The sequence below is a fragment of the Eumetopias jubatus genome, unplaced genomic scaffold (assembly GCF_037043125.1).
Source record: "Eumetopias jubatus isolate StellerSeaLion01/CBP00866 unplaced genomic scaffold, mEumJub1_p1.0 scaffold_96, whole genome shotgun sequence".
NCBI lineage: Eukaryota > Metazoa > Chordata > Mammalia > Carnivora > Otariidae > Eumetopias > Eumetopias jubatus.
The window spans coordinates 292694-436872 of record NW_028274902.1 but is presented as its reverse complement, the minus strand read 5'-3'; the positions used below and the strand labels follow the sequence as shown (position 1 = coordinate 436872).

The 144179-nt window shown below is 47.7% G+C and overlaps 1 pseudogene; it reads left to right on the top strand.

Annotated features, from left to right (window-relative positions):
- Nucleotides 1-8350: 8350 nt before the first annotated feature.
- On the top strand, nucleotides 8351-9980 carry LOC148161667 (heat shock transcription factor, Y-linked-like; annotated as a pseudogene).
- Nucleotides 9981-144179: the final 134199 nt, after the last annotated feature.

Genomic DNA, 144179 nt, shown 5'->3' with positions numbered 1-144179 from the left:
TGTGGAGGCATCAGGAGGGTGCCATACCCGTCCCTCGTGAAAACACCCTGTCTAGAATAATGTTCCAGGAACATCTTGCTTACAGAAGGTACAAGCTTTCTCCAGTGCGCTGTGTCTTCCTGAGGAGTCTGCCCCAATGGGATCTCTGAGAAACAAGACTGTGGAGAATGGAAACTTTCCCTACTACCTGGATGTCAGAAAATGGAAACCATTTCACGTCTATGTGTGGAATTTCAAGCAAGGGACCTTGACCTGATGCCCAGAATCGCATCTGTGCGGAATAGAACATGGAGTGAAAAACCAAATTCTTCCCGCGTGAAGCCCTGTAGCATGGACGTGTACAAGCATCCCGAGAGGGCCCTCTCCTTCCCTCAGGGAAGCAAGACTGTGGAGAATGCCAGGTTGAGTTAACATCTTTTCTCAAGAGTTCTCTGGCATTTCCAGTATCGGTCTTGAAGGATAGGCAAAGGGCAAAGTCCCCGTATCGGAGTCACCAGGATGTGGAGAAGCAGCAGCCAGGAAACACAAGTTCCCTCCAACCAGAAGCTTCCTAACACACAGGTTTGGAAGCATTCTGATGTGTGATATATTTCCTTCTGAGAAATCAAATGTCACAGAAGGCGACTTTCCACCAACATCTCGTTTCCAGGAGAGAAAGCCAATTTCCAGGGTCTGTGTGGAAGGCCTGGGAAAGGACAAGGTCCTTAGGCTAGAAAAGAGTCTGTGGAGCAGGCACCTTTTGGAGGACCTCAAGTTTCACAAGCGAGAAGCATTCTGGCTTGAAGGTGTCGAAACATGCGAAACATGCCCTATCCCTCTGTCTGTTAAGAAGTCTCTAAGGAATGCAACTTTCCCCTCAGAGGAAGTTGGTTACCGTGAGAAGCATTCTAGCATCTTTTACTAGAGGCAAGCGGAATGTGCCTTAGACGCCTCGGAGAACAAGCCTGTGACTCTGGCAATATTTAGCGTAGAACACGACACCTCGTACGAGAACCTTCTAACAGATCTCTGTGTTCTTACCCTAGGATAATACCATGCCCTGCGCTTGGAGAAAGACTTCTGTGGACAATGCAGTTCCAATGACACTGTGGGGTTGCAACGAGAAGCTTCTTAGCCCATATGTTTGGAGGAATCCCGAGAGTGCTCCAGGCTACTCTTTGAGGAAAAAGAGGGTGAAGAAAACCACTGCCCGCTAACATCTTGATTCCAGAAGAGAAAAGTGATTTCTCTGATAGGTTTAGAAGTTGAAGGCAGGGGTTTATCCTTAGGCATAGTATCCAGATTGTGGAGACTGCACTTTTCAGAGCTGCACGAGTGTCTCCAACGTGATGCCATCCAGCACGTATGTGTGGCAGCATGAGGAAGGCGCCCTCTAATTCCGCTGGTGGAAATGGTGTGTTTAGAATAGGATGTTCAAGGAAACTCTTGCTTTCCAAAGATACAAGCCTTTTCCAATATCCCTGTGTATTCAGGAGGAAACTGCTGTAAAACAAACTCTGAAACACGAGACAATGGACCATGGTACTCTTAACTGCCACCTCGACATCTGACGGTAGAAACACTTTCATATCTATGTGTGGAAGGGCAGGCAAGTGGCCAGAATTCGGATGCTAGAAACAAGTCCATGGAGAATGGAACTTAGAGCGAACTACAAATGTCTTCCTGTGAGAAGCCTGCTGGCCGGTATGTGTTGAAGCGTCTGGAAGCAGCCACATCCTTCCTGCAGTGGAAGAAGTCTGTGCCTCAGGCACATCTCCGCGACACAGAGGATTCTTCAATTCTATACCCTGCTACACTCTGTGTGTTGAAGTCTCAGGAAAGTGCAGGATTGGTCGCTTGGGGAAATAATTCTATGGAGATCGCAGATCAGCAAAACGTTGTTCTTCAAGGGTGTAGCCTTCTAGCTTGTATGAATCTGCAATGTCATGAGATTGCCATCTCCTTTCTTCGTAGAAACAAGACTGTGGAGATTTCCATGTTCCAGGAATCTCTGGATTCCAGAAGAGAAAGCCATTTCCAGTCTAGGTATGGAAAACAAAGGCAAGATGCCCAGTCCCTGTCTGGGAGGTCCAGGTCCGTGGAGAGTACAACATTCAAGTCACAACAAGTTTCTTCCAAAAGGAAGCTTGCTAGCACAGGGGTGGGCAAGCTTCGGCAGGTTCCATATCCTTGCATCTGAGAAACAAGACTGTGGATAACGCCTCTTCCCAGTAACATCTAGTTTCTGGATATCAAACAATTTGCGCAGGAAGTGAATGGCGAGACTAAGGGGCATGTCCCTGTCAGGGAGAAAACAGTCCGTGGAGCCGGCCACTTTCTTGAACGACAGGTCACCTCAAGCGAGAAGCTTCCTAGCCTATATTGGATAGAAGTACCAGGATAATGCCATAACATCCTCTCTGAGAAACAAGACTGTGGGGAATGCCACTTTCCGCTTACGTCTTATCTCCTGAAGAGAAATGAGATTTCCATTCCAAGCGTGGAGTTCTAAGATAGGGGCCATGGCCTTATGCTTAGAAACGAGGCTAGGGACATGCACCATTCAGAGAACCACAAGTCTCTCCAATGAGAAGCATTCTAGCACGTATTTGTTTAAGTCTCCGAAACATGTCCCATCCTTCCCTCTGTGAATCGAGTCTCTGCGCAATGCAACTTTCCCCTAAGAGGAAGTTCGCTCCAGTGAGAAACTTTGGAGCACCTTTGTCTAGAAGCATGGACAAAATGCCATGCCCTTTGCTCAGAGAAAGAGGGCTGCAAATAAGGCAAGTTTCAGTGAAGAACTTCCAAAGAAATCCTTTCAAACAGATCATGTGTTTTAACATGAGGAATGCCGTATTCTTCGCTTAGACGAAGAATGCTGTGGAGGAGGCCATTTCAGCAACATCGTAGTTTTTCAAGCCAGAAACATCCAAGTCTCTGCGTGTGGAAAGATCATGGTAGGGCCATATACTTTCTTCAGGGGTACCAGACGATGGAGGTTCCCGGTGTCCACTCACATCTTGTTTTCCAAAGAGAAAAGCCTTTACTCCTAGTTGTATGGAAGTATATGTATGGGGGGTTGTCCTTACAATGAGAAACAATACTATGGAGAGTGCAAACCTCAGAGCACCACAAGTGTCTGTAGTGAGAAGCCTTGTTGCACCTATGCCTTGTAGCATCTGAAAGGTGCCTACAATTTCCTCAGTGAAAACAGTCTCTTTTGAATACAACGTTGAAGTAAACTGTTGCTTCCTGAAGATACAGGGCTTTTCCAAGCCTGGTGTGGGATCATGAGGAAACAGCCATACCCAAAACTCTAAAAAATAAGACGTGAGAAATGGAAATATTCACGGCCATCTGGATGTTGGAAGGTAGAACCATATCCAAATCTGTGGAAGCCTAGGCAAAGGGCTAGGGCCCTATACTTAGAAACAAGTCTGTGCAGAAGAGAACCTTCAGTACACCACAAGTGTCTTCCCAGAGAGGTCTTCTAGCATGGATGTGTTCAAACATCAGGAGAGTTCCATCTCCTCCCTCTGAGAAACAAGCTGTGGAGAATGCCACTTAGCAATAACATTTTTTGCAGGGTTCCAAGTGATTTCCAGGATATGTGTGTTAGGACAGGCAAGTTGCAATATCCCCCAGTGTTGTAACAATTCGGTGGACCACGCAAGCTCCAGGAAACACAAGTTCCTTCAAGCGAGACTCTTTCTAATATATATGTGTAGAAGCCTCAGTATGTAGCCTATACTTCCTTGTGGGAGACAAGGTTGGGAGGAATGTGACTTCCACTAACATCGTGTTTCCAAAGAAAAAATTGAATAATTCCAATATATGAGTGGGAGCCCATTGTATAGGGCCGATGTCCTGAGCTTTTGAGAGAAGTCTGTGGAAATACACTGTTGAGGGAGCCACAAGTTTCTCAAGCGAAAAGCATTCTAGCATGTATGTGCTGAAGCTTCTGAAACATGTCCTCTCCCTCCCTCTGTGATTTCAGTCCCTGGGGAATGTAAATTTCATCTCATAGAAGGCTTGGTAGAGCAAGAATCTTTCTGGCATATATATGTAGGGGTATGGGGATGTTTGATAACATTAGGAAAGTCCTGGCTGCATCGCTTGGAGAAACAATTCTGTGAAGAATTCAAATTCAGCCCCAATGTGCATTTCCAAGCAAGAAGCTTCCTAGCTTAAATATGTGGAAGCATCACCATAATGCCACATTCTTCCCTCTGAGTACCAAGTCGGTAGAGGATGCCACTTCCCACGAACATCTTCTTTCCAGATGGGAAAAGCGATCTCTAACAGATGTGTTGAAGTACAGGTATGGCGGTTTGTTCTGGTTCTTAGAAACAAGTCTGTTGTGATTTTCCCTTTCAGAGTACCACGAGTGTCTCTAGCGAGATACTTCTATTTTTTTATTTATTTATTCATGAGAGACAGAGAGAGAAAGAGGCAGAGGGAGATGCAGGCTCCCAAGGAGCAGGGAGCCTGATGCGGGACTCGATCCCAGGACCCTGGGATTATGATCTGAGCCGAAGGCAGACGCTTAGCCATCTGAGCCACCCAAACGCCCATCTAACGAGATTCTTCTAGCATGTATGTGTGGCGGCATCAGCATAGTGCCGTATCCATCCTTCAGTGAAAACACTCAGTTTAGATCAACATTCCAGGAAAGTCTTGCTTATAGAACTTACTGTTTTTTCCAGTGTGGTGTGTCTTCCTGAGGATCCTGGGTGACGGGAATTCTGATAAACAAGACTACAAATGGAAACCTTCCCTGCCACCTGGATATCAGAAGACGGAACCAATTTCACATCTATGTGAGCAAGTAGAGGCAAGGTGCCTTGATCTGATGCTCATAAATGCGTCTGTGCAGAATACAACTTGGAGCAAACAACCAATTTCTTCCCGTGAGAAGCCCTGTAACATGTATGTGTTCAAGCATCAGGAGAGGACCTTCTCCTTCCCTCGGAGAAACATGCCTGTGGAGAATGCCACATCAATTTAACATCTTTTCTCAAAAGTTCTCAGCCATTTCCAGTATAGGTCTAGAAGGAGATGAAAAGGGCAAAATCCTGATATTGGAGTCACAAGGATGTGGAGGAAGCAGCTGCGAGGAAGCACAAGTTGCCTCCAACAAGATGCTTTCTAACATACAGCTTAGGAAGCATCCGGATGTGCGATGTATTTCCTTCCGAGAAATCAGATATCACAGAAGGCGATTCTCCACGAACATCGTGTTTCCAGGCAGAAAGCCAATTTCCAGTATCTGTGTGGAAGTCTAGGGAAGGGGCTAGGTACTCAGGCTTAGAAAAGAGTCTTTGGAGAAGACACCTTTCAGAGAACCTCAATATCTCGAGCGAGAACATTGTAGCTTCAATGTACAAAGCATGTGAAACATGCCCTATCCCTCTCTCTGTGAAGAAGTCCCTGGGGAATGCAAATTTCCCCTCAGAGTAAGTTGGTTCCCGTGAAAAGCATTTTAGCATCTTTGACCAGAGGCCGGGGAACATGCCTTAGACTTCGTGGAGAGGAAGAAGTCTGTGAATAAAGGAAATTTCAGCGTGAAACACGACACTTCATAACAAGCCCCTTGTAACAGACGTATGTGTTCTATCATTAGGATAGTGCTGTGTACTTTGCTTGCAGAAAGACTTCTGTGGATAATGCAGTTAGAGTGACACTGCGCATGTTCAAACGAGAAGCCTGTGAGCCTACATGTGTGGAGGCATCCCGAGACTGCCCCAGGCTTCCCTCTGTGGAAAAAGCATGTGAAGAAGGCCACTGCCCTCTAACATCTTGATTCCAGAAGAGAAAAGTGATGTCTCCTATATGTGTGGAAGTATAGGGAAGGTGGTTTTTCCTTAGGGAGAGAATCCAAATTGTGGAGAATGCACCTTTCAGAACTGCACAAGTGTCTCTAGCGTGAAGCCTTCTAGCACGAATGTGTGGCAGCATTAGCTGAAAAAGAGCTGTTGGAGCTGCTCCTCTTTTGCTGTCCTATAATTGTGGAGCATGTTCAAAGGATCCGGGAATTTATTTTCAACCTGAAATCTCTTAGGACTCCTACTGAAATGAAGGGCTCTACTCACCTACACCTACCTTGAATATGACTGTGCCTTTCTCCTATTTCATTTTGCAAACTTAACCTACTCTCATCTGCCTGTTCCCTTTTATGTAGCCTCCATGTTCAATATAACACATACTGGAGGATTATAATTAAAAACAAAACCTGCATCCAGTCTATAAAACCTCTTCACAAAGACAGAAGAGAAAGAATACAGTTTTGTTTAGAGTAAGCTCTAACCAGAGGGAATGTAAGGTGCATCACATCCTAACTGATAAAAAGATCACAACGATAGAAAGCTTATTCTCCTATTTAGCTAAGAAGATACAACCTATACTATTCATGTTTTCCAGATAAAATAGCTGATTTCTTTTATCTTTAAGGAGGTAAAGTTTAAAATTTAGAGTCTGATGACATTTGAATTAGGCCATCTTTCCCTAAAATCGCCAAACTCTTCTTTCTCCCTTCTTGATGGTACTTTTCTACATTTAATGTGATTTCTGCTTCCTGTTCCTCCCATTAATTCGCTGTTTTCTCTACATAGACACCCCTTTGTTTGTAGCCATAGATAATCACTAGGCCCCCCCAAAAAAATTGCTTATGGAAAATTAAGGAAATGCCATAGAATATAAATACATATTTTTACAATTTTGCAAAAAAATGTTTGAATGAAATAATGGTCGAAATTCATGACCCTGCATCTGGAGGGAGTGTCTTTTTTTTAAGATTTATTTTATTTTTTTATATATTTGAGAGTGTTTGCACAAGTGGTAGAGAGGGGAAGGGGGAGGGACAGGATCTTAAGCAGATTCACACAGCTGTGTTTGGAGCCTGACTTGGGACTTGACTTCATGATCCTGAGATCATGACCTGAGCTAAAACGAAGGTTTGGATGCTTAACCAACAAAGCCACCCTGGAGGGAGTATAATTTGATCTTAATGAAATATTTACTGATATGAAAATATTTATTATTTACTATTGATACATAAATTTCTGGGTTTAAAACGCATATTAAAAAAAGATATCCTCCTAACGTTGGTATCTCTTTCTGAGGCATGATACAATATGGCAAATATAAAAAATAATTCGTTTCTTCTAAACATATTGAAAAGACAAAGTAGTCACAATATTATACCATGAATCTACAGAAATTCATACTTCAGGTGGAGTATGCTTATTGCTAGACAGAAAAGGGACTTTTCACTCAAAATTAAGATTGCCTTACAAATGTACATTCTGCTTTTTTGGGCACAATGTTTACCGCACATACTTTATTTGTATAACTACTTTGGCTGTTGCAATAAAAGCAATTTTCCCAAGAGACACATAGAAATAAATTTTATTTATAACAATGTCAAGTTATTTTCCATCTCCAAATTTTTATGATCTCATTCATGGTAGATCTCTTGACATCTCTTAAAATCTTCTACTTCCTAATTATCTAAAATGCATTTACAGACATACCAAACAAAATCATATTTATTCCACTAATATGACTATGAAATGTATTTGATACAATTTAACAGAATACTTACAAAACAGAAACAGATAAGTTAACCTTATATTCAGAAAACTAATTACATTTTATTTTAGTCTGTAATAACTACAGATTCAGGGTACTGTTAAAAAATTGAGGCAAAATACACATTATGTAAAAATAATGATATAAAAATATAAAATTCAAGGGAAATTGTATCTTTGTAATGTCATACCATATTACCTAATTCTTAAGTATTTTCAATATCATAAGACAAAATCCTTTAAATAGAATTTTCTGTTCCCCTCTGACCTGTCCAAGGACAATGACTAACTTGTGGTCTCAATGATTGGCTTTATATATAGGTTACAAAGATTTAATTTCCAAGTCGTCAGGGATTTTTAAAATTTATGTTTTACTCATTTTTTTGCAGTTTTCATTTACCAGGTTTTATGTTATTGGCACCAACCTAATAATAGTGTGTTTAGAAGAAGGAAATGATTTTATATAAGTGGCTAAATATAATTACGTATTTTCTTTAAAAAAATTGTAAAAGGGAGATTTTGTACATCATATTTTTTTTTGGTTGCTGTCTACATAACGTTTATTTTAAGTACTTTATTTTAACTGAAATAATTTCAAAAGTAAACACTCGGGCTTTAATTGCTAGGAAACAGGTATCTTGTGATGTCACAACTACTCAGGTGGTGGACTATTTGGATGGTCTGGATAGTTTATCTGCATAGGCCAGCCACAGCGGCATTTGAAGATGCAATGTTCAAAACCATGCAGATCAGAAACATAGCTGAAAGAAAACGTAGTTGAGATGGCACATGTTTCTTCAGAAATTGAAGATGATACTCCTAAAGATGGATCGACTGGTTCCACAGGCTCCATTAGCGCTCATTTGTGTGAGCACACAGTCACTGGAGATGTGGACCTGAGGTCTGTGATTAAATAAAATGCTTTTCAGGCCTTGTCAGGAGGATCCTTGATAAAAACACCACGTTACACATTCTGTGTCTCTGAACCAGATGAGGATAATGTTTTTCTTTCTCTGACCTTTCCCAGGAAATTTGGAAAATAGTTGAAAGTGATTAACTCAAGTCAATTCGATGAGAAGGGAACTTCTATACTGATTGATGAGGAACTCTTCAAGAAAGAAATTGTGGAGAGAAAGTTTCCTTTCAGAATATTAGAAACTGGAAGTATGAAGAGTTTAGTTCACCAGCTTAATCTTTATTGATTTAGTGAAATGCCACAGAGTTTTCAAAGATCTGCTTCTCTGGCTGACTTTCTAGCATAGGAAAAGAAGTTTCTGTTTTAAGCAAAGTATTCTAAAATGTTATGACTTATATACGGAATATATAAGATTTTACCTTGTATAGAAGTAAATATGTTCCTATGTATAGGGTAAAGTTAGATTTTAAATTTCAAATATTTTCCAAAAATTGATGCCAGCTTAGGCATGAAACATTCAGGGTTATAAGATATTTTAGTAGTATCTTTGACCCTTAACAATGAACTTCAATTTACATAAGATCCTGAAGCCCCTTAAAGTGCTATTCGATGTTATTTTTAAATATGTAACACATTTTCATGAACCATAATTAAACATTTGTTTGAGTAAGTAAATTCTTAAAAATACTAACATACTAAATATATTATTTGATGACTTTGTGTGATGAAACTAAAGTCATATTTTACAGGTTATCTTCTCTTATATCTTAGTTGGAACTATCACTTAGTAAATTTCTCCTTTGGTTTCAGTTACAGTACTATCATAATCCATATTTTAAAGGAGGCTGCCCCCACCTTTTAGTAAGAATGAACAGAAGAGTTGGGATTAAAATTCTTCTACAGTTTCATTAGTTCAAGGTTTCAATAAGAAACCCTGCAGAGCAGTTGATAATGTGGATAGTCCTAATTCTGGGGTTGTTGCTGATACTTGTGGAGAAAGGGTATGTTCAAACTCCACCAATGTAAATGTGCCTCTAATAAGGAAGCCTTCTCCCAGCCAGAGAATTACTACTACAATGGCCCCTATGAGAAGTGATTTTTCTCCTGCATCAGCAATGTCAGTTAGACCATCGAAACAAATCGGAGTGGAGCAACATGCCTTTTTAAACCAGTTGACCACTTTTCACTGCACTCGCAAGCAGCTGCACTCAAGCAAATGGCCACATTGTGAACTTTGTTACAACTAAAACTTCTCAATCTCAGTACTGTATCATATCTCCCTTATAGAGCACTTATTTAGGAATGATGGTGGAGCCTTCCACTTTTCCAACTAGATATGCGGATTTGTCAGCCAGTGATGCTCGGTTTTCTACCCTGCAACCAGCGGGCAACCCTTGGTTCACACTGCCAATGACAGGTGATCTTCTGCTGCCTCACTTTCAAGGTCAACTCATCAACCATCTCCATCGTATGCACAACATCCGAATTACAACTGATCTGTCAAAGGACTGTCATTATGCAAGAAAACAAAGGTTATCTTTTGTTGGCAATTGAATACATATTGGCAATTCTCTTACTGGAAAAATAAAATTACATGTTAATCTTTATATTTTCATTATGTTTATTTTTTGAAATAGTTCAGTGTAAAAATCTTGATTTTATTTATTGTATTTTTTTGTCATTTGGCAAGAACTCTTGACATACATCCTAAATAAATTATATGTATTTAAAAAAGAATGGGAGCAAAGGAAAAGAAGCATTTGGAGTCACGCAGTTTCTGAAATAGTCCAGGATGCATAAAATGAGGGCATTAATTACAATAATGTGGAAGGGGCCACCCAGGTGGTTCAGTTGTTAAAAGTCTGCTTTCAGGTCAGGTAATGATCCCAGGGTCCTGGTATAGAGCGTTGTGTCTACTGCAGACTTGTGTCCAGAAGCACATTCCCTCTCCCTTTGCCCCTCCCACTCTTGTGTGTGCTCTGCAATAAATAAATTCTGAAAAAAATTGATGTGGAAGAGATATATGTCAATGAATTCTAGAAAATACAAATACATAGCATTCACTTAATATTTTCTCAATTACATTATATTCTCACTGTTATTTAGAAGAGTCCTTGGATTTTAGTTGGCAAAGGTTGTCTTCATTAAAAAGTACATTCATACTGGAATGTAAAACACTCTCACCAGTTCAGCAACCATTATGTCGTCACATGCTGCAGTCATGAACTTCATGTCTGAATGTTGTGTAATTTTACAGGTGGTATTATCAAAGGCCTGTTTTGCCCTAGTGACCTCAAAACATTCCCTGTGTAGCTTCAATTCCTCCCCTCATTAGCCCAAGGTTGACATTTTTTAATGGATACATTTATGTTGCCTTCCGATTCTATCCACAGCCTATTTCAGGCTTAATTCCTTATGTTGTTTTTGATGCCTTTTAAATTCTGAGCCTTGAAAGTCAGCATAGTTAACAAGTCTTTAAAGACAACTGTTTACCTGAGCAGGTTCATAAGTTTCTATTCCAGTATCCGTTTTGAGTTACATTCAAACTCTTTTTAGCCATGCCAATTCCCATCATACATTTCTTAGGTGGAATCCCTTTACTTTGTCTTTGACATCAGCACAGTTTGAGCACAGTTACTGTCAAATATATTTTTAAACGTATATATTGAATGAACGATAATTAAACATTGGTTTAAGCCAATCAAAATCTGCTTTTTGTGACTGAACTTTCCATGTCTTTTGTAATTATCATAATTGGTCTTTATCTTCACTTGAAATTTTCTTTTAAGTGTATCTCACAGTTATGTACACTACAGATAATGAGTTAGACTTAAGGAAACTAGCATCACTAGTTATCACTGCATGCACTAATTTTTAGTTCCCAGTTTTTTGGCCATTATGCAAACTTGGATATTCTGGTTAACCACTATAAACGCTTTTTTCCGTTGTCTTATTGAAATATAGGATTATTTCTCTTCCTGTCCCAATATATTCTCCATCTTCTGTTTGACAAGTCATTCTCTGAGAGAATTTGCTACATACTTTCTAGCTCTGTGTCTACAGCAGTATCCCAACTAGTGGGCAGTGCAATGACAAAATTAATTCCCTTGGCCTCTGAAATAGCTGGAATTGGGATGAAATACAGACCTGAACAATGCATTCTACTGCATCAAGACATATTTTCAAACTGTGTCTACACAGGAAAAGTTTGCAAACATTACTCTGTATAAGGAATCCCGATTTCCTCCTGGAGTTTCATGATAATACCATGGTCATCTATGCCCATATGCCTTTAATCACCCTTATTTAGTACTCAGATGTGAAATTATAGAGAATAGAGTTAAACAACATGGCTAAATATTACACATAAATGTTTCTCTTTTTTTTGGTCAATATTTCTTTTTTAATTTTATTATGTTATGTTAGTCACCATAAACTACATCACTAGTTTTGACGTGGTGATTCATGATCAATATTTTTCATATAACTCCCAGTGCACCATGCAGTATGTGCCCTCCTTAATCCCCGACAGAGGGCTAACCAATCCCCCTCTCCTCTAAAACTCTGATTGTTTCTCAAAGTCCATAGTCTCTCATGGTTCTTCTCTCCCTCTGATCCCTCCCCCCACCGCTTCATTTTTCCCTTCCTTCTCCTAATGTATATGGCCTTTCTTTTCACTATATCTGTGTCTTTGGGGTAAATACCCAGGAGTGCAATTCCTGGGTCATAGGGTAGCTCTATTTTTAACTTTTTGAGGAACTTCCACAGTTTTCCAAAGTTGCTGTACCAACTTGCATTCCCACCAAAAGTGTAAGAGGGTCCCCCTTTCTCCACAACCTCTCCAACATTTGTTGTTTCTTTCCCTGTACATTTTTGCCATTCAAACTGGTGTAAGTTGGTATCTCGTTGTGGTTTTTATTTGAATTTCCCTCGTGGTTAATGATGTTGAATATTTTTGCATGTGTCTGTTAGCCATTTGTATGTCTTGTTCAGAGAAGTGTATTTTCATATTTCTGGCCACTTTTTGACTTGATTATTTGTTTTATGGGTGTTGAATTTGAGAAGTTCTTTATAGATCTTGGATATCAGCCCTTTACCTGGAGTATCTTTTGCAAATATATTTCCCTTTCTGTGGGTTGACTCTTTGTTTTGTTGACTGTTTCCTTTGCTGTGCCAAAGGTTTTTACCTTGATGCAGTCCCAAAAGTTCATTTTTGGTTTTGTATTACTAGCTTTTGTAGATGTATCTTGAAAGAAGTTGCTGAGGGTGATGTCAAAGTGGTTATTGCCTATGGTCTCCTCTAGTGGTACTTTCTTCGTCTAAGATGCTAATGTTTGTTTCATTCCCCACATTAGGGAAGTTGTCAGCTACAATTTGCTCAAATACATCTTCTAGTCCTCTCTCTCATTCCACTCCTTCTGGGATTCCAATTACTGTGACATTTAAAATGCTTCACGGTGTCACATATTACTCTGATTATATTTTCATGGATTCTGAGTTGTTTTTCCCTGGCCTCCTCTTTTCCCATTTTATCTATTATATCGTCTTCCAGGTTGCTTATTCATTCTTCTGCCTCATTTACCATAGCTGTTAGATTATCTAGATTGTATTAGATCTCATTTTTAAGTTCTGCCAATTCAGTTTTCATTTTTGCCCTTAGAGACAGTATGTTGCCACTGATTGATTTCTCCATTCTAGCCATTGTCTTCACAATTGCTACCCTGAAGTCCATCTCCAATATCTTGGTTTTATCTGCATCCATTTGTAAATCTGCACCATAAATCATAATCTCTGAGTCTTTTCTATATGTGTGGTTCCTCCTTCTAGTTATTCTGTTGATGGATATTTGAGGGAAAGTAAAGATTCCAAACTATTGAACAGAACCCAAGCAGATGCACCAGTTTTCTTGAGACGTTAGGGTTGCTGGCCTCTTGATTTCCCAGCCTGTCTTCCGGGGAAGGAGTCTGCCACACTGTTACTCAGGCAAACCTGTTCTGGCAGAGTTGCCCTGCCCCACCATGGCGGGGGATGGGTTCAGCGGGAATCAGTTTTGGGGGCTTTTGTCCTCAGGTGGTTTTCCCTGGAGGATTTCCGAGTCTCATCCTCAAGTCAGAGCAGAAGACACCCTTTCCAACCCTCTTCCTCAGGCAGAAAGCCCGTAGTTTGTTCTTCAGTGAGGTCTCCAGGCGACACTATCTCCATTTCTGTCCGCGCTGCTATAAACTGCAGGGTCCTGAATTGTGCGCCCCTCTGTAGCGCCCCCAGTCCTGCCTCCAGGTCAGTGCATGTCTCTGCCCTTTGTGCTTCTAAAACTGCCAGCCGCTCCCAGTTCCCACGCGAGATCATGCTGCTCAGGGTTTCCACCCGGGGGCTGCCCTAAAGTCCTTTCGCCGCCGCAACTGTTCTGTGAGTCTCTGCCCTGTCCCCAGCACATGAGGCTTCTGCTCACCGGCGGTGTAGGATCCCCACGGCCAGACACCTTCCCACTGCCACTTATCCTCCAATATCTGCCTGCGGAATCAGGGCTCCCCGCTTAGAACCTCAAAACCTACGGACTGTGATATTCTGTTCGTAGAGATCCAGACCTTCTTACATCTCAGGCTGGTTTAGTGGGTGCTCAGAGTCATCTGGTAGATATCCAGGTAATTCTGGGGACCAGTTGAAATAGGGGCTCTGACACCTCCAACATCTTTGCTCTCCTATCACGTGCTGAATCTTGACCTCAACTCAGGTCTTCAGGGTCTTGAGTTCAAGCCCTAGAGTGAATCTCTTATAGAAAGCATAAAGTTGGATGATTGTTTTTCCATTTATACACGTAGGGTCTTTTACTTAAATACTCTAATTCATGTAGTTTTATTTTATTTCATATATTCATTTTTTTCGGTTTTAATGTTCTTTTTATTAACTCAAACCAAAGCACCAGCCAGAGTGACTCCATAGAGTCACACACATTAATTATTATACTAATTTCATCCTTTGAAGAAATCTATCCTCAGGGTCTATTCCAGAGTCCTCTAACTTACTACAGTCTTTAATCGCCACTCTCTGGACTTGTTATAGAACTATGATCTTGAGGTCTATTTCATTACCTTGGGGATTGCTTTTGACTCTGACTTCACTTGTGTTTCCCAGTCCCTGATTTGGTGTCTTCCTCCTTCCTTCTCCAAAACTGACTTGTGTTGTTGACCATCCTTCAGTAGCTTCCCAGAAAAGGGTGCAGGAGTGGTAATTTTTTCGAAAATTTGAATGAACTTACCTTTGTTCTGTTGATGATTTGGCTGGTTATAGAATTCTAAAGTGAAATTTCTTAATGATGTGGCTTTGGAGAGATTTTTTTTCACCTGTAGTTGAGATATTTCTTGGAAACTATCAATCTAAAAACTTACATTCTGGGACATTAAATATATATATATATATAGAGAGAGAGAGAGAGAGAGAGAGAGATGATTTCCTTCTCTTTATTTTCTCTGTTTTTTTCTGGAGTTTTTGGCATTATGTTGAAATTTCTGGATTGGTACTCTAACTCTCTAATCTCCTTTCTCTCTGGTTTTTTGCTTTATCTCCTGGGAGTTTTTCTTAATTTAGTCTTCCAACTTTTCTGTCTACTTTTTCTTCTTTTAACCATGCTTTTAATTTCCAAAAGCTATTTTTATTTTTTGAATGATTCGTATATACAACAAATTCTTTATCCATTTATCTGTTGATGGACACTTCGGTTGTTTCAACATCTTGGCTATTGTAAATAAATGACACTGCTGTGAATATGGGATGCAGTTATCTCTTTGACATAGGGTTTTAGGTTCCTTTGGATATATTCATAGAAGTGGAATTGCTGGATCATATGGTATGTCTATTTTTATATTTTTGAGGAACCTCTACATTTTTTTTCCATAGTAGCTGCCTCAATTTACATTCCCACCAACATTCCAAAAAGTTCCATTTTCTAACATTCTATGCAGCACATGTGTCTAGTTTTTTTGATGATGGCCATCTTAGTAGATATGAGGTGAAATCTCATTCTGGTTTGAATGACATTTCCCTTATCATTAGTGATGTTGAGCACATTTTCATGTACCTTTGGTAATCTGTATGTCTTCTTTTTTCTTTAAATTGTTTTATTGTTATGTTAATCGCCATACATTACATCATTAGTTTTTGATGTAGTGTTCCATGATACATTGTTTGTGCATAACACCCTGTGCTCTACGCAGAACATGCTCTCTTTAATATCCATCCATCACCAGGCTAACCTATCCCCCAACCCCCCTCCCCTCCAGAACCCCCAGTTTGTTTTTCAGAGTCCATCCTCTCTCATGGTTCGTCTCCCCGTCCGATTTATCCCCTTCATTCTTCCCCTCCTGCTATCTTCCTCTTATTATTATTTTTTCTTAAAATATATTGCATTATTTGTTTCAGAGGTACAAATCGGTGATATATCAGTTTTGGACAATTAAGAGCGCTCACCATAGCACATACCCTCCCCAATGTCTATCACCCAGCCGCCCCTTCCCTCCCAACCCCCAACACTCCAGCAACCCACATTTTATTTCATGAGATCAGGAATTCCTCATATTAGGGGTGCCTGGGTGGCTCAGTCACTAAGCGTCTGCCTTCAGCTCAGGTCATGATCCCAGGGTCCAGGGATCGAGCCCTGCATCGGGCTCCCTGCTCCGCGGGAGGCCTGCTTCTCCTTCTCCCACTCCCCCTGTTTTGGTTCCCTCTCTCACTGTGTCTCTCTGTCAAATAAATAAATAAAATCTTAAAAAATTTTTAAAAAGAATTCCTCATAACAGTGTGGTCATATGATACATGTCTTACTCTGATTGACTTATTTCACTCAGCATAACACCCTACAGTTCCATCCATGTCGTTGCAAATGTCAGGATCTCATTCTTTTTGATGGCTGCATAATATTACATCGTGTATATATACCTCTTCTTCTTTATCCATTCATCTGTCGTTTGACATCTTGGCTCTTTCCACAGTTTGGCTATTGTGGACATTGCTGCTATAAACATTGGACTGCACATACCCCTTCGGGTCCCTACATTTGTATCTTTGTGGTAAATACCCAGTAGTGCAATTGCTGGATCATATGGTAGGCCTATTTTCAACAATTTGAGGAACCTCCATACTGTTTCCCAGAGTGGTTACACCAGCTTGCATTCCCACCAAAACTGTAGGAGAGTTGGCTTTTCTCCCCATCCCCGCCAAAATCTGTCATTTCCTGACTTGTTAATTTTAGCCATTCTGACTGGTGTGAGGTGGTATCTCATTCAGGCTTTGATTTGGATTTCCCTGATGCGGAACGATGTTGAGCTCTTTTTCATGTCTGTTTGCCATTTGGACGTCTTCTTTGGAAAAATGTCTGTTCATGTCTTCTGCCCATTTCTTGATTGGATTATTTGTTCTTTGGGTGTTGAGTTTGATATGTTCTTTATAGATGTTGGATAAAAGCCCTTTATCTGATATGTCATTTGCAAATATTTTCTCCCATTCTGTCAGCTTTTTTTGGTTTTGTGGACTGTTTCTTTTGCTGAGCAAAAGATTTTTAACTTGATAAGTTCCCAATAGTTCATTTTTGACCCTGCCTTGGCGATGTTTCTAGGAAGAAGTTGCTGGGGCTGAGGTCGAAGAGGTTGCTGCCTGTGTAATCCTTTAGGATTTTCATGGACTCCTGTCTCAAATTTTGGTCTTTCAGCCATTCGGAGCTTATTTTTGTGTGTGGTATAAGGAAATGGTCCAGTTTCATTTTTCTGCATGTGGCTGTCCAAATTTTCAAACACCATTTGTTGAAGAGAATGTCTTGTTTCCATTGGACATTCTTCCATGCTTTGTCAAAGATGGGTTGACCATAGAGTTGAGGGTCCATTTCTGGGCTCTCTATTCTGTTGCATTGATCTATGTGCTGTTTTTTGCCAGTACCATATTGTGTTGATCATGACAGCTCTGTAATATACCTGGAAGTCCGGAGTTCTGATGCTGCCAGCTTTGCTTCTCTTTTACAATATTCCTCTGGCTATTCGGGGTCTTTTCTGGTTCCATAGAAATTTTAGGATTATTTGTTCCATTTCTTTGAAAAAAGTGGATTGTATTTTGATGTGCATTACATTTAATGTGTAGATTGCTCTAGGTAGTATTGGCATCTTCACAATGTTTGTTCGTCCAATTCATGAGCATGGAATTTTTTTCCATTTCTTTGTGTCTTCCTCAATTACTTTCATGAGTGTTTTATAGTTTGCTGAGTACAGATCCTTTGCCTCTTTGGTGAGATGTATTCCTATGTATCTTCTGGGTTTGTGTGCAGGTGTAAATGGGATCGACTCCTTCATTTCTCTCTCTACTGTCTTTTTGTTTGTGTATAGGAATGCCACTGATTTCTGTGCATTGATTTTATGTCCTGCCACATTCCTGAATTCTTGTATGAGTTCTAGCAGTTTTGGGGTGGAGTCTTTGGGTTTTCCACATAAATTATCATATCGTCTGCAAAGAGTTTGAGTTTGACTTCCTCTATGCCGATTTGGATGTCTTTGATTTCTTTTTGTTTTTTTGATTGCTGTGGCTGGAAATTCTAATCTTATGTTGAACAGCAGTGCTGATCGTGGAACTCCCTGCCGTGTTCCTGACCTTAGGGGGAAAGCTCTTAATTTCTCCCCATTGAGAATGATTTTCGCTGTAACTTTTTCATAGATGGCTTTTATGATATTGAGGTATGTACCCTCTATCCCTATACTCTGAAGAGTTTTGATCAAGAAAGGATGCTGTACTTGCTCAAATGCTTTTTCTGCATCTATTGATAGGATATATGATTCTTGTTCTCTCTTTTGTTACTGTATTGTATCACGTTGATTGATTCGCGCATGTTGAACCAATCTTGCAGCCCAGGGATTAATCCCACTTGGTCGTGGTGAATAATCCTTTTAATGTACAGTTCGATCCTATTGGCTAGTATTTTGGTAAGAATTTTTGGATCCATGTTATTCAAGGATATTGGTCTGTAATTCTTTTTGATGAGATTTCTGTCTGATTTGGGGATCAAGGTAATGGTGGCCTCATAAAATGAGTCTGGAAGTTTTCCTTCCAGTTCTATTTTTTGGAACAATTTCTGGATAATAGGTTTTATCTCTTCTTTAAATGTAGGTAGAATTCCCCCTGGGAAACCATCTGGCCATGGGCTTTTGTTTGTTGGGATATTTTTGATGACTGCTTCAATTTCCTTAGTGGTTATAGGTCTTTTCAGGTTTTCTATTTCTTCCTGTTTCAATTTCAGTCCTTGATATATCTGTAGGACTGCATCCATGTCTTCCAGGTTATCAAATTCGCTGGCATTGATTTGCTCATAATATGTTCTTATAATTGTGTGGATTTCTTTGGTGTTGGTTGTGATCTCTCCTCTTTTATTCATGATTTTGTCCTTTGGGCCATTTCTCTTTTCTTTTTGATAGGTCTGGCCAGGGGTTTATCAATCTTGTTAATTCTTTCAAAGTACCAGCTCCTAGTTTCTTTGATCTGTTCTACTGTTCTTTAGGTTTCTATTTCATTGATTTCTGCTCTGATCTTTATTATTTCTCTTCTCCTGCTGGGTTTAGGCTTTATTCGCTGTTTTTTTCTCTAGCTCCTTTAGGTGTAGGGATAGGTTATGTACTTGAGACCTTTCTTGTTTCTTGAGAAAGGCTTGCATTGCTATATACTTTCCCCTAGGACTGCCTTTGCTGCATTCCAAAGATTTTGAAGAGTTGTGTTTTCATTTTCATTTGTTCCCATGTATTTTTTTAATTCTTCTTTAATTTCCTGTTTGACCCATTCATTATTCAGTAGGATGCTCTTTAGCCTCCATGTTTTTGAGTTCTTTCCGACTTTAATATTGTGATTGAGTTCTAGTTTCAAGCATTGTGGTCTGAAAACATGCATGGAATAATAGGAAAGTTTTGGTACTCGTTGAGACCTGATTTGTGACCTAGGATGTGATCTCCTCCGGAGAATGTTCCATGGGCACTAGAGAAGAATGTATATTCCATTGCTTTAGGATGGAATGTTCTGAATATGTCTGTGAAGTCCATTTGGTCCAGTGTGTCATTTAAAGTCTTTATTTCCTTGTTGATATTTTGCTTGGATGAGCTGCGCATTTCAGTCAGGGAGGTGTTAATATCCCTCACTAGTATTGTATTGTTGTCAATGTGTTTCTTTGCTTTTGTTATTACTTGCCTTATTGATTTGGATGCTCCCCTGTTAGGGGAATAGATATTTACAATTTTCAGATCTTCTTGTTTGATAGACCGTTTAATTAGGATATAGTGTCCTTCTTCTTCTCTTTGGTTTAAAATCTGATTTGTCTGATATAAGGATTGCCACCCCAGCTTCATGGCCATCTAGATTTCAGAAGATAGAAGCATATTCAAATCTGTGTTTGGAAGCATAGGCCAGGGGCTAGGAAACTATGCTTAGAAACAAGTCTGTGGAGAATAGAACACAAAGGGCACCAAAACTGTCTTTCCAAAGAGGTCTTCTAGCATGGATGTGTGCAAGCATCAGGATAGTTCCATCTCCTTCCTCTGAGAAACAAGTCTGAGGAGAATACCACATAGAGAGAACATCTTGTTTCCAAGTTTCCATGCGATTGGCAGGATATGTGCGGAATGACAGACAAGGTGAAATGTCCCCCATTGTTGTAGTAAAAATTCTGTGGGCCACACAAACTTCAGAAACACAAGTTACTTCAAACAAGAAGCTTTCTAAAATATATGTCTAAAAGCCTCTGTACATATCATATATTTCCTTCTTGGAGACAAGATTGGGCGGTGTGTGCCTTCCCCTAACATTGTGTTTCCAGAAGACAAAATCGAATTCCAATATGCGTGGAAGCCTAGTGTATGTAGGGACGATATCCTGAAACTTCGAGAGAATTGTGTGGAACATGCATCGTTGAGAGAACAACAAGTTTCTCAAACGAGAAACATTCTAGCAAGTCTGGGGTAAAGCGATGTCAATATACCCTACCTTACATCTGTGAATACAGTCTCTGGGGAAAGCAACTTTGCCCTCAGAGGAAGATAGTGTTGGTAAAAACTCTAGTTTTTTGGTCTGGAGGCAAGCGTAAAGTGCCACATATCCTTCGATCAAAAAAAGTCTGTGAAGAAAGTCAGCTTCAGCGATGGACATGACATTTCACACCAAATCACTTCCAAAATTATATGTGTTGTAGCATTAGGAAAGTGCCGTATCCTTGCCTTGGAGAAAGAATTCCGCTGAGAGTACAATTTATTGCTACATCGTGGGTTTTCAAAGGAGAACCTTCTACCCTATAGGCGGGGAAGCATCACGACACAGCAATAGTCTTCCCTTGAGAAACAAGCCGTTGCAAATGCCACTTCCAACGCAAGTCTCTTTTATAGGTTAGGAAGGCGATTACCATATCTGTGTGGAATTCTCAGGAGTAGGCAATATCCTTACACTTCGAGACAAGTCTTTGAAACATGCACTGTTCAGAGAACCACCAGTTTCTCAAGCGAGAAGCATACGACGCTTCAAAAACATGGCCTCTCCTTCCCTCTGTGAATACAGTCTCTGTGGAATACAACTTTCCCCTCAGAAGAAGCTTGTTACAGCAAGAAGCTTTCTGACATGTTTGTCTAGAGGTACGGGGATGTGTTGTAGCATTAGGAAGGTGCCGTGTCCAAGGTCTGGAGAAATAATTCTGTGAAGAATTTAACTTCAGCCTCAATGTGCTTTTCTAAGCAACAACCTTCCTAGCCTAAATGTGTGGAAGCTTCAATGTAATGCCTCATCCTTCCCTCTGAGAAACAAGACGGTGGAGAAGGCCACTTTCCTCGAACATCTTGTTTCCAAAAGGGAAAACAACTTCTAACAGATGTGTCACATACAGAGATGGCGGGTTGTCCTGGCACTTAGAAACAAGTCTGTGGATATTTCCCCTTTCAGAGTACCACCAGTGTCTAAAACGAGAAGCCTTCTAGCACGTATGTGTGGAGACACCAGGAGAATTCATATCCATCATGCAGTGAAAACACTCCGTTTAGAACAACTTTCCAGGAAGTTCTTAGTTACAGAAGATACAACTTTTTTCCAGGGCGGTGTGAAATTTGAGGAGACTGGCTGACAGGAACTCTGAGAAAAAGACTGTAGAAAACGGAAACCTTCCCTGCCACCTTGATATCAGAAGATGAAACCAAATTCACATCTATGTGTGGAAGTAGAAGCAAGGGGCCTTGACTGATGCTTAGAAACATGTCTGTGCAGAATACAACTTGGAGCAAAAAACCAATTTCTTCCCGTGTGAAGCCCTGCTCGGCAAGGAACAGTTTCCCCCAGGAAATAAGCGTGTGGAGGCCACTGAGAGATAACATCATTTCTGAAGAGTTCTCAGTCATTTCCAGTATCGGTCTAGAATGAGAGGCAAAGGGTTAAGTCCCTGTATTGGAGTCACAAGGATGTGGAGAGAGCAGTTGCCAAGAAACACAAGTTCCCTCCAATGAGACGCTTTCTATCACATAGGTATGGAAGGGTCAGGATGTGTGATATATTCCCTTCTGAGAAATCTGATGTCACAGAAGGTGAAAGTCAAAGGACATCTTGTTCCTAGGAGAGAAAGCCAATTTCCAGCTTCTGTGTGGAAGTCTAGGGAAGGGGCAAGGTCTTTAGGCTTAGAAAAGGGTCTGTGGAGCAGGCACCTTTCAGAGAACCCAAAGTTTCTCAAGCGAGAAGCATTCTAGCTTGTATGTTTCGAAGCATGTGAAACATGCCCTACCCTTCTGTCTGTGAAGAAGTCTCCTGGGAATGCAAATTTCCCCTCAGAGGAAATTTGTTCCCATGAGATGCATTCCAGCATCTTTGCCTAGAGGGAAGCGGAAAGTGCCTTAGACCTCGTGGAAAGGAAGAAGTCTGTGAACAAAGCAAGGTTCAGCGTATAAAATGGCACTTATAAACAAACTATTTCTAACAGATGTATGTGTTCTAGCATTAGGATAGTGCTGTGTCCTTTGCTTGGAGAAAGACTTCTGTGGAGAATGCAGTTCCAGCGACCCTGTGGGGGTTCAAACGAGAAGCTTGTGAGCCTATATGTGTGGAGGCATCCCGAGAGTGCCCCAGTCTTCCCTTTGAGGAAAAAGACTGTGAAGAAAACGACTGCCATCTAATATCTTGATTCCAGAAGAGAAAAGCGATGTCTCCTATAGGTGTGGAAGTATACGGAAGATGATTTGTCCTTAGGCATAGAATCCAGATTGTGGAGACTGCACCTTGCAGAGCTACACAAGTGTCTCTATCGAGAAGCCTTCTAGGAGCTATGTGTGACAGCATCAGGAAGGTGCCCTCTAGTTCCGCTGAATGACTAGTATGCCTTAATAAGGAGGCACAGCTTGTTGGACTGGATTTTAAAACATTCTAAGTGTTCCCTGAAAGAAATACACATTAAATAAGAAAAGAAAGGGGCCACCTGGGTGGCTGAGTGGGTTCAGCGTCTGCTTCCTCTCAGGTCATTATCTCGGGGTCCTGGGATCGAACCCGGCATCGGGCTCCCTGCTCGGGGAGGAACCTGCTTCTCCCTCTGTCTCTGTCTTCCCCACCATGTGCTCTTTCTCTCTCAAATAAATGAATGAAAACCTTAAAAAATACAAAATAAGTAAGAAAAATATAATAAGTAAAGATGAATTAATAAAACACAGGTAAAGGGATGGGAAAAGTCATAAAGTACTAGTCATAAAAGAGCTCGCTGGTCATATTAATATCAAAGTAGATTTCAGAGCAAAAATGGGATAACATAGATCACTTCCTAATGATAAGTGAATCACTTATATTCCAAAGAAAGTTCTGAAATCAGACTTTAGAGGTTAGAAATGCAGCTAAAACCAGTGGATGAATTCTGAGGAGAAATTTAGTAATTGTGAGTGACCTATTGAAGTGGTCAGATAAATATACCCAAATAGGCGGAGCAAATGGCAGAAGAGTAGGAGACCTGGATTTTGTTTGGTCTTGGGAATTCAGCTGAATAAGGATCAAACCATTCTGAACCCCTATGAACTTAACAGGAGTTCGAAGATAAGAATAGCAACAACACTCTGAACAGAAAAGCGACCACTTTCTGGAAGGTATGACGTGCAGAGAAGTGAATCCGAGGCGATATTCCAGAGGATAGATGGCAGAGGAGGGGGCCTCAGTCGGACGCTTCTGGCAAGTGATAGTGCTGCGGAGCACAAAATCGGAACTTTTAGAAGTCGGCTCCACTGAGGGACATCGCTCCAGTGGCTAATCTGGTAGTGGAACCCTCTCAGGACCGTCGAGGTCACAGAAAGCCCAGGGATGCCTAGTGCAGCAGAGCTCCTGGTCATCAGAAGGGGGAAGCCTGCTGCAGAGACAGAGCCAAAGCGTGGGCTCTCAGCTCGGGTATGCCATAAACTGTGATCGGTGACAGTCGGGCCACTGCTCCTCCAGCAAAGACCCAACAAGCGGCAGATCCAGGGAGATTTCCCTTCCTCCCCCAGGAGGAAAGCACAGGAGCATACCTCATAAGTCTGCTGGGTTTGGAGATACCACACGGGGTTGGGTGCAGAGATAGAAATGCTAGTTAATGGGCCAGGTGAGCATGGAGTGATGCCTGAAATCGGGAAGATGGGAGAGACTGACTACTTTTCTCTGGGGGTGAAATGAGAACCGGAGCCCCAAATTCTCGGCTCCTCCTGGGCGGATATTGGGAGGCTGCCATTGTCACTCTTGTCCTCCAAATCTGTGACGAAAGCTTGCAGGAAATGGAAGCTCCTGAGAGCAAACCCGAGCAGATGGATTAGCCCGGCCCACCAACAGTGGGGCAATTCCACCTCTGACAACAACATTTGGGAACCATGACAACAGGTTCGTCCCCAGAAGATCAGCGGGAACAGTCAGCCAAGACCAAGTTTACTGATCAATGGGACCATGAGAAGTCCAGGGCTAGGGGAATACTGCACATAAAATTCATCGCTTTTTTTTTTACCATGATTCATTTTTCTTTCAAAGTTAATTTTTTATCTGTCTTTTTTTTTTGAATTGTTCTTCTCCCTTTTTCAACGAACATCTTATCAATACATTTTTAAAAAAATGTTTTATTTTTCATTTTTAGATTCATATTCTATCCCTTCAGAGTAGTTGCCCTAATTTTTGGCATATCTTATATATAAGTTGTTCTCTCTTTAAAATTTTGAGATACAGTCTCTTCTAACATATCAAAATATACCCTGAGTCTTTAGTGTATTGCTTTGTTCTAGCCTCCTGCCTGATCACATTCGCTCCACTTTTTTTTTCTTTTTTTCATTTTTTAAACCTCTTGTTTCTTTTTCAAACACCTTCTAATCAATTCCTTTTCTTAAATTTTTATAATATTCATCTTTACAGTCATATTCCATACCTTCATCATATCAACACCTATTTTGTGCATATTTAAGTCTTTCTTTCTTTAAAATTTTAGGAGGCACTTTCTTCTAACAGACCAAAATACACCCAAAATCTAGTGTGTGGCCCTGATATATGCACCAGTCTGTTCATATTCTGTTTTCTTTATTTTGATCTGTTTTTGTTTGTTTTCATATTTTTTCTTTTTTTTTCTCTTTCTTTTTTCATTCTTTCCGTTTCATTCCCCTGTTTTCAGGGCTTTTCTGATTTGTTTAGAGTATATTGGCTGGGGACGTTGTTAACCTGTTAGCATTTTGTTCTCTCATTCATCTATTCTCCTCTGGACAAAATGACAAGATGAAAAAAACCATCTCAACAAAAAGAACAAGAGGTAGTACCGTCTGCCAGGGACCTACTCAATATGGACATTAGTACGATGTCGAACCTAGAGTTCAGAATCATGATTTTAAAGGTACTAGCTGGGCTTGCAAAAAGATTGGAAGTTATTAGATAAAAGCGTTCTGGAGAAATAAAATAACTAAAATCTAACCAAGTTGAAATCAAAAGGCTATTAATGTGTTGCAAACAAGAAAGGGGGCAATAACTGCTAGGATAAATGAGGCAGAAAGGAGAATCAGCCATATAGAAGACTAAATGATGGAAAATAAAGAAGCTGAGAAAACGAGATAAACAACTACAGGATCACGAGGGCAGAATTTGAGAGCAAAGTGATATGATAAGATGAAACAACATTAGTATACCTGGAATCCCAGAAGAAGAAGAAAGAGAGAGAGGGGCAGAAGGTATATGGGAGCAAATAATAACAGAGAACTTCCCTAATTAGGGGATGGAAACAGTCATCAACCCAGGAGGCACAGAGAACCCCTCTCAAAATCAATAAAATTAGGGCAACACCCCGACATCTAATAGTAAAACTTACGAGTCTCAGAGACAAAGAGACAATCTTGAAAGCAGCTCGGGAGAAGAGATATGTCACCTATAATGATAGAAACATTAGATTGGCAACAGACTTATCCACAGAGACCTAGCAGGCCAGAAAGGACTGGCATGATATCCTCAGAGCACTAAAGGAGAAAAATATGCAGCCAAGAATACCATATCCAGCTAGGCTGTCATTGAAAAGAGGAGGAGAGATAAAAAGCTTCCAGGACAAACAAAAAATAAAGGAATTTACAAACATGAAACCAGCCCTACAAGAAATATTGGAAGGGGTTCTCTAAGCAAAGGGCGAGCCTAAAAGCAGCATAGACCAGAAAGGAACACAGACGGTATACAGCAACTGCCACCTCAAAGACAAAACAATGGCACTAAATTTATATCTTTCAATAGTTACCCTGAATGTAAATGGGCTAAATGCCCCAATCAAAAGACACAGGCTATCAGATTGGATTAAAAAACAAGACCCATTAATATGCTGTCTACAAGAGACTCATTTGACACCCAAAGAAACCCCACATTGAAAGTGAGGGGGTGGAAAAAATGTACCATGCTAATGGACACCAAAAGAAAGCTGGGGTGGCAAGACTTATATCAGACAAATTAGATCTTAAACCAAAGACTGTAATAAGAGATTAGGAAGGACACTATATCCTACTTACAGGGTCTATCAAACAAGAAGATCTAACAATTGTAAATATGTATGCCCCTAACATAAGAGCAGTAAATTATATAAGGCATTTAATAACAAAAGCAAAGAAACACATTGACAACAATACAATACTAATGGGGGATATTAACACCCCCCTGACTGAAATGGACAGATCATCTAACCAAAAGATCAACAAGGTAATAAAGACTTTAAATGACACACTGGAACAAATAGACTTCACAGACATATTCAGAATATTCAACCCCAAAGTAACGGAATACACATTCTTCTCCAGTGCCCATGAAAGATTCTCCAGAAGAGATCACATTCTAGGTCACAAATCAGGTCTCAATTGGTACCAAAAGACTGCGGTTATTCCCTGCGTATTGTTGGACCACAATGCTTTGAAAGTAGAAATCAATCACAAGAGTAAAGTCAGAAAGAACTCAAATACATGGAGGCTAAAGTGCATCATATTAAAGAATGAATGGGTCAACCAGGAAATTAAAGAAGAATTAAAAAAATCATGGGAACAAATGAAAATGAAAACACAACTGTGCAAAATTTTTGGGATACAGCAATGGCAGTCTTAATAGGAAATTATATAGCATTACAAAACTTTCTCAAGAAACAAAAAAAGTCTCAAATACACAACCTAACCCTACATCTAAAGGAGCTAAAAAAAAAAAAGAAAACAACAAATAAAGTCTAAACCCAGCAAGAAAAGAGAAATAATGAAGATCAGAGCAGAAATCAATAAAATAGAAACAAAAAAAAAAAAAACCATTAAAACACATCAACGAAACTAGGAGCTGGTCCTTGGAAAGAATTGACAAGACTGATGAACCCCTGGCCAGACTCATCCAACAGAAAAGAGAAATGATGCAAAGCAAAAATATCGTGAATGAAAAAGGAGAGATGGCAAAAAACACCAACAAAATACGAACAATTATAAGAACATGTTATAAGCAATTCTATGCCAGCAAATTAGATAACCTGATAGAAATGGATGCATTCCTAGAGATATATCAACTACCAAAATTGAACCAGGAAGAAATCGAAACCCTGAACATACCTATAACAATTAGGAAATTGAAGCAGTCCTCAAAAATCTCCCCCCCCCCAAAAATAAATAAATAAACTCAGGGCCAGATGGATTCCCAGGGGATTTCTACCAAACATTTAAAGAATTAATACTTATTCTCCTGAAATTGTTCCAAAAAATAGAAATGGAAGAAAAACCTCCAAACTCACTTTATGAGGCCACCATTACCTTGACCCCAAACCAGACAAAGACCCCATCAAAAAGGAGAATTACAGACCAATATCCCTGATGAACATGGATGCAAAAATTCTCACCAATATACTAGCCAATAGGATCCAACAGTACATTAAAAGAATTATTCACTACGACCAAGTGGGATTAATCCCCGGGCTGCAAGGTTGGTTCAACATTCGCAAATCAATCAACGTGATACAATACAGTAACAACAACAACAACAAAAGAACAAGAATCATTCGTTCCTCTCAATAGATACAGAAAAATCATTTGACAAAGTACAGCATCGTTTCCTGATCAAAACCCTTCAGAGTTAGGGATAGAGGGTACATACCTCCATAACCTAAAAGCCATCTATGAAAAACCTACAGCGAATATCATTCTCAATGGGGAAAACTGAGAGCTTTCCCACTAAGGTCAGCAACATGACAGGGATGTCCACTCCACCACTGCTATTCAACATAGTATTAGAAGACTTAGCCACAGCAATCAGACAACAAAAAGAAATCAAAGGCATCCAAATCGGCAAAGCGGAAGTCAAACTCTCTCTCTCTTTGCAGATGATATGATTCTTTATGTGAAAAACCCAAAAGACTCCACCCAAATCTCTAGAACTCATACAGGAATTCCGTAAAGTGGCAGAATATAAAATCAATGCACAGAAATCAGTGGCAATCCTATATACCAACAACAAGACAGAAGAGAGTGAAATTTAGGAGTTGATCCAACTTACAATTGCACACAAAAGCATAAGATAAGTAGGAATAAATCTAACCAAAGAGGCAAAGGAGCTGTCCTCAGAAAATTATAAAATACTCATGAAAAAATTGAGGAAGACACAAAGAAATGCAAAAACTTCAAATGCTCATGGAGTGGAAGAAGAAGCATTGTGATGATGTCAATGCTACCTAGAGCATCTACACATTCAATGCAATCCCCATCAAAATACCATCCACTTTTTAAAAAGAAATGGAAAAAAATCCTAAAATATGTAAGGAACAAGAAGAGACCCCGAATAGCCAGAGGAATGTTGAAAAAGAAAATCAAAGCTGGCCGTATCACAATTCCGGACTTCCAGCACTATTACAAAGTTGTCATCATCAAGACAGTATGGTGCTGGCAAAAAACAAACAAACAAACAAACAAACAAACAGCAACAACAACAAAAACAGACACATCGATCAATGGAACAGAATATGGAGCCCAGAAATGGACCCTCAACTCTATGATCAACTAATCTTTGACAAAGCAGTAAAGAATGTCCAATGGAAAAAAGACAGTCTCTTCAACACATGGTGTTGGGAACATTGGACAGCCACATGCAGAAGAATGAAACTGGACCATTTCCTTACCCCCCACACAAAAATAGACTCCAAATGGTTGAAAGACCTAAACGTGAGACAGGAGTACATCAAAATCCTAAAGGAGAACACAGTCAGCAACCTCTTCTACCTCAGCCACAGCAACTTCTTCCTAGATACATCACCAAAAGCAAGGGAAGCAAGGGCAAAAATGAACTATTGGGATCTCATCAAGATAAAAAGCTTTTGCAGAGCAAAAGAAATAGTCCACAAAACCAAAAGACAGCCGAGAGTTTGGGAGAAAATATTTTCAAATGACATATCAGATAAGGGGCTAGTATGCAAATTCTATAAATAACTTCTCAAGCTGAACACCCAAAGAACAAATAATCTAATCAAGAAATGGGCAGAAGACATGAACAGACATTTGTCCAAACAAGACATCTAAATGGCCAACAGACACATGAAAAAGTGCTTGGCATCAGGGGAATCCAAATAAAAACTTCAATGAGATACCACCTCACACCAGTCAGAATGGCTAAAATTAGCAAGTCAGGGAACGACAGATATTGGCAGGGATGAGGAGAAAGGGGAACACTCGTACACTGTTGGTAGGAATGCAAGCTGGGTGCAACCAATCTGGAAAACAGTATGGAGGTTCCTCAAAAAATGATGATAGAGCTATCATACGATCCAGTAATTGCACTACTGGGTATTTACAACAAAAATACAAATGTACAGATCCGAAGGAGTATGTGCACCCCAATATTTATAGCAGCAATATCCACAATAGCCAAACTGTGGAAAGAGCCAAGATTCCCATTGATAGATGAATAGATAAAGAAGAAGTGGTATGTAAACCGAATGGAATATTATGCAGCCATCAAAACGAATGAGATCTTGCCATTTGCAACGATGTGGATGGAACTGGAGGGTGTTATGCTGAGTGAAATAAGTCAATCAGAGAAAGACATGTATCATAGGACCTCACTGATATGCGGAATTCTTAATCTCAGGAAACAAACTGAGGGTTGCTGGAGTGGTGTTAGGTCAAGGGATGGGGTGGCTGGGTGACAGACATTGGGGAGGGTATGTGCTATGGTGAGTGCTGTGAATTGTGCAAGACTGTTGAATCACAGATCCGTACCTCTGAAACAAATAATGTAATATATGTTAAAAAAAAAAAGAAGAAGATAGCAGAAGGGGAAGAATAAAAGGGGGTAAAACGGAGGGGAAAACGAACCATGAGAGACGATGTACTCTGACAAAAAACTGAGGGTTCTAGAGGGGAGGGAGTTGGCGCGATCAGTTTGCCTCGTGATGGGTATTAAAGAGGGCACGTTCTGCGAAGAGCACAGGGTGTTAGGCACAAAGAATAAATTATGGAACACTCCATCAAAAACAAGTGATGTAATATATGGTGATTAACATAAAAATAAAAAAATAACGAAAAAAAAAGAAGACATACAGATGACCAAGAGATACATGAAAAGGTGCTCAACATCACCAATGATAAGGGAAATGTCATCAAAACCAGAATGAGATATCACCTCATATCTACTAAGATGGCCTTCATCAAAAAAAAAAAAAGACCTAAGTCCTGAAGAAAATGTGTAGAAAATGGAACCCTTTGGAATGTTGGAGGGAATGTAAATTGGTGCAGCTTCTATGAAAAGCAATATAAAGGTTCCTCAAAAATATAATTAGAGGGGGCGGAGCAAGATGGCAAGGAGGAGTAGGAGACCTAGATTTCGTCTGGTCTCAGGAATTCAGCTGAATAGGGATCAAACCATTCTGAACACCTACGAAATCAACAGGAGATCGAAGAGGAGAGTAGCAACAACTCTCTGAACAGAGAAGCGACGACTTACTGGAAGGTAGGATGTGCGGAGAAGTGAATCCGAGGCGATATTTGGGAGGATAGACGGCGTGAAAGGGGCCTCCGCCGGCTGCTTCTGGCAAGTGATAGAGCCGCGGAGCACAAAATTGGAACCGTTAGAAGTCGGCTCCGCCGAGGGACGTCGCTCCAGTGGCTAAGCGGGGGGTGGAACCCTCGCGGGACAGTGTGGTCTCAGGACCCTTGGGGTCACAGAAAGACCGGGGGTGCCTGAGTGTGCCAGAGCTCCCTGGTATCGGAGCGGGGAAGCCGGCTGCAGAGACGGAGCTGAGGCGCGGGCTCTCAGCTTGGGGTTGCCATAAACTGTGATCTGCGGCCCAGTCGGGCCACTGCTTCTCCAGCAGGGACCCAACAGGCGGCAGACCCGGGGAGACTCCCCTTCTTCCCCTGGGAGGAGCGGCGCGGGAACGCACTGCAGGGATCTGCTGGGTTTGGAGACTCCACACGGGGTCGGGTGCCAGAGATAGCAATGCTCGGTCAGAGGCCGGGTGAGAGCAGAGAGCAGCCGGAGACCGGGGACAAGGGAGTGACTGCCTTTCTCTGTGGGCGCACTGAGGAGCGGGGCCCCGAGTTCTCAGCTCCTCCGGGTGGAGATTGGGAGGCCACCATTTTTGCCCTGGTCCTCCAAGGCTGTACAGAGAGCTTGCAGGGAACAAAACTCCTGAGATCAAACCCGAGCAGCTTGCCAGACCGACAAGGGCGGGGCAATTCAGCCTCCGGCAAAGACATTTGGAAACCACAACAACAGGGGCCTCCCCCAGAAGATCAGTACGAACAGCCAGCAAGCCAAGACCAAGTTTACTGACCAAAGAGAACGGGAGAACTCCAGCGCAAGGGGAATACTGCACATAGAATTCATGGCTTTTTTTTTTACCATGATTCATTAGTTCATCAAATTAATTTTTGTTAACTGTTTTTTTTTTAATTTTTCTTTTTCCCTTTTTCAACCAACAACTTATCAATCCCTTTAAAAAAAACATTATTTATTTTTCATATTTAGAGTCATATTTTATCCCTTCATAGTAGTTACCCTTATTTTTGGCATATATATATAAGTTGTTCTCTCTTTAAAATTTTGAGATACAGGTTCTTCTAACAGATCAAAATATACCCTAAATCACTAGTGTATGGCTCTGTTCTAGTCTCCTGCCTGATCACATTCTCTCCCTTTTTTCTTTTTTTTTCTTAAATCTTCTTCTTTCTTTTTTCAAACAACTTCTTATCTTATCAAGTCCTTTTATACAATCTTTTATAATTTTCATCTTTACAGTCATTTTCTATCCTTTCATTGTATCAAACCTTATTTTGTACATATATGTCTTTCTTCCTTTAAAATTTTAGGAGGCACTTTTTTCTAACAGACCAAAATACGCCCAAAATCTAGTGTGTGGCACTGATCTATGCACTGGCCTGATCATATTTGATCATATTCTGCTTTTTTTGTATTGTTCTGTTTTTGTTTTTATCTTTTTCTTCTCTTTCTTTTTTCTTTCTTTCCCTTTCTTTTCCCCTGGTTTCAGGGCTTTTCTGATGTGTATACAGTATATTTGATGGGGACGTTGTAAACCTCTTAGCATTTTGTTCTCTCATTCATCTATTGTCCTCTGGACAAAATGACAAGACGAAAAAGATCACCTCAGCAAAAAGAACAAGAGGTAGTACCATCAGGCAGGGACCTACACAATATGGACATTAGTACAATGCTGGATCTAGATTTCAGAATCATGACATTAAAGATACTAGCTGGGCTTGAAAAAAGCGTGGAAGTTATTATAGAAACGCTTTCTGGAGAAATAAAAGAACTAAAATCTAACCAAGTCGAAATCAAAAAGGCTATTGATGAGGTGAAATCAAAAATGGGGGCACTAACTGCTAGGATAAATGAGGCAGAAGAGAGAATCACCGATACAGAAGACCAAATGATGGAAAATAAAGAAGCTGAGAAAAAGAGAGAGAAACAACTACAGGATCACGAGGGCAGAATTCGAGAGATAAGTGATACGATAAGACGAAACAACATTAGAATAATTGGGATCCCAGAAGAAGAAGAAAGAGAGAGAGGGCCAGAAGGTATATTGGAGCAAATAATAGCAGAGAACTTCCCTAATGTGAGGAAGGAAACAGGCATCAAAATCCAGGAGGCACAGAGAACCCCTCTCAAAATCAATAAAAATAGGTCAACACCCTGACATCTAATAGTAAAACTTACGAGTCTCAGAGACAAAGAGAAAATCCTGAAAGCAGCTCGGGAGAAGAGATATGTAACCTACAATGATAGAAATATTAGATTGGCAACAGACCATTCCACAGAGACCTAGCAGGCCAGAAAGGACTGGCAAGATATCTTCAGAGCACTAAACGAGAAAAATATACAGCCAAGAATACTATATCCAGCTAGGCTGTCATTGAAAATAGAAGGAGAGGTAAAAAGCTTCCAGAACAAACAAAAACTAAAGGAATTTGCAAACACGAAACCAGCCCTCCAAGAAATATTGAAAGGGGTCCTCTAAGCAAAGAGAGAGCCTAAAAGAGGCAAAGATCAGAAAGGAACACAGACAACATACAGTAACAGTCACCTTACAGGCAATACAATGGCACTAAATTCATAACTTTCAATAGTACCCTGAATGTAAATGGGCTAAATGTCCCAATCAAAAGACACAGGCTATCAGATTGGATTAAAAAACAAGACCCATCAATATGCTGTCTGCAAGAGACTCATTTTAGACCCAAAGACACCCCCAGATTGAAATTGAGGGCGTGGAAAATCATTTACCATGCTAATGGACACCAAAAGAAAGCTGGGGTTGCAATCCGTATACCAGACAAACTAGATTTTAAAACAAAGACTGTAATAAGAGATGAGGAAGGACACTATATCCTACTTAAAGGGTCTATCCAACAAGAAGATCTAACAATTGTAAATAACTATGCCCCGAACATGGGAGCAGCCAATTATATAAGGCAATTAATAATAAAAGCAAAGAAACACATTGACAACAATACAATAATAGTGGGGTACTTTAACACCCCCCTGACTGAAATGGACAGATCATCTAAGCAAAAGATCAACAAGGAAATAAAGACTTTAAATGACACACTGGACCAAATGGACTTCACAGATATATTCAGAACATTCCATCCCAAAGCAACGGAATACACATTCTTCTCTAGTGCCCATGGAACATTCTCCAGAATGGATCACATCCTAGGTCACAAATCAGGTCTCAACCGATACCAAAAGATTGGGATCATTCCCTGCATATTTTCAGACTACAATGCTTTGAAACTAGAACTCAATCACAAGAGGAAAATCGGAAAGAACTCAAATACGTGGAGGCATCCTACTAAAGAATGAATGGGTCAACCAGGAAATTAAAGAAGAATTAAAAAAATTCATGGAAACCAATGAAAATGAAAACACAACTGTCCAAAATCTTTGGGATACAGCAAAGGCAGTCATGAGAGGAAAGTATATAGCAATAAAAGCCTTTCTCAAGAAACAAGAAAGGTCTCAAATACATAACCTAACCCTACACCTAAAGGAGCTGGAGACAGAACAGCAAATAAAGCCTAAAACCAGCAGGAGAATAGATATAATAAAGATCAGAGCAGATATCAATGAAATAGAAACCAAAAGAACAGTAGAACAGATCAACGAACCTAGGAGCGGGTTCTTTGAAAGAATTAACAAGATTGATGAACCCCTGGCGAGACTTATCCAAAAGAAAATAGAAATGACCCAAATCAACAAAATCATGAATGAAAGAGGAGAGATCACAACCAACACCAAAGAAATACAAACAATTATAAGAACATATTATGAGCAACTCTTTGCCAGCAAATTAGATAACCTGGAAGAAATGGGTGCATTCCTAGAGATATATAAACTACCAAAATTGACCCAGGAAGAAATAGAAAACTGGAACAGACCTAAACCACTAAGTAAATTGAAGCAGTCATCAAAAATCTCCCAACAAACAAAAGCCCATGGTCAGATGGCTTCTCAGGGGAATTCCATCAGACATTTCAAGAAGAATTAATACCTATTCTCCTGAAACTGTTCCAAAAAATAGAAATGGAAGGGAAACTTCCAAAAACATTTTATGAGGCCACCATTAACTTGATCCCAAAACCAGAAAAAGACCCCATCCAAAAGGAGAATTACAGACCAAAATCCTTCATGAACATGGATGCAAAAATTCTCACCAAAATACTACCCAATAGGATCCAACAGTACATTAAAATATTATTCACCAGGACCAAGTGGGATTTATCCCTGGGCTGCAAGGTTGGTTCAACATCCGTAAATCAATCAACGTGATACAATACATTAAGAAAAGAAAGAACAAGAATCATATGATCCTCTCAATAGATGCAGAAAAAGCATTTGACAAAGTACAGCATCCTTTCTTGATCAAAACTCTTCAGAGTATAGGGATAGAGGGTACATACCTCAATATCATAAAAGCCATCTATGAAAAACCTACAGCGAATATCATTCTCAATGGGGAAAAGCTGAGAGCTTTTCCCCTAAGGTCAGGAACGCGGCAGGGATGACCACTATCACCACCACTTTTCAACATAGTATTAGAAGTCCTAGGCACAGCAATCAGAAAACAAAATGAAATCAAAGGCATCCAAACCGGCAAAGAGGAAGTCAAACTCTCACTCTTTGCAGATGATATGATACTGTATGTGGAAAACCCAAAAGACTCCACCCCAAAACTGCTAGAACTCATACAGGAATTCAGGCAGTAGCAGGCTATAAAATCAATGCACAGAAATCAGTGGCATTTCTATTCACCAACAACAAGACAGAAGAGAGACAAATCAAGGAGTCGATCCCATTTACAATTGCACCCAAAACCATAAGATAACTAGGAATAAATTTACCAAAGAGACAAAGGATCTGTACTCAGAAAACTATAAAATACTTATGAAAGAAATTGAAGAAGACACAAAGAAATGGAAAAATGTTCCATGCTCATGGATTGGAAGAACAAAAATTGTGAAGATGCCAATGATACCTAGAGCAAGCTACAAATTCAGTGCAATCCCCATCAAAATACTATTCACTTTTTCTAAAGAAACACAACAAATAAACTTAATATTTGTATGGAAGGGACCCCAAATAGCCAGACGAATATTGAAAAAGAAAAGCAAAGCTGGCGGCATCACAATTCCAGACTTCCAGCTATATTACAAAGCTGTCATCCTCAAGACAGTATGGTACTCCCACAAAAACAGACACATAGATCAATGGAAGAGAATAGAGAGCCCAGAAATGGACCCTCAACTCTATGGTCAACTCATCTTTGACAAAGCTGGAAAGAATGTCCAATGGAATAAAGACAGTCTCTTCAACAAATGGTATTGGGAAAATTGGACAGCCACATGCAGAAGAATGAAACTGGACCATTTCTTTACAGCACACACAAAAATAGACTCCAAATGGTTGAAAGACCTAAACGTGAGACAGGAGTCCATCAAAATCCCAAAGGAGATCACAGGCAGCAAACTCTTCGACCTCAGCCACAGCAAATTCTTCCTTGATACATCGCCAAAGGCAAGGGAGGCAAGGGCAAAGTGAACTATTGGAATTTCATCAAGATAAAAAGCTTTTGCACAGCAAAAGAAACAGTCCACAAAACCAAAAGACAACTGACAGAATGGGAGAAAATATTTGCAAATGACATATCAGATAAAAGGCTAGTATGCAAAATCTATAAAGCACTTATCAAACTCAACAACCAAAGAACAAATAATCCAATCAAGAAATGGGCAGAAGACATGAACAGACATTTTTCCAAAGAAGACATCCAAATGGCCAACAGACACATGAAAAAGTGCTCAACATCGCTCGGCATCAAGGAAATCCAAATCAAAACCTCAATGAGATACCACTTCACACCAGTCAGAATTGCTAAAATTAAGAAGTTAGGAAACGACAGATGTTGGCGGGGATGTCGATAAAGGTTAACCCTCCTACACTGTTGGTAGGAATGCAAACTGGTGCAATCCCTCTCGAAAACAGTATGGAGGTTCCTCAAACAGTTGAAATTAGAGCTACCATATGATTCAGCAATTGCACTACTGGGTATTTACAACAAAGATACAAATGTAGGGATCCGAAGGGGTACGTGCACCCCAATGTTTATAGCAGCAATATCCACAATAGCCATACTGTGGAAAGAGCCAAGATGTCTATCAACAGATGAATGGATCAAGAAGATGGGGTATATATATATACAATGGAATATTATGCAGCCATAAAAGAATGAGATCTTGCCATTTGCAACAATATGGATGGAACTGGAGGGTGTTATGCTGAGTGAAATAAGTCAATCAGAGAAAGACATGTATCATATGACCTCACTGATATGAGGAATTCTTAATCTCAGGAAATAAACTGAGTGTTGCTGGATTGGTGGGGGGTGGGAGGAATGGGGTGGCTTGGTGATAGACATTGGGGAGGGTATGTGCTATGTTGAGCGCTGTGAATTGTGCAAGACTGTTGAATCACAGATCTGTACTTCTGAAACAAATAATGCAACATACGTTAAGAAAAAAATAAAAAGAAGAAGATAGCAGGGGGGAAGAATGAAGGGGAGTAAGTCGGAAGGGGAGACGAACCCTGAGAGACGATAGACTCTGAAAAACAAACTAAGGGTTCTAGAGGGGAGGAAGGTGGGGGGATGGGTTTGTCTGGTGATGGGTATTAAAGAGGTCACATTCTGTGTGGAGCACTGGGCGTTATGCACAAACAAGGAATCATGGAACACTACATCAAAAACTAATGATGTAATGTATGGTGATTAACATAATAAAAAAATGAAAAAAATTTTAAAAAGACTAATGTAAGTTAGAGGTCTCTGGATTAGATCCTGAAGAGAAATTTCTTCAAAAGATGAAATCAATATGATAATTAATGTGTGTGAGTATATGGAGAGAAGATATACACTCTCCAGCTGGTGCTTGGATTTGAGTTAATAAAAAGAACATTAAAAACTAAAAACATATAAATAAATAAAATAGAACAAATAAAATAAAATAAATATACATGAGTTAGGGTGTTTAAATAAAAGACGCTGTTTGTAATAATGGAATAACCATCATCCAACTTTGTGCTTTCTATAAGAGATTGACTCTAGGGCTTGAACTCAGGACCCCGAGATCAAGACCTGAGTAGAGATTAAGTGTCAGTGCTTGATAGGAGAGGAAAGATGGGGGAGGTGTAGGGGACCCTATTTCAACTGGTCCCCAGAATTTAGCTGGATATGTACCAGACCACTCTGTGCACCCCACTAAGCAAGCCTGACATGTAAGAATATCTGATCTCTATGAACAGGATATCGCAGGGGATTGGTTTTGAGGTACTAAGAGGGGAGCCCTGATTCGGCGGGCAGATACAGAAAATAAATGGCAGCTGGAAGGTGCCTGCCATGGGGAACCACACCACCAGTGATCGACAGCCTCATGCGCTGAGGACAAGGGAGAGACTCACAGACCAGTAGGGGCGGGGAAAGGAGTTTGGGGCAGCCCCCGGGGGGAAACCCAGAGCGGCGGGGTTGGGTGTGGGAACTGGGAGTAGCTGGCTGTTTTAGAAGCACAAAGGGCAGAGACATGCTATGACCTGTAGGCCTTGCAGTGGGCTGCACAACCCCCAGGCACCTGGGGGTGCTGCAGAAGGGTGCGCAACCCAGGTCGTTGCAGTTTATAGCAGCATGGACAGAAAGAGAAATGGTGTGGCCTAGAGAGCTCACTGAAGAACAGACTCCGGTCTCTCTGCCCTGAGGCAGAGGGTTGGAAAAGGTCTCTTCTGCTCTGACTTGCAGAAGAGAGAGGGAAAGCCTTCAGGGAAAGCAGGCAGAGAACAAACCCCCCAAAACTGATTCCCGCTGAGCCCATCCCCCACCACAGGGGGGCAGGGCAACTCTGCCAAACAGTGTTGCCTGAGTAACAATGTGGCAGGCTCCTCCCCCGGAAGACAGGCTGGGAAAACAAGAGACCAGCAACCCTAAGGTCACAAGAAAACAGGTGCATCTTGCTTGGTGTTTGGTCAATAGTTTGGACCATTTACTTTCCCTCAAACCTCCGTCAACAGAATAACTAGGAGGAGGAAACCCTCAAATAGAAAAGACTCAGAGATTACATAACATAAACAAATATTTTATTAATGTAAAACCTGGTAAATGAGAACTGCAGAAAAATGAGTAAAACGAAAGATTTAAAAAGCCCTGACGACTTGGAACTTAAATGTGTGTAACCTGTATATAAAGAAAGTCATTGAGACAAGTTACTGGTTGCCCAGGGCCAGGTCAGAGGGAAACGGAAAATTCTGTTTAAAGGAATTTTTCTTAAGATGTTGAAAATATTTAAGAATTAGGTAATATGATAAAACATTACAAAGATACAATTGCCCTTGAATTTTATATTTTAATATGTTTATTTTTACATTAAAGACTATAGTAAGTTAGAGGTCTCTGGAGTAGACCCTCAGGAGAGATTTCTTCAACAGATGAAATTAATATAATAATTAATGTGTGTGCCTATATGGAGAAAAGTTACACACTCTCCGGCTGGTTCTTGGGTTTGAGTTAATAAAAAGAACGTTTAAAACTAAAAACAAATAAAATAAAATAAATGTACATGAAATAGACCATTTAAGTAAAAGACAATATTTGCAATAATGGAAAAACCATCATCCAACTTTATTCTTTCTTTTTTTTTTAATTTTTTATTGTTATGTTAATCACCATATATTACACCATTAGTTTTTGGTGCAGTGTTCCAGGATTCATTGTTTGTTCATAACACCCAGTGCTCCATGCAGAACGTGCCCTCCTCAATACCCATCATCAGGCTAACCCATCCCCCTTCCCCCCTCCCCTCTAGAACCCTCAGTTTGTTTTTCAGAGTCCATCATCTCTCATGGTTCGTCTCCCCCTCTGACATACTCCCCTTTTCTTCCTCTCCTGTTATCTTCTTCTTTTTCTTTTTTCTTAAAATATGTTGCGTTATTTGTTACAGAAGTACAGATCTGTGATTCAACAGTCTTGCACAATTCACAGCGCTCACCGTAGCACATACCCTCCCCAATGTCTATCACCCGGCCACCCCATCCCTCCCACCCCCAACCACTCCAGTAACACTCAGTTTGTTCCTGAGATTAAGAATTCCTCATATCAGTGAGGTCATGTGATACATGTCTTTCTCTGATTGACTTATTTCACTCAGCATAACACCCTCCAGTTCCATCCACGTCGTTGCAAATGGCAAGATCTCATTCCTTTTGATGGCTGCATAATATTCCATTGTGTATATATGCCACTTCTTCTTTATCCATTCATCTGTCGATGGGCATCTTGGCTCTTTCCACCGTTTGGCTATGGTGGACATTGCTGCTATAAACATTGGGGTACACGTACCCCTTCGGGTCCCTACATTTGTATCTTTGTGGTAAATATCCAGTAGTGCAATTGCTGGATTGAACGGTAGCTCTAATTTCAACTGTTTGAGGAACCTCCATACTGTTTTCCAGAGTGGTTGCACCAGCTTGCATTCCCACCAACAGTGTAGGAGGGTTCCCCTTTCTCCACATCCCCGCCAACATCTGTCGTTTCCTGACTTGTTAATTTTAGCCATTCTGACGGATGTGAGGTGGTATCTCCTTGAGGTTTTGATTTGGATTTCCCTGATGCCGAGCGATGTTGAGCACTTTTTCATGTGCCTGTTGGCCATTTGGATGTCTTCTTTGGAGAAATGTCTGTTCATGTCTTCTGCCCATTTCTTGATTGGATTATTTGTTCTTTGGGGGTTGAGTTTGATAAGTTCTTTATAGATTTTGGATACTAGCCCTTTATCTGATATGTCATTTGCAAATATTTTCTCCCATTCTGTCGGTTGTCTTTTGGTTTTGTGGACTGTTTCTTTTGCTGTGCAAAAGCTTTTTATCTTGATGAAATCCCAATAGTTCATTTTTGCCCTGGCTTCCCGTGCCTTTGGCGATGTTTCTAGGAAGAAGTTGCTGCGGCTAAGGTCGAAAAGATTGCTGCCTGTGTTCTCCTTTAGGATTTTGATGGACTCCTGTCTCACGTTTAGGTCTTTCAACCATTTGGAGTCTATTTTTGTGTGTGGTGTAAGGAAATGGTCCAGTTTCATTCTTCTGCATGTGGCTGTCCAATTTTCCCAACACCATTTGTTGAAGAGACTGTCTTTTTTCGATTGGACATTCTTTCCTGCTTTGTCAAAGATAAGTTGACCATAGAGTTGAGGGTCCATTTCTGGGCTCTCGATTCTGTTCCATTGATCTATGTGTCTGTTTTTGTGCCAGTACCATACTGTCTTGATGATGACAGCTTTGTAATAGAGCTGGGAGTCCGGAATTGTGATGCCGCCAGCTTTGCTTTTCTTTTTCGGTATTCCTCTGGCTATTCTGGGTCTCTTCTGGTTCCATACAAATTTTAGGATTATTTGTTCCATTTCTTTGAAAAAAGTGTATGGCATTTTGATGGGGATTGCATTGAACGTGTAGATTGCTCTAGGTAGCATTGACATCTTCATAATGTTGATTCTCCCAATCCATGAGCATGGAACGTTTTTCCATTTCTTTGTGTCTTCTTCAATTTCTTTCATGAATATTTTATAGTTTTCTGAGTACAGATCCTTTGCCTCTTTGGTTAGATTTATTCCTAGGGATCTTATGGTTTTGGGTGCAATTGTAAATGGGATAGACTCCTTGATTTGTCTCTCTTCTGTCTTGTTGTTGGTGTATAGGAATGCCACTGATTTCTGTGCATTGATTTTATATCCTGCTACTTTACTGAATTCCTGTATGAGTTCTAGCAGTTTTGGGGTGGAGTCTTTTGGGTTTTCCACATACAGTACCATATCATCTGCAAAGAGTGAGAGTTTGACTTCCTCTTTGCCAATTTGGATGCCTTTGATTTCTTTTTGTTGTCTGATTGCTGTGGCAAGGACTTCTAATAGTATGTTGAATAGCAGTGGTGAGAGTGGACATCCCTGCCGAGTTCCTGACCTTAGGGGAAAAGCTCTCAGCCTTTCCCCATTGAGAATGATATTCGCTGTAGGTTTTTCATAGATGGCTTTTATGATATTGAGGTATGTACCCTCTATCCCTATACTCTGAAGAGTTTTGATCAAGAAAGGATGTTGTACTTTGTCAAATGCTTTTTCTGCATCTATTGAGAGGATCATATGATTCTTGCTCTTTCTTTTGTTAATGTATTGTATCACGTTGATTGATTTGCGGATGTTGAACCAACCTTGCAGCCCAGGGATAAATCCCACTTGGTCCTGGAGAATAATATTTTAATGTACTGTTGGATCCTATTGGGTGGTATTTTGGTGAGAATTTTTGCATCCATGTTCATCAAGGATATTGGTCTGTAATTCTCTTTTTTGATGGGGTCTTTGTCTTGTTTTGGGATCAAGGTAATGCTGGCCTCATAAAATGAGTTTGGAAGTTTCCCTTCCATTTCTATTTTTTGGAACAGTTTCAGGAGAATAGGTATTAATTCTTCTTGAAATGTCTGATAGAATTCCCCTGGGAAGCCATCTGGCCCTGGGCTTTTGTTTCTTGGGAGATTTTTGATGACTGTTTCAATTTCCTTAGTGGTCATCGGTCTGTTCAGGTTTTCTATTTCTTCCTGGTTCAGTTTTGGTAGTTGATACATCTCTAGGAATGCACCCATTTCTTTCAGGTTATCTAATTTGCTGGCATAGAGTTGCTCATAACATGTTCTTATAATTGTTTGTATTTCTTTGGTGTTGGTTGTGATCTCTCCTCTTTCATTCATGATTTTGTTGATTTAGGTCATTTCTCTTTTCTTTTTGATCAGTCTGGCCAGGGGTTTATCAATCTTGTTAATTCTTTCAAAGAACCAGCTCCTAGGTTCGTTGATCTGTTCTACTGTTCTTTTGGCTTCTAGTTCATTGATTTCTGCTCTGATCTTTATAATTTCTCTTCTCCTGCTGGGTTTAGGCTTTATTTGCTGTTCTTTCTCCAGCTCCTTTAGGTGTAGGGTTAGGTTGTGTATTTGAGACCTTTCTTGTTTCTTGAGAAAGGCTTGTATTGTTATATACTTTCCTCTCAGGACTGCCTTTGCTGTATCCCAAAGATTTTGAACAGTTGTGTTTTCATTTTCATTGGTTTCCATGAATTTTTTTAATTCTTCTTTAATTTCCTCGTTGACCCATTCATTCTTTAGTAGGATGCTCTTTAGCCTCCACGTATTTGAGTTCTTTCCGACTTTCCTCTTGTGGTTGAGTTCTAGTTTCAAAGCATTGTGGTCTGAAAATATGCAGGGAATGATCCCAAACTTTTGGTACCAATTGAGACCTGATTTGTGACCTAGGATATGATCCATTCTGGAGAATGTTCCATGGGCACTAGAGAAGAATGTGTATTCCGTTGTTCTGGGATGGAATGTTCTGAATATGTCTGTGAAGTCCATTTGGTCGTGTCATTAAAAGTCTTTATTTCCTTGTTGATCTTTTGCTTAGATGATCTGTCCATTTCAGTCAGGGGGGTGTTAAAGTCCCCCACTATTATTGTATTGTTATCAATGTGTTTCTTTGCTTTTGTTATTAATTGCCTTATATAATTGGCTGCTCCCATGTTCGGGGCATAGTTATTTACAATTGTTAGATCTTCTTGTTGGATAGACCATTTAAGTAGGATATAGTGTCCTTCCTCATCTCTTATTACAGTCTTTGTTTTAAAATCTAGTTTGTCTGATATAAGGATTGCCACCCCAGCTTTCTTTTGGTGTCCATTAGCATGGTAAATGGTTTTCCACCCCTCACTTTCAATCTGGGGGTGTCTTTGGGTCTAAAATGAGTCTCTTGCAGACAGCATATTGATGGGTCTTGTTTTTTAATCCAATCTGATAGCCTGTGTCTTTTGATTGGGGCATTTAGTCAATTTATATTCAGGGTAACTATTGAAAGGTATGAATTTAGTGCCATTGTATTACCTGTAAGGTGACTGTTAACTGTCTGTTGTCTGTGTTCGTTTCTGCTCTTTGCTGCTTTTAGGTTCTCTCTTTGCTTAGAGGACCCCTCTCAATATTTCTTGGAGGGCTGGTTTCGTGTTTGCAAATTCCTTTAGTTTTTGTTTGTTCTGGAAGCTTTTTATCTCTCCTTCTATTTTCAATGATAGCCTAGCTGGATATAGTATTCTTGGCTGCATATTTTTCTCGTTTAGTGCTCTGAAGATATCTTGCCAGTCCTTTCTGGCCTGCCAGGTCTCTGTGGATAGGTCTGTTGCCAATCTAATGTTTCTACCATTGTAGGTTACATATGTCTTCTCCCGAACTGCTTTCAGGATTTTCTCTTTGTCCCTGAGACTCGTAAGTTTTACTATTAGATGTCGGGGTGTTGACCTATTATTATTGATTTTGAGAGGGGTTCTCTGTGCCTCCTGGATTTTAATGCCTGTTTCCTTCCTCACATTAGGGAAGTTCTCTGCTATAATTTGCTCCAATATACCTTTTGCCCCCCCGCCTCTCTCTTCCTCTTCTGGGATCCCAATTATTCTAATGTTGTTTCGTCTTACCGTATCACTTATCTCTCGAATTCTGCCCTCGTGATCCTGTAGTTGTTTCTCTCTCTTTTTCTCAGCCTCTTTATTTTCCATCATTTGGTCTTCTGTATCGGTGATTCTCTCTTCTGCCTCATTTATCCTAGCAGTTAGTGCCCCCATTTTTGATTTCACCTCATCAATAGCCTTTTTGATTTCGATTTGGTTAGATTTTAGTTCTTTTATTTCTCCAGAAAGGGTTTCTCTAATAACTTCCACGCTTTTTTCAAGCCCAGCTAGTATCTTTAATGTCATGATTCTGAACTCTAGGTCCGACATCGTACTAATGTCCGTATTGACTCGGTCCCTGGCTGATGGTACTAAATCTTGTTCTTTTTGCTGAGGTGATTTCTTTCGTCTTGTCATTTTGTCCAGAGGAGAATGGATGAATGAGAGAACAAAATGCTAAGAGGTTTACAATGTCCCCAGCAAATATACTGTATACAAATCAGAAAAGACCTGAAACCAGGGGAAAAGAAAGGGAAAGAAAGAAAAAAGAAAGAGAAAAAGAAAAAAAAAGAAAAACAAAAACAAAAGAATACAAAAAAGGCAGAATATGATCAAATATGATCAGGCCAGTGCATAGATCAGTGCCACACACTAGATTTTGGGCGTATTTTGGTCTGTTAGAAAAAAGTGCCTCCTAAAATTTTAAAGGAAGAAAGACATATATGTACAAAATAAGGGTTGATACAATGAAGAGATGGAAGATGATTGTAAAGATGAAAATTATAAAAGATTTTATAAAAGGACTTGGTAAGATAAGAAGTTGTTTGAAAAAAGAAAGAAGATTTAAGAAAAAAAAACGAAAAAGGGAGAGAATGTGATCAGGCAGGAGACTAGAACAAAGCCATACACTAGGGATTTAGGGTATATTTTGATCTGTTAGAAGAAACTGTACGTCAAAATTTTAAAGAGAGAACAACTTATATATATATGCCAAAAATAAGGGTAACTACTATGAAGGGATAAAGTATGACTCTAAAAATGAAAAATAAAAAAATGTTTTTTTTTAAAAAAAGGGATTTATAAGATGTTGGTTGAAAAAGAGAAAAATAAAAATAAAAAAAACAGTCAACAAAAATTAACTCTGATGAAATAATGAATCATGGTAAAAAAAAAAAAAAAGCCATGAATCTATGTGCAGTATTCCCCTAGCGCTGGAGTTCTCCTATTCTCCTTGATCGTTCAACTTGGTCTTGGCTTGCTGGCTGTTTGTGCTGATCTTCTGGGGGAGGGGCCTGTTGCTGTGGTTTCCAAATGTCTTTGCCGGAGGCAGAATTGCCCCGCCCTTGTCGATCCGGGCTAAGGAAGCTGCTCCGGTTTGCTCTCAGGAGCTTTTGTTCCCTGCAAGCTCTCGGTACAGCTTTGGAGGACCAGGGCAGAAATGGTGGCCTCCCAATCTCCACTCGGAGGAGCTGAGAACTCGGGGCCCCGCTCCTCAGTGTGCCCCCAGAGAGAAGCAGTCAATTCCGTGTCCCCGGTCTCCGTCCGCACTCCGTGCTCACCCGGCCTGTGATTGAGCGTTGCTATCTCTGGCACCCGACCCCGCGCGGAGTCTCCAAACCCAGCAGATCCCTGCAGTGCGTTCCCGCACCGCTCCTCCCCGGGAAGGAAGGGGAGTCTCCCCGGATCTGCTGCTTGTTGGGTCCCTGCTGGGGGAGCCGTGACCCGACTGGGCCCCAGATCACAGTTTATGGCAACCCCGAGCTGAGAGCCCACGACTCTGCTCCGTCTCTGCAGCTGGCTTCCCTGTTCTGATACCTGGGAGCTCTGGCGCACTCAGGCACCCCCGGTCTCTCTGTGACCCCAAGGGTCCTGAGACCACACTGTCCCGGGAGGATTCCACCCCCGCTTAGCCACTGCAGCAACGTCCCTCCGCCGAGCCAACTTCTAAAAGGTCCGATTTTGTGCTCCGCGGCTCTATCACTTGCCAGAAGCGGCTGGCGGAGGCCCCTCCCCCGCCGTCTATCCTCCCGAATATCGCCTCGGATTCACTTCTCCGCACACCCTACCTTCCAGTAAGTGGTCGCTTCTCTGTTCAGAGAGTTGTTGCTACTCTCCTATTTGATCTCCTGTTGAGTTCGTAGGTGTTCAGAATGGTTTGATCCCTATTCAGCTGAATTCCTGAGACCAGACGAAATCTAGGTCTCCTACTCCTCCGCCATCTTGCTCTGTCCCCCCAACTTTATTCTTTCTATAAGAGATTCACTCTAGGGCTTGAACTTTGGACCCTGAGATCAACACCTGAGTTGAGATCAAGAGTCACCACTTGATAGGAGAGGAAAGATGGCAGAGGAGTTGGGGACCCTATTTCACCCAATACCCAGAATTAATCGGGATAACGACCAGACCACTCTGAGCATCCAGGAAACCAAAGCCAGAGATATAAGAAGATGTAGGTCTCTATGAAAAGAATATCACAGGCCATTGGTTTTGAGGTACTAATCAGGGAGCCCTGATTCTGTGAGTCGATATCAGAGGATAAATGGCACCGGGAATGTGCCTGGCCGTGGGGATCCTACAGCGCTGGTTAGCAAAAGCCTCACACACTGGGGACAGGGTACAGACTCACAGACCAGTAGCGGCTGGGAAAGGACTTTAGGGCAGCCCCCAGGTGGAAACCCAGAGCGGTGGGGTCTCACGTGGGAACTGGGAGCAGCTGGCGATTTTAGAAGCACAAAGGGCAGAGTCATATTCCGACATGGAGGCAGGACTGGGGGCGCTGCAAAGGGGCGCACAACACAGGACGCTGCAGTTTATAGCAGCACGGACAGAAATGGAGACGGTGGGACATGGAGAGTTCACTGAAAGAGAGTAGCACTCTGTCCTGAGGCACAGGGTTGGAAATGGTCTCTCTTGCACTCTCTCTGCCCTGAGGCACAGGGTTGGAAATGGTCTCTCTTGCACTCACTTGGGGAAGAGACACAGAAAGCCACCAGGGAAAGATGCCAGAAAACAAAAGCCCCCAAAACTGTTTCTTGCTGAGCCCATCTCCCACCACAGGGGGGCAGGGCAACTCTGCCCAAACAGGGTTTCCTGAGTAACAGTGTGACAGCCCCGCCCCCAGAAGACAGGCTGGGAAAACAAGAGAGCAGCAACCCTAAGTTCCCAACAAAACAGGTGCATCTTGCTTGGTGTCTGTTCAATAGTTTGGACTCTTTACTTTCCCTCAAACATCCATCTCCAGAATAACAAGGAGGAGTTTCCCCTAATATAGAAAAGACTCAGAGATTATTACTTATGGTGCAGATTTACAAATGGATGCAGATATAACCAAGATTTCGGAGATGGAATTCAGGGTAGCAATTGTGAAGACAACGGCTAGAATGGAGAAATCAATTAATGGCAACATAGAGTCTCTAAGGGCAGAAATGAAAACTGAATGGGCAGAACTTAAAAATACTATCAATGAGATCTAATCCAATCTAGATAATCTAACAGTTAGGGTAAGTGAGGCAGAAGAACCAATAAGCAACCTGGAAGACAATACAATAGATAAAAAAGGGAAAAGAGGAGGCCAGGGACAAAAAAACTCAGAATCCATGAAAATAGAACCAGAGAAATAAGTGACACTATGAAGCGTTCCAATGTCAGAATAATTGGAATCCTAGAAGGAGTGGAGAGAGAGAGAGAACAAAATTATTTCTGAGCAAATTGTAGCTGAGAACTTCCCTAATCTGGGGAATGAAAGAAACATTCACATCGTAGAGGCAGAGAGGCCCTGTAGAGGAGAGTATAGGCGATAACCTCTTTGACATCCCCACAGCAACTTCTATCAAGATACATTTCCAAACGTTAGTGAAACAAAAGCAAAAAAGTACTTTTGGGAATGCATCAAGAAAAAAAGCTTCTGGCACAGTAAAGGAAACAGTCAACAAAACAAAGAGGCAACCAACAGAATGGGAGAAGATATTTGCAAAAGAAACTCCTGTTAAAGGGCTGGTATCCAAGATCTATAAAGAACTTCTCAAACTCAACATCCTAAAAACAAATAATCAAGTCAAAGAGTGGCCAGAAGATATGAAAAGACACTTCTCTGAAGAAGACAAACAAATGGCTAACAGACACATGAAAAATCTACATCATCATTAGCCATCAGGGAAATTCAAGTCAAAACCACATTGAGATACCACCTTACATCAGTTAGAATGGCAAAAATGGACAGGGAAAGAAACAAGAAATGTTGGAGAGGTTGTGGAGAAAGGGGAAAACTTTACCCTATTGGTGGGAATGCAAGTTGGTGCAACCACTCTGGAAAACAGTATAGATGTTTCTCAAAAAGGTGAAAATAGAGATGCCCTATGACCCAGCAATTTCACTCCCGTGTATTTACCCCAAGAAACAGACGTAGTGAAAAGAAGGGCCATATGCATTAGGAGAAGGAAGGGAAAAATTAAGCGGGAGACAATCAGAGGGAGAGATGAACCATGAGAGACTATGGACTCTGAGAAACCAACTGGGTTTTAGAGAGGAGGGGGGATTGGTTAGGCCAGTGGTGGGAATTAAGGAGGGCACAAACTGCATGGTGCACTGGGTGTTATATGAAAACAATGGATCATGAATCACCACATCAAAACTAGTGATGTAGTGTATGGTGACTAACATACCATAATAAAATTTAGAAAGAAATATTGACCAAAAAAAAGAAACATTATGTATAATATTTAACCATGTTGTTAAAATATATCCTCTATAATTACACATCTGAGAACTAAATAATGGTGATTAAAGGCATATGTGCATAGATGACCGTGGTGTTCTCATGAAACTCCAGGAGGAATTCAGGATTCCTTATACAGAGTAATGATTGCAAACTTTTCCTGTGTAGACCCAATTTGAAAATATGTGTTGATGCAGTAGGATGACAAGAATGGATTGTTCAGGTCTGTATTTCATCCCAATTCCAGCTATCTCTGAGGCCAAGGGAATGAATTTTGTCATTGTAATGCATACTAGTTGGGCTATGCCGTAGACACAGAGCTAGTAATTATGTAGCAAATTCTCTCAAGGAATGACTTGTCTAAGCAGAAGATGGAGAAGATATTCTGACAGGCAGAGAAATAATCCTATATTTCGATGAGACAGAATGGAAAAAGCCTTTATAGTGACATTAACTAGAATATCCAAGTTTGCATAATGGCCAAAAAACTGGAAACTAAAAATTAGTGCATAGAGTGATAACTAGTGATGCTAGTTTCTTTAAGTCAAACTCATTATCTATAGTGTACATAACTGTGAGGAACTCCTGAAAGAAAATTTTTTTGGGATAGGTAGAAGCAGCTGAAAAAGAGCTGTTGGATCTGCTCCTTATTTGCTGTCCTATACTTTTGGAGCATGTTTAAAGCATAAGGGATTTTATATTCAACCTGTAATCTCTTAGGACTCCTAATGAAATGAAGGGCTTTACTCACGTACACCTACCTTGAACATGATCGTTCCTCTATCCTATTTCATTTTGCAAACTTAATCTTCTCTCATCTGCCTGTTCTTTTCATGTAGCCTCCATGTTCAATATAACACAGACTGGAGGAAGATAATTAAAAACAGAATCTGCATCCATTCTATAAAACCTCTTCACAAAGACAGAAGAGAAAGAACACAGTTTTGTTATAGGGTAAGCACTAACCAGAGAGAATGGAAGGTGCATCACATCCTAAGTGATAAAAAAGATCGCAAAGACAGAAATCTTATTCTTCTATATAGCTAAGAAGATACAACCTATTCTATTCATGTTTTCCCAATAAAATAGGTCATTTATTTTTATGGAGGTAAGGTTTAAAATTTAGAGACAGATGCCATTTGAATTAGGCCATCTTTTCCTAAAATCCCCAAAATCTCCTGTTCCCTACTTGATGAAACTTTTCTATATTTAATATGATTTCTGCTTTCTGTTCCTCCCATTATCTCTCTCTTTTCTCTACATATACACACCATTGTTTGTAGCCATAGATAATCACTAGGCCCCCAAAAACCTGCATGTGGAAAATTAAGGAAATGCCCTAGAATATAAATAAACATCTTTACAATTTTGCAACAAAAAATGGTTGAATGAAATAATTGTCAAAATTCATGAACCTGCATCTGGAGGGATTGTCTTCTTTTTAAGATTAATTTTATTTATTTATTTAATTATTTGAGAGAGAGTTTGCACAAGTGGTGGAGCGGGGAAGGCGGGTAGGGACAGGATCTGAAGCAGACTCACAGCTGTGTGTGGAGCCTGACTTGAGACTTGATATCATGATCCTGACATCATGTCCTGAGCTAAAACCGAGAGCTAGATGTTTAACCAACAAAGCCACCCTGGAGGGAGTATATTTTTATCTTCATGAAATATTTACTGATGTGAAAATATTTATTACTTACAATTAATACATACAATTCTGGGTTTGAAAAGTATATTAAACTAAGACAGCCTCCTAATATTGGTATCTCTTTCTGAGGCATGATAAAATATGGCAATTGTAAAAATAATTCATTTCTTCTACACATATTGAAAAAGCAAAGCAGTCACAATATTGTACCATGATTCTACAGCAATTCTTACTGTAGGTGGACTATGGTTATTGCTAGACTGAAAAGGAACTCTTCACTCAAAATTAAGATTGCCTTACAAATGTACATTCTGTTTGTTGGGCACAAAGATTTCCCCACATAATCTTTCTGTATAAGTACGTTGGCTGTTTCAATAAAAGCAATTTTGCCAAGAGACACATAGAAATAGATTTTATTTATAACACTGCCAAGTTATATTTTATCTCCTACTCTTTAGGATCTCATTCATGGTAGACATTTTGACATCTCTTAAAATATTTACTTCCTGACTATCTAACATGTATTTACAGACATACGAGACAAAATCTTATTTATTCCACTAATATGACTATGAAAAGTATTTGATAATATTTAACACAGAATACTTAAAGAAAAGAAACAGATAAGTTAAATTAATATTGAGAAACCTAATTATGTTTTATTTTAGTAAGTAATGACAAAAGATTCAGGCTACTGTAAAAAATTACCTAATTCTTAAATATTTTCAACATCTTAAGAAAAAATACTTTAAATGGAACTTTCTGTTCCCCTCTGACCTGGCCCAGGGCAACCACTAACTTGTGGTCTCCATGACCTTCTTTATATACATGTTACACAGATTTAAGTTCCAAATCATCAGGGCACTTTAAAACTTTTGTTTTACTCAATTTTTTGCAGTTTTCATTTACCAGGCTTTATGTTATTGGAACCAACCTAGTAAGAGTGTTTTTAGAACCAATCTAGTAAGAGTAAGGAAATGTTTTATATCAGGCGCGGAATATAATTACGTATTTATTTCTTTAAAAAAATGTAAGAAGGAGATTTTGTACATCCTATTTTTTTAGTCCTGTCTACATAAATTTTATTTTAAGTACTTTATTTAAACCGAATGCATTTCAAAAGTAAACACTAGGGCTTTAATAGTTAGGAAACAGGGATCTTGTGATGTCACTACTCAGGGGGTGGAGCATTGTGATGGTCTGGATAGTTTATCTGCATAGCCCAGCCAAAGCAGCATTTGAAGCTGCAGTGTTCAAAACCATGCAGATGAGAAACGTAGCTGAAGGAAAACTTATTTGAGATGGCACATATTTCTTCAGAAATTCAAGATGATTCTCCTAAAGATGGAGCGACTGGTTCTGCAGCCTCCATTAGCGCTCCTTTGTGTGATCACACATTCACTGGAGATGTGGACCTGAGGTCTATGATTGAAGAAAATGCTTTGCAGGGCTTCTCAGGAGGATCCTTGATAAAAAGACCACGTTACACATTCTGTGTCTCTGAACCAGAGGAAGATAATGACTTTCTTCTTCTGACCTTTCCCAAGAACCTTTGGAAAATAGATGAAAGAGATCAATTCAAGTCAATTCGGTGGGATGAGAAGGGAACTTCTATAGTGATTCATGAGGAACTCTTCAAGAAAGAAGATTTGGAGAGAAAGTTTCCTTTCAGAATATTAGAGACTGGAAGTATGAAGAGTTTAGTTTGCCAGCTTAATCTTTATGGATTTAAAAAAATGCAACAGAGTTTTCAAAGATCTTCTCTGGCTGACTTTCTAGCAAAGGAAAAAGAAGTTTCTGTTTTAAGCAAGGTATTCAAAAATGTCATTCCTTATATACAGAATATATAAGATTTTACCTTGTATAGCAGTAAACATGTTCCTATGTATAGGCTAAAGGCAGATTTTTTAATTTTATTTTTTAAAGGTTTTATTTATTTATTCATGAGAGAGAGAGAGAGAGGCAGAGGGAGAAGCAGGCTCCCAAGGAGCAGGGAGCCCGATGTGGGACTCGATCCCAGGACTCTGGGATCATGACCTGAGCTGAAGGCAGACGCTGAGCCACCCAGGTGCCCAGATTTTTAAATTTTAAATATTTTTCAAAAATTGAGGCCAGCGCAGGCATGAAACATCAGGGTTATAAGAAATTTTGGTAATATCTTTGACCCTTACCAATGAAATTCAATTTAAATAAGGTTCTGAAGCCCCTTAAAGTGCTATTCACTGTTACTTGTAAATATAGAATACATATTCATGAACACTATTTAAACGTTTGTTTCCAGTAAGTAAATTCTTAAAAATACGAACATACTAAATATACAATTTGATGACTTTGTATGATGAAACAAAAGTCAGATTTTATAGGTTTTTTTAAATGTTTTATTTATTCATGAGAGTCAGAGAGAGAGAGAGAGGCAGAGGGAGAAGCAGGCTCCCCACCTAGCAGGGAGCCCGATGCGGGACTCGATCCCAGGACCCTGGGATCATGACCTGAGCTGAAGGCAGACGCTTAACCATCTGAGCCACCCAGGCGCCTCAGATGTTATAAGTTATCTCCTCTTATATCATAGTTGGAAAAGTCACTTAGTAATTTTCTCCTTTGGTTTCAGTTACAGGAATATCATAATCCATATTTTAATGGAGGCTGCCCCCAACTTTTAGTAAGAATGAAAAGAAGAGTCGGGATTAAAAATTCTTCTAGAATGTTTCTCGCTTCAGAAACTTGGGGTTCTCCCAAATGTGCCTGCTTCCCATACTCTTTTCTAAGCCTAAGGACCTTGTCCCTTCCCTAGACTTCCACACCGATACTGGAAATCAGTGTTCTCTCCTGGAAACAAGATGATCATGGAGTGTCGCCTTCTGTGACATCTGATTTCTCAGAAGGAAATATATCGCACCTCAGGACGCTTCCGTACCTGTGTGTTAGAAAGCGTCTCGTTGGAGGGGAATTTTGTTTCCTGGCAGCTGATTTCTCCACATCTTGGTGACTCCAAGACAGGGACTTTGCCCTTTGTCTATCCTTCTAGCCCGGTACTGGAAATGGCTGAGAACTCTTGAGAAAAGATGTTAACTCGACGTGGCATTCTCCACAGGTTTGTTTCTCCAAGGGAAGGAGAGGGCCCTCTCTTGATGCTTGACCATATACATGCTACAGGGCTTCACACGGGAAGAAATTGGTTCTTCGCTCCAAGTTGTATTCTGCACAGACACGGTTATGGGCATCATCAAGGTCCCTTGCTTCTACTTCCTTCCACATAGATGTGAAATTCATTCCATCTTCTGATATCGAGGAGGCAGAGAAGGTTTTCATTGTCCGCAGGCTTGTTTCTCAGAGGTCCAATCTGGGCAGATTCCCCAGGATGGCACATTGCACTGGAAAAAGCTTGTACATTCTATTCTGTAAGCAAGAGGTTCCTGGAACGTTGTTCTAAACAGACTGTTTTCACTGAGGGATGGATACAGCACCCTCCTGATGCTTCCACACATTCATTGTAGAAGGCTTCTCGCTAGAGACACTGGTGGTACTCTGAAAGGGGCATTCTCCACAAACTTGTCCTAAGTGCCAGGATAACCCGCCATCTGTGTACTTCAACACATTTGTTAAAGATCAAATTCCCTTCTGGAACAAAATGTTCATTGAATGTAGTGTTATAGTGATGCTCCTACACATTGAGACTAGAAAGCTTCTTGTTGGCAAAGGAACATTGGGGCTGACATCGCATTCTTCACAGAATTTTTTTCTCCAATCCAAGGACACGACACCTACCTAATGCTACCACACATCCTCGGATGTCTAGAAAAACATGCCACAAAGATTCTCGCTGTGACAAGTTTCCTCTGATGGCAACTTTGCATTCCTCAGAGACTCTATTCACATGCGGAAGGAGAGGCCATGTTTCCGAAGCTTCAGCACATACATGCTAGGATGCTTCTTGCTTGAGAAACTGGTGATTCTCTGAATGGTGCATGCTTCACAGACTTGTCTCGAAGTGTAGGGACACTGCCCACTCCCCCTCCTATAGGGTAGGAAGCAGCTCCTTTGAAAACCCACGACGTGGCGGCAAAGGCACTCTCAACAGAATTCTTTCTCCAAGGCAAGGATACAGCACTTTTCTGATGCTACAACACAAATATTATTTGGAAGGAATTTTTTGTCGTGTGTCATGTCCTGCAGTGAAGCTTGCTTTCTTCACACATTATTTTTCATGAGAGAGGGATTAGTGGCACTTTCCCCTTGTCTCCACACAAAAATCCTAGCGAGTGTTTCACCAGGACAAACTTCCTTGGAGGGGAATGTTGCATTCCCCAGAGACAGTATACACAGAGGGAAGGGTCGGGTATGTGCCAATAGGTTCAGCAAAGACATGCCAGAATGCTTTCTCTCTTCAGAAGATTTTGCTTCTCTCAATGTTGCATGTTCCACACACTTGTCTCAAAGCTTCAGGACATGGCCCATATGTACAATAGGCTTCCACACATATATTGGAAATAGATTTTCTATTCAGGAAACTCGATGCTAGTGGAAGCCGCATGCTGCCCAATCTTGTCTCCCACAAGGAACTACGCCATGTACTGAGGCTTCTAGACGTATATATCAGTAAGCTTCTCGTTTGAAGGAACTTACGTTTCCTGGAGTTTGCGTGGTCCACAGAATTGTTACTACAACCTTGGGGGATATTGCACCTTCCCTGTCCTTCTGCACATATCCTCGAAAACCCTCTGAACCCTGGAAACAAATGTTATCTCTAAGTCGCATTCTCCACAGGCTTTTTTCTCAGAGGGAAGGAGGTGGAGCTATCTTGATGCTTGCACACATCCCTGCTAGAAGACCTCTCTGGGGAGATACTTTTGGTGCCCTGAACATTTTCTCCCTCACAGACTTGTTTCTAACCATAGGGTCCTAGCCCCTTGCCTATGCTTCCACACAAAAATTTGAATATGTTCTATCACCTGACATCTAGATGGCCGTGACGATTTCCATTCCCCATGTCTGTTTTTCAGAGTTTCGGGTACGGATGTTTCCTCATGATCCCACAAGTGCAAGGAAAAAGCTTGTATGTTCAGGAACCAAGTGGTTATGTGAATGTTGTATTCAATACAGACTGTTTTCACTGTGGGAACGGTAGGCACCTTTTGGATGCTCTAAGGTCTACGTGCCACAAGGCATCTCAATAGAGAGGCTTGTGATTCTCTGTAAGTTGCACTCTCCACGGTCTGGTTTCTCATCATAAGGACAGCACCCCTTCCATATACTTCCACACAAATATGAGAAATGGCTTTTCTCTGGTGGAAACAAGATGTGAGTGGACAGTGGGTTCCTCCATCGTCTGGTCTCTTGGAGGAAAGGATACGGCCCTATCGTGATCTTTCCACACAGAGAGTCTTGGAAGTTTCTGGTTTGAAAACCTAAAATGTTGCTGGATTGGCCTTCTCCACAGCATTTTTTATCCAAGGGAAGGATACGGCATTTCCTCATGTTACCACACGTGGATCTGTTTGAAGGGTTTCTCAGGAAGTGTCATGGTCTTCACTGAAACATGCTTGATTCGCAGGCTTGTTTCTCTGAGTGAAGGGCATGGCACTTTGCCCATGCCTCTAAATGAAAGTGCTCCACCGATTCTTGCTGGAGTGAACTTCCTCTTAGGGGAAATTTGCATTGCCCAGGGACTCAATTACCAGAGGGAAGAATAAGCATGTTTCAGAGGCTTCAACACACACGTGCTAGAATGCTTCTCGCTGGAGAGCCTGTGGTTCTCTGAATGGTGCATGTCCCCATCCTCGTTTCTAAGCATAAGGACATAGCCCCTCCCCTAGATTTCCACGTGTGGATTGGAAATCGCTTTCCTCTTCAGGAGACGAGGTATGTAAGCGGAAAGTGGCATTCCCCCCGGCCTTTTTTCTCAGAGAGGAGGTTAGGGCATTATCCTTGTACTTCTCACCAATATAGCCTAGGAAGCTTCTCGCTTGAGGAAACGAGTTGTTCACGAAAGTGGCCGTCTCCACGGACTAGTTTCTCCCTGACAGGGATATGCCACTTAGTCTCTCCTTCCACTTCCATGCCCAAATTGTTTGATCTCCAGAAACAAGATGTTACTGGTGAGTGGCATTCTCCACAGTCTTGTTTCTCAGAGGCAAGGATATGGAACCCTGCTGAATCTTGCCCACCCCTGTGCTAGAAAGCTTCCCCTGGAAGAAACATTTTGTGGGCCAAAAGTTGTACTCTCCATGGCCCTGGTTCTCCCAGACAGGGACTGGGCACCTTGCCTTGGTTTCCATACCTAGACTGGAAGTCGATTTCTCTTCTGGAATCCAGATATTCCTGGAATGTGGCATCCTCCACAGTCTTGTCTCGACTGTGGAAGGAGATACCATTCTCCTGAGCATGCAACACAGACAATCTAGAAGGCTACACCCTTGGAGAACCACATTGTTTGCTGAAAGTTGCTATCTCCATAGCATACTTTCTCTGAGTGACAGATACTGCACTTTCCCGGGACTTCGACCCATAGAGCTTAGGGTATAGGCTTGATGAATCCTGGGTTTCACTGAGATGTGCTTTGAGGCACAGACTTCTTTCACTACGGGAATGATATGGCACGTTCCTGACACTTCATCAGGTCCCTGCCAGAAGGCTTCTCACAGGAAGCCGTTGGTTGTTCGCTCTAAGTCACATTCTCCACGGACTTCTTTCTGACATCAGAAACCTGGCCACTTGCCTACCCTTCCACACATCGATTTGAAAGTGTTTCTACCGTCAGGCATGCAGTTCAGAGATCCATCTCCATGGTCTCGTTTTTCAGAGTTGTTTTACGGCAATTTCCTCCTGACTACACACAGACATTGGAAAAGGCTTCTATTTTCGGAAAGCAAGAGTTTCCTTGAACGTCCCTTTCTGAACAGACTGTTTCCAACAGCGGAACTAGAGGGCACCTTCCTGACTCTGCCACAATTACATGCTGGAAGGCTTCACACTAGAAACACTTGTGTAGCTCTGAAAGGTGCAGTCTCCACCATCTGGATTCTATGCCTCAGGACAAACCACCTGCTGTATACTTCCACACCTATAGGAGACTTCGCTTCTCTCTTCAGGAATCAAGATGTTAGTGGGCAGTGATATCCTTCACAGTCTTTTTCCTCCAAGGGAAGACTGGGGCACTCTCGGGATACCTCCACACCTATAGGCTCGCAAGCTTCTTGTTTGAACACCCACAGTGTCGCTGGAACTGCATTCTCCACATAAATCTGTCTCCAAGGGAAGGACAGGGCATTGTCATAGTGTTAGAACACATCGAGCTGTTAGAAATTTTTCTTTTGAATTGTCGTGTCCTACGCTGGATCTTGCTTTGTTCACTCACTTGTTCTCTCCAAAGTCTAAGGCACTGTTCACTTGCCTCTAGGCAAAGATGCTAGAATGCTTCTCATGGGACAAAATTTCTGTGAGGGGAAAGTTGCATTCCCCAGAGACTTCTTCACAGGCAGAAGGATAGGGAATGTTTCCTGTGCTTTGACACATTCAAGCTAGAATGTTTCTCACTTCAGAAACGTGGGGCTCTCCCAAAGGTGCCTGCTCCACAGACACTTTTCTATGCCTAAGGATCTTGCCCCTTCCCTAGACTTCCACATAGATCCTGGAAATCAGCGTTCCCTCCTGGAAACAAGATGTTCTTGGAGTGTTGCCTTCTGTGACGACTGATTTCTCAGAAGGAAATATATCACACCTCAGGTTGCCTCTGTACCTGTGTGTTAGAAAGGGTCTCGTTGGAAGGAACTTGTTTTTCCTGGCAACTGCTTTCTCCACATCCTGAGGAATCCAAGACGGGGACTTTGCCTTTTGCTATACATCTAGACCAATACTGGAAATGGCTGAAAACTCTTGAGAAAAGATGTTAACTCGATGTGGCATTCTCCACAGGCTTGTTTCTCTGAGGGAAGGAGAGGGCCCTCTCTTGATGCTTGACCGCATGCATGCTACAGGGCTATACACGGGAAGAAATTGGTCCTTCGCTACAAGTTGTATTCTGCACAGACGCATTCCTGGGCATCATCAGGTCAAGGCCTCTGGCTTCTACTACCTTCCACACATAGATGTGAAATTCGTTCCATCTTCTGATATCCAGGGGGCAGGGAATGTTTCCATTGTCTGCAGGCTTGTTTCTCAGAAATGGCATCTGGGCAGACTCCCCAGAATGACACACTGCATTGGAAAAAGCTTGTACATTCTGTAAGCAAGAGGTTACTGGCACGTTGTACTAAACAGAGTGTTTTCACTGAGGGATGGATTCGGCACCCTCTTGATTCTTCCACACAAACATTGTAGTAGGCTTCTCGCTAGAGACACTGGTGATATTCTGAAAGGGTCATTCTCCACAAACTTGTTTCTAAGTGCCAGGATAACCCGCCATCTCTGTACTTCAACACATTTGTTAGAGATAAGATTTCACTTCTGGAAACGAAATGTTCGTGGAAAGTAGCGTTATAGTGATGCTTCCACACATTTAAGCTAGGAAGCTTCTTGCTGGCAAAAGAATATTGGGGCTGAAGTCACATTCTTCACAGAATTGTTTTGCCAAGCCAAGGACACAACACCTACCTAATGCTACCACACATCCCTGGATGTCTAGAAAAACATGCCACAAACTTCTCGCTGTGACAAGTTTCCTCTTTTTTCCAGATACTGGAAATTGGCGTTCTCTCCTGGAAACAAGATGTTCATGGAGTGCAGCCTTTTGTGATGTCTGATTTCTCAGAAGGAAATATATCGCACCTCAGGACGCTTCTGTACCTATGTGTTAGAAAGCATCTTGTTGGAGGGAACCCAGCTTGGCACCTTTTCTAGTGTCATCGGCCTGACCACCGGTCCATAGTGGGAGAGGGCTTTGATTTCCTGGGAAAGAGCTACTCCCAGACGCATCTGCATTTTCCATTCAGAATCCTTTTTGTTCCAGAGGCCGTGTGGCCCAGGCTTCACAGAAAAAGCACCTGAAAACAACGTCAGAGAGGAGGATGGAGAGGAGAGCATGAGGAAAGGACAGGCAGACCAGTGGACAGAGCATTCTTCATCGCTTTCTCCTGACCAGGAGAGGACATGGACTTGGACCTAGTGTAGCCGCACATTTCCCTGAAAGGCAGATGGCTTTGGGACCTCAGTCTCTGGAATTGCACTATGAATGCTCCAAGGCCTGGGCTGACCACTTCCACGCACACTGGACCAGGCTTCCCGGTGGTGCAGAGTGTCCTGAATCTTATGGGACTCTACTGGGGAAGGGTGAGTGACAGCTTCGCCCTGAGGATCCCCAGGATCCCTAGCCCCTGTTTCCCTAAGACCCTAATTTTGGGTCTGCCAGGATGCAGAGAATCAGAGGGGAGGGGCAGGTTTAGATGGTTGCTAAGTGCAAAGGTCAGGCCACCCTCCCGTGTGTTGTCCGTCCCATGATGACTCTGGGGCTGATATCCCTTAGCCTTCTGTGCATAGGTTCATGGAAAGACCTGGAGCATACAGAGTTCCTGTCACAAGCCGCACCTGGTAGGTGGTGAGGTGAGACCCTGGGGTGTCCTCCCCCAGGTGTGCGTCTGCTTGCCTGAGATGCCTGGGCCTAGGTATGCAGGCAAAGGACTGAATCCGCTGCCAGCAGAACGGGGAGATGTGAGAGTTTGCCCCACGAAGCTCTTCTCCATCCCCAGCTAAAGTGGCTGACCAGACAGCAGCCCTGAACCTGACAGGGCGATACTAACGTTTCTGCCCCCCACCCCACCCCACCCCATGAGGCTCCCCACTCCACAACTTCCAGAATTTGCGGCGGCCCTTTCCTGGAGGAGGGTTTGGCAGTCAAACTGCAAGGAGCTTCTTGTCCCTTTCAGTAGGCAGGACGGATCGCCTGTCTGGCGTCAGGTTGTAGAATTGTTGATCTGTGGGTCCTAGACTTTCCCCTTCAAGGGTGGGTGGAGGAACCTGAGGCTCTAGGAGGGAAGGCGTGGTCACTCACCATGCAGGGATATCAGTCTTCTCAGCCTCCTTTTTTAAGGATTTTTTATTGATTTATTTGAGAGAGAGAGTGAGAGATAGAGAGCATGAGAGCCAAGTGCATCAGAGGGAGAAGCAGACGCCCCACTGAGCAGGGCACTTGACGTGGGTCTCGATCCAGGACTCCAGGTACATGACCCAAGCTGAAGGCAGCTGCTTAACCAACTGAGCAACCCAGGTGCCCTTCTTTTCAGCTTCTTGGTCTGTAAATGCCAGGCTACCTGCCTGCTGGCCCCTGGCTCGGCTTGTGCGGCTCAGATGAAAGTGTGACTTCATAATCCGCAGCGAGAGTGGGACAGCTACCAGTTCGAACAGGGGTCCTAGAGGTCCTAGGGTGGGCCATTTCGGGGCACCACAGGGTAGTCCTCTACACTTGTGCCATTTGGTAGGGAGTTGCGGAAGATGTAAAGCTCGGGGGAAGATGTGGGTACAGGGTCCCCCACCTCATAGCATCTCCCGCCAGCACTCGAGTAACGGCGTGATATTTAGGCCTGACCCAGAGAGAAGGTTGAGGCGGGGGTTAGGGGGGATGCTTTGGGAGATCAGGGAGCCCCGAAGTCAGGAGTCAATTGGACGCTGAGGACGTCAGGGCCAGGGTTTCCAACAGGAAAGCAGGGTGCCGGGACAGCTCAGACAAACCGCGCTAGCATCCCGTTTGAACGCTGGGACAAAACCACGATAACATCCTGTCTAGCAGCCTCTGCAGGGGTGACCTTTGCAGCACAACTTGAAACAAAGCCACTAACCATGAAACATTGGTCACTCTCACAACCTGAGGCACTTAGTCTCCAGGTGTCAGCCCACAAGACCCATCAGCACGGGTGACGGGGGCATGATCCAAGCCCTGACTGGCCCCAACTTGGCAGGGAATCTATAGGGGGTCCAAATTCAAGGTCCTGGAAAGAGCTCAAAAGAACCGCCATGTCTGAATGGGAACAAGGTAGCCCACTTGGCGAGCTTTGTCCTGTGGCTCAAAAAAATTTGCCCTGCTGCCCAGCGCTTATCATCTTGTCTACCTCTTCCTTCCTCAAAGCGGCCCGGCCAAGAACCTGGGCACTAAGGGAAGAAAATTCCTATAACCCAGAGTGCTTTACTGCATCTACATTGAATGCACCTTCTTAGGGGCTTTGCCCACTCACACTGGCAGGAACACCTTAGCCTGGCTGGACCTGGGTCTGCCGATAAGAGGGACATGGTTGGCGAAGGGCGCCAGGGGCGTGCTCCCGGCTGTCTGTCATGATTCCACGGAACGGCACCCTCCACCTTCCAAGATACAGCTCTGTGCATGCTCAGCCGAGGAATACACACGGATGCCTACTTGAACGCATTTGTCTTTGGGGCCCCATTGGCAACGCAGAGTACTTCCATACGCAAAACCTGCTCTTGTGTTTGTTATGGTGTATTTTAGGGGGATGCCTTATTTCAGGTTAGCAGGTTGACTTAGCCAACTCATGGACGCACTTCCTTTCAGCCGGCCGGACCCTCCTTAGCATAGAGAAATGGCTGCCAACTCCATCCCACGCCCACTCCCCGCCCCCGACCCACGGGCTCATCCTCCCACTCCTGCACCTTATGTCTGGTGAAAATTTCCTGGGTCATTGGTGCCGAAAATCGCCTGCACATTACAGAAATTTTTTCTCTGAACATATCAATCATATCACACACTGCCTTCTGGCCTCCATGAATCTGAAGGGGAGGCTGGCTCTTCCTCTCCCTGTGGATCCCCAGTGTGTGGTGGGTTAGTCCCACCTCTGTAGGCTGCCGAGAGATGTGTCTTTGCCTCGCTGGCCAGTGACCTGGGCGTCTCTTCGGAGTGTGTCTTCTGCTAGGGACGCAATGGGCTCCTTGGATGTGCAGAGTCAGCGTTGTCGGGCAACTTGCAAAGCCCTGGGAGAGAGAGGGTGCCATCCTGGTGGTGGAGCTGGTCCTAGTGGTGGGGGACCTAAGGTTGGTGCAGAAACATGCCGTGTTGGAGGGGGAGGACGGAGACAACGAGGAGGCCACGGAGGACCTGGAGGAGGTAGACGAGGCTAGGGAGGTTGAGGAGTCAGAGGAGCAGGGAGAGGGGGATGGTGAGGAAGAGGAGGGTGAGGAGGAGGAGGTTGACAAGGCTGTGGAGGAAGCAGGTGAGGAGGCTTTAGAGGCTAAGCAGGGGCAGGGCGAGGAGGAGGAGGATGTGGAGAGGGAGGAGGAGGGGGAGGCTGAGGATGCTGAGAAGGAGGAGGCTGAGGAGGTTGAGCAGGAGCCAAGGGAGGAAGAGAAGACTGAGGAAGAGGAGGTGGAGGGGCCTGAAGAGGCTGAGGAAGAGGAGGGGGAGGAACAGGCTTAGGAGCAGGCAGTTTCTGAACAGACTGAGTTGGGGGAGGTTGAGGAGGAGGGTGTTGGAGAGGAAGTGGCTGAGGAAGAGGAGCCTGAGGAGGGAGAGGAGGCTGAAGAGGCTGAGGAGAAGGCTGAGCACGAGGACCAGAGGGAGGAGGGCCAAAGGAGGAAGAGGGGCTCAGGAGCTGCAGGAGAAGCGGAAAGGGGAAGAACAGCCAGAGGGGCGGTGGGGTCCGATCCCGTCCTCGCTCGAGGCTCTAGAGGCCCTGCAGTCAGAGCTGGAGCGCGTGAAGAAACAAGCCAGCAGGTCCTACTCTGGGCTCAGGCTCAGGTGTTGTTGGAGGCGGCAGCGTCCCCTGGAACACTGAAGCACTCTTATGCGGTGCATCCCTGGCTTCTGGGCCAAGGCTGTATCATTGACGCTGTCATGGAGGAACCCCGATGTGGCCGGGCTAAAGCAAGAGGAACCGAAGGGAGGGGGCCGATGAGCATCAAAATACATCAGTTGGTGAACCCCCCAACCCGCAGACACACCCCCAGCCTCGCCGGCGTGTGGTGGCCACACTCATGCCCTGGTGATCCCAATAGCCTCGACATCCTCGTTCTGGGTGGGAGTGGGGCCTGGGGGCCTCAGGGTGCCCTTGATGTGGCACGAGACACTGGAAGTCCAGTGGGAGGGTAGGAGCAGCGTTCCAGCTCAGAATTAGGAATTAGGAGCCGTGGCAGGGCGTCTTCTCACAAAATGGCTCCAGGCAAATCGCGGGTTCCCCTCGGCGTAACAGGGTGGGCGAACGGGTGTGAGTGCCCACCTGGTCAGCCTGAGGCAGGAATGTGTGCTTGTCCGGAGATGAGCTGGTTGTGTCTGGTTGTCAGCACAGGATTATGGCCTGCGGAGGGGGGTGTGGGGCGGGAGCAGTTTCTCTGAGAATGCATCACTTCCTGTGTGAGTGTCGAGATCTGCAGGATCCCGTGCGGGGGCCCAGTGAGCGGGTCTTGACGCAGCCCTTGTGGGGGCGTGCGATCGGGAAAGCAGAGGCGAGGCGGTGCCCGGCTGCCGTCCAGACCTGCTCTGTTGTTGTAGCTCTATCATCTCAAGCCCTCAGAGGGTCATTGACTTACAGCAGTTTGTGAACCACCCCCCGATGTCAGCCGTGATCAGGAAGCAAGATGAAGGCCACCTTGGCTACATGACGGATTTGAAGGTGTGGCCTGGCAGACTGAGGCCAGGGTGGGGGACGGGAGAGGGAAGCATGCCGGAGGGATCCAGCCCCGAAGACAGGACGGGGAGGTTCTGCTGGACAGAGATTTCACCCCTGTCTCCCCTACTCTGCCACCCGGCAGGTGGAGGAACTCAGGTTTCCCCGTGATAGCCGCAAGATCCTGCTCTTCTTTCGCCAGAACCCCTACTTCTAGAATGAAGTCGTTGTGAAGAAGTATGTCCTCAGCGCTGCTGGTAAGAGGCTCCCGCCTGAGTGGGCGGCAGCAGGTGCAAGTCGGAGGGTCGAACCCAAAACTTTACCTGGCGCCGTATCCCATTCTCATCTTCCAGCAGGGTATGGATCAGCCCATTCCACTCCCATCCAGTGGCACCAGAATTATGAACGGGAGGCCTACAGTCTCAGGCACCACAACACCAGTCTTAACTCCTTCAACTGGTTCTCTGACCATAGCTTTGCCGGGTCTAGCACCATAGCTGAGGTGGGGCCCGGTGATAAACAGCGGGAAGGACCCCGTGGGTTCCCCGTCTACTTAGGATGGGCCTCTGTGTCCTGCCCCATTTCCCCTGCCAGATCATCATGGACGAACTGTGGCCCAACCCCTTGCAGGAAAATGTGAGGAAGAAGGCCTCAGGAGAGGGAACCGAGAGGATGACTGGTGAGGGGCCCTGGGTGTGGGTGCTGAAATGTGCACCGTGGGGCTCCGTGGAACCTCGGCTCCACCAATGGAGACACTGAGGCTCCAAGGAATTCTCCGATGCCAGGACCCTGGGTCAAAACGGCATCACTATGAGACAGGGAGCTTGGACAAGTGCAGTGCCAAAGGGCTTCTGCATGGGGGTTTGAGACAGGCGGGGCCCAGCAGCATCCATGAGCAAATCTGGGAAGGCAAAGCCAGCTCGCAGCTGCACTTGTGGGAATTGTCAATCAGGGCCATGAGCCCCACCCTCAGGTCTCCTAGCACCGCCTTAAACTTGGGGCAGTGAAGCTGCCTCCCGCCACCCTTGGCACAGTCGTCTGCGTATGCTGGCGCAAAGGCACACCCCGCCATCCCGTCACCCTTCTGTGTTGGTCTGGAGACCACAGTCGACCCCTTGATTTCTACAGGCAGCTCCTTTCCCGTTGCCCCCATCCACGCTGCGAACACTGGCCAGCATGCACAGATTATTTGAATACATGGGTGGAGGATTGGTAAGGCGATCACAGTGAGCAGCGACGAGTGGCATGGGAGAGTGACCGCCGTTCCCGGGGAAGGCCTTCAAACCCTGAAGCAACCCTACCTATGGCCCAGAGGGTACACAGGGGTCTCCTACTGTGTGCGTGTGTGCATGTGTGTCTGTCTGCATGTTGTGTGCCTGTCCCACCCAGGGAGCGTCATGCATTTGAGATGAAAATGAGGGAGCATTACATTGGCCGAAGCCAGTCCAAAAGCTTCAGGTGGACCCGAGTGGTTGGGTGGATCCTCTGCGTGGGAGTAACCAAAGGCTGATGCCGGGCGAAACAGAGGGCAGATTGAGGCCCCAGGTGACCTGGAAAAATATTAAAAGTTTGAAAAACAAGGTCAAGTGTCCTTGTGTGAGTGTGTGTGTGTGTGTGTGTGTGTGTGCATGCGGGCGCTTGGTTGCGCACTCGTGGCAGGGGGTCGGGGAAGTGCCTGAGCACATCGGCCTCGTGTGGGTGTTTGACTTCTCTGCCTGCGCATCGCCAGCCCATGGAATGGCTTGGCCTGTATGCTTGCCCAGAGGGCTCAGTCACACATGCTCGGGGATTGAATCCCCGGGGTCAGAGTTCCTTCCCCTTGGGGTGCGGGGGCGCAGGGTAAGGAGAGGAAATGAGACCAAGGCCAGCAACCTGGGGCTCATCTCTTCCCTGGAGAAATGAGGAAGTTCAAGGAAAGGGAGCGACGAGCAAGGGCCGAACATGTCCAGGACGCAGGTTCGCTGCATGGTGATGAGAGTCGTCCAGGGATGCTCCCTGGTGGGTGTCCTCCGACACATCCAATGCACATGCCACGAGGGAGTTTGGGGGAGAACCCAAGGTACGTTACTCAGTTGAACCCAGCGCTGGTGCACTTCATGGGCCTAGGAATGGTGCACAGGCTCTTGCTGTCATGGTTGGACTCTCAGGACCAGCCACGATGATAGGGAATGTGGGTCAGACCATAAGGAGGGTCGTTGGGAGAGGCGACTGAGGGAGGTGATGGAGGGAGGGCAGAAAGATGACACTCATTCATGCACAGGCGCCAGGCGAGACTCTAATTTGTGGGCAAGACTGACAGACGCACACACACACACATACACACACACACAGTCTCAGAAGCATACTCAGGTGCAAATCACTCACCTCCCCACACTCATTCAGGCACTCCCACACACTGAAACACACACACACTCTCAGTCACCCCCACATACACACTCCTTCACTCAGAACCCCTAACATACGCACACTCGCTCCCTCACTCAGACACACACTCATTTACCCACCCACCCACAGGCTCTTTCACTCACATGTTCTTACACTAACACACTGTTGAACCCATGCTCCCCCAGAATCCCTAGCCTCTTGTTTTCCTAGGGCCCTAGTTTGGGGTCTGCCAGAATGTAGATAGTCAGAGCAGTGGGGCAGGGGTAGCACGGTTGCTAAGTTCAAGGGCCGTGCCACCCACCCATGTGCTGCCTGTCTCATGATGACTCTGGGGCTGATAACCCTTAGCCTTCTGTGCGTAGGTCCACGGAAAGACCTGGAGCATACTGATCAACTGTCGTGAGCCGCACCTGGGAGGCGGTGAGGTGAGCCCCTTGGGTACTCCTCCCCCGAGCGGGTGTCCGCTTGCCTGAGACACCGCTGCCTTGAGACGCTCGCAGAGGACCGTGTCTGCAGGCAGCAGAGTGGGGAGATATGAGCGTTTGCCCCACGAGGCTCTTCTCCATCCCCAGCTAAATTGGCTCCATGGGCACCAGCCCTGAGGATGAGGGGGCAATACTAACCTTCCTGCCCCGCACCACGCCCCAGCCATTGAGGCTCCCTGCTCCACAACTTTGGGAAGTGCAGCGGCACTTTCCCGGTGGAGGGTTTGACAGTGAAACTGCAAGGATGCTTCTTGTCCCTTACGGTATGAAGGACTGATCTCCTGTCTGGCATCAGGTTGTGGAATTGATGATCTGTAGGACCTAGCGTTGCCCTTCCAGGGCGGGTGGAGGCCTCTGAAGTTCTAGGAGGGAAGGCTTGGGTCTTTCGGGCTGTGGGGAGATCGGGCTTATCAGCCTCTTTTCTTTTTAGGATTTTATTGATTTATTTAAGAGAGAGAATTAGAGATAGAAGGTAGGAGAGCGAAGAGGGTCACAGGGCGAAGCAGACCCCCGCTGAGCAGGGAGCCCAACCTCCAGCATGATGACCCGAGCCAAAGGCAGCTGCTTAACCAACTGAGCCACCCAGGCGCCCTTCTTTTCAGCTTCTTGGTCTTTAAATGCCGGGGTACCCACCTGCTGGACCCTGGTTCTGCTTGTGCGGTTCAGATGAACGTGTGACTTCATAATCCGCAGCGGGAGCGGGACAGCTCCCATGTTGGCACATAGTCTGAAGGGGTCCTAGGCTGGGCCATTTCGGGGCACCGCAGGGTATTCCTCTATGTTTGTTACTTTTGGTAGGGTGATGCCGAGGATGTAAAACATGGGGGAAGAGGTGGGCACAGGGTCCCCCACCTCTTAGCAAACCTCGCCTTCGCTCGGGCAATGGCGTGACTTGAGGTCTGGCCCGGAGAAATGGGTGAGGTGGGGCGGTCAAAAGCTTTGGGAGATCAGGGAGCCCCGGATGTTGGGAGTCAATTGGATGCTGAGGGCGTCAGGTCCAGCGTCCCCAATGGGAAAGCAGGGAGCCAGACAGCTCAGACAAAACCACGCTACCGTCCTGTTTGACCGCTCAGAGAAGACGATAGCATCCAGTCTAACAGCCTCTGCAGGGGTCAGTGTTGCAGCATGACCTGAAATAAAGGAACTAACCATGAAACATTGGTCGCTGTCACAAGCTCAGGCACTTGGTCTCCAGATGTCAGCCCACAAGACCCATCAACATGGGAGAAGGGCGGCGTGATCCAAGCTGTGACTGGCCACACCTTGGCAGCGAATCCACAAGGGGCCCACTCTCAAGGTTCTGGAAAGAGCTCAAAAGAACACCCAAGTCTGAATGCGAACCCGGCAGCCCTCTTGGGGAGTTTTGTACTCTGGCTCAATAAACTTTGCCCTGCTGCCCAGCACACTTCTTCTGGTCTACCCCTTCCTTCCTCGACGCGGCGCAGCCAAGAACCCGGGCACTAAGGGAACAAAACTCCTATAACCCAGAGTGTTTTACTGCATCTACGTTCAACGCACCTTCTTTGGGGCTCTCCCCACTCACAGTTGCAGTGAACACCTTAGCCTGGGAGGCCCCATGTCAGCTGATAACAGGGACAAGGTTGGCGCAAGGCGCGAGGGGCCTGCTCAAGGCTGTCTGTCATGACTCCATGGAACGGCACCCTGCAGCCTCCAAAATATAGCTCTGTGCCTGCTCAGCCAAGGAATGCAAAGGGATGCCTGGTTGGATGCATTTGTCTCTGGGGCCCATTAGGCAATGCAGAGTACTTCCATATGCAAATCCTGCTCTGGTGATTGTTATGCATGTACTTTAGGGGGATGCCTTATTTCAGGCTAGCACCTTGACTTAAGGGACTCACGTACCTGCTTCCTCTTGGCCCACTGGGCTCTCTTTAGCATAGAGGCCCGCCTCTCACCACCGTTGCACCCCATCCCTCACGACCCATGGGCTCATCCTCCCATTCCTACTCCTTATGTCTGGCAAACATTTTCTGGGTCATTGGTGCCGAACATTGCCTGCACTTTACAGGAGTTTTTCTCTGAACCGGTCGAACGTATCACGCAGTGACTTCTGGACTCCATGCATTCAAAGGGGAAGCAGGCTCTTCCTCTCCCTGAGGATCCCGGTGTGTGGTGGGTCACTCCCACCTCTGTAGGCTGCCGAGAGATGCATCTTTGCCTCGCTGGCCCAGTGGCCTGGGCAACTCTTTGGAGCGTACCTTCTGTTAGGAGTACATTGGGCTCCTTGGATGTGCAGAGTCAGGTTTCTCAGGCAACTTTCAAAGCCCTGTCATGTTAGGTCTTCGTGCACTTGCTGCATGACTAACTCCCTCCCGCCTCTCTCTGGCATTCCAGATTCGTGCATGTCGGTGGTGGGTATGAGAGTTTCCCGCAGACCTCTTTGGAGCCCTTCACTTCATTTCTTTGTGGCTTTGCCTCTCCATCTCACCCCGTGTGACGTCGTCCGATCTTTCTGCAGGGCCACGGGTGCGTTCAGATCTCCTCTTGATGTCCAGGAGGGAATGTTTTCTTTCAGGCTGTGGACTTTGCAATGTAGAGAATTCAGCCTGCCTCCCTGCCTCCGCCCCTCCTCGCTCCCACCTCTCTCCCTCCCCCTACCTCCCTGTACCCATGACTTCCTCCTCCTCTGCCCTCTTCTCTCCCTCGCACCACCTCCTCTCCCTCCCTGTTCCTCTCCCTCTGATCACCCTCTCTCTTCCTCTCCTTCTCCGTACCGCTCCTGCTCTTCCCCCTCTCCCTGTCGAACACCCCTACCCCGGTCTTCTCTATCTCCAAGGATGTGCTCTTTTTGGTGCACTATTTCTTCAGGACCCTCCTTTAGCGCCCTGGGCAAGTATACAAGACGTAATTCAGTTTGGACTGTAGCAGTAAACCCACAGTCTGTGCTGTGTCAGGGTCAGTTCCAAAAAATTGTGCTTCTCCCCCAACCCCAGACGCCTGGGCGTTGTTATCCCTGCAAGGTCACTGGGTGCATTGATGAGTAGAGTTTGAAACGGTGACGCGCTACCACCCAGAACCCTGCACTTCACCCCAAGGGGGTGCCAACTGCCTCCTTCTGGTCAAATCCCACCCCCCGCCACGGGCGCCTGACCCATTCCTCTTAGATACGTGAGGCCCTCCCACGATGCAACACCAATGACTTCGGGCTTGCCGTCACCCACTGGGCCTTCCTGGCACTTCAGGTGGCATGATTCGTATATATTTTGGTATGCCTCCCTGCAGGGGACCGGTATGAAGTGTGGGATTGTCGAGAAGGGCCTCGTGAGTACCGGAGAAGGGGCAGGGTGTGCCGCCAGTGCTCACTTTGCCATCCCCTTCCTGACTGGCACTCCACTCAGGGACAGAAAGACCAAGGATGAACTTGCAGCAGAGCTGGGGCAGCCAAGACAGCCTCAGCTCCTCAGGAAGGCAGATTAAAGCAGGCTCCGTGCAGCATTATACTGGAGCTCAGACATCCCTGGCAGTTATGGTGAGGCGGGAAGGAAGACATAGGGAAAGGGAGCGTGGATCAGGTAAGGAGGGAGAAACAAAAGATGAAGGGCCAGGCAGAGGAAAGTGCAGTGGGAGCGAATCCTACCAGTGGGTTTGAAGAAACAACACACCCAGAGGTACTCTTCAGGCTAGCTACCCGGCCCATTAGTGTGCCAAACATTCCAAATCCTGGACTTGACAGGGGCTGTGCCAGTGGTTGAGTGAGCACGGGCGTCCCTCAGACCTTAGCTCCTTGCTCCTGCCAGGCCAATTATCTGTGTGCGGTTCCTCTCTTTTTAGGAGAGGCGGTTCTTTGGGGCGGGGAGGACCCTGCATCCAGATCCTTCTGGGCCGCCTGCAGACTCCCTCCCGCACCGGGCGGCTAAAGTGTTGGAAGCCATGTGGACAGGCATGTGGCAGTGGTTGGAGCAGCAGCTAATGACTGCAGAGCTGGCCCCCGGTGTGACTAAGGGGCCGGGTGAGGTTCCCTGGCGGCGGGGGTCACCCTTTGAGCCGCTGGCTTTGAATTCCCCGGTGCCAGGAGCGTGTTCCCAAGGGAACTGGTAAGAAGGTGAACACGAGTTTTGTGATAGCAGGGACCTCCCGGGAATGGACTGGGAGGTGTCAGTGAAGAAAATGGCCAGGGGCCAGGCACGGACGCCACCCCTGATGAGGTACAGTGGCGGCCTGGCTCCCCCGGGAACAAGGGCTGGTGCCGGCTACGGCCACGCCCACCGCCGTGCCACGGGTTGGTCCTCCGGGACGCTCAGCATCCTGGGCGTGAGAGGGGTGGTAATACCCCACAAAGCCCACATGCGTGCGGGGAGTGCAACCCCCCACGCCACCCAGAAGCCACCAGGCCCCAAGCCTTTGTGCGCATGCGTCCCCCCGGCCAGCGGCCTCCGATAGCTGTCCTCCTCTAAGCGTGTGCGCCATAGCTCCAACTACCCGGCGCTTGCCGGAGCCGCGTGCTCGACCCACCAGCTCCTTCCACCGGAGGCTTGCGCAGTTGCTGTGCAGTGCCCCATGGAGAGCGAGGCGCGGTCCGGGCAAGGCGGGGCTGCCCGGGAATCCTGGACCACCTTAGTCCGTGGAGGGGGCGGTGAGGATTCAGAGGCCCGTGCGGAGGCGGGTGCCTGGGGCGAGGCGTGGGCGCCACAGGCCCTAGGTGCGGGCGGCATGGTTGCAGAATCTGTGCAGGAGGCTGAGACTCGGCAGCGCAGAGGCGAGCCCGTCCGGGGGGAGGAGTTGGTGATCGTGGTGGAGGATATCATGGCGGTGGTGGAGGTCGTGGCGGTGGAAGACGAGGAGGTGACTCAAGCGGAGCAGGACAAGAAGCTGCAGGAGCTGCCGCAGGAAGAGCCAGTGCTGGATCCCGAGCCAGCCGGGGCCCCACTGGCCGCGCTGGAGGTTGTTCAGGTGGCGCTCAGCTCTGTGGATGCCCAAGCTACCAGGGTCTACGTGCGGCTCAAGTGCAGGAGGAATCAGAAGCGGAGTTCTCACCTGGCTCGCCGGAGGGCCATCATCCAGTGCATCCCTGGCTTCTGGGCCCAGGCCGTATCCTTCCTCCGGCTTGTGGGGCTTGGCTGTGGTGGAGGAGCACCGGGAGGAGGGCAGCAGCAGAGCCACGGCCACGGGCGCTGTGGGGAAGGGTTACCAAACCCCTTCCGGGGTGGGAGTGGGGCCACGATCCCTATAAGGCAGAGCAGAAGTTGACGGTTCGGGGCGCGGGTGAGAACGTAGGGGCTGAGACCTGTCCAACCGTGTTTGAGCTGAAGCTGCGGGTGGAAGCTTTGGGCCTGCAGCTCTCCCAACAGGCTTGCAGGGTTCAGGGAATACGGGTCAACATCCTTCGACAAGTAGTGTAGCCCAAATCCCACTTGGCTCAGAAAACATATTGGAAGGATACGGTTGTTGGGACATGGGGCAAACGGAGAGGCTGCCCGCCCCCTTCCCTACCCTTCAGAGGCTGCGTGGTTTCCAAAGAGTTCAGGGCCGACCCACAATCTCGTCCGCACGTGGGTTGCCAAGTCAGTCAGCGGGCTGCCTCGCTTCAGCAGACCGCGGGACCTCAGAGACAGCTCTGCTGCAGTGCTGCAAACTCTGTCTCACAAGGCCCACACAGCCAGCCCGAGGCCCCAGGCCTAAGTGCCTACACGCACCTTTTCTCCCTGCCTGTCTCTCCCTGGCTGTGACCTCACCCGCCCTCTCCCTCTGTCCTCTCTGCCCTCCCCCTGTGTCCCTTCCTCCCGGTGTGGGGTCTCTCTGTCCCTCTCTCTCTTTTTCTTTCCCTCCTGCCCCCACCTACCCCTCACCCTCCCACTGTACTAACTCTGTCTGTACCACCTTTTGCATCGCGGGTGAGCTGCCGTGCCCCAGGTGACCCGGGTGGCCCCCTCCTGGGCACAGGAGGCCCCTCAAAGTTATGGGGCCTCAGGGAAACACAGAAGCAAACATAGCCGTGAGAGTGGGACAGAGCACATCCAGCCATCCAAAGCAGTGCTCTGAGGTTTACTCCAGAACCCTGAGGAGTTGCATGCCCAGGTACACATTCGGGTATGTGTGTGCGCATGTGCATGCGTGCCTCTGCGCTGTCGAGTCTCAGCCTCCTGCACATGGGAACAGAGAGCAATCAGGCCCTTAGCCTTGTCCTGTCGAGCGCAGGCAGCCTCAGAGGTGCTGGAAGCCAAGGGACTCCCCAGGGTTGAGTTGGTGCGATGAAAGGGCAGGAGCTTAGGAGGTTGGAAGGCCTGCAGGCCCTGGTGTTTCTGCACATGTGCTGTTCGGGTCCCTTGTTCTCAGCTGGGAAGGGCTGGGTCGCTCCTGGCTTTCCTTCCGTATCACGTGCCGGCGAGGCTCCTTTATCCAAATTAGATCCTGAATCACCCCAAGATATCAGCCGTGATGGGTGACCAGGACAGTGACATGCTCAGCTACCTGACCAATTTGGAGGTCAGTCGTGGGAGACAGAGGCTGGGAGAGGTCCGCTGGGAGAGGGGTTTGAGCAGGAATGGGCCCGGCATAGTGGTTCAGAGCGGCAGCCAGGCAAGCAGCTTGGGATAGGTAGAGGACACGTTCCCACGTGCCCTACGCTTTCTTCGGCGGCGCAGGTGGAGGAATTGTGCCGTCCCAAGTACCGCTGCCGGTTGATGTTTTTCTTTGAGAACAACCCTTACTTCCAGAACAAAGTGATCATTAAGGAGTATCATCTTAGCATTGCCGGTAAGAGTGGGCTTTAGCTTTGAGGATGCTGGGGGCAGGCAGGGGGCTCTTCGGAGTGGGAGGGGAGGTGCGCGTGGGGCCCCCGGTTGGGGTAGGCACGGGACCCTGCCCAGGAGGGAGAGAGCCTGGGACGTTGAAAGGGACAGAGGGCGAGAGGGCGTGGGCCCTAGGCCTTGCACAGGATCTTTTAAATTTTCCATTCCTGCAGGATATAGGGCGTCTCGTTCCACTCCAGTCCAGTGGTTCTGGGACTTTGAACGTGGAGCTGCAAGGCGCAGGCCCGACACCACCAGCCTTAACTTCTTCAACTGGTTGTGTGACCCCTGTTACCCAGGGTCTCACAGGATCGCTGAGGTGGGGCCCCTGCGGCGTTTGTCAGCCGGGGTGATGCCCGAGCCCAGGCTGCTTGGATACGGGGCCCAGGCCCCGTTCTCAGCTCACTTCTTTCCCCTACCAAGTTATCATTGTGGACCTGTGGCCCAATCCCCTGCAGTACTACCCGAGGCAGGAAGGCAGCCCAAGGGAATGAACTGAGAGGAGGCCTGTCGGTGAGGAGCCAGGGGCGCTGGGTCCTGATGTGTGTGTGTGGCAGGTGCCAGGGCACAGGCACGTTGGTGGCGGGGAAACGGAAGCTCAGGGGAGCCTGGGACCCAGCTTGCCCAGGGAGGGGGAGGCAGGGTGAGAAGGGACTGGGGGAACTCAGGGTACACACCCAGGTGGGTGCGTCCATGCGGGCAATTTCAGGCCCCCCAGGCTTGCGGCCAGAAGGTCCCAGGTCACTCGGGAGAACCCTGATTTCTCCGGCCCGTTTCTGTGAAATCTCACCCGTGCCCGTTGACCCGCTCTCAGGCCTTCTGACAGTCGTTGATTTGGGGATATCCTGCCAGTCTTTGGGAGTGGGGCACCCTTGTTCCATTCCCGCTCATGTGCCCAGAATCTCTGACTTCCCTCCATGTTCCCGACCATCCCATGGCCTCCCTCAGCCACAGGGCCATTCTTGGGAATGGCACTGGGCCTTGTGCAGGAGGCTCGTGAGGCTCTAGCTGAGGTGGAAGAGGGATCCCACGAGGACAGAGGACACCCTCAACACCGCCTTGGCTATCTTTGTTATTATGCAATCTCAAGAATCCCTGACGTGTGTGTTTGTGTGTGTGTGTGTGTGTGTGTGTGTGTGTGTGTCGGGGACATGGCAGCTGTGTGAACGTGTAAACCGCAGAGCATCCGAATCTGACCAAAAGTTTTCAAGTAGGCGTCCACCGCTGTGAGAGATGGGTGGACGAATCTACGTGGTGCTCTGCCTGCACAGGACACAGTTGTGGAATGGATCACCAGTGGCAGCTCTGGAGAGTATGCAAAACCTATTGAGAGTCGGCGAGAGAGGCATAAACAAGTTAAGAAGCTCTTTGTGTCTGTGTGTGTGTTTGTACTTGGAGCCAGAATATGGGGAGGAGGCAGTCAGCCTAGTGGGACCCTCCACCCCATGGCCTGTGGGATTCCATGTGTGGCAGTGATGTTCAGCATGGGGGCAGGGCAGGGAGGGTAGGGCTTGGCATGAGGACAGAGCACCACCCATCCTAGGCAGGGTCTCAGAGGAGGTTGGAAAAAGGTAGACCTCTCTTCATGGGAGCCTTGTCCCGTAGGGCAGCGCACACAGGCGGGGAAGGGTCCTGGCTAGTGGGACCCTGTGGCCTGGTGGCTCCAGGTACTGCCGCATTGACACCACTTGGGGAACTTGGCCCACTAGCCTTGCTCCTGGAAGCATGCACCACACTGCTGTGATCGGGTCCCATGCATTCGTCGGATCAGGAGCACTGCAAAACCCATGTGTCCCGGGAGGAGTAAGAAGGAGGCCATCCCTTGCGCACCCTGTGGACCCACGCCCTCCCGCACCACACCGCCTACCCACAGGGAACACTTTCAAGCACGTGTGAAGCAACGCAGATGTGAGTGGTGGGCACTGTGGCTTTGTAAGAGGACTGTGTGTGAGGGAGTTGCATGCCCAGGTACACGTTCGGGTATGTGTGTGCGCATGTGCATGCGTGTATGTGTGCTTGTGCGTGTGGCCACCTGAGCATGCCTCTTTGCCGGGGATCATGTGTGTTTGTGCAGTGTGTTTCAATTTGCATGCGCACGTGAGTGTGTGGCAAGAGTGCATGCCTGTGCACCGGAGACCATGTGTCTTGGTGTGTGTTTCACGAGTGTGTGTTTGCAGGGGCATGGGTGTGTGTGTTGGCGGAGGCCACGTGTGTGTGCCAGCGTGTAGGGTCCCTGGGGCTTATGTGCTGCATTTGCATGTTTGTATGCCCACTTATTTGTTGCTGTGTGTGTCCAAGTGTGCATGCTTGTGTGCCATAGACCTTGTGAGTTGGTGTGTGTTGCCTGAGTGTGTCTTTGCACACAAATCGGTGTTGTGCGTGTGTGGGGGCCCAAATGCACAAACCTGTGTGCGGGCACCAAGTGTGTTCATATTTCATGCGAATGCATGTTTGCAAGCGTTGCATGTTTGTATGTTGTGGCCATGTCCGCGTTTCTGTGTGTTGGTGAGTGTGTACTTCCCAGTGTTGTGTGTGTGTGTGTATTTCATGTGCACGTATGTGTGTGTTTCTGGCAAGTGTGCATGACTGTGTACTGGAGATCATATGTTTTGGGTGTGTGTTTCCTGAGTGTGTCTTTGCCCATGTGCGGTGTGGTCTGTGGGCGGCCAAGTGTGCAGGCTTGTGTGCTGGGACCCTGTGTGTGTTGCATGGTGTGTGTGTTTCCCAGTGCACGTGAACGTGTGCGTGCATGCAAGTAGAAATTTGCCTGGCTGTCTGTGCTATCCCATGGGTGTATTGCGTGTGTGTGTGTTTTCAGGCACACCTGGGTGTGTGACTTTCTTCTGGGTACGTATGTATGGAAGTGTTCCAGAGACATTTCCTGTGAGTGTTGAATGTATGTGTGCTTGCATGCACAAGTGTTTTCTGTTTTGTGTCTGTTTGCAGGCCGTTGGGTGACTGTGTGTGTGTATGATTTGAGTGTGCGTGTGTGTGAGTATTCTGTAACCACCTGTTCATGCCTCTGTTTTGGAGATTGCATGGCTGGTGTGTATGTGTTGCAGTAGCACGTGCGTGTGTATTTGGGTGGTCATGTTTGCACACCTGGGTGCCGAAAAAACGTGTGTGTGTGTGTGTGCTGCAGGTATGTGTGTTGGCATGAGCTCTTGTGTGTGTGTCTGTGGTTGTGAGACCAGCCGTGTATTCCTGTGTACTGATGACCGTTTGTGTTCCTTGAGTGTGTCTGTGCTGTACGGACCGTGTGTGTGTGTGTGTGTGTGTGTGTGATTGTGTGCGTGATGGTGTGTGTGTGTATTGTTCCGGGGTCAATTGTGTATTTTTCTGTCCTGGAGGATATTTGTGTATGCTGTGCGTGTGGAATATCACGTGCAAAATGTGTGTGGGTGTGTGTGTTGGGAAGCTCACGGCACATGACTGTGAACCAGAGACTTTGTGTGCAGTGTGTGTGGGAATGTGCGTGAGCACGTGCATGTGTGTGTGTTGGTGTGGCTCAGTGTGCGTTCCTGTGCGACGTAGACCATGTGTTTGTGTTCCGTGTGGGGATCCCTACGGCTGTGTGTGTGTGTGTGTGTGTGTGTGTTTGTGTCTGGGTGAGGGCCAGTTGTATATGCATGTGTGCCTACAAACGTGTATTTGATGCGTGTGTGGGTGCGTGAGTTCCTGGGTGGAGCGGGCTGTGTGTGATCGTGCCGGGTCACGCATGTATGGCTGTGCCAGAGAACTTCTGTTGAGTGTTGTGTGAGTGTTTGCCAGCGCAGATGTCTCTGTTTGCACGGGCAAGTGCGCATGCCTGTGTGCAGGACGCGTGTGTATGTGTGTGATGTGTTCTGAGAATGTGTGCATGCACAGGTGTGCGTTCAAGTGGGTGTGTGCGGCCACATGCATTTCTGAGGGGCGCAAATGGTGTGTGTGTGTGTGCGCACGTGTTAGAGAGAGAGCAGTGCCTTCTGCATGGGTTTGTGTATGTGTGTGTGAGTGGGACCACATTTATTCCCGTGTGTCAAGCCAGGGTGAGTGGGTGTGTGTCATGTGCGTGTGTTTGCATGATTTTGTGTGTGTGTTGCATGCCTCTGTGTTTCCAGGCACGTGTGAGTGTGAGTGTGTGGCCACTGGCACATGCCTGAGTGTCGAGACTGTAAGCAAGTGTGTCGTGTGTGCAACCTTTTGCATGTGCGCACGTGTGTATGAGAGTGTGTGAAGGCCCCGGTCAGTGAATGAGAGGGACTGAGGGATTTCCAGCTCTACCGACGATGAAGGAAGCGGCAAGAGGCTGAGGGCAGCCACATCCTTCAGGACACACAGACCTCGTGTGCATTCCGTGGTTCTTCAGGGGTCTGTCTCCCCTATCGATGCACAGACGTGCAGGGGCCAAGGCAAGGAAGGAGGGGTGGGAGTTGGCAGGTGGGTGTGAGGCACAGCAGCCATCTGTGCTGATTGCACAGATGGATCCTGGTGTGGGAAATAGCTAGGGGTTTCAGTCACCTTCCCAGGTCACACATTTGGCTTGTGGCCCCTCTCACCTTCGCTCCCCAGCAAGGGCAATGCCAGATGTCTGTCATTGCACGAATGTCACCCGGGAGTGGGAGTGCATGTGGACACCATCCACATGATGGGCGAACAGATGAAAACCACGGTCCAAAGATGGGGTGCGCATATGAAATCCACTCTGGTGGTAACAGGTGGAGACCCAGTCGGGGACTATTCCTGTATATATATGCACGCTTCTCCTGACTGAGACAGGAGCAGGGGGTGTGTAAAAAGCACCTTTTGTCGGTGATGCCTGTAGAGTCAGGCTGGAATAGGCACCAGACCCACAGGCCCAAGCCTATTTTCCTGGCTTGAAACCACACTTGGGCAACTCTCACCACATTTGAGGGCCAGCTCTGGGGATGTGATAGCCCAGCTTGATGATCCGCTCACAGTTTGACCCGGCTGGCCCAGGGCAGGGAAGCCTAGGGAGGATGCATTCCCCTCTGTAGGCCAGACGAGCTGGGAACCCCTTCCCAGGGCATTCGTGCCTTTGGGAGCATGCCACACAAGATGCTCCATCTGTGGTGGGGCAGGCGTTCACGCTGCCTATCGCCTGGGTGCCGCCTGGCCTTCCAAAGAGTGGGCACCGAGTTCACTGAGCCGGCGGACAGCATCCACCTGCCGCCCTCTCCACAGGGTTGGCCCAGACTTTGTGTCCAGGGAGGGGTATCTGGGTCTCCTTTCCTGTACGTTCTTGGCTCCGGGAAAGGCATGTGTCCCACTGTCCTCCATGACAAACAGACACTGTGTGTCTGTGTGAGTGTGTGAGCTTGTGTTTGTGTATGCACCCAGCATGGCACGTTTTCGAGCATCACCAGCCTGGCTGTCAGTCCCAGAGGGGGAGAGGGCTTTGATTTCCTGGAAAAGATCTGCTCTGAGACGCATCTGCATCGATATCATCCCTCTGGAAGCCTTTAGGTTCCAGCGGCCTTGTGGCCACAGGGATCAGAGAAAGAGTGCCGGAAGACACAGTCACAGAGGAGGACGGAGAAGAGAGCTTGAGGAAGGGACAGGCGGACTGGTGGACAGAGCGTCTTCGCCGCTTTCGTCCTGACCTGCAGAGGGCATGCACTGGGACAAACTGTAGCTGCACATTTCCCTTGAGGAGGCAGACGCTTTGGGGCCTCTGTGTCCCGGAATCGCACTATGAATACTCCAGGGCCTGGGCTGACCATTTCCACACACACTGGACCAGGCTTCCCGGGGTTGCACACAGTGTCCTGAGTCTTACAGGAGTCTATTCCAGAAGGGTGAGGGACAGGTTCGCCTTGTCGTTACAAAATCGTGGCAGAGGTCGCGCCCTACGAGGCCAAGGGAGGTGCGCGGGCGGGGGGGTGGGTTACGGGTGGTGATGGGGGTGCGGCGTGGGGGTGGGAGGGGGTTCGGTGCAGCTGGGAGCCAGAGGCCACCACGAAGGAGGCGCACCTGCAGGCTCCTGGCTGGCTGGCTGGCTCCCTGGCTGCCTGGCTGGCTCCAGTGCGGGCGAGGGCAGGGCTGGCGGCGGGCACGCCCACCGGCTGCCACTGTTTGGACCCAGGGGCCAGCCACATCCTAGGCGTGGCTTGAGGCACTCCATTCCACCAAGGCCCCTTGTGTGCCCCGGCCACCTGTGCCACTTGGACACGTGGCCCCAGGCACGTGTGCGCATGCGTCCTAGAGTCCAGTGGCCTCCGCAAGGAGACTGCTATCGGTCGCCGCCCGCGGGCGCCAGAGCTCCACTTGTAGAGGCGAATGCAGAGGCCTGTGTTCACACATCCTGCCCTCCCTCCGAAGCTGCCGCAGCAAGGCAGTGTCTAAGGGTGGCAAGGTGGGGTTCGGGGAGGTGGGGCGGTCCCCAGAATCCTGGACCTGCCTCCGTCGGGAAAGGGGCCGTTCACGAGGCAGCTGTCCCTGGAGATAGAGGCCCCCGGGGTGCGCCTGGGGCGCTGAAGTCCCTAGGTGTGGTGATGGCGGGCGAGGCTGTTCGGGAAGGGGATGAGCGATGGGAGGGAGAGGGTGCCATCCTGGTGGTGGAGCTGGTCCTAGTGGGGGGTGACCTAAGGTTGGTGCTGCAACTGGCCGTGTTGGAGGGGGAGGACGGAGAGGATGAGGAGGACACGGAGGAAGCGGGGGAGGTAGAAGAGGCTAGGGAGGTTGAGGAGTCGGAGGAGGCGGGGGAGGGGGATGGTGAGGAAGAGGAGGGTGAGAACGAGGAGGAGGAGTTGGAGGAGGAGGAGGCTGACAAGGCTGTGGAGGAAGAGGGGGAGGAGGCTGTAGAGGCTGAGCAGGAGCAGGGCGAGGAGGAGGAGGATGTGGACAGGGAGGAGGGGGAGGCGGAGGATGCTGAGAAGGAGGAGGCTGAGGAGGTTAAGCAGGAGCCAAGGGAGGAAGAGTAGCCCAAGGAAGAGGAGGAGGTGGAGGGGCCTGAAGAGGCTGAGGAAGAGGAGGGGGAGGAACAGGCTGAGGAGCAGGCTGTTCCGGAAGAGGCTGAGGTGGAGGAGGCTAAGGAGGAGCTTGTTGGAGAGGAGCATGTTGGAGAGGCGAAAGAAGAGGAGGCTGGGGAGTGCGAGGGCCCTGAGGAGGGAGAGGAGGCTGAAGGGGCTGAGCAGGAGGCTGAGCACGAGGACCAGAGGGAGGAGGGCCGAAGGAGGAAGAGGGGCTCAGGAGGTGCAGGAGAAGCGGAAAGGGGAAGAACAGCCAGAGGGGCGGTGGGGTCCGATCCCGTCCTCGCTCGAGGCTCTAGAGGCCCTGCAGTCAGAGTTGGAGCCCGTGAATAAACAAGCCAGCAGGTCCTACTTGGGGCTCAGGCTCAGGTTTTGTCAGGTTTGGTCTACTTCCTCCGTGTCTTCCTCTGTGTCCTCCTTCGTGTCCTCCTCGTCCTCTCCGTCCTCCCCCTCCAACACGGCCAGTTGCAGCACCAACCTCAGGTCACCCCCCACTAGGACCAGCTCCACCACCAGGATGGCACCCTCTCTCTCCCATCGCTCCTCCCCTTCCCGAAAAGCCTCGTCCGCCATCCCCACACCTAGGGCCGTCAGCACGCCCGTCCCGCCCCGGGGGCCTCTATCCCCGGGCACAGCTGCCTCCTGACCGGCCCCTTCCCCGACTGAGGCGGGTCCAGGATACTGGGGACCGCCCCGCCTCCGGACCCTGCCTCGCTGGGACAGCTGCAGAGGGAAAGGCTAGATTTGTGAGCGCAGGCCTCCGCAAGCCGATTGGCAGGTGGAGCTCCATGTCCAGAGACGGTGCCCTTAGATAACAATCCCCTCTGGGATGCGACTGGACTCTGGGACGCATGCGCAAAGGGGCCTGAGGCCAGGTGTCCAAGGGGCAGATGTGGCCAGGGCACCCATGCGGCCTTGGTGGAATGGAGTGCCCTAGGCACGCCCAGGACGCTGTCCGGGCCCTGGGTCCAATCAGGGGCACGGGGGTGCGCATGGCCGCCGCCGGCCCCGCCCCTCGCCCCCACAGTAGCCAGCCAGCCAGCCAGGGAGCCCTCCGGTGCGCCTCATCAGGGATGGCCTCGGGCTCCCGGCCGCACCTATCTCACGCATCCCACCCCCACGGGGCCCCGCCATCACCACCCCCACCCCACCCCCCCCCCGCCCGCGCACCTTCCCCGGCCTCGTCGGGCGCGCCCTCTGCCTGGATTTTGTACCGACAAGGCGAAGCTGTCCCTCGCCCTTCCCGAATAGACTCCTCTAAGACTCAGGACACTGTGTGCACCACGGGAAGCCTGGTCCAGTGTGCGTGGAAATGGTCAGCCCAGGCACTGGAGTATTCATAGTGCGATTCCAGGACACAGAGGCCCCGAAGCCGTCTGCCTGCTTGGGGGAAATGCGCGGCTACGTTTTTCCGAGCGCATGACCTTTTCTGGTCAGGAGACGAACGATGAAGAATGCGCTGTCCACTGGTCTGCCTGTCCTTTCCTCACGCTCTCCTCTCTGTCCTCCTCTCTGACTTTGTCTTCTGGCGTTCTTTCTCTGACCCCTGTGGCTACACGGCTTCTGGAACCTAAAGCCCTCAGGAAGGAAGATGCAAATGCGTCTCACAGCAGCTCTTTTCCCCGAAATCATAGCCCTCTCCCCTTCTGGGACCAGCTGCCAGGGCGGTGACCCTCGAAAAGGTGCCAAGCTGGGCGCCCACACAAACACACACTCACACGCTAACACAGACACGCAGTGTGTTTGGCATGGAGGACAGAGGGATGGCCAGGGTCCCTACATAGTGGCACACACAAATGGTCTCGCAAACACAACACCCATGCACCTGCAAACACACCCTCGATACACACACCAAGACACTTGGTCTTCGGTCCACAGGCATGCACACTTGCCACACACTCGTGCACATGCACACTCACACACAACACATAAACACACACAATCCCTGGCACAGAGGCATGATCAGGTGGTCGCACACGCAAGCACACACACATGCACGCACAAACACACAGCTGAACGCAAAGCCTGCTCACACAGCCAACTCACAAAGCAGCAGTACCTTCCACCACTGACAGGTGCCCTCCCTCACACGTCCTTGCACGTGTCCCCTGTGGGCGGGTTTTGTGGAGCGGGATGGCGTGGGTCCGCATGGAGGGCGAGGGACCTCCTCCTTAGTCCTCCTGGGACACGCGGGTTTTGCGGTGCCAATGCAAGCCTGTCTCCAGGCATTAATGAGGAGAATGGGCTTCTTACACGGCCCCCCTCCCCTGTTCAGTCAGGAGAAGTGTGCAGGTATCTACAGGAATAGTGCCCTACTGTGTCTCGACGTGTTTCCACCAGATTTGATTTCATATGCGCCCCCAGAGTCTTTGGCCTGTGGGTTTCATCTGCTCACCTTTCATGTGGATGCCCTGCACATCCATTCCCACCCCCGGGTGACATTCGTGCAATGACAGAGTTGTGGCATTGCCTTTGCCAGGGAGGGAAGGTAAGAGGGGCCACACGACAAGAGGTGTGCAGCCTGGGAAGGAGACTTAAACCCCTAGCTATTTCCCACACCAGGAACCATCTGTGCAATGAGCACAGATGGGTGGTGCAGCTCACACACTCCTGCCAACTCCCACCCCTCCCTCCTTGCCTTGGCCCCTGTGCGTCTGTGCATCGAGAGGGGAGACAGAACCCTGAAGAACCACGGAATGCACATGTGGCCTGTGTGTCCGGAGGGACGTGGCCACCCTCGGCCGCTTGTCCCTTTCTCCATAATCAGCAGAGCTGGAAATCCCGCAGTCCCTCTACTTTGCTGACTGGAACCCACACACAAACATATACACACGTGTGCACATGCAAATGCTTGGACACACAACAGACACGCATACGGTCTTGACACAGGCATGTGCCAATGGCCACACACTCACATTCACACATCCCTCAAAACACAGAAACATGCAACACACACAGGAGCTCATGCAAACACACGCACACGATGCACACCCACACACCCAGGTCGACATACGGGAATGACGATGGCCGCACACACGCACATTGACACAAACCCATGCATACAGGCACCGTTCTCTCTCTCTCTCACACACATGCACAAACACCCAACAAACATAAAATCTGAGCCCCACAGTCATGCATGGGCAGCACAGACCCACTTACACGCACACTTGCCTTGCACACACACTCAGGTCACATAACACACAAACACACAGGTCCTCCCTACAGGCATGCGCACTTGCCTGTGGAAAAACACACAGCTGCACTTTTTCATGTGTCTGTTGGCCATTTGGCTGTCTTCTTTGGAAAAATATCTGTTCATGTCTTCTGCCCATTTCTTGATTGGATTATTTGTTCTTTGATGTTGAGTTTGAAAGTTCTTTATAGATTTTGGATACTAGACCTTTATCTGGTAAGTTGTTGGCAAATATTTTCTCCCATTCTGTTGGTTGACTTTTGGTTTTGTGGACTGTTTCTTTTGCTGTGCAAAAGCTTTTTATCTTGATGAAATCCCAATAGTTCATTTTTGCCCTTGCTTCCCTTGCCTTTGGCGGTGTTTCTAGGAAGAAGTTGCTGTGGCTGAGGTCGAAGTGGTTTCTACCTGTGTTCTCCGTTAGGATTTTGATGGACTCCTGTCTCATGTTTAGGGCTTTCAACCCTTTGGAGTCTATTTTTGTGTGTGGTGTAAGGAAGTAGTCCAGTTTCATTCTTCTGCATATGGCTGTCCAATGTTCCCAACACCATTTGTTGAAGAGACTGTCTTTTTTGACATTGGACATTCTTTTCTCCCTGTCAAAGATTAGTTGACCATGGAGTTGAGGGTGTATTTCTGGGCTCTCTATTCTGTTCCACTGAACTATGTGTCTCTTTTTGTGCCAGTACCATACTGTCTTGATGAAGACAGCTTTGTAATAGAGCTGGAAGTCTGGAATTGTGATGCCACCAGCTTTACTTTCCTTTTTCAACATTCCTCTGGCTATTCGGGGTCTCTTCTGGTTCCATAGAAGTTTTAGGATTATTTGTTCCATTTCTTTGAAAAAAGTGGATGGTATTTTGATAGGGATTGCATTGAATGTGTAAATTGCTCTAGGTAGAATTGACATCTTCAAAATATTTGTTCTTCCAATCCCTGAGCATGGAAAGTTTTTCCATTTCTTTGTGTCCTCTTCAATTTCTTTCATGAGTATATTATAGTTTTCTGAGGACATTTCCTTTGCCTCTTTGGTGAAATTTATTCCTAGGTATCTTATGGTTTTGGGTGCAATTGAAAATGGGATCGACTCCTTGAATTGTCTCTCTTCTGTATTGTTGGTGTATAGGAATGCCACTGATTTCTGTGCATTGATTTTATACCCTGCTACTTTACTGAATTCCTGTATGAGTTCTGGGAGTTTTGGGGTGGAGTCTTTTGGGTTTTCCACATAGAATATCATATCATCTGCAAAGAGTGAAAGGTTGACTTCCTCTTTGCTGATTTGGATGCCTTTGATTTCTTTTTGTTGTCTGATTGCTGTGGCTAGGACTTCTAATACTATGTTGAATAGCAATAGTGATAGTGGATATCCCCGCTGCGTTCCTGCCCTTAGGGGAAAAGCTCTCAGCTTTTCCCCATTGTGAATGATATTTGCTGTAGGTTTCTCATAGATGGCTTTTATGATATTGAGGTATGTACCCTCTATCCCTATACTCTGAAGAGTTTTGTTCAAGAAAGAATGCCGTACTTTTTCAAATGCTTTTTCTGCATCTATTGAGAGGATCATATGATTCTTGCTCTTTCTTTTGTTAATATATTGTATCATGCTGATTGATTTGCGGATGGTTTACCAACCTTGCAGCTCAAGGATAAACCCCACTTGGTCATGTTGAATAATCCATTTAATGGACTGTTGGATCCTCTTGGCTAGTATTTTGGTGAGAATTTTTACATCCATGTTCATCAAGGATATTGGTCTGTAATTATCCTATTTGATGGGGTCTTTGTCTGGTTTTGGGATCAAGGGAATGGTGGCCTCCTAAAATGAGTTTGGAAGTTTTCCTTCCATTTCTATTTTTTCAAACACTTTCAGGAGAATAGGTATTAATTCTTCTTTAAATGTTGGTAGAATTCCCCTGGGAAGCCATCTGGCCCTGGGCTTTTTTTTGTTGGGAGATTTTGGATTACTCCTTCAATTTCCTTAGTGGTTATAGGTCTGTTCTGGTTTTCTTTTTCTTCCTGGTTCAATTTTGGTAGTTGATACATCTCTGGGAATGCATGCATTTCTTCCAGGTTATCTAATTTGCTGGCATAGAGTTGCTCATAATATGTTCTTATAATTGTTTGTATTTCTTTGGTATTGGTTGTGATCTCTCCTCTTTCATTCATGATTTTGTTGATTTGGGTCATTTCTCTTTTCTTTTTGATAAGTCTGGCCAGAGGTTTATCAACATTGTTAATTCTTTCAAAGAACCAGCTCCTAATTCCATTGATCTGTTCTTCTGTTTCTTTGGTTTCTCTTTCATTGCTTTCTGCTCTGATCTTTATTATTCCTCTTCTCCTCCTGGGTTTAGGCTTTGTTGGCTGTTTTTTCTCTAGCTCCTTTAGGTGTAGGTTTATGTTGTGTATTTGAGACCTTTCTTGTTTCTTGAGAAAGGCTTGTATTGCTATGTAATTTCCTCTTAGGACTGCCTTTGCTGTATCCCAAAGATTTTCAACAGTTGTGTTTTCATTTTCATTGGTTTCCATGATTTTTCATAATTCTTCTTTAATTTCCTGGTTGACCCATTCATTCTTTAGTAGGATGCCCTTTATCCTCCATATATTTGAGTTCTTTACGACTTTCCTCTTATGATTGAGTTCTAGCTTCAAAGCATTGTGGTCTGAAAATATGCAGGGAATAATCCCAGTCTTTTGCTACCAGTTGAGACCTGATTCGTGACCTAGGATCTGATCCATTCTGGAGAATGGTCCATGGGCACTAGAGAAGAATTTTTATTCCGTTGCTTTGGGATGGAATGTTCTGAATATGTCTGTGAAGTCCATTTGCTCCAGTGTTTCATTTAAAGTTTTTATTTCCTTGTTGATGTTTTGCTTATATGATCTGTCCTTTCCAGTCAGGGGGTGTTTAAGTCCCCCACTATTATTGTATTGTTGTCAATGTCTTTCTTTGCTTTTGTTATTAATTGCCTTATATATTGGCTGCTCTCATTTTCAGGGCATAGATATTTACAATCGTTAGACCTTCTTGTTGGATAGACCCTTTAAGTAGGATATAGTGTCCTTCTTCATCACTTATTACAGTCTTTGTTTTAAAATCTAATTTGTCTGTTATATGGATTGCCACTCCAGCTTTCTTTTGATGTCCATTAGCATGGTAAATGGTTTTCCTCCCCCTCACTTTTAATGTGGGGTTGTCTTTGGGTCTAAAATGAGTCTCTTGCAGACAGCATATTGATGGGTCTTGTTTTTTAATCCAATCTGATAGCCTGTGTCTTTTGATTGGGGCATTTAGCCCATTTACATTCAGGCTAACTATTGAAAGAGATGAATTTAGTGCCATTGTATTGCTGGTAAGGTGACTGTTACTGTATATTGTCTGTGTTCCTTTCTGTTCTATGCTGCTTTTAGGCTCTCCCTTTGCTTAGAGGACCCCTTTAATTATTTCTGGTAGGGCTGGTTTCGTGTTTCCAAATCCCTTTAGTTTTTGTTTGTCCTGGAATCTTTTTATCTCTCCTTCTATTTTCAATGACAGTCTAGCTGGATATAGTATTCTTGGCTGCATATTTTTCTCATTTAGTGCTCTGAAGATATCATGCCAGTCCTTTCTGGCCTGCCAGGTCTCTGTGGATAGGTCTGTTGCCAATCTAATGTTTCTACCATTGTAGGTTACATATCTCTTCTCCCCAGCTGCTTTCAGGATTTTTCTCTTTGTCTCTGAGACTTGTAAGTTTTACTATTAGATGTCGGGGTGTTGACCTATTTTTATTGATTTTGAGGGGGCTTCTCTCTGCTTCCTGGATTTTGATGCCTGTTTCCCTCCTCACATTAGGGAAGTTCTCTGCTATAATTTGCTCCAATATACCTTCTGCCCCCCTCTCTCTCTTTTCTTCTTCTGGGATCCCAATTATTCTAATGTTGTTTCGTCTTATCGTATCACTTATCTCTCGAATTCTGCCCTCGTGATCCAGTAGTTGTTTATCTCTCTTTTTCTCAGCCTCTTTATTTTCCATTATTTGGTCTTCTATATCACTGATTCTCTCTTCTGCCTCATTTATCCTAGCAGTTAGTGCCCCATTTTTGATTGCACCTCATCAATAGCCTTTTTGATTTCGACTTGGTTAGATTTTAGTTCTTTTATTTCTCCAGAAGGGGTTTCTCTAATAACTTCCACGCTCTTTTCAAGCCCAGCTAGTATTTTTAAAGTCATGATTCTGAACTCTAGGTCTGACAGCGTACTAATGTCCGTATTGAGTAGTTCCCTGGCAGACGGTACTACCTCTTGTTCTTTTAGCTGAGGTGATTTCTTTCGTCTTGTCCTTTTGTCCAGAGGAGAATAGATGAATGAGAGAACAGAATGCTAACAGGTTTACAACGTCCCCAGCAAATATACTGTATACAAATCAGGAAAGACCTGAAAACAGGGGAAAAGAAAGGGAAAGAAAGAAAAAAGAAAGAGGAAAAAAAAGAAAAGGCAAAGATAAAAACAAACAAAAACGCAACAAAACAAAGGAAAAAACAGAATATGATCAAATATGATCAGACTAATGTATAGATCAGTTTCAAATTCTAGATTTTGGGTGTATTTTGGTCTGTTAGAAGAAAGTGCCTCCTAATATTTTAAAGGAGGAAAGACTTATATATGTTCAAAATAAGGGTTGATACAAAGAAGGGATGGAAGATGAGTATAAAGATGAAAATTATAAAAGATTTTATAAAAGGAATTGATAATCAGTTGTTTGAAAAAAGAAAGAAGATTATAAAACAAAGTAGAAAAGAAAAAAAGAAAACGGAGAGATTGTGACAGGGCACGAGAGTAGAACAAAGTCATACCATATTGATATAGGCTATATTTTGATCTGTTAGAAGAAACTGTATCTCAAAATTTTAAAGAGAGAACAACATATATATATATATGTTGATATATATATCAACATATATATATATATATGTTGTTCTCTCTTTAAAACATATATATATATATATGTACATATATATATATATATGTTGATAAGATGTTGGTTGAAAAAGGGAAAAAGAAAAAGTCAAAAAGAGGAAAAAAAAACAGTTAAGAAATCAACTTTGAAAATCTAATGAATCATGGTAAAAAAAGCCATGAATTCTATGTGCAGTATTACCCTAGCGCTGGAGTTCTCCCGTTCTCCTTGATCGGTAAACTTGATCTTACTTGCTGGCTGTTCGTGCTGATCTTCTGGGGGAGGGGCCTGTTGCCGTGGTTCCCAAATGTCTTTGCAGGAGGCGGAATTGCCCTGCTCTTGTCAGTCCAGGCTAAGCATCTGCTCGGGTTTGTTCTCCGTTGCTTCCGTTCCCTCCAAGGTCTCGGCACAGCTTTGGAGGACCAAAGTGAAAATGGTGGCCTCCCAATCTCTGCCCGGAGGAGCGAGAACTCGGGCCCCCACTCCTCAGTGCGCCCCCAGAGAAAAGCAGTCACTCCCGTGTCCCTGGGCTCCGGCTGCACTCCATGCTCACCTGGCCTGTGACCGAGTGTTTCTATCTCTGCCACCCGACCCCTTGTGGAGTCTCCAAACCCAGCAGATCCTGGCGGTGCGCTCCTACACTGCTCCTCCCAGGGAAGAAAGGGGAGTCTCCTTGGCTCTGCCGCATGATGGCTCCCTGCTGGAGGAGCAGTGGCTCAACTGGTGTGCGGATCACGGTTTATGGCAACCCTGAGCTGAGAGCCCACGCCTCGACTCCATCACCGCAGCCAGTTCCACGCTCCAATAACTGGGAGCTCTGCTGCACTCAGGCACCCCCGGTCTTTCTGTGACCCCGAGGGTCTTGAGACCACACTGTCCCGCGAGGTTTCCACCTCCCGGTGAGCCACTGGAGTGAGTCCCTCAGCGGAGCCGACTTCTAAAAGTTCTGATTTTGTGCTCCGCTGCTCTTTCACTTGCCAGAAGCGCCTGATGGAGGCCCCCTCCAACATCGTCTCCCCTCCCGAATATCATCTAAGATTCACTTCTCCGCATGTCCTACTTCAAGTGGTCGCTTTTCTCTTCAGAGAGTTGTTGCTATTCTTCTCTTCAATCTCCTGTGGAGTTCGTAGGTGTTCAGAATGGCTTGATACCTATTCAGCTGAATTCCTGAGACCAAAGGAAACCCAGGTCTCCTACACCTCCGCCATCTTGCTCCATCCCCTCCCGCGAGTGGATTTCATATGCGCCCCCATGGTCTTATACTGTGGTGTCCATCTGTTCTGCCATCATGTGGATGCTGTCCACCTCCACTCTTACTCCCGGCTGACATTCATGCAATGACAGACATCTGGAATTGTCCTTGTTGGGGAGGGAAGATGAGAGGGTCCCCATGACAAGAGTTGTGTGGCCCGGGAAGGAGACTGAAACCCCTAGCTATTTCCCACACTGGGGACCATTCGTGCAAGCAGCACATATGGGTGGTGCGCCTCACACCTGCCTGCCAACTCCCACCTGTCCTTCCTTGGATTGGTCCCTGTGCATCTGTGCATCGACAGGGGAGACAGACACCCCAAAGATCCACAGAATACACTCGAGACCAGTTTGTCTGGAGGGACGTGGCTGCACTCTGCCTCTTGCCTCTTTCTCCATCATTGGCAGAGTTGGAAATCCCGCAGGACCTCTCTTTTCCTGCCCAGGGCCTACACACACACTCATACACACGTGTGCACATGCAAACTCTTGGACACATGACACACATGCATACGGTCTCCACAACAGGCATGCGCCGGTGGCCACACACTCTCACACTCACACATTCCTCGAAACACACAGAGACACAAAACACACACGAGCTCATGCATACACACACACACACACACACACACAGGCTCGACACATGGGAAAGATGGCCACACGCACGTATGCAGACACAACCCCTGCAGATAGGCAAGGCTCTCTCTCTCACACAGGTGTGCGTGCACACACGCGCACACACACAATCTGTGGGTGCACAGGCATGCATTTTGGCTGCACATATCCACTCCCATGCACACCAGTGCATGCACACACACTCAGATCACATAACACACAAACACACGCATCCTGTACAGAGGCATGCGCTCTTGCCCAATCAAACACACACAGCCTTGCTCGCAAACACACAGAAAACACTCACACAAGGTTTACGAAAGGCACAAGTGCTTGCCCCAACATTAAAACACACACCCTCCTCCACCCAAAAACTCACGCAGACACACGCACAACAAATACACACGGTGTCAGGCAGATATGCATACACAACTGGCCCTCACCCAGACACACACACACACACACACCTACCCTGTGCATACCCACAGGGAACAAAAACACACAGTCTGCATCGCAGAGGAACGCAAACTGAGCCGCACCAACACACACAAGCACACGCTCATGCGACCCGCACAAATGCACCCCACACAAAATCTCTGGCTAACAGGCATGTGCGGTGAGCTTCCCAACCCACACACAGTCTTTTGCACCTGTAATCCCACACCCACAACATACACAACACTTCTCCAGTACAGATGAATACAAAATTGGCCCCAAAACGCGCGCGCGCACACACACACACACACACACACACACACGACGCATACTGCAAAGAAACACTCAAGGAACACACACGGTCCTCCCTACACAGGCATACACCACTGGTCCCGCAACAACAGACACACACACGCACACGAGCTCATGCCAACACACATATATGCAATGCACACAGAACCACAGTTGTTTTTGGTACACATGTGTACACACATGACCACCCAAATACACACACACGTGCTGATGCAACACACACTCACCAAGCATGCACAAAGTCTCCAACACAGAAACATGAGCAGGTGGATATAGACGTGCGCTCACACACCCCACAGACACACACCATCACCCAAAGGCCTGCAAACACACAGACACACAACAGACACCATTGCGCATGAAAGCCCACATACCCTCAACACTCACACGGAAGGGCTCTGGCACCCATCCATACATACGTAGTCCCACATAAAGTCACACACCCAGGTGCGCCTGAAAACACAAACACACGCCATACAACCAGGGACTAGCACACGAAGCCAGGAAGTTTTCTGTTCACATGCACACACAAGTTCCCATGCACTGGTAAACAAACACACCACACAACACACAGACGGTCCCTGCACAGGCACTCACAGTTGGCCACACAGGCACAGACCACCATGCACGGGCAAAGACACACTCAGGAAACACACACCCAACACATATGATCTCCAGTGCACACGCTTGCACACTTGACAGGAACACACACTTACGTGCACAAGAAAAACACACACACTCACACAACACTGGGAAACCCACACTATCGCCGGCACACAGGCACGCACACATGGCAACACACATACACACATACGCACGCAGGCAAACACACACACATGAAACAATAACACACATGGTGCCCGCACACAGGTATGTGCACTTGGCCGCACACGCGCGCACACATACCCATCCGTGTGCAAAAACACACTCAGGGAACACCGCCAACTCACAAGGTCTGTGGTACACAAGCATGAACACTTGGCCACATACACCAACACATACGTGGGCATGCAAACACGCAACACATTAACAGCCAGGGTCCCGACACAGTGACACACACATGTGGCCTTGTAAACACACACAGCCGTGCACCTGCAAACACACCCTCCTGAGACACACACCAAGACACATGGTCTCCTGTCCACAGGCATGCACTCTTGCCACACACACACGTGCACATGAACCTCACACACACCGCACAAACAACATGATCTATGGAATAGAGGTATGCTCAGGTGGCCACACACGCAAGCACACACACACACATGCACGCAGACCTCCCTCACACACAGCCAACTCACAAAGCCGCAGTGCCTTCCACCACTCACACCTGCCTTCCCTCACACGTCCTTTAACTACCCTGTGGGCGGGTGTGGCGGCGCGGGATGGCAGGGTCCACAGGGACCATGAGGAATGACCTCTTCCTTTTCTTCCCAGGACACATGGCATTTGCCGTGCTCTTGACCGGACGCATTCATGGGACCACATCAAAGCAGTGCAGGGCCCGCTTTCAGGAGCAAGTGTACTGGGCCAAGCTCCCTATGTGGTGTGAATGTGCTGGGACCTGGAACCACCAGGCCACGAGGGTCCCGCTTGCCAGGACTCTTCCTCACCTGTGTGCCCTACCTGGAAGAATAAGGCACCCATAAACAGAGGTCTGCCTTTTCCTCCCACCTCCTAGAGCCTGCCTCGGGTATCCTCCTGCCATGCCCTGCCCTTCCCTGGCCCCATGCTGACCGTCACCACCACACAGGCAATCCCACATGTCGGGGGTAGGTGTGTCCAGGCAGGCAGACTGCCTCTTCGCCATGTCCTGGCTCCAAGGACAAGTCCACACACAAAATCAAAGCCCTTCTTAACCTGTTTATATCCCCTTTGCCATCCCTTCAGATACGTGCTGGATACTCTCAGAGCTGCCACTGGTGATCCTCTCCCCCATTTCTGTCCTGTGCAGGCAAAGCACCACATAGACTCGTCCACCCATCTCTAACAGCAGTGAATGCCTCTTCGACTTCTTGTGGTTGGTCAGACTCTGCTGCTCTGTGGGGTCCACGTCCACACAGCTGCCATGCCCTGAGTGGGCGCATGAGTGCACGCACACACACACACACACACACACACACAGACACACACACGTCAGGGATTTCAGAAATTGCATATTGCAAAGGATACCCAAGAGAGGTTAAGGGTGTCTCTGTCCTCGTGGGATCCCTGTTCCTCCTCCCCTAGAGACTCAGGAGCCTCCAGCCTATGGCCCAGTGCCATTCCCAAGAATGGCCATGTGGCTGTGGGAGGCCACCCGGTGGTCGGGAACATGGAGGGAAGTGGGAGATTCTTGGCACAGGAACGGGAACGGACAAGGGAGACCGACTGTCTCAGGAACCATCACTGGCTCTTCCGGCGGCAGCTCCTGTTGCTTCTCGTCCTGCTTGGCTCCCGCCACCTCCTTGTTTTCTGCTGCCACGACTTCCACATCTGCCATGATATCCTCCACCAAGACGACCAAATCCTCCCCCGCGGCCAGACTCACATCGGCACTGCCGGGCCTCACATCCTGCAGAGTCTGCACTGTCATCCTCCCTAACGTAGGGCCTTTGGCAACGCCACCTCGCCTCAGGCACCTGCCTCCCCATTGCCCCCGGCTCCTCATGATGCCCTCTGCAGACTAAGGTGGTCCAGGATTTCCAGGCAGCCCCGGGGTTCCCAGGACCACGCCTCATTCTCCATTTGGATGTGGAGCTGAGCCTCGGCACCCAACCGTGGCACCGGCAGAGGGAATGAGCTGGAGGTGTGAGCATGTGGTCCTGCAAGCAGCCGGCATGTGGAGATCAGGCATCCAGGCCTAGAGGCAGGCACCTATCATAGGCCACGCACCTGCTGGATACAGGCACACAGTAGTTTGGGGCCCAGTGGCTTCTATGTCTTGGGGGCTTTGGATCCCAGCACGCAGCCTCGGCTTGATGGAACCCCATGGCTAACCCCAGGATGCTGACCGGACCCTGGGAACACCCAGTGGCAAGGCGGTGGTCGGGGCCTTAGCCAAATCTGCCCATCGCCCCAGCAGGAGCCAGCCAGCCAGCCAGCGAGCCTGCCCGTGTGCCTTCTCCGGGGTGGCCTTGGGCTCCCAGCTGCACCGAACATCCCTTGCACAACCACTACCATGCCGCATCCCGAAAGCCACCCACACTGCCTGTGCGAACCCCTCCTGAGGTCCTGTAGGGCACACCATCTGCCTGGTATTTTTAGCGACAATGTGAAGCTGTCCCTCGCCCTTCCGAAATAGACTCCTGTAAAACTCAGGACACTGTGTGCACCACCGGGAAGCCTAGTCAATTGTGCATGGAAATGTTCAGCCCAAGCCCTGGAGTATGAATAGAGTGATTCCAGGAGACAGAGGCCCCAAGGCCGTCTGCAAGCTAGGGTGAAATTTGTGGCTTGAGTTTGTCCCTGTGCATGCCCTTTGCTGGTCAGGAGATGAGCGACGAAGAGTGCTCTGGCCATCGGTCTGCCTGTCCTTTCCTCATGCTCTCCTCTACGTCCTCCTCTCTGACTTTGTCTTCCAGCGCTCTTTCCCTGACTACTCTGGCCACATGGCCTCTGGAACCTAAAGGCTTCTGGAAGGAAGATGCAGATGCGTGTCTGAGCAGCTCCTTTCCCAGGAATTCAAAGCCCTCTCCCCCTTTGCGACCAGCAGCCAGGCCGGTGAGCCTTGAAAATGTGCCAAGCTCAGTGCCCACATAAACCCATTCTCATATGCTCACAAAATCATGCAGTGTTTGGCATTGATGAGAGAGGGACACACATATTTCCTGAAGCCAAGAGAATTCAGCCAATGAGACACAGATGCCCCTGCCTGAAGAGGAAGTGTGGGCGAAAACTTGGAAACGGTGTCATGTAGATGCTGTCCACCAGCTCGGTGACCTTGGTGCCCACTCTTTGGAAGGCCAGGTGGCAAGGAGCTGAGGACGGCTCCCAGGAGACACACAGCACCAACGCCTTGACCAGCAGAGATGGAGCGTCTTGAGTTGCATGCTGCCAACAGCACGAATGCCCCAGGAAGGGGTTCCCGGGTCGTGTGGCCTGCAGAGGAAAATGGATCCACTCTCAACTTCCCTACTCTGTGCCTGCCGGGTGAGACCTTGAGCAGAACATCAAGCCAGGCCATCACGTCCCAAGAGCTGGCCCACAAATGTGGTGAGAAAATGCCCAACTGTGGTTTTGAGTCAGCAAAATAGGCTTGGGGCCATTGGTCTGGAACCAATGCAAGCCAGTCTTTCCTGGCATCACCGCCAAGCAGTGGCTTCTTGCATGCCACCCACCCCCCTGTCTGGGTAGGGGGCAGTGTGCACATATATCCATGCGTATTCCCCGACTGAGTCTCCAAACGTTTCCCCCAGAGTGGATTTCATATGCACCCCCACGGTCTTGAACCATGGTTTCCATCTTTTTGGCCTTCATGTAGATGCTGTCCACTTCCACTCCCACTCCCAGGTGACATTTGTGCAATGACAGACTTCTGGCATTATCCTTGCTGGGGATGGAAGTTGAGAGGGGCCATATGAGGTGTGCGGCCGGGGAAAGAGAATGAAACCCCTAGCTATTGCCCACACCAGGGACCATCTGTGCAAATGGCACAGATGGGTGGTGCACCTCACACCCCCCTGACAACTCCCACACCTCCCTATTTGCCTTGGCCCCTGTGTGTCTGTGCATCGACAGGGTAGACAGATCCCTGAAGAACCAAGGAATGCACACGACACCTGTGTGTCCAGGGGGATGTGGCTGCCCTCGGCCTCTTGCCACTTTCTCCATCATCGGTAAGGCTGGAAATCCCTCAGTCCCTCTCCTTTTTGCCCTGGGCCTACACACACAGTGATACACACGTCTGCACATGCAAACACTTGGACACATGACACACACACATACGGTCTCCACACATTGGCATGTGCAGGTTTTCACACTCTCACAATCACACGTACCTCGAAACACACAGAGACACGCAACACACACTTGAGCTCATGCATACACATGCACACCACACACACCCACACACCTGGGCTTGACACACTGGAAAGTAGATGGCTTCACACACGCATGTAGACACAAACCGATGGAGAGAGGCTCTGCTCTCTCCTCTCTCTCACACAGGTATACGCGGGCACAGACACATGCAAACAATCTGCCGCCCACAGGCATGCATGTGGCTGGACACACACCCTTATATGCTCACATGTGCATGCACCAGAGTCAGATCACATAATACAAAAACACACATGTCCTGCACATATGCATGCACACTTGTATGTGCAAACACAAATAGCTGGGCTCACGAACACATGCACAACACTCACAGAAGTTTTCTGGCACAGCCATACATGCGTGAACGGCACTATCACACACACCCCTCCACCCAAGAACTCACGCACACACACGCAGAACAAATACACATGGTCTTAGGCACACATGCGTACACAACGGGAACTCACCCAGAAACATGCACACACACAGCTGCCCTCAGGATAATCAAACGGAACAGAAACATACGGTCTGCTTCGCACAGGAATGTACTCTGAGCCGCATCAACACACACACACATGCACGTGCTCACGCACATGCCCACACACAACACACACACAGTCTCAGGCTTACAGGCATGTGCAGTGAGGTTCCCAACACACACACACACACTTTTGAACGTGTAATTCCACAACCACAGCATACACAAACGTTCTCCAGTACAGAAGAATACACAATTGGCCCCACAGCAACACACACAAACACACACACACATTCACACACACTCAGACACACAAAGCTCACACGGCACACAAAAACTCAATGAACACACATGGTTCAGTACACGGAAGGTCTCTGGCACATGTCCATCCATACGTACCCCACAGAAAGTCACTCACCCAGGTGTGCCTGAAAACACACACACACGCCATACACCCATGGAATAACACAAACAGCCAGGCAAATTTCTGCTCGCATGCATACACACGTTTACATGCACTGGGAAACACACACACAATGCAACACGCAAACGGTCCCCACACACAGGCATGCACACTTGGTCACACAGAGACCACTGTGCGCGGGCAAAGCCACACTCTGGAAACACACACCCAACACATTTGATATCCAGTACAGTGTCATCCACAATTGCCAGGAACACACAAGGATGTGCACATGTAAGACACACACACACACACACACCACTGGGAAGTACACACTGTCACTGACACACAAATGCACCCTTGGCCACACACATACGCACATACGAAGCTTGCAAACATGCATTCACATGAAATATATACACGCAAGGTGCCCGAGCACAGGTATGTGCATTTGGGAGCATGCACACACACACACACACCCAATTATGTACCGACACACACTCAGGCAACACCCACCAACTCACAAGCTGTATGGCACAGAAGCATGCACACTTGGCCACACACATCAACACATACTTGGGCATGCAAACAGGCACATGCAACACATAAACACCCAGTGTCCCTACACACTGGCACACACATGTGGCCTTGCAAACACACACGCCAGTGCCCCTGCAAACACACACCCTCAAAACACACACCAAGACACATGGTCTCCTGTCCATAGGCATGCACTCTTGCCACACACTCACGTGCGCAAACTCACACACACCGCAAAAACACACACAATCCCGGCAAAGAGGCATGCTCAGGTGGTCGCACACGCAAGCACATGACCAGGAATGCACGTGCACACACACACCCTAACGTGAACCTGGGCATGCACCTCCCTCACACACAGCCCCATCACAAAGCCACAGCGCCCACCACTCACACCTACCTTCCCTCACACGTCCTTGGAATAGTCCCCTGTGGGTGGGGTAAGTGGAGCAGGAGGGCGTGGGTCCGCAGGGAGTGCAAGGAATGGCATCCTCCTTACTCTTCCCAGGACACGTGGGTTTTGCGGTGCTCCATATGCATGGGACCGCATCATAGAAGTTTAGGGCACGCTTCCAGGAGCCAGGCTACTGGGCCAAGCTCCCCAAGCGGTGTCAGTGTGGCAGTACCAGAAGCCACCATTCCACAAGGGCCCCACTCACCAGGACCTTTCCCCGCCTGTGTGCCCTGCCCTAAATGACAAGGCTCTCATGAAGAGAGGTCTGCCTTTTTCCGTCCAAGTCCTAGACCTTGCCTAGGATGGACGATGCTCTGTCCACATGCCAAGCCCTGCCTTACCCTGCCCCCATACTGAACATCACCGCCAAACATGGAATCCCACAGGCCATGGATTGTAGGGTCCCACTAGGCTGACTGACTCCTCACCATGGCCTGGCTCCAAGGACAAGCACACCCACACAGACGCAAAGAGAATCTTAACTTGTTTATGCCTCTCTTGTCATCCCTACATAGGTGCTGAATATTCTCCAGAGCTGCTACTGGTAATCCTTACCCCCGTTTCTGTCCTGTGCAGGCAGAGCAGCACGTAGACTCGTCTAACCATCTCTCACAGTGGTGGACGCCTCCTCAACTTCTTCTTGTGGGTCAGATTCTGATGCTCTGCAGTGTACACGTCCACACAGCTGTCATGCTCCTGACACACACACACACACATACACACACATACACACACACACACACACACACATATTAGGGATTTGTGAAATTGCATAATACCAAGGAGAGCCAAGGCGGTGTTGAGGGTGTCCTCTGTCCTCGTGGGATCCCTCTTCCAACTCAGGTAGAGGCTTACAAGCGCCCAGCTCATGGCCCAGTGCCATTCCCAAGAATGGCTGTGTGGCTGTGAGAGGCCACGGGGTGGTCAGGAACACAGAGGGAAGTGGGGGATTCTAGGCAGAGGAGCTTGATTGGACAACGGAGCCCCACTCCCAAAGATTGGCAGGCCATCCACAACTGAACAAGAGACTAGAGTCCTGACAGAGGGGCCGATGGGCACGGGTGACAGTTCCGAGAAAAGGGGTGGAGAAGCTTAGCCTCTCCTGAGTGACCTGGGACGTTTCTGCTGCTAGCCTGGCAGGCCTGAACATACCCGCAGGGACACAACAACCTGAATATATGCCTGAGTGCCCCCAGGTTCCCTTCTCACTCTGCCAAATTCTCCCTGGAACAGCTGGGGCCCTAGAGCCTCTGAGCCTCAGTTTCCCCCATTGCTAATCTGCCTGGCCCCGGTACCTTCCACACACAAACATGTTAGGACCCAGCCCCCTGGCTCCTCACCGACAGGCCCTCCTCTCAGTTCATTCCCTTCAGCTACCTTCCTGCCTTGGGTAGTACTGCAGGGGTTTGGGCCACCGGTCCTCGATTACGACCTGGTGGGGTATACAGACCAGAGGAGCAAGGGGCCCAGGCCCTGTTCCCAAGCAGCTGGGGCTCGGGCATCACCCCGGCGGACGAAGCCCACAGGGACCCCACGGCGTCGATCCTGTTAGACCCTGGGCCGCTGGGGTCACACAACCAGTTGAAGAAGTTACGGCTGGTGGAGTCGTTCCTCCGGTGGCAGCTCCACCTTCATATTCCCAGATCCACTGGACTGGTGTGGAATGAAACGTCCTCTATCCTACAGGAAGGGAAAATTTAGGAGAGGCTCTCCACGGCCTAGGATGAATGCCCTCTCACCCTCACTCCCTCTCAAGCTCCCAGCCTCTCTCCTTCCTGGGCTGGGTCCTGCCCCAATGCTGGGGACCCCACACACCACTCCTCCTGTTCTCATGTGCTCCCCTGCGCTCAAGCAGCATCCTCGAAGCTCAAGCCCACTCCCACCGGCAATGCTAAGCTGATACACCTTAATGATCACTTTGTTCTGGAAGTAGGGGTTGCTCCCAAAGGAAAACATCAACCTGCAGAGGTACTTGGAACGGCCCAGGTCCTCCACCTGCCCCACCGAAGAAAGAGGAGGGGAAGGGGGAATGTGTCTTCTAGGTGCCCCGAGCTGCTTGCCTGGCTGTGGCACAGAACCACTTTGCCGGGCCCCCTCCTGCTCAAAGCCTAGGCCCAATGGACCTCCTGCAGGCTCCGTCTCCCAGGACTGACTTCTAAATTGGTCATAGATGAGCACGTCTCTGTCCTGGTCACCCGTCATGACTGATATCATGGGGTGTTCAAGGATCTGCCTTGGGTCAAGGAGCCTTGCCAGCTGTGCTACGGAAGGAGTGGCAGGAGCCACCCAGACCTTCCCGGCTCAGAGCAACTGCCCCAAACTTGCAAAAGTGCAGAAACACAAGGCACTGCCTCCCTCCCAACCTGGTCAGCTCCTGCCCTTTCTTTCCACCTGCTCCACCCTGGGGAGTCCCTTGGCTCCCAGCACCTCTGAGGCTGCTGGTGCCTGGCAGGGCTAGGCTGAGGGCCTGAATGCTCTCCATTCCCACATTTACCTGGCCTGAGTGTGTAGCTGGCAGGCAGTCACGACTTTTGATGGCCGGATGTGCTCCATCCCACGTTGACAGCTATGTTTGCTTGTGTGTTTGCCTGAAGCCCCGTGAATTTGAGGGGCCTCCTGTGCCCCAAAGGGGGCTACTCAGCTAACCTGGAGCACAGGTTCGCAACCACGGCACAAAGGGTGGTCCTGGCAGTGTCAGCGAGAGAGGGAGGGAAAGGGGTAGGTGGGGGCAGGAGGGAATAAAAAGAGAGAGAGGGACAGAGAGACCCCACACCGGGAGGAAGGGACACAGGGGGAGGGCAGAGAGGATGGGGGAGAGGGCGGGCGAGGACACAGAGGGGGAGAGACAGGCAGGGAGGAAAGGTACGTGTAGGCGCCTGGGCCTGGGGCCTCGGCCTGGCTATGTGGGGCCTGTGGAGACAGAGTTTGCAGCACCCCGGCAGCACCAAGTCTGGATTCACGCGGTCTGCTGAAGCGAGGCGGCCCGCTGACTGACTTGGCAACCTGCGTGCGGACAACATTGTGGGTCTGCCCTGAACTCTTTGGAAAACCACGCAGGCTCTGAAGGACAGGGAAGGGGATCGGGCAGCCTCTCCGTCTGCCCCATGTACCCATCAAACATTTCCTTCCAATATCTCCTCTTAGCCTAGGATGCTTTGGGCTACACTACAGCCTGCAAGGCTGTTGGGAATGCTGCAGCCCCAAAGCTTTGGAGCACAGCTTCTGCTCAGACATGGTCTGGACAGTTCTCAGGCCCTGCGTTCTCACCCTAGCACCACCCTGTGCTGCGCCGCACTCCTATGCTGTGCATTTTAGGGATCGTTGGCCAACATCCCCTGGGGCCTGGGCATGGGGGGGAGAGCCCCTCCCCCCAGGGCTCATGGCCCTGGCTGTGGCTCTGCTACTGCCCTCATCCCCGTGCTCCTCCACACCAGCCAAGCCCCACCAGCCGGAGGAAGGATATGGCCTGGTTCCCAGAAGGCAGGGATGAACTGGATGATGGCACTCTGGCGAGCCAGGTAAGATGTTCGCTTCTGATATGTCCTGTGCTTGAGCTGCAGTTAAGCCCTGGTAGCTTGATCATACACTTAGCTGAGCACTAACAGATCAACCTCCAGTGCGGCAAGTGGGCCACCAGCTGTCTCAGGACCCCACACTGGCTCTTCCTGCAGCAGCTCCTGCAGCTTCTCCTCCTGTTCAACTCGCATCATCTCCTCATCTTCCCCCACCATGACCTCCACCACCGCCATGATATCCTCCACCATGACCACCAATTCCACCCCCGGGCTGGCCTCGCCTCTGCACTGCCGGGCGTCAGCCTCCTGCCCAGCCTGTGCTGCAATCCCCCTTCACCTAGGGCCTGTGGCAATGTGGCCTAGCCCCAGGCGCCTGCCTCCCTGTGGGCCCCCACCTCTTCATGGCCCCCTCTGCGGACTAAGGTTTTCCAGGATTCCGGGGCAGTCCCGTGGAGCCCAGATCACGCCTCGCCCTCCATTTGGATGTGGACCTGATCGTGGGCACCGAGCCATGGCAGCGGCAGAGGGAATGAGCTGGAGGTGTGAGCTCACGGCTCCCGCAAGCAGCCAGCAGGTGCAGATCTGGCATCCAGGCCTAGAGGCAGGCACCTATCAGAGGCCGCATGTCTGTGGGATGGATGCACACAATGGTTTTGGCCAGGTGGATTCTGGTTTGCGAGGGTGTGGGCTCCCGTCATATGGCATTGGCTGGATGGAAACCCATGGCCAAGCCCAGGATGCTGACCGGAACCCAGGAACACCCAGTGCCAAGGCGGTGGGCGGGGCCTTAGCCAGGCCCACCCCTCGCCTCAGCAGGAGCCAGCCAGGCTGTCAGGGAGCCTGCCTGTGTGCCCCGTCCAGGATGGCCTCGGGCTCCCAGCCACACCGAACACCCCTCAGACACCCACTGCCACGCTGCACACCGAACCCCCCACACATGGCCCGAGCGAACTGCTCCTGCGGCCCCTTAGTGCACACCGTCTGCCTGGTATTTGTAACGAGAATGTGTAGCTGTCCCCCGCTTTTCGAAAAGAGACTCTTGTAAGACTCAGGATGCTGTGTGCACCACTGGGAAGCCTGGTCGAGGGTGTGAGGAAGTGTTCAGCCCAGGTCCTGGAGTATGAATAGTGTGATTCCAGGAGACAGAGGCCCCGATGCCATCTGCCTGCTAGGGGGAAATGTGCGGCTACACTTTGTTCCCATGCATGCCCTTTGCTGGTCAGGAGACGAGCGACACAGAGTGCTCTGTCCATCGGGCTGCCTGTCCTTTCCTCATGCTCTCCTCTCTGTCCTCCTCTCTGACTTTGGCTTCTGGCGCTCTTTCTCCAAACCCTCTGGCCACACGGCCTCTGGCACATAAAGGCTTCTGGAAGGAAGGTGCAGATGCATCTCTGAGCAGCTCCTTTCCCAGGAATTCAAAGCCCTCTCCCTCTTTGGGACCGGCAGCCAGGCCAGTGACCCTCGAAAAGATACCAAGCTGCGTGCGCACACAAACATATGCTCACACACTCACACCGACACGCAGTGTGTTCAGCATGGAGGACAGAGGGATGCATGCATTTCCCGGATCCAAGAGAATACAGCCGAAGGGACACAGATGACCCTGCCTGAATAGGAAGCTTGGGTGAACCCTTGGACAGGGCGGCAGGTGGATGCTGTCCACCGGCTTGGGGACCTCAGTACACAGTCTTTGGAAGGCCAGGTGGCAAGGAGCTGAGGACAACACCAAGGGGACAGGCAGCACAAACGCCGTTACCAGCAGAGACGGAGTGTCTAGTGTTGCATGCTGCGAAAAGCACGAATGCCTCGGGAAGGGGTTCCCGGCTCGTCTGGCCTGCAGAGGAGGATGCATCCATTGTCAACTTTCCTGCTCCAGGCCAGCCAGGTGAGACCATTAGCGGAACATCAAGCCGGGCAATCACGTCCCCAGAGATGGCCCACAAATATGGTAAGACAATGCCCAACTGCGGTTTCAAGCCAGCAAAGTAGGCTTGGGGCTATTGGTCTGCTGCCAATGCAAGCCAGTCTCTCCAGGCATCACTGACAAGCAGGGTCTTCTTGCACACCCTCCACCACCCCGTCTCAGTCAGGGGAAGCGTGCACATATATCCAGGCATAGTCCCCGACTGGGTCTCCAACCATTTCCCCCAGAGTGGATTTCATATGCACCCCGACGGTCTTGGACCTTGGTTTCCATCTGTTCGGCCTTCATGTGGATGCTGTCCATGTCCACTGCCACTCCCGGGTGACATTCGTGCAATGACAGACATATGGCATTTTCCTTGCCAGGGAGGGAAGATGAGAGGGGCCACACGAGAAGAAGAGAGCGGCCCGGAATGAGACTGAAACCCTAGCTAGTTCCCACACGTGGGGCCATTCATGCCAGCAGCACAGATGGGTGGTGTGCCTCACACAAGCCTGACAACTCCCATCCCTCCCTCCTTGGCTTGGCCCCTGTGTGTCTGTGCATCGACAGGGGAGATAGACCTCTGAGGATCCACGGAATGCACACGAGGCCTGTGTGTCCGGAGGGACGTGGCTGCACTCGGCATCTAGGTGCTTTCTCCATCATCGGCAGAGCTGGAAATCGCACAGGCCCTCTCCTTTGCTGCCCAGGGCCTACACACACACTCATACACACGTGTGCACATGCAAACATGTGGACAAATGTCACACACGCATACAGTCTCCACACACAGGCATGCGCCAGTGGCCACACTCTCTCACAATCACCTTAGCTGGCCCTGCCCACTGCCTTGCCACTGGGTGTTCCCATGTTCTGGTCAGTGTCCTGGGCTTGGTCATGGGGTTCCATCCAGCCAATGCCGTATGATGGGAGGCCACACCCTCGCAACCCAGAAGCCACCTGGCCACAAACCATTGTGTGCATCCATCCCGCAGGCACGCGGCCTCTGATAGGTGCCTGCATCTAGGCCTGGGTGCCAGACCTGCACCTGATTGTTTTTTAAAGATTTTTTTTTTATTTTTGACAGAGAGAGAGAGAGAGCACAAGCAGGGAAAACAGCAGAGGGAGAAGCAGACTCCCCGCCAAGCAGGAAGCCCGAAGCGGGGCTCGATTCCAGGATCCCTGGTTCATGATCTGAGCAGAAGGCAGATGCTTAACCGTCTGAGCCACCCAGGTGCCATGAAAAAGGGTATAATTTTAAAGGTTGCTTTTTTAATACCCACATGGAATGATTTCAGTAGCCATAAGCAGGAACCTCGTCTATCCTGCTGGTTCAATAACAACAACAGCATCAATAATAGTAATGAGAACATAGGATCACACACTTTCCAGTCACAATCACTTGTAACTGGAAACACACAGAGACATGCAACACACACGTGAGCTCATGGATACACACGCACACGACACACTCCCACACACCCGGGCTCGACACTCGGGAAGGTAGATGGCCGCACGCATGCACGCAAACACAAACCCATGCAGACAGGCTCCGCTCTCTCTCTCTCCATAGATGTATGTGCGCACACACACATGCACACAATCTGCAGCCCACAGGCATGCGTGTGGCTGCACACACCCACTGACACGCACAAGTGGGCATGCACACACACTCAGATCACATAACACAAAAACAAACGCGTCCTGCACACAGGCATGCACACTTGCCCGTGCAAACACACACAGCTGTGCTCGCGAACACACTCACAACACTCACAGACGTCTTCACGCACAGCCATACACGAGTGACCCAGCACTATCACATAAGCCTCCTCCCCCCTAGAACTCATGCAAACACACGTGCAAGAAATACACATGATTTTAGGCACATATGCATACACAACTGGCCCTCACTGAGACACACGCACACACACCAGCCCTCAGGATAAGGGATAAGAGAAACACACAGTCTGCCTCACAAAGGAACGCACACTGATCTGCACCAACACACGAACACACATGTGGTCACGCAAACACACACACATGCACTCCACACACGTCACTGGCTCACTGGCATATGCACTGATCTTTCCAACACCCACACACACTTTTGCACGTGTAGTCCCACAACCACAACATACACAAACCTTCTCCAGTACAGAAGAATACACAATTTATCTCGGAAACACACACACACACACACACATACACACACACACACACACACGGCCCCTACTGCCTACAGACACTGAAGGAACACACACAGTTGTCAGTCCACAGGCATACACTGCTGGTCCCGCACCCACAGACACGCACACACACGTGAGCTCTTTCTAACTCACATACATGAAACGCACAAACAGCAACACGTGTTTTCGGCACACAAGTTTGCACACATGACCATCCAATACACACACCGTGCTAAAACAACACACACCCAGCAGGCACGCGCACAGTCTCCAAAACTGAGGCATGAGCAGGTGGCTACAGATGTGCCCTTCCCTGAAGAAAAGGCAACCATGAACAGAGCTCTGCCTTATCCCATCCTCTTCCTAGACCCTGCCTAGGATATCCTCATGCCATGCCCTGCCCTGCCCTGCACCCACACTGAACATCACTGCCATTCATACAATCCCACACTTCAGGAGTTGGAGGGTCCCACCAGGCAGACTGCCTCCTCGCCATGTCCTAGCTCCAAGGACAAACACACACACAGTCGCAAAGTGCTTCTTAACTTGTTTTGTCTCTCTCGCCATCCTTTCAGATATGTGCTGGATACTCTCCAGAGCTGCCACTGGTGATACTTTCCCCCAATTCTGTCCTGTGCAGGCAAAGCAACATGTATATTCATCCACCCATCTCTCACAGCGGTGAAACGCCTCCTCAAATTCTTCTGGTTGGTCAGACTCTGAGGCTCTGCGCTGTCCACGTCCACACAGCTGCTGTGCCCCAGGAGTACACAACACACACACACACACACACACACACACGTTAGGGATTCGTGAAATTGAATTATGCCACGGATAGCCAAGGCGGGTTGAGGGTGTCCTCGGTCCTCATGGGATCCCTGTTCCTCCTCCCCTAGAGACACAGGAGCCCCCAGCCCATGGCCCAGTGCCATTCCCAAGAATGGCCATGTGGCTGTGGGAGGCCACGGGGTGGTCGGGAACACAGAGGGAAATGGGGAATTCTGGGCACAGGAGCGGGAATGGAGCAAGGGAGTCCCACTCCCAAGACTGTCAGTAAGTCCCCAAATGAACAAGCAGCAGGAGGCCTGAGAGTGGGTTGACAGGCACGGGTGACAGTTCAGAGAATCAGGGTGGAGAAGCCTCGCTTCTCCTGAGTGACTGGGGATGTTCCGGCTACCAGCCTGAGGGGCCTGAAGTTGCTGGCATGGATGCACCCACCTGGATGTACGCATTGAGTTCCCGCAGGTTCCCTTCTCACCCTGCCACCCATTCCCTGGGCCAGCTGGGGCCCAGGCTCCCGAGCCTCAGTTTTCCCACCGCTAATCTGCCTGTCCCCCGGCACCTTCCACACACACACATCAGTACCCAGCCCCCGTGGCTCCTCACAGACAGGCCCTCCTCTCAGTTCATTCCCTTTGGCTGCCTTCCTGCCTCGGGTAGTACTGTAGAGGATGGGACCACAGGTCCTCGAATTCGACCTGGTAGGCGAAACAGGCCAGTTCAGCACGAGGTCCAAACCTGTTCCCAAGAACCTGGGGCTCGGGCATCAGCGCTGCTGCTGAAGGCCGCAGAGGCTCCACCTCGGCGATCCAGCTAGACCCTGGGCCGCTGGGGTCACACAACCAGTTGAAGAAGTTAAGGCTGGTGGTGTCATGCCTGCGGCTGGCAGCTGCATGTTCATGTCCCAGAACCACTGGACTGGTGTGGAACGAGACGCCCTATATCCTGCAGGAAGGGAAAATTAAGGAGAGGCTCTCCATGGCCTAGGACCCACGACCTCCCGCCCTCTCTCCCTCTCAACCTCCCAGCCTCTCTCCCTCTCAACCTCCCAGCCTCTCTCCCTCCTGGGCCAGCTCCCGCCATATCCCCCACCCGGGGGCCCCACGTGCACCTCCCCTCCCAATCCCAAGTGCCCCCCTGCCCGCCTCCACCATCCTCGAAGCTCAAGCCCACTCTTACCTGCAATGCTAAGGTGATACTCCTTAACGATCACTTTGTTGTGGAAGTAGGGATTGTTCTCAAAGAAAAACATCAACCTGGAGCAGTACTTGGGAAAGCCCAGTACCTCCACCTGCCCCGCCGAAGAAAGAGGAGGGCACGTGGGAATGTGTCTCTATGTGTCCCGAGCTGCATGCCTGGCTGCCGCTCTGAACCACTTTGCTGGGCCCCTTCCTGCTCAAACCCGCTCCCACAGGGCCTCCCCCAGCCTCTGTCTCCAAGGACTGACCTCAAAATTGGTCATGTAGCTGAGGAAATCTCTGTCCTGCTCACCTGTCACAGCTGTAATCTTGGGGTGATTCAGGATCTGCCTTGGGTCAAGGAGCCTCGCGCACGTGCTACGGAAGGAGAGCCAGGAGCCACCCAGCCCTTCCCGGCTGAGATCAAGGGACCCAAACAGCGCATGTGCAGAAACACCAGGCATTGCCACCCTCCCAACCTCGTCAGCCTCTGCACTTTCTTCCCACCTGCTCAACCCTGGGGAGTCCCTTGGCTTCCAGCATCTCTGAGGCTGCCTGCCCCCGACAGGGGAAGGCCAAGGGCCTGAATGCTCTCTCTTCCCACATCCCCCTGGCCTGTGCATGTGGCCTGCAGGCAGTCACTGCTTTGGATGCCTGGATGTGCTCCATCCCACGCTCACGGCTTGTTTGCTTGTGTGTTTGCCTGAAGCCCTGTGCCTTTGAGGGGCCTCCTGTGCCCAGGAGGGGGCCACGTGGCTCACCTGCAGCACGGTTGTGCACCCATGGTGCAAAGGGTGTTCCTGGCTGTGTCATCGAGGGAGGGAGGGAAAGGGCTAGGTTGGGGCAGGAGGGAAAGTAAAAGAGAGAGAGGGACAGAGAGACCCCACACCGGGAAGAAGGGACACAGGGGGAGGGCAGAGAGGACAGAGCGAGGGGGCGGGCGAGGACACAGAGGGGGAGAGACTGGCAGGGAGGAAAGGTGCATGTAGGCACCTGGGCAAGGGGCCTCAGCCTGGCTGTGTGGGGCCTGTGGAGACAGAGATTACAGCACCGAGGAAACACCGTGTCTGGGTTTCTGTGGTCTGCCGAAGCTAGGCGGCCTGTTGACTGACTTGGCAACCCGAGAGCGGACGATATTGTCTGTCTGCCCTGAACACTTTGGAAAACCACACAGGCTCTGAAGGACAGGGAAGGGGGGCGGGAAGCCTCTCCACCTGCCCCATGTACCCAGCAAATGTTTCCTTCCAATATCTGCTGTGAGCCATGGGGGCTTTGAGCTACACCACTTGACAAAGAGTGCTCCGTGAAGCCCACAAGGCTGTTGAGAGTGCTGCAGCCCCAAAGCTTTGGCCTGCATTTTCTACTCAGACATGGTCTTGACAGGTCTCAGATCCTGCATTCTCACACCCGCCAGGCCCCGCCTTCCTCTGCTGTGCATTATAGGGATCATGGGCCCACTCCCCACAGGGAAGGGGGTGAAGAGCCCTTCCCCCACAGTGCTTATGGCCATGGCAGTGGCTCTGCTGCTGCCCTCTTCCCAGTGCTCCTCCACAGCAGCCAACCCCACCAGCCGGAGGAAGGATACAGCCTGGGCCCAGAAGCCAGGGATGCACTGGATGATGGCCCTCCGGCGAGCCAGGTGAGAACTCCGCTTTTGATTCATCCTGCCCTTGAGCCGCACATAGGCCCTGGTAGCTTGGGCATCCACAGAGCTGAGCGCTAACTGAACAACCTCCAGCGCCACCAGTGGGGCCCCGGCTGGCTCGGGACCCAGCACTGGCTGTTCCTGTGGCAGCTCCTGCAGCGTCTCGTTCTGCTCTGCTTGTGGCACCTCCTCTTCTTCCACCGCCACGACCTCCACCACCACCAGGTTATCCTCCACCATGACCACCAACTCCTCCGGCGGGCCAGCCTCGCCTCTGCCTGCTGGGCCTCAGCCTCCTGCACAGCCTCTGCCGCCATGCCACACACACCTAGGGCCTGCCGGGCCTCCGCCTCGCCCCAGGCGCCTGCCTCCCCACGGGCCCCCGCCACCTCACGACCTCCTCCATGGACTAAGGTGGTCCAGAATTCCTGGGCAGCCCCAACTTCCCCGGACCCCGCCTCGTTTTCCATGGTGCCGTGGATCGGAACCGCGGCAGCCACAGAGGGAAGGAGCTGGAGGGGTGAGCAAGCAGCTTCCGCAGGTTGGAGCTCTGGCGCCCACGGCTGGAGACCGGCATCTATCAGAGGCCAGGGGACTTGGGGACACATGCGCACAAACGCTTGGGGCCTGGTGGCGTCTGGGTGGCGGGGGGGGTAGGGCACATGTGGCCTTGGCAGGATGGTACCCCGGCCTCATGCTTAGGATGCTGACCGGGCCCGGGGACCAACCACTGGCACGGCGGTGGGCGTGGCTGCAGCCGGCCCCGCCCCTAGCCCCCGCGGGAGCCAGCCTGCCCGTGCATCTCCTCAGGGGTGGCGTCCGGGCCTGGACCCTGGCCATTTTCTTCGCTGACTCCTCCCAGGCCATTCGCGGGAGGTCCCCGCTATCACAAAGCTCGTGTTCACCTTCTCATCAGTTCTCCTGTGAACACGCTGCTGGCACCAGGGAATTGAAACCCAGTGCCTCAATAGGGTGATGACCCGCCGCCCTGGAAACCTCACCCGGCCCCTTCTTAGTCACACTGGGGGGAACCCCTGAAGTCATCAGATGGTGCTCCAACCACTGCCACATGGCTGTCCATATTGCTTTCCCCCCTTGCCCTGCCTGGTGCGGGAGGGAGTCAGGACGCTGCCCAGCAGAATCCCGGATGCAGGGTGCTCCTCGCCCCAATGACCCGCCTCTCCTAAAAAGAGAGGAACCACACACAGATAATTGGCCTGAAATTAGCAAGGAGCCAAGGTCTGAGGCCACCTCCGTGCTTACACAACCACTGGCACAGCTCCGGTGAGGTATGGGATTGGGACTCGGTGACATGATAATGGGCCAGCCAGGTATGTGACTCTGGGTGTGTTCTTTCATCAAAGCACTGGTAGGACTCGCTCCCACTGTACTGTCCTCTGCCAGGGCCTTCATCTTTGTTTTCTCACTCCTTGTCTGACTTCCGCGCTCCCTTTCCCTATGTCTTCCTTCCCGCCTCACCATAACTGCCAGGTATGTCTGAGCTCCAGCATAATGGTCCACGGAGCCTGCTTTAATCCGCCTTCCTGAGGAGTCGTGGCTGTCTTGGGTGCCCAAGGTCTACTGCAAGTTCTTCGTTGGTCTGTCTGTCACTCAGTGGCGTGTCAGCCAGGGATGGGATGGCAAATTGAGCACTGGCAGCACACCCTGCCCTTTCTCCGGTACTCAAAAGGTATTTCGCAACAGTCCCACACCTCATACCAGTCCGCTGCAGGGAGGTATACAGGAATGTGTATTATGCAAGCCGCCTGAGGTGCCAGGAAGGCCCAGTGGGTGATGGCAAGGCCGAGGGCATTGGTATTGCATTGTGGGAGGGCCTCACGTACATAAGAATGCAAGGGCCGCCCATGGCGGGAGGGGAGATTTTGACTGGAAAGAGGCTGGAGGAACCCCCTTGGGGTGAAGTGCAGGTTCTGGGCAGTAGCGCATCACCGTTTCAAACTCTACTTGTTGACACAAATGGGGGACCCTGCACAGATAACAACGCCCGGCCATCTGCGGGGGAGAAGCACAATTTTCTGAGACTGTCCCTGACACAGCCCAGACTGTGGGTTACTGCTACAGTCCAAACTGAATTAGCTCTTGTAAACTTGCCCAGGACACTAAAGGAGGGTTCCGAGGAAAGAGTGCACCAAAAACGGTGCATCCTTGGTGTTGGAGAAGACTGGGGGGCGGGGGCTGGACAGGGAGAGGAGGAAGGGCTGGAGCGGTGCGGAGAAGGAGAGGAGGAGAGAGGGTGGGCAGAGGGAGGGGAACAGGGAAGGAGAGGAGTGGGTGCGAGGGAGAGAGGAGGGCAGAGGAGGAGGCATGCATGGGGACAGGGAAGGAGGGGGAGGGAGAGAGGGAGGGAGCAAGGAAGGGCGGAGGCAGGGAGGGAGGCTGAATTCTGTACATTGCAAAGCCTACAGCCTGAAAGGAAACATCCCTTCCTGGACGTCAATGGGAGATCTACAAGCACCCGTGGACCTGCAGACAGATCCCATGAGGTCATGCGGGGTGAGATGGAGAGGCAAAGCCCCAAAGAAATAAAGTCAAGGGCTCCTCAGAGGTCTGCGGGAAACCCTCATGCCCACCACTGCCATGCACGAGTCGGGAACGCCAGAGAGAGGTGGGAGGGAGTTAGTCATGCAGAAAGTGCATGAAGACCTAACGTGACAGGGCTTTGCAAGTTGACCCACAACCCTCACTCTGCACATCCAAGGAGCCCAATGCTCTCCTAGAGGAAGCCATGCTCCAAACAGACGCCCAGGCCAGTGGGCCAGCGAGGCAGAGATGCATCTTTTGGCAGCCTACAGAGGTGGGACTGACCTCTGATCTCACATACCAGAGATCCTCAGGGAGAGGAAGAGCCAGCTTCACCTTTGGATGCACGGAGGCCAGAAAGTAGTGTGTGATACGTTCGACAGGTTCAGAGATAAACTACTGTAACGTGCAGGCGATGTTCGGCACCAATGACCCAGAAAATGTTCACAAGCCAAAAGGAGAAGGAGTGGGAGGATGAGCCCGAGGGTCCGGAGGGGTGGGGCCGGGTGGAGGTGGGAGGCGGGGCTCTATGCTAAGGAGAGTCCGGCCTGCCAAAATGAAGCGCGTCCCTGTGTCCCTTAAGTCAAGCTGCTGGCCTGAAATAAGGCATCCCCGGAAAAGTACACGCATAACAAACACCAGAGAAGGATTTGCGTATGGAAGTACTCTGCGTTGCCTATGGGGCCCCAAAGGGAAATGCGTCCAAGCAGGCATCCATTTGCGTTCTTCAGCTGAGCACGCACAGAGCTGTATCTTGTATGCTGTATGATGCCCTTCCGTGGAGTCATGACAGACAGCCGGGAGTGGGCCGCTCTCGCCTTACGCCAACAAAGTCCGTGTTATCAGCTGACCTGGGTCCCCCCCGGCTAAGGTGTTCACTGCAACTCTGAGTGGGGAAAGCCCCGAAGAAGATGCGTTCAACGTAGTTGTGGGAAAGCACTGTGCTAAAGTGAAAGAGGCCAGCCCCAGAAACAGGCCTACTGGATGGGACCACCCATGAATGCGGAAGCTGAAAGTTAAGTCCGAGGCGTGCAAGCGACCAGAGGGGAGAGTTGCAGTTTCAGGGTGAAGGGGATGCCGGAGGGGTGGGGGGAGGGTGCAAGGGGTTCATGTTGGCCCGAGGGTATGAAGACTCAGTTCCGCCAGGCACAGGAGTTCTGCAGACCCAAGGTGCCCGGGTCCTGCAGGAAAGTGTATTGGCTGTGTCCCTAGTGTGTGGATATGCAAGCATTTGCAGAGAGATTTCAGAAGGAAGGAGGCAGGAAGGACCCCATGGACGTGATGGACAACCGCATGTCCCTGACGCTACCTTGTGTACCACCCTCATGCACAGTGCACAACTAACTTCTCCTAGGCCGAGGGGAGCTCAATCCAGCGGTGTCAAAATGTCAGCGTTCATGTGTCCCGACAACATTAATCAGACATCAGAGGAGGAAGTAACAGAGGAATTGAGGATGGGAACGGGCACGGGGTACGCAGAAAATAAGTAGTGCAATGGCGGACGCCAGTCTGCCCTGGTAAGGAAACAGGCTAGGCAGCAACCCAGTAAGCTGTGCACGACAGCAGAAAATTCTGCCTTTGAAAAGCTGCCCACATCTATGCTCCATTCAAGAGAATTAACTTTTAGGCCCGAGGCCACAGAGTGGTTGGAAGAGGGAGGACGGAGAAAGAGGAGTGACCTTATGCCCTAAGCGAGGCCGATGAGATCCCTGCCCCTCGATGACCAGCAGTTACAGGAATTTTGTTCCCTTAGTGTCCAGGGTCTTAGCCGCACCACTTTGAGGAAGAAAGAGGTAGACCAGACGAAGAGCGCTGGGCAGCAGGGCAAAGTTTATTGAGCCAGAGGACAAAGCTCCCCGAGAGGGCTGCCGGGTTCCCGTTCAGACTTGGGGGTTTTTATAATCTCCTTCCAGGACCTTGAGAGTGGGCGCCCTGTGGATTCGCTGCCAAGGTGTTGCCAGTAAGGCTTGGATCATGCCGTCTCCCGTGCTGATGGGTCTTGTGGGCTGACATCTGGAGACTATGTGCGTCAGCTTGTGACAGCGACCAATGTTTCATTGTTAGGGGCTTTGTTTCGGGTCGTGCTGCAAAGTTCACCCCTGCAGAGCCTGCTAGACAGGATGCTATTGTGGTCTTTTCCAAGCAGTCAAACGGGACGCTAGTGCGGTTTTGTCGGAGCTGTCCCGGCTCCCCGCTTTCCTGTTGGGGACCCTGACACGGACGCCCTCAGCATCCAATTGACTCCTGATATCTGGGGCTCCCTGATCTCCCAAAGCATCCCCCCTACCCCTGCCTCAACCTTCTCCCTGGGCCGGGCCTCAATGTCACGCCATTGCCCGAGCACTGGCCAGAGATGCTAAGAGGTAGAGGACCCTGTGCCTACCTCTGCCCCCAGGCTTTACACCCTTGGCAACACCCTACCAAATGGCACAACTGTAGAGGACTACCCTGTGGTCCCCCGAAATGGCCCAGCCTAGGACCCCTTCCGACCATGCACCAACATGGGTGCTGTCCTGCTCCCGCTGTGGATTTTGAGATCACACTTTCATCTGAGCCACACAAGCAGAGCCAGGAGCCACCAGGTGGGTATCCCGGCATTTACAGACCTAGAAGCTGAGAAAACCGGTCTCCCCCACAGTCTGAGAGAGCCAAGCGTTCCCTCCTAGAGCCACAGGCGCCTCTGCCCTCCCTGGAAGGAAGGGGAAAGGCTAGGTCCTACAGATGTTCAAATCCACAACCTGACACCGGACAGGCGATCCGTCCTGCATACTGAAAGGGACAGGAAGCATCCGTGCAGTTTGACTGCCAAACCCTGCTCTGGGAAAGAGCCACCGCACTTCTTGGAAGTTGTGGAGCAGGGAGCCTCATGGGGTGGGGCGCAGTGGGGGGCAGAAAGGTTAGTTTTGTTCCGTCATCCTCAGGGCTGCTGCCCTTGCAGCCACTTTAGCTGGGGATGGAGAAGAGCCTCGTGGGGCAAACACTCACATCTCCCCACTCTACTGGCTGCGGACTCGGTCCTCTGCCATCTTCCCTAGGCAGAAGCATCTCAGGCAAGCAGACGTCTGCTCAGGGTAGGAGCACCCCAGGGGCTGACATCACCGCCTCTCTGTTGAGGCTTGCGACAGGTGCTCTGTATGCTCCAGGTCTTTCCATGGACCTACGCACAGAAGGCTAAGGGATATCAGCCCCAGAGTCATCATGGGACAGACAGCACACGCGAGGGTGGCCCGGTCCTTGCACTTAGCAATCGTGCTACCCCCGCCCCTGCCCTCTGTCTGCACCCTGGCAGACCCCAAACGAGGGCCGTAGGGAAACAGGGGGCTAGGGATCCTAGGGGAGTGTAGGTTCATCAGTGTGTGAGTGTCAGGACATGTGAGTGATTGAAGGAGACTGTGGGTGGGTGGGTGAGTGAGTGTGTGCCTCAGTGAGGGACCGAGTGGGCGTATGTCAGGGGATGAGGGTGAGTGAAGGAGTGTGGGTGGGGCGGTGAAAGAGATTGAGTGTTTGTGTCAGTGTGTGTGGGGGTAATTGTGCACCTGAGTGTGCATCTGAGTCTGTGTGTGTGTGTGTGTGTGTGTGTATGCGTGTCTTTCCCCAGAGATTAGACCCTCCCCTGGCTCCTGGGCCCACATGAGAGTGTCATCCTTCCTACCTTCCCACCTCACTCTGTCCCCTCTCCCACCATCCCGCCATCAGGCCTGACCCACACTCACTATCATTGTTGCTGGTCCTGAGAGGCTGACCGTGTCAGCAAGAGCCTGTGCGCATTCCTAGGCCCAGGAAGAGCTCCAGCGCCCGCTCAACTGAGTAATGAACCTTGGGTTCTCCCCCCGCCTCCCCCGTGGCGTGTGCAGTGGATGTGTCTGAGGACACCAAACAGGGAGCATCCCTGGATGACTGTCATCGCCATCCACTGAACCTGGGTCCTACACACATTGGCCCTGGCTCGTTGCTCCCTTTTCTTGAACTAGCTCATTTCCCCAGGGAAGAGATGAGCCCCAGGTAGCTGGCCTTGGCCTCATTTCCTCTCCATATCCAGTGCCCCCACGGCCCCAGGGGAAGGACCTCTACCCCCTGGGATGCAGTCCCCAAGTGTGTGGGACCTAGCCCTTTGGGCAAGCATACAGGCCAAGCCGTTCCATGGGCTGGCAATGCCCAGGCAGAGAAGTCAATCACACACACGAGGCCAATGTGCTCAGGCACTCCCCCGACACCCTTTCACAAAGGGGATCGCGTGCACCCGGCGTGAATGCACATGCACACACACACACACATGCACACTTGACCTTGTTTATCAAACTTTCAATATTTTTCCAGGGCTCCTGGGGCCACAATCTGCCCTATGTTTCGCCCCCGCACCAGACTGCAGTTACTTCCTGCGCAGAGGAGCCGGCCTGAACATTCAGCCTATTCTGAATCTTTTGGAATGGGTTCGGTCAAGTGTGATGCTCCCTCATATTCATCTCAAATTCTTGACGCTCCCTGGGAGGGACAGACACACAGAAATGCAGACAGACACGCACACAGGCACACAGGAGGAGAACTGTGTGTACCTTCTCTGGGCCATAGGTAAGATTGCTTAAGTGTTTGAAGGACCTCCCCGGGAATGGTGTTCATTCTCCAATGCCACTCCCTGCCGCTGACTGTGATCAACTTACATTTCCTCCACCCACGTATTCAACTAATCTGTGCATGCTGGCCAGTGCTCTTGATGTGGCTGCGGGCGGGGGGAAAGGAGCTGCCTATGGAAAATAAGGGGGTCAACTGTGGTGTCCAGACCAACAAAGAAAAGTGACGGGGCGGCAGGATGAACCTTTGCGCCAGGATACCCACACGTCTGTGCCAAGCATGACGGGAGGCAACTTTGGTGGACGCAAGTGTAACACAGTGCTGGGAGTCCTGAGGGTGGGGCTCATGGCCGTGGAATGACAATTCCCCCAAGTGCAGCTGCCGAGCCGCCTTTCCCTCTCCAGCTCTGCTTATGGATGCTGCCTGGCCCCGCCTGCCTCAATCTTCCCCAGGCAGAAGCCCTTTGGCACTGCACTTGTCCAGTCTCCCAGTCCCATGGTGATGCCCTTTTGAACTGGGATTCCTGTGTTGAAGAGTTCCTCGGAGCCTCAGTGTCTCCACTGGTGGAGCCCAGGTCCCACAGAGCCCCATGGTGCACATTTCAGCAACCACACCCCGAGCACCTCACCTGTCCTAGTCTCTGTTCCCTCTCCTGGAGCCTTCTTCCTCACGTTGTCCTGCAAGGGGTTGGGCCACAGGTCGTCCATGATGATCTGGCAGGGGAAACGGGGCAGGGCTCAGAGGCCCATCCCAAGCAGCTGGGGAGCCCAGCAGGGTCCTTCCCGCTGTTTGTCACAGGGCCCCATCTCAGCTATCCAGCTAGACCCGGCAAAGCTGTGGTCAGAGAACCAGTTGAAGGTGGTTAGACATGTGTTGTGGTGCCTGCGACTGTAGGCCTCCTGTTCATAATCCTGGTGCCACTGGATGGGAGTGGAATGAGACCGCCCGTACCCTGCCCGAAGACGGGGTTGTGAGAAGGCACCGGGTGAAGACTTGGGTTTGACCCTCCCTCCTGCACCTGCGGCCGCCCATCCAGGTGGCAGCCTCTTACCAGCAACGTTGAGGGCATACTCCTGCACAACAACTTCATTCCGGAAGTAGGGTTTCTTGCAAAAAAAGAGCAGGATCTTGTGGCAGTCATGGGGAAACCAGAGTTGCTCCACCTGCTGGGTGGCAGAGTGGAGGAGACAGGGGTGAAATCTCATTTCAGCACAACATCCCCGAGCTGAATTTGGGGCTGGATCCCTTCGGCACGCTTCCCTCTCCCGTCCCCCGCCCTGGCCTCAGTCTGCCGGGCCAGACCTTCAAATCCGTCATGTAGCCAAGGAGGCCTTCAACTTGCTTCCTGATCACGGCTGACATCTGTGGGTGGTTCACAAACTGCTGAAAGTCAAGGACCCTCCGAGGGCTGGAGATGAAAGAGCTACAAAAAAAAAGAGCAAGTCTGGACAGCAGCCGGGCACTGCCTCCCCTCTGCTTCCCCAGGTCACAGTCCGACCCCATAGGCTGCGTCAGGCCCACTGGGCCCCCTCACGGGATGCTGCAGATCTCAGCACTCACACTGGGGGCTGTGCATCCTCAGAGACACCCCTCCCACCCCACGCCCCCGTCCCCATCTCATCGTCCTGTGCTGACAGCCAGACACAACCAGCTCATCTCCAGACAAGCACACATTCCTGCCTCAGGCTGACCAGGTGGGCACTCACAACCGTGCACCTGCTACGTTACCCCAGGGGATCTTGAGCTTTGTCTGGAGCCAGTTTGTGGGAAGACGCCCTGCTGTGGCTCCTAAATCCTAAATCTGAGCTGGACGTCTGCTCCTACTCTCCCACTGGACTTCCAGTGCCTCGTGCGACATCAAGGGCACCCTAAGACCAACAGCTGGCACCCACACCCAGAACAAGGACGTTGAGGCTGTCGGGATCACCAGGGCATGGGCGTGGCCACCACATCCTGGCGGGGCTGGGGGTGTGTCTGCAGGTCGGGGGGTTCACCAAATGATGTATTTTGATACTCATCGTCCCCCTCCCTTTGGTTCCTCTTGCTCTAGCCTGGCCACATTGGGGTCCCTCCATGACAGCATCAAGGATACAGCCTTGGCCCAGAAGCCAGGGATGCACCGCATAAGGGCGCTTTTGTGTTCCAGGGGACACTGCCGCCTCTGACAACACCTGAGCCTGAGCCCAGAGTAGGACCTGCTGGCTTGTTTCTTCATGGGGTCCAGCTCCGACTGCAGGGCCTCTAGAGCCTCGAGCGAGGACGGGATCGGACCCCGCCGCCCCTCTGGCTGTTCTTCCCCTTTCTGCTTCTCCTGCAGCTCCTGCGCCCCTTCTTCCTCCTTCTGGCCCTCCTCCCTCTGGTCCTTGTGCTCAGCCTCCTGCTCAGCCTCTTCACCCTCCTCTCCCTCCTCAGGGCCCTCGCACTCCCCAGCCTCCTCTTCCTCAGCCACCTCCTCTCCAAAATGCTCCTCCTTAGCCTCCTCCACCTCAGCCTCTTCCGCAACAGTCTGCTCCTCAGCCTGTTCCTCCCCCCTCCTCTTCCTCAGCCTCTTCAGGTCCCTCCACCTCCTCCTCTTCCTCGGGCTTCTCCTCCTCCCTTGGCTCCTGCTCAGCCTCCTCAGCCTCCTCCTTCTCAGCATGCTCAGGCTCCCCCTCCTCCTCCCTGTCCACATCCTCCTCCTCCTCCCCCTGCTCCTGCTCAGCCACTACAGCCTCCTCCCCCTCCTCCTCGGACTCCTCAACCTCCCTAGCCTCGTCTTCCTCCTCCGTGTCAGCCCCGTCTACCTCCTCCACGGCCTCCTCCGTGTCCTCCTCGTCCTCTCCGTCCTCCCCCTCCAACACGGCCAGTTGCAGCACCAACCTTAGGTCAGCCCCCACTAGGACCAGCTCCACCACCAGGATAGCACCCTCTCTCTCCCATCGCTCCTCCCCTTCCCGCACAGCCTCGTCTGCCATCCCCACACCTAGGGCCTTCAGCGCCCCCAGCCTGACCCAGGGGCCTCTATCCCCGGGCACAGACACCTCGTGACCGGCCCCTTTCCCGACTGAGGTGGGTCCGGGATTCTGGGGACTGCCCCGCCTCCCTGAACCCTGCCTCGCCACCCCCGGAACCTGCCTCACTGTGTCCACTGTGAATGAACGTCTGGACTTGTGAGCGCAGGCCTCCGCAAGCGGCTCGGCAGGTGGAACTCCGACTACCAGGGGCAGCGACCGATAACAGTCTCTTCCCGGAGGCTGCTGGACTCTGCATGGACACGCACTGTGCGTGGTCACGCACACGCACCCATAAGGGCCTGGAGCTCGGTGTCCAAGGGGCAGACATGGCCGGGGCACCCATGTGGCCTTGGCTGGATGGAGTCCCCGAGTCACGCCCAGGACGCGGGCCCTCCCCTGGGTCCAACCAGTGGCACGGAGGTGGGAGTGGCTGCCGCTGGCCCCGCCCCTGCCCCCCACGGGAGGCAGCCAGCCAGCAAGGGAGCCCGCCGGTGCACCTCCTCAGGGGTGGCCTCGGGCTCCCAGCCGCACGGACCCCACCCCTCCCACCCCCACGCCACCCCCCCACCACTACCCCCACCCCACCACCCCGCCCACATCCCTGCAGCGGCCTCGTCGGGCCGCCCTCTGCCTGATTTTCAACCAACAATGCGAAGCTGTCCCTCGCCCTTCCCCAATAGACTCCTCTAAGACTCAGGACACTGTGTGCACCACCGGGAAGCCTGGTCAGCCCAGGCACTGGAGTATTCACAGTGCGATTCCAGGAGACAAAGGGCCCGAAGCCGTCTGCCTGCGCGGGGGAAATGTGCGGCTACAGTTTGTCCCAGTGCATGCCCTCTGCTGGTCAGGAGAAAAGCGACGAAGAGCGCTCTGTCCACCGGTCCGCCTGTCCTTTCCTCACGCTCTCCTCTCTGTCCTCCTCTCTGACTTTGGCTTCTGGCACTCTTTCTGGGTGCCCTCTGGCCACACGGCTCCTGGAACTTAAAGGCTTCAGGAAGGAAGATGCAGATGCGTCTCGGAGCAGTTCCTTTCCCAGGAAATCAAAGCCTTCTCCCCTCTGGGACCGGCAGCCAGGCCGGTGACCCTCGAAAAGGTGCCAAGCTGGGTGCACACACAAACACATGTTCATACAGTCACACAGACACACAGTATGTTTGGCATGGAGGACAGAGGGATGCATGCCTTTCCTGGAGCCAAGAGCATACAGCAATGGGGACCCAGATGCCCCTATATGAAGAGGAATTCTGCGCCAACCCTGTGGAGAGGGTGGCAGGTGAATGCTGACCGCCAGGTGGATACTGTCCACCGGCTCGGTGACCTCAGCGCCCACTCTTTGGAATGCCAGGTGGCAAGGAGCTGAGGACGGCACCTAGGCGGCAGGCAGCACAAATACCTGCACCACCAGAGAAGGAGCATCTTGCGTTGCATTCTGCCAACTGCACGAATGCCCCGGGAAGAGGACCCGGCTCATCTAGCCTGCAGAGGAGAACGCATCCTCCGTAGCCTTCCTTGAGCTGGGCCAGCCGGATCAGACCGTGAGCGGAACATCAAGCCGTGCCATCAGTGATGAGAGAGGCCCAAGTGTGAGAGATGCCCAAGTGTGGTTTCGAGCCTGCAAAGTAGTCTTGGGGCCTTTGGTCTGGTGCCAATGGAAGCCTGTCTCCAGGCATCACGGACAAGAAGGGGCTTCTTACACAGCCCCTCTACCCGTCTCAAGCAGAAGAAGTGTGCATATATCTACATGTATAGTGCCCGACTGGGTCTCCATGGGTTTCCAGCAGAGTGGATTTCATACGCGCACCCACGGTCTTTGGAACATGGTTTTTATCTGTTCGCCCTTCATGTGGATGCTGTCCATGTCCACTCCCACTCCCGGGTGTCATTTGTGCAAGACAGACATCTGGCATTGCCGTTGCCAGGGAGGGATGTTGAGAGGGGCCACACGACAAGAAGAGTGAGGCCTGGGAAGGAGACTGAAACACCTAGCTAATCCCCACACCTGGAACCATCTGTGCAATCAGCACAGATGGGTGGTGCGCCTCACACCCACCTGACAACTCCCACCCCTCCCTCCTTGCCTTGGCCCCTGTGCAGCTGTGCATCAAGAGGGGAGACAGATTCCTAAAGGACCACGGAATGCACACGAGGCCTCTGTGTCCGGAGGGACATGGCTACCCTCGGCCTCTTGCCAGTATCTCCATCATCAGCAGAGCTGGAAATCCCTCGGTCCCTCTCCTTTTCTGACTGGAGCCTACACACGCACATATACTCATGGGTGCACATGCAAACACTTGGACACACGACACACACGCATACGGTCTTGACACACAGCAATGTGCCAGTGGCTGCACACGCTCACACTCACATGTCTCTCGAAACACAGAGACACGCAACACACACATGAGCTCATGCAAACACAAGCACACGACACGCACCCACTGCCCCTGGCTCGACACACTGGAATGAAGATGGTCGCACACACGCACACAGAGAAAAACCCATGCAGACAGGCACCGTGCTCTCTCTTCTCACACACGTGCACTACCAGACCACAAACACAGTCTGTGCCCCACAGGCATGCATGTTGTTGCACACACCCACTTACATGCACCCACACAAGGTCTCTGGCTCACAAGCATGTGCGGTGACCTTCCCAAAACACACACACATTTTTGCACGTGTAATTCCACAGCCACAGCATACACAAACGGTCTCCAGTACAGAAGAATACACAACTGGCCCCGGAGCAACACACACACACATTCACACACACACTGACACACACACACGGCCCGTACAGCACACACTCAAGGAATACACACGGTCTTCAGTACGCAGGCATACACTGCTGGTCCCAAAACCACAGACACGCACAGACCACACGAGCTCATGCCAACACACATAAATGCAGCGCGCACACACCCACACGTTTTTTCAGGACAGGTGTGCAAACATGACCACCCAGTAACACACAAAAGTGGTAATGCAACATACACACACCAACCACACAAAACATCTCCAACACAGAGGCATGAACAGGTGGTTACAGAAAGCGTGCATGGGTGCGTGCACACACATACACACACAATCACCCAAAGGCCGGCAAACACACAGACACACGACAGACACCCTTCTGCATGCAAGCTCACATACACTCACCACTCACACGGAAGGTCTCTGGCACATGTCCATACATATGTACCCAGCAAAAATTCACTCACCCAGGTGTGCCTGAAAACACACACACACGCAATACACCAATGGAATAACACAGCCAGGCATATTTCCGCTCGCATGCACACACACGTTCATGTGCACTGGGAAACACACACACCACACAACACACACACAGTCCCAGCACACAGCCATGCACACTTGGTCACACACAGACCACCGTGCGCAGGAAAGGACACACTCAGGAAACACACACCCAACACATTTGATATCCAGTACAGTGTCATGCACACTTGACAGGAACACACACTGATGTACACATGAAGGACACACACACACAACGGTGGGAAGTACACACTGTCACCGACACACAGAAACACCCTTGGCCACACACATACACACATACGTAGCATGCAAACAAGCGCTGGCATGAAATATAAACACACACGTTGCCCGAACACAGGTATGTGCATTTGGGCGCACACGCTCACACACACACACACCCATCTGTGTGCACACACTCAGGAAACATGCACCAACTGACAAGGTCTATGGCACACATGCATGCACACTTGGCCACACACATCAACACATACATCGGCATGCTAACACGCACATGCAACACAAACACCCAGGGTCCCTACACACTGCCACACACACGTGGCCTCGCAAACACACACACCCGTACCTGCAAACACACACTCTCCAAACATGCACCGAGATACATGGTCTCTGGTGCACAGGCATGCACACTTGACACACTATGTGTAAATGCAAACTCACACACACCGCAGAAACACACATGATCCCCAGCATAGAGGCACAGGTGGCTGCATGAAGCACGCATGTGCGCGCACACACACACACACACACCCGAATGTGAACCTGGGCATGCACCTCCCTCAAACACAGCACACTCACAAAGACACAGTGCCCACCACTCAAACCTGCCTTCCCTCACACGTCCTTGGAACAATCCCCTGTGGGCGGGTGATGCGGAGCGGGAGGGCATGGTTCCACAGGGAACACAAGGAATGGTCTCCTCTGAACTCTTCCGGGGACACATGGGTTGTAGAGTGCTCCTGACCGGATGCATGCATGGGACCGCATCACAGAAGTGCAGGGTATGTTTCGACATCAAGGCTACTGGGCACAGCTCCCCAAGCTGTGTCAATGCAGCGGTACCAGGAGCCACCAGGCCTCGAGGGCTGCACACGCCGGGACCATTCCCCGCCTTAGTGCCCTGTACTAAATGAAAAGGCTCCCATGAATAGGCGTCTGCCTTTTTCTGTCCTTCTCCTAGACCCTGCCTAGGGATGGGTGATGCTCGGTCCGCATGCCAAGACATGCCCTGCCCTGCCCCCAAGATGAACATCACCGCAACACATGGAATCCCACAGGCCATGGTTTGGAGGGTCCCACTAGGCTGACTGCCTCCTCGCCATGTCCTGGCTCCATGTACAAACCCACACACAGACGCAAAGAGCTTCTTAACTTGTTTATGCCTCTCTTGCCGTCCCTCGATAGGTGCCGGATACTCTCCAGAGCTGTCACTCGTGATCATTTTCCCCATTTCTGTCCTGTGCAGGCAGAGCACCACGTAGACTCGTCTATCCATCGCTCACAACACTGGATGCCTCAACTTCTTCTAGTTGGTCATATTCTTATGCTCTGCGGTGTACACCCCCACACAGCTGACATGGCCCCGACTCACAGGCACACACACACACACACACACACAAACACACACACGTTAGGGATTCGTGAAATTGCCTAATGCCAAAGATAGCCAAGGCGTCCTTGACCCTTGAGGGTGTCCTCTGTCCTCGTTGGACCCCACTTCCTCCTCAGCGAGAGCCTCACGAGCCCCCAGCCCATGGCCCAGTGCCATTCCCAAGAATGGCCGTGTGGCTGTGCGAGGCCACGGGGTGGTCGGGAACACGGAGGGAAGTCGGGGATTCTGGGCACAGGAGCGGGAATGGAGCAAGGGAGCCCCACTCCCAAAGAGCGCAGGAGGTCCCCAAATGAAAAACCTGCAGGAGGCCTGAGAGAGGGACGATGGGCACGGGTGACAGTTCACCGAAACGGGGTGGAGAAGCTTCCCTTCTCCCGAGTGACCCGGGACGTTCTGGCTGCAAGCCCGGGGGCCCTGAACTTGCCCACATGGATGCACCCCAATCGATGTGTGCCCTGATGTCCCCCAGGTTCCCTTCTCACCCTGCCAACCGCTCCCTGGGCCAGCTGGGGCCAAGGCTCCCCTGAGCCTCAGTTTCCCTTCTGGTAACCTGCTTGTCCTGTGGCACCTTCCACTCACGCACGTCAGGACCCAGCACCCCTGGCTCCTCACCGACAGGCCCTCCTCTCAGTTCATTCCCTTCGGCTGCCTTCCTGCCTTGGGAAGTACTGCATGGGATTGGGCCACAGGTCCTCGATTAAAACCTGGTAGGAGAAAGAGGCCAGGTGAGCACGGGGCCCGGGCGACATTCCCAAGCAGCTGGGGTTCACGCATCACCCCTGCTGATGAAGGCCGCAGGGGAACCACTTCGGCGATCCTGTTAGACCCTGGGGAGTTGGGGTCACAAAACAAGTTGAAGAATTAAGGCTGGTAAGAATACTATATCCAGCTAGGCTGTCACTGAAAATAGAAGGAGAGATAAAATGCTTCCAGGACAAAAAATTTTAAGGAATTTGCAAACACGAAAACAGCCCTCCATGAAATATTGAAAGGGGTCCTCTATGCAAAGAGAGAGCCTAAAGCAGCAGAGACGAGAAGGGAAAAGAGACAATATACAGTAACAGTCACCTTACAAGCAATACAATGGCACTAAATTCATATGTTTCAATAGTTACCCTGAAAGTAAAAGGGCTAAATGCTCCTATCAAAAGACACAGGCTATCAGATTGGATTAAAAAACAAGACCCATCAATATGCTGTCTGTAAGAGGCTCATTTTAGACCCAAAGACACCCCCAGATTGATATGAGGGGGTTGAAAACAATTTACCATGCTAATGGACACCAAAACAAAGCTTGGGTGGCAATCCTCATATCAGACAAATTAGATTTTAAAATAAAGACTGTAGTAAGAAATGAAGAAGACACTATATCCTAATTAAAGGGTCTATCCAACAAGAAGATCTAACAATTGTAAATATCTATGCCCCTAAATGGGAGCAGCCAATTATATAAGGCAATTAATAACAAAATCAAAGACATTGACAACAATACAATTATAGTGGGGGAAATTAACACCCCCTGACTGAAAAGGACAGATAATCTAAGCAAAAGATCAACAAGGAAATAAAGGCTTTAAAAGAAACACTGGACCAAATGGACTTCACAGATATATTCAGAATATTCCATCCCAAAGCAATGGAATACACATTCTTCTCTAGTGCCCATGGAACATTCCCAGAATTGATCGCATCCTAGGTCACAAATCAGGTCTCAACCAGTACCAAAAGTTTGAGATCATTCCCTGCATATTTTCAGACCACAATGCTTTGAAACTAGAACTCAATCACAAAATGAAAGTCAGAAAGAACTCAAACACATGGAGGAAAAAGAGCATCCTACTAAAGAAAGAATGGGTCAACAAGGAAATTAAAGAAGAATTAAAAAAATTCATGGAAAACAATGAAAATGGAAACATAACTGTTCAAAATCTTTGGGATACAGCAAAGACAGTCCTGAGAGGAAAGTATATAACAATACAAGCCTTTCTCAGGAAACAAGAAAGGTCTCAAATACACAACCTAACCCTACACCTAAAGGAGCTAGAGGAAAAAGAGCCAACAAAGCCTAAAACAAGCAGGAGAAAGAGAAATAATAAAGATCAGAGCCGAAAGCAATGAAATAGAAACGAAAAGAACAGTAGAACAGATCAACAAAACTAGGAGCTGGTTCTTGAAAGAATTAACTAGATTGATACACCCCTGGCCAGATTTTTATCAAAAAGAAAAGAGAAATGACCCAAATCAACAAAATCATGAATGAAAGAGGAGAGATCACAACCAACACCAAAGAAATACAAACAATTATAAGAACATATTATGAGCAAATCTATGCCAGCAAATTAGATATCCTGGAAGAAATGGATGCACTCCTAGAGATGAATGAACTACCAAAATTGAACCAGGAAGAAACAGAAAACCTGAACATACTTATAACCACTAAGGAAATTGAAGCAGTCATCCAAAATCTCCCAACAAACAAAAGCCCAGTGCCAGATGTCTTCCCAGGGGAATTCTACCAATATTTAAGAAGAATTAATACCTATTCCCCTGAAACTGTTCCAAAAAATAGAAATGGAAGGAAAACTTCCAAACTCATTTTATGAGGCCACCATTACCTTGATCCCCCACCAAAGACCCCATCAAAAAGGAGAATTACAGACCAAAATCCTTGATGAACATGGATGAAAAAATTTGCATCAAAATACTAGCCAATAGGATCCAACAGTACATTAAAAGGATTATTCACCATGACCAAGTGGGATTTATCCCTGGGCTTCTAGGTCGGTTCAACATCCGCAAATCATCAACGTGATACAATACATTAACAAAAGAAAGAACAAGAATCCTATGATCCTCTCAATAGATGCAAAAAAGCATTTGACAAAGTGCAGCATCCTTTCTTGATCAAAGCTCTTCCGAGCAGAGGGTACCTCCCTCAATATCATAAAAGCCATCTATGAAAAACCTACAGCAAATATCATTCTCAATGGGGAAAAGCTCTCAGCTTTTCCCCTAAGGTCAGGAATGCGGCAGGGATGTCCACTATCACCACTGCTATTCAACATATTATTAACTCCTAGCCACAGCAATCAGAAAACAAAAAGAAACCAAGTGCATCGAAATTGGCAAAGAGGAAGTCAAACGCTCATTCTTAGGAGATGATATGATACTGTATGTGGAAAACCCAAAAGACTCCACCTCAAAACTGCTAGAACTCATACAGGAATTCAGTAAAGTAGCAGGATATAAAATCAATGCACAGAAATCAGTGGCATTCCTATACACCAACAACAAGACAGAAAAGAGACAAATCAAGGAGTCGATCCCAATTACAATTGCACCCAAAACCATGAGATACCTAGGAATAAATCTCACCAAAGAGGCAAAGGATCTGTCCTCAGAACACTATAAAATACTCATGAATGAAACTGAAGGAGACACAAAGAAATGGAAAAAAGTTCCATGTTCATGGATTGGAAGAACAAACATTGTGAAGATATCAATGCTCCCTAGAGCAATCTACACACTGAATGCAATCCCCCCATCAAAATACCATTCATTTTTTCAAAGAAATGGAACAAATAATCCTAAATTTTTTATGGAACCGGAAGAGATCCCGAATAGACAAAGTAAGGTTGAAAAAGAAAAGCAAAGCAAGTGGCATCACAATTCTGGGCTTCCAGCTCTATTACAAAGCTGTCATCATCAAGACATCAAGACATACAGAATTCGCACAAAAACAGACACATAGATCAATGGAACAGAACAGAGAGCCCAGAAATGGACCCTCAACTCTATGGTCAACTAATCTTTGACAAAGCAGGGAAGAATGTCCAATGGAAAAAAGACAGTCTCTTCAACAAATGGTGTTGGGAAATTCGAGAGCCACATGCAGAAGAATGAAACTTGACCATTTCCATATACCACACACAAAAATAGACTCCAAATGGTGGAAAGATGTAACGTGAGACAGGATCCCATCAAAATCCTAAAGGAGAACACAGGTAGCACAGTCTTTGACCTCAGCCAAAGCAACTTCTTCCCACAAACATCACCAAAGGCAAGGGAAGCAAGGGCAAAAATGAACTATAGTGATCTCATCAAGATAAAGGCTTTGCACAGCAAAAGAAACAGTCCACAAATCCAAAAGACAACTGACTGGGAGAACATATTTGCAAACGACATATCAGATAAAGGGCTAGGATCCGAATCTATAAAGAACTTATCAAACTCAACAGCCAAAGAACAAATAATCCAATCAAGAAATGGGCAAAAGACATGAACAGACATTTTTCCAAAGAAGACATCCAAATGGCCAACAGACACATGAGAAAGGGCTCAACATCACTGGGCATCAGGGAAATCCAAATCAAAACCTCAGTGAAAAACCACCTCACACCCGTCAGAATGGCTAAAAATAACAAGTCAGGAAAAGACAGATGTTGGTGGGATGCGGAGAAAGGGGAAACCTCCTACACTGTTGGTGGGAATGCAAGCTGGTGCAACCACTCTGGATAACGGTATGGAGGTTCCTCAAAGAGTTGAAAATAGAGCTACCATAGGATCCAGCAATTGCACTACTGTGTATTTAAAACAAAGATAAAAATGTAGGGATCCGAAGGGGTACATGCACCCCAATGTTTATAGCAGCAATGTCCACAATAGCCAAACTGTGGAAAGAGCCAAGATGTCTAACGACTGATGAATGAATAAAGAAGTGGTGGTATACATACACAATGGAATATTATGCAGCCATCAAAAGGAATGAGATCTTGCCATTTGCAACGACACAGATGGAACTGGAGGGTGTTATGCTTAGTGAAATAAGTCACTCAGAGAAAGACATGTATCATATGACCTCACTGATATGAGGAATTCTTAATGTCATGAAACAAAATGAGGGTTGATGGATTGATGGGGGTTGGGAGGGATGGGATGGCTGGGTGATAGACATTGGGTAGGGTATGTGCTATGGTGAGTGCTGTGAATGGTGCAAGACTGTTCAATCACAGATATGTACTTCTGAAACAAATAATGCAATATAGATTAAAATAAAGTAGAATATAGCAGGAGGGGAATAATGAAGAGGAGTAAGTCAGAGGGGGAGCGAACCATGAGAGACTATGGATGCTGAAAAACAAACTGAGGGCTCCAAATGGGAGGGGGGGTGGGGGGATGGGTTAGTCTGGTGATGGGTATCAAAGAGGGCATGTTCTGCATGGATCACTGGGTGTTATGCACAAACAATGAATCATGGAATGCTACATCAAAATCTAATGTAATGTATGGTGATTAACATAACAATAAAATTAAAAAAAAATAAAAATAAAAATAAGAAGAACTTAAGGCTGGTGGTGTCGAGCCTGCAGCTGGCAGCTCCACGTTCACAGTCCCAGAACCACTGCACTGGAATGGAACGAGACCCCCTATATCCTGCAGGAAGGGAAAATTTAGGAAAGGCTCGTGACATCCTAGGACCCACGCCCTCTCACCCTCTCTCCCACTCAGCCTCCCAGCCTCTCTCATTCCTGGGCCCAGTACCACACCCACCCCCACGCGGGGACCCCCACGCACCTCCCCTCCCACTCGTAGTGCCCCCTCCCCGCCCCCAGCACCCTCGAATCTCAAGCCCACTCTTACCTGCAATGCAAAGGTGATACTCCATAATGATCACATTGTTCTGGAAGTATGGGTTGTTCGCAAAGAAAAACACCAACCTGCAGCGGTACTCAGGATTGCCAAATTCCTCCACCTGCCTGCTGAAGAAAGAGGAGGCCACGTGGGATCGCGTCCTCGATGTGTCCAGAGCTGCTTGCCAGGCTGCCGCTCTGAACCACTTTGCCAGGCCCCCTCCTACTCATAACCCGCTCCCACCGGGCCTCCCCTAGCCTCCATCTCCCAGGAATGACCTCCAAACTGGTCATGAAGGTGAGCAGGTCTGCGTCCTGCTCACCCATCAAGGCTGATATCTTCAGGTGATTCAGGATCTGCCTTGGGTCAAGGAGCCTCGCCAGCATGTGCTATGGAAGGAGAGCCAGGAGCAACCCAGCCCTTCCTGGCTGAGAGCAAGAGACCCAAACAGCGCATGGGCAGAAACACCAGGCACTGTCACCCTCCAAACCTCCTCAGCTCCTGCCCTTTCTTCCCACCTGCTCAAACCTGGGGAGTCCCTTGGCTTCCAACAAATCTGAGGCTCCCTGCGCCCAACAGGGCAAGGCCAAGGGCCTGATTGATCTCTGTTCCCACATCCCCCTGGCCTGTGCATATGGCATGCAGGCAGTCACTGCTTTGGTTGGCTGGATGTGCTCTGTCCCACTCTCATGGCTGTGTTTGCTTGTGTGTTTGCCTGAAGACCCGTGACTTTGAGGGGCCTCCTCTGCCCAGAAAGGGCCCGCTCGGCTCGCCTGGAGCACAGCTGCGCACCCACAGCGCAAAAGGTGGTCCTGGCAGAGTCAGCGAGAGAGAGAGGGAAAGGGGTAAGTGTGGGCATGAGGGAAAGCAAAAGAGAGAGGGACAGAGAGACCCCACACAGGAAGGGACACAGAGGGAGGGCGGAGAGGACAGAGGGAGAGGGTGGGCGAGGACACAGAGGAGGAAAGACAGGCAGGGAGGAAAGGTGCAGGTAGTTGCCTGGGCCTGGGGATTTGACCTGGCTGTGTGGGGCCTGTGGAGACAGAGTGTGCAGCACCCCGGCAGCACCGTGTCTGGGTTCCGACAGTCTGCCGAAGCGAGGCGGCCCGTTGTCTCTCTTGGCCACCCACGTGCAGACAGCATTATGGCTATGCCCTGAACTCTTTGGAAAAGCACGCACCCTCTGAAGAACAGGGAAGGGGGGCGGGCAGGCTCTCCGTCTACCCCACGTACCCAGCAAACCTTCCCTTCCAATACCTACTCTAAGCCAAAGGCTACACAACTTGTCGAAGAGCGTTGTCCCATATTCCCTGAACCCCACAAGGCTGTTAGGAGTGCTGCAGCCCCAGAGTTTCGGGCCCACAGCTTCTGCTCAGACACAGTCTGGACAGGTCTCAGCCCCTGCATTCTCACCCACGCCGTTTCCCGCGTTCCTCTGCTGTGTATTTAAGGGATTGTGGGCCCACTCCCACCGGGGAACAGGGCGAAGAGCCCTTCCCCCCAGGGCTCATGGCCGTTTCTGTGGCTCTGCTCCTGTCCTCCTCCTGGTGCTCTTCCACAGCAGCCAAGCCCCACCAGCCGGAGGAAGGATACGCCCTGGGCCCAGAAGCCAGGGATGCACTGGATGATGGCCCTCTGGCGAGCCAGGTAAGAACTCCGCTTCTGATTCATCCTGTGCGTGAGCTGCAAGTAGACCCTAGTTGGCTTGGGCATCCATAGAACAGAGTGTTAACTGAAAAACATCCAGTACCGCAAGAGGGGCCCCGGCTCTCTCAGCACCCGGCACTGGCTCTTCCCGGGGCAGCTCCTGCAGCTTCTCTTCTTGCTTGGCTCGCGCCACCTCCTTGGCTTACGACGCCATGACCTCCACCACCACCATGATATCCTCCACCACGACGACCAAATCTTCCCCTGGGCCGGACTCGCCTCTGTGCTGCCAGGCCTCATCTTCCTGCACAGACTGTGCCACCAACCCCCTCACCTAGGGCCTGCTGCACCCCCGCCTTGCCCCAGGCGCCTGACACCCCGTGGGCCCCCCCAACATCATGGCCCCCTCTGTGGACTAAGGTGGTCCAGGATTCCGGGGCAAACCTGGGGTCCCCGGACGACATCTCATTCTCCATTTGGACGTGGAACCGATCGTAAAACCGAGCCGCACAGTGGCAGAGGAAATGAGCTGGAGTTGTAAGCACGCGACTCCCGCAGTGTATGCCACACACTCTCAAAATCACGTGACTTGAAACACAGACACGCAACACACACACGGGCTCATGCATTCACACACACACGACACACACTCACACACCCGGGCTCGACAGATGGAAAAGATGGCCGCATGCACGCAGACATACACAAACACATGCAGACAGGCACCGCTCTCTCTCACCCAGGTGTGCGTGCGTGCACACACACACACACACAAATCTGTGGCCCACTGGCATGCATCTTGGGTGAACATGTCCACTCCCACACACACCTGTGAATGCACACTCAGATCCCATAACACACAAACATATGAATCCTGCACACAGGCATGCGCACTTGCCTGTGCAAACACACACAGCTGTGCTTGCAAACACACGCACAACACTCACACAAGCTCTATGGCACAGCCACACATGCTTGCCCCAGGACAAACACACACGCCCCTGCACCCAGAACACATGCAGACACACGCACAACAAATACACACGTTCTTAGACACACATGCATACACAACTGGCCCTCACCCAGACGCACGCACACACACCTGCCCTCAGGATACCCACAGGGAACAGAAACACATGGTTTGCATCACACAGGAATGCAAACTGAGCCTCACCAACACGCACGTGCTCACGCAAACACGCACACACGCACCCTACACATACTCTCTCACAGGCATGTGCGGTGAGCTTCCCAACACACACACACTTTTACACGTGTAATCCCACACCCCCAACATACATAACCCTTCTCCAGGACAGAAGGATACAAAATTGGCCCCAAAAATATACACAAACTCATGCACACACACACATGATGCATACTGCACGGAAACCCTCAAGGAACACACACAGTCCTCACAACACAGACATACACCCTTGGTACCGCACCAACAGACACACACACATACATGAGCTCATGCCAACACTCATACATGCAATGCACACAGAACCACACTTGTTTTCAACACACACGTGTCCACACGACCCCCAAATTCACGCATACGTGACAGTGCAACACACACCAGGGACACAGTCTCCAAACAGAGGCATAGGAAGGTGGCTACAGACGTGTGCACACCCAGCCCCCCAAAAACCAAATAGCCTGCAAACACACAGAGACACAACAGACACCCTTGTACATGCAAGCACACATACACTCAACACTCACATGGAAGTTCTCTGACACACGTCCATACATACGTAGCCCTACAGTACGTCACACACCCAGTTGCACCTTAAAAATCACACACATTCCATACACCCATGGACTAGCACAGCCAGGCAGATTTCCGTTCACCTGCACAAACACGTTTAAGTGCACTGGGAAACACACACACCACGCAACATAAACACAGTCCCCGCACACAGGCACACACATTTGTCCGCCCAGAGACCACCATGCGCGGGCAAAGACACACTCAGGAAACAGACACCCCACAAATATGATCTCTAGTGCACAGGCATTCACACTTGACAAGAACACACACTGACGTGCTCAAGAAACACAAACACACACACACTATCGCCGGCACAGAGCCACATACACACATATGCACACAGGCTAACACACACACACATACGAAACAGAAACACGGTGCCCGCACACATGTATGTGCACCTGGCCGCGCACACACTCACACGCCCATCCGTGTGCACTCAGGGAACACCCGCCGTCTGTGGCACACAGCATGCACACTTGGCTACACTCACCAACACATACGCGGGCATGCACCACGCAACACATAAACACCCAGGGTCCCAACACAGTGGCATACACACTTGGCCTCGCAAACACACCCTCCCGATACACACACCAAGACACATGATCTCTGGCCCACAGGCATGCACTTTTGCCACACTCACACGTGAACTTGCAAACTCACACACACCGCACAAACACGAACCCCGGCACAGAAGCATGCTTAGGTGGTCACACATGCAAGCACACTCACACGCACGCAGACCTCCCTCACACACAGCCCACTCACAAAACCACAGTGCCCTCCACCACTCACACCTGCCTTCCCTCCCACGTCCTTGGAAATGTCCCCTGTGGGCAGGAGTTGCGGCGCGGGACGACAAGGATCCACAGGGACTGTGAGGGTGGCCTCCCCCTTCGTCCTCCTGGGACATGTGGGTTTTGCGGTGCTCCTGACTGGACACATGCATGGGAGCGCAACACAGCGGGGTGGGACCTGCTTCCAGAAGCAAGGGTATTGGGCCAAGCTCCCTAAGTTGTGTCAAGGCGCCGGGGGCCACGAATGCCTCGCTCGCCAGGACCCTTCCCCACCTGTGTGCCCTGCCCTGAAAAGAAGACACCCATGAACAGATGTCTGCCTTTTCCGCCCTCCTCCTAGGGCCTGCCTCGCGTGTCCTCGTGCCATGCCATGCCCTGCCTACCCCCCTGCTGAACATCACTGCCACACAGGCAATCCCACACCTCTGGGGTTGGAGGGTCCACCAGGCATACTGCCTCCTCGCCATGTCCTGGATCCAAGGACAACCCCACACACAGACGCAAAGCCCTTCTTGTTTATGTCTCCTTTCCCGTCCCTTCAGATACGTGGATACTCTCCAGAGCTGCCACTGGTGATCCTTTCCCCCATTTCTGTCCCGTGCAGGCAAAGCACCACGTAGACTCGCCCACAATTCTCTCACAGCGGTGAACACCTCGACTTCTTGTGGTTGGTCAGACTCTGATGCTCTGTGGTGTCCACATCCACACACCTGCTGTGCCCCGGCACACACACACACACACACACACACACACCTACACAAACACGTTAGTGATTTGTGAATTGCATAATGCCAAGGATAGCCAAGGTGGGTTAGGGTATCCTCTGTTGTAGTGGGTTCCCTGTTCCTCCTCACCTAGGACTCAGGAGCCTCAAGCCCATGGCCTAGTGCAATTCCCAAGAATGGCCATGTGGCTGCAGGTGGCCATGGGGTGGTTGGGAACACGGAGGGAAGTGGGGGATTCTCGGCACAGATGCGGGATGGGACAAGGGAACCTGGCTGTCTAGGGAACCAGCACTGGCTCAGCTAATTTTAAAAATGCAGTTTCTTATATCCAGATTATATATAAAACTCTGACAAGAAAATATATTTTTTCAACAGGCAGTCTTGAATATGCTTTTCTATAAAGAAGATACACAAATGGCCAACAAGTATATGAACAGATGCTCAATCAGTCATCTGGTAAATTTCAAATCAAAACACAAACTTGTCACTGCTTCACCCACCTATTATATTGGATATAATTAAAAAAAACAAAATATTAAATGTTAGTAATGTAAAGAAATCAGAATCTGTATATTGATAATAAAAATGTATAATAGTGCAGTTCTTGTGGGAAAGGCTGGTGGTTCCTTAAAGAATTACAGAATTACAATAGGACCCAAAAATTTCACACCTAAGTATATGCCCCAAGGAACTGAAAACAGTTATTCAAATATTTGCAGATCAATATTCACAACATAATAGGGTGGAAATATCCCAGACTGTTAATTGCATATACAAAGGAATATAAAAACCCATAAAAAAATCCATAGTAAGAATTCACGCTACAATGCATGTTTCTTGCAAACATGTGTGCTAAAGAAGCCAGACACAAAATGTTACAATGGTTTGACTCCATTAGTATAATCCATGCAGAATAGGTAAATCCAGAGACGAACACAGATTGGTGTTTGTGAGGCCTTGGAAGCAGGTAGGAGTAACATTAAGGGTTATCTGTGGATGATAACAGTGTTTTGGTACTACATAAAGATAGTAGTTGTTTAACACTGTAAATGTACTTTTACTGAATTATTAACCTTACAATATTTAATTTTGTTAGTGACTTTCACTTCAACAAAAACAAAAATCCACTATAACTTAACAGTTTATATACTTTGTTTTCCTTTACCTATCTTTGGTATTGTAACCATCATCTCTTGGTGAAATATTGTCATCTCTCCGGGAAGACACTGGCGCTCTGCGTGAAGGACCTCTATAATTTTCTCTCCCACGTGATGGTGGCCCTTTAATTTAAAAATTCTTAAGTAAGTATCTCAATAACTTTTATAAAAAAGAAAAATTCAAAACACAGATTTCTTTCCACAATTCTTAAAGATTTCTCCCTTAAGATACTATTTATGATTATTTTTGTCTGCTTTTTACATATTCCTGAATGTCTCATCTTCTGGTATCTTCCCTATGTAAATTTGGCATAATCTTAAATTACCATCAGTATGTAAAAAAAACTTCTAAATATAAACAATTTCAGTAGCTACTTCCACCAATTCAATGATTTAATCTGCCTCTTTACTTTCACTTGTCAGCTTTCTTCTCTATTTGTCACTGTCTTACTAAGTCCATCCCTTGTCCAGGTTACTTCCGAGTCCATTAGACATGCTTGAGCTGTTCAATATACTCTCCATTATAATGGTCCCACTGCAGCCAATCTATTCTTTTCCATATTCAATAGGATGGCAGTGAGGTCCCATGCTAGTTAAAAAGTTTCAATTGCTCCCCAAAGATCACAGTATTTATTAAGCTATCACATTTTAGTGTCAAACTTTTTTCCCATTTACCTTATGTCTTTTCATAACTTTTCTAAGTTTCAAGATTCCCCATATATTTTCTTGTCTTTTACCCTTGTATACATGCTAACACCATCAAGAATCACTATCAAGAATACTTGCTTATTTTTGCAAGTATTAACACAGCAAAGGGATGTATAAGTCACTTTAATGTTATTAATTATCCCATTATTCATCACTTTCCTTTGACTTCTATACAGCCACCTCATTCTAATTAATTTAAACATGTTTATTTTATACATCCTTGTTTTATTTTTTTAAAGATTTTATTTATTCATGTGAGAGAGAGAGAGAGGGAAGCAGAGGGAGAAGCAGGCTCCCAAGGGGCAGGGAGCCCGATGAGGGACTCGATCCCAGGACCCTGGGATCATGACCTGAGCTGAAGGCAGACGCTTAACCATCCAAGCCACCCAGGCGACCTGTTTTCTTTTTTCTTGAAACAATCTCTCTGCTGCATGAAACGAACTGTGCCTCTTCCTGCTTTCATTATTGTCATCATTTTCTATTTACTGCCCCCAACTTCAAAACTTCTAGTACCTTGTATACATGATGTACCTACCCTGCTTTCTCTACCACTCTGCTCATTTACAATGCTGTTTTCCTTTAATTCCTAAATGTTCCTGATATCACCTAAATATTTCCCATGGCTTTCTATATTCCACTGTTCCTTCATGGCCAGTGTTTCTCAAAAAGCTTAAACAAGAAATTCATGTAGAGTGAATCATTCAGTCATTAAAACTGCTCCAGCTGGAAGATATTATCCTTTATTTCTTTTTATCTTCATACTAACTGTTCATGAGCATTAACATGCAAACCTTCAAAATGTTTACTAACGGAAATACATGCGTATCTTTTTTCTGCTAAAAAATGTATTGATTTCAATTCATCCCACTCACACCAACAATGTTATCTTTACTTCGGGCATTAGATGCCAAATTCTTTACATATATTTTCTAATTTATCATGCCAAGTGGCTTAGTTTTGTAATGATGGCAGTGATGATGTCTAGTGCTTTATTAGCAATATTGTTTAAGAGCTCATTTGGGAAAGTAATGTACCCCTTCCTAAATATGCAACTTTCTCCCATAAGTAATGTTATCTTGACATGCTAAGTATTATTCCTAGTTCCTAGAATTAAGCCCTCACCCCCCACTTTTTTTTCCTAATTCTTTCATATGAAACGTGGAGACTTCTTCTGTATTTAAGACAACAGCAAATTACACTTAGCTTCATGACAGGTAAATTTGATAATGTCAACTTCTACCGTAAGAGTTAAAGAGCAATGTCGAATTAAAAGAACTGAAGTTTTCATTCTCTAAATTTGAAGATACAGTGTTTAATTCTTCACTACAACGTTCTTTACCCTCTTGATTCCTACTCTGTCCAATCCAAGATCTTACACCTTCTCAAAGTTATCTGTTCTTATATTTGATGCTACTTACCTCTTGCTTTCTTTAAATTCTCTCAAGTAATTTCAATTCCCTAAGGACTGTTTACAGTTTAAAACATCTCTCCATCAACCTTGGTGATGAACTTTTATCTTCCAAATATGTCATAACTAAATTATAATAGCTTCGTAACTATATGCACTCCTATGATTTCCAATTTAGATTAAAGTTTATAAGTCTATTTATTATTTAAATTTTATTGTCTATCAAACCTTATTTGTTTAAATAACCAAAACTCACAGTGATCTCTGTTCATCTAGATAACAAAATATTTTCTAATTCTTTATCATGAAATAATACTAGATATTTCCTTCCTAATGAGAGGATTCTTGGAAGTAAAAATGTATCTCACATGTATTTATACAATTCTTAGTATTCTCACAAAATGAAACAATGCCTTGCACATAATTATGATTTTAAAACTGAAATTTCTAATAAATTTTAGATTAGGACATCACTAGCGCCCACACTTTCAAAGAACTCATGCTGAGATTAAGTGTGTATCTATCATCATCTGCATTTAAAAGATATTTTTAGTAAAGCACGACCATGGTCCAAACACAGAAAGAAAAAATATTGCAAGTTGCATTTATTGTTTATAAACTAATTAATAACAAACCAGGTGATCAAAATACACAACTACACTACACATCAAAATATTCTCAAAGAACATTGTGATTTTCAAGAATATCTTGATCTTGAAATCATGCAAAAAAAACCCACCAAAACCTGCTGACCAAAGCATGTTATACCAGGAACTTTAAAAAATGAAGAGGGGTTCTATAACAAATGTAGACTTAATAGGAATGCTTTTCCCACTGTTTGTTAATCACCTACTACCTCTATAATTAGAAGCTGAAGAATTAGATCCTAACCAAAAATAAATAAGTAGTGATCACTAAATACACCCATATACTTTATTTTCCGTTGCGCTTCTTGAAATCAACTTCTTAAAATAGATGATTTTCACTCAGAATAATTCACAGCATTTACCTCTTCCTCCAATCCCTCTGTTGCTACGCCCGGGAGCAGAAGAAGCAGATCTTTTAGGAGGAGGACCTCCACTTCTTGAAGATGGGCCTCTTTTGACTGGAAAGGGTCCCCTGGAAGAACTCACGTTGAGGTTAAGAGTACATTCTCCATCATCTGTGTTTAAATGAAATCTTTTTAGTAAAGTACAATCAACATTATTTAAATGATGAAGGTTCATTGTTTAAAAATCTTTACTAAACAATGTTATGGTCTTAAGTATTCAGATTTGTATAAACTAACCTTGTTTTCTTACATGATATACATAAATACAAATCAAAGACTTATTGTGAAAGGTAGTTTGGAAAACCTAGAAAAACTCAAGAAACATTTTATATTCACATTAAAGAGACACATTTGGGAAAAACTGAAGGGGTGGAGAAAAATGGTAAATAATTGCTCAAGTAATCCTCATGTCAAGAAAGCTACTTTAAAAAGCATATAATACATAGGCACAAATCAAAATATTTTTAAAAATCTAAAGAAGATACATCAAAAACTCATTACCTGAAACTGTTAACATATACAATTCTTACAATGCACTTAAGAGTCAACTAAAATTTATGTTATGTTCAATTTTACTGGTATTTTAAGAAATGCATAGTAAATCATTAAAAATCATTTTACTTTTCTAAACTGGAAAAACGTTAGATATATTCCCATTCCTTGGTATTGTCATAGGTAAAAAAAAAAAAGAGTATTCTTATACACGGCAGAAATAGGTAAAATTTTTTCAGTATCAGTTTAGTGGGTAAAAACAAAATTGCTTCTAAATGGGACAAATCTGGGGTGCCTGGGTGACTTAGTTGTTAAGGGTCTGGCTTCGGCTCAGGTCTTGGTCCCAGGGTCCCGGGATTGAACCCCACATAGGGCTCCCTGCTCAGTGGGAAGCCTGCTTCTCCCTCCCTCACTACCCCTGCTTGTGTTCCCTCTCTCGCTGTGTCTCTCTGTCAAATAAATAAAACAAAATCTTAAAAAAATAAAAAAATAAATGGGACAAATCTTACAATTCTACTTTAGGAGACAATTTCCTAAATATTACACTGATTTTCAAGAACAGAATCTAAATGTTTGATTTTTAAGGACTGGTTAACCAAAGGAACAGTTTATTCAACACACAGGAAGTGACCCCTTTTCATACTGAGTAAAAAAGCCTTCTCTTAAAATTTCATAAATACCATTTTCAATGACCCATTCTCCCTCAAACACACACAAAAAGGATAAATTCGTATTTGTGAAGCAGTGGCTTTTAACCTTTGTCTGAGTAAAGACATCTTCCAAAATCTAAAGAAAGGTCTAGATATTTCCCCAAATGCAAGTTTCACTAATAAGAGACCAAGGCAGAAAACCTTCACATTGATGTTTGCACAAACATATATGGAAAACAAATACTGCACTCTGAATTTAGTTTGAAATTTATGCCATTTCACTGCAAGGTTATATTTTTGCATACTATTTCAAGCATTTAAAACTGTAATTCCTTAGCCTTTAGAACATAACATAATAGAAAGAAAAAAGGAAAGAAAAATAGAAACAAATGTGATAAAATAACACTGTAAAGGTAATATCTATGGAAACATAAATAATCTGAAAAGATCAGCTAATAACCAAATTTTCAAAAGTAAGCATTATATTCAGTTAAATGAATAAATAGATTTTAAATGATTGGTATACATTTCTAAGGCAGGAATTTCTCTAAATCATCCTTTTGTAAAAATCATAAATTATTGGTCTGGATAATTATTGTAAATTGTCCATTCATCAGTTAGGTCTTGGCAAATGGCAATAATTACAATGAAATTACAATGATAACAAAAATGAGAAACCAAATCTGTGAGGCCATTTTTTGTCTGAAGGGCTGAAGACAAATATGGCAATAAAGTGTCGTGTTTTCATCATTAAAAAAGAGTAGTATTTCAATTATGAATGTTAATTCCTCATCTATTGAATCTTAGCTTATTATGCTCATAAAAGATGTAAATAAAAACTCATGTATTTCCATACATTCAAACTTACTGTTTTCCAGTCCTATGGTTCCATCCTTATATTTTAAAACATTACCCAAGTGTCCTCCACGTGAGGAACGCCCTCTTGCTCCTCCACTTCCTCCTCTTCCACGTCTCACACTTCTTGGATGGCCTCTGTTTCTTGGATGAGGTGGTGGCTTCCGTCTTCCACCACTTTCAAAAGATGGTTTGTTGGCTTGCTCCACTTTAATTGCTTTTCCATCCAAAGACTAAATACATTAAGTAGAATATCAGTAACATTACACCAATTTAACAAATTTTACAAATCTACTCATTACTGAAACTAAAATCAACTTCAAATAAATAATGATCAGGTCCTTCACCTGCCAAATATGAGACATGCCTTCCATTAAGTCATCCAATACAAATGTATTATTAAAACTTCTTGAAATACTATCCAGCATCAAAAAGAATTGCTCTCACATTTCAAGAAAATATACATTTTCTAATGTATAACTCACTTCATTTTTGGATTTCTAGCATTTAAATTTTCCAGTGTCCCGAGGGTATATAAAACAATGTGTACTGTCATTTAGAAAAAAAGTTACTATTACTTATTCAAAATGATTGTTTAAATTCTGTACAACATTTTGGTATCTGTTCTGCTAAAAATTAAAAGGAAATATCCTAATATGATTGCAGCTGTATTTACTGTATTTATAATAACTTTCTTTGCTTTTCTTTAATAGAACATTTATTTGGTTTTTAATGTTTTGCCATACTCTATTCTTACCCAGCTTTGCTTTAAAATTATTCCTAGAAAACAACCTCTTAATATAGTACTTATTCTCATTTTTCAAATTAAACTTCTTCATCTCCCAATAATTTCAGAATTGTTTATTTTTCACAGGAGCTGACATGATTTTTAATAACATAACTTTTAATAATTATCCCACATAAAACATTCTGGTCATTTTGTATTACATTTGTAAAAGAATTTTAAATCCTAAATTCCTACCAAGACTTCTGGTAGGTATGGGCCCTAGCCCAATAAAACAGCCACAAATAGCAGTTCCCACACCAGGGACTCATTTGCTGTTTCTCGGTCCAAAATATTTTCTGCAAAGTTATGCATGGCTACTTCCTTTATAAAATGCAGGATTCAGCTAACACTCCTTGTTCTTCATGGATAAAAACACTGTCCACTAACCCTACAAGTTCTAACTAGATTACTAACTTTATTTCTTATCAAAGTTCTTGTACTAACCATATTAATTCTTATTTAAACAGGTCTTATCTTTCATCCTCAAATACAAGAAAACAGGTACTTTGATTTACAACCATCACTCAGTTGCTTTATCAAAGGCTAATACATAAGTACTCAATAAAACATGTGCTGAAAAATTAGAAATAAAGTCTATACAAACTCATAACCTTGTCCTTAAAAACCAGAAAACAAAGGAATCATCAATTGTTCTAAATAATTTACCTCTGTACACAACACAAAATCCTCAGCCAAATCCAAATTCTACATGCCAACAATCATAAAATATAAAAGCAAAGTAAAAAAAGCTCAGTATGCAGTGACAGCCTGCTTTGTACCAGAAACCAATATTGGGGAAAAGAGAAAACAAACGTATGTATTCCACACTGTGAACTTAAGAAGTCCTGCAAATAATTTAAAAATGAACTTAATTAACACAATAAAAATAAAATAAATTAAAAAATAAAATAACTGAAAAGTTTAAAAAATGAACTTAATTTATAGTATTATGAGTATAAAAAGATACTACCTACAAGATAAGCGATAAAATTTTGGAGTAAATACACAATTTGAGTTTTTGAAACTGAAAATGTTAGGGCTGACCCAGGTCTTGACCAGTCCAAAATATATTGGGAAAAGCTTAAAGAATAATAAAGCCATAAAACTGATTAGGATAATCTAAGAAATGAAGAAGCCAAAAATTCTAGAATGGAGTGACCTGGAGTGCAATAAAGTATTCAGTATTTTAACAGAATCACTGAAAAACTTAAAAGTATATAGAAGACACATAATTACTGGATTTTAAGATCCAGAAAGGAAAAGACTATCTGCTTTATTCATTAGTACATTAAAGGCTGGATCAAAATAAACCCTCAACCACTATAGTAAAATAATCATGTACCAATTTTACAAAAATTACTGGTAAGTGAATAAAAACTTACTAAGGAGAGAAGAGGAAGATTAGGTGCAGGGGACCAGATAATTATTTTGATCACCACTTTAACAGTTTACTCATTATTATTTTTTTTCCCCAAGAATTGAATGCCTGTTTGAAAGTAAAGGTTCTGCTCAAGTATTAACTTTTTCAAGAATTTTTTCCCCCCAAAACAGGAAATAATCTTTCCTATTTGTCTTCCTAAATTTTTATGCTACAGAAACACTTCCATGAAATTCAATAGCTTTTTCTGCTG